At 47.1% G+C, this 116499-nt stretch overlaps 3 protein-coding genes across 8 annotated transcripts; all 3 read left to right on the top strand.

Annotated features, from left to right (window-relative positions):
• Positions 1–15201: 15201 nt before the first annotated feature.
• On the top strand, positions 15202–22611 carry pou2f3 (POU class 2 homeobox 3; the record flags this gene model as incomplete). Its single annotated transcript, XM_035433725.1, has 11 exons — positions 15202–15291; positions 17006–17095; positions 17599–17704; positions 18317–18405; positions 18702–18878; positions 19246–19387; positions 19527–19660; positions 19950–20114; positions 20333–20375; positions 20854–20965; positions 21354–22611. Coding segments are annotated over 11 exons (1191 nt in total), but the record flags the coding sequence as incomplete, so codon positions are not given.
• Positions 22612–22786: 175 nt separating this feature from the next.
• tlcd5b (TLC domain containing 5b) lies at positions 22787–32565 on the top strand. Of its 4 annotated transcripts, none has more exons than XM_035432224.1 (4): positions 22787–23003; positions 26453–26523; positions 30129–30328; positions 30902–32565. In XM_035432224.1, the coding sequence occupies exons 3-4, from the start codon at positions 30133–30135 to the stop codon at positions 31432–31434; spliced, it is 729 nt and encodes a 242-aa protein (XP_035288115.1). In that variant the 5' UTR covers positions 22787–23003; positions 26453–26523; positions 30129–30132; the 3' UTR covers positions 31435–32565. The 4 variants fall into 4 exon arrangements, with proteins under 4 accessions (XP_035288115.1, XP_035288114.1, XP_035288116.1 ...); XM_035432223.1 differs by having other exon boundaries at positions 30126–30328; XM_035432225.1 differs by lacking the exon at positions 26453–26523.
• Positions 32566–35195: 2630 nt separating this feature from the next.
• Positions 35196–115972, top strand: arhgef12b (Rho guanine nucleotide exchange factor (GEF) 12b). Of its 3 annotated transcripts, none has more exons than XM_035433526.1 (40): positions 35196–36992; positions 72562–72582; positions 74497–74591; positions 79130–79228; positions 83279–83328; positions 83919–83976; positions 84355–84545; positions 85052–85129; positions 86231–86350; positions 87477–87599; positions 87878–88012; positions 88221–88319; positions 88660–88770; positions 89444–89542; positions 91314–91356; positions 92278–92383; positions 92721–92858; positions 94824–94856; positions 98482–98593; positions 98871–98976; positions 99957–100163; positions 100797–100947; positions 102020–102055; positions 102886–103043; positions 103281–103427; positions 103814–103899; positions 105193–105318; positions 105745–105859; positions 107218–107318; positions 107462–107539; positions 107812–107887; positions 110022–110189; positions 110919–111006; positions 111105–111182; positions 111332–111423; positions 111633–111890; positions 112436–112681; positions 113200–113432; positions 114665–114734; positions 115526–115972. In XM_035433526.1, exons 1-40 carry the CDS (start codon positions 36961–36963, stop codon positions 115534–115536), a joined length of 4374 nt encoding a protein of 1457 aa, XP_035289417.1. In that variant the 5' UTR covers positions 35196–36960; the 3' UTR covers positions 115537–115972. The 3 variants fall into 3 exon arrangements, with proteins under 3 accessions (XP_035289417.1, XP_035289416.1, XP_035289415.1); XM_035433525.1 differs by having other exon boundaries at positions 98479–98593; positions 113203–113432; XM_035433524.1 differs by having other exon boundaries at positions 98479–98593.
• The last annotated feature ends 527 nt before the right edge of the window (positions 115973–116499 follow it).

Below are 116499 nucleotides of genomic sequence, written 5' to 3'. Positions count from 1 at the left end.
GAGTACTGGTCTTTGTAAAAAGCAGATGGGGGCCTGTAACATGATGGCATTTGACTGGCCAGATGAGCTCTAACCCCTCCCCCACTCCCATTTTCTGGACCAGTCCTAGCATTGTTATGTCATAATACCATGCGGTGATGCAAGACCCTATGTATCGAGGAAAGAGATGGAGAAGGCCAATGTGCATGTGTACATCCATGGTTCACCAGTGCGTGTTACAACTGACTCCCCTCTGGAGTGGTTCATTATGACTGAGCCAAAATTGCCCTAGGGCTGTTTGCATAAGGGTGAACTCTGGCTGTAGCTTATGGCAGTGACCTCTGTAAGTAGAATGGTGTCATAAGGTAGGATACTTGTAAAGGGGGACAATCTGTGATTTTTTCCACTTTCTCTTTTTAAGTTCCTTGCGGCTCCAGCAAAGCTGAGCAATGAACTGTGCGCTTAGCTTGTTCTTACTGTTTTTAATGACATTTTAACATTTCTTTAGTGAAAGTGTCTTCCTTATCCGTTTCGCCTTGTATTGTGCAGGTGTCTCACATACTGCAGTGATCATCTGCTCTCTAAGGGACACCTTTCATTACCCATAATGCCATGCTGCAAAAGGCAAGAGACCTGTCCAGGCCTGTTGGTCAAGCGTCATGCAGGTGTCAGTTTCATCTTTCAATTAGTAACTGAGGTGTATCTGGAACACCAGGTGAGGTCACTTCCTATCCAAATGATGTCTTCAGTGATACAGTTCAGAGCTGGGGTTGCAATAAACCAGGGCTCTTCAGAACAATCCTCCCCACCCTTCCCAGACACTGTCATTTCCTTCATAAGACAAGCAAATGGCATGCATGAGTCAGCTCCATTCTACTTTCAGCAGAAGAGAAGGTTGTTGTCGTTATATGATGCCAAGCTTTCATCATTAGATACACACTGTTCAGTTTATAGTTCATTTGCTTTTGTCCCCGTTCTACCTGTGGGCTATATGGAAGCAGCCGTGCAGTAGCTTGGCCAACAGAACGTTCAGCTGGCTGCTAAAAATATGCCCTTGTGGCACATTCAGCTTTTCCACACGCAACCTCGTTGCTGTGCCTACGCGATTGAGACTGAAGGCATTTTGTTCATAGGTTGAGCGGAGATCATATTAAGAACTGAAGACGCTTTGTTATGAAGAGTGTTGTCTGTATGGTGTCCTTTGTAATTGACGTAGCCCAGCAAGTACTATTTTATGTGAGTGTTTTGCGTATTGTATGTTGCAGAAGATTGTAATGAGGAACTATGTCTCAGGCAGGACCAACTCTGTACAAATAGTCACCAGCAGGGAAATAATTATTTCATAATGTATTGATTTTCACCTGGTGATTATAACTTTGGTTGTCTCTGTTTATAGCATAACAGAATACTTACACGAATGAAATCTACATGTTCATTCAATTTTGTTTTTCCTAATTTGTCTTTTTTTTTATTTTTTTTTTTACAACATACACATTTTGTTTTGTTTTTTATAAACCAAAAAAGGCAAAAAGCAGTCTACTGGGAACAAAATACACTAACCTTTCTCTGTTTTTGGGAAGTGCCTTAAACACATCAGATATGTTGCTCTAGTAAAAGTACCACGGCTAAAACTTGCAAACATATTTTTGTATAAAATGTCTTGTAAAAAAAAAAAAAAGTATGTGAAGAGTGATTACAGAAATATGAAGTAATTTGTACGATTATATATATAAATGTTTATTTGTCCTGAGCGGACAGAATAAAAGTCTCTTTTTGCACTGCAGGGATACGTGTTGGCTTTTGTTTTAACTCTTTTTGTTTTCCCCCAAGAAACGAAAGGCCTGAAAGCATAAACGAAATTGGGAGGGAAGGGCGCAGCCTTTGTTCTGTTCGCGGCGTAGACGGGCCAGCGGAACACCGGCGTGACAGCACTGCGTTCTGCGTCACCCGCCATCAGCGCCCGCCATCCTCGAGCCCACGGACGGCGGGAATTTCACACGCGTCCATCCCCCTTCCTCCTCCTCCGCGCACAGCTCTATCGACTGCATTCGTTTTGATTAGCTGTACATGCAGACTTCGAGAAAATATTTGTGTGTGTGTGTGTGTGTGTGTGTGTGTGTGTGCCTGTGAGCGTCTGGAAAATGTGCAATGGAAATGATACTGCATTTTCCTCGCAATATAAACCAAGAGTGGCCCTCCAAAAATAAACAATGTTAGTTTTTAACGAGAGCGGGTAATGAATAGGGCTCAGAGCCAAGATGGTGGGTGCTAGTTTACTTTCCACTTGGGGGGCTCCTCGTGTACCCTCACGCAAGATTCTTAACCTGAATTACTTCCACAGAGATATCCAGCCATTTAAAAGGATGGGATTTGGTTAGGCAGCCTGCCAAATAAATAGCACAATGTTTTCGTTAATGATTTCTTAGCAGCACTTTAACAACAATACAATTTTGTACGCACATTATCAAAGAGCAAGTTATTACTCCATGTAAGAAATATGTCTCCCGTTGGTAAATCGATCTTAGCATCTGTATTTGTAATTCAGTTCGGAATCAGTGAATCACAGTGGTAGAGAGTTAGTTTCAAGTGTGTCATGTACGTGTGGATGACACAGCTGCACAGTATGGTTTAGACATGCAACTATAATAATGACCACTAGATGAGGCTCTTTCATGGCTTATCCCTTGCGCTGTTTGTAAAGGCCTTGAGGTTCTTGAAAAGGAATGGGTTGTATGCATAATATTCATTATTATAGTGACTGTTGCTTCTGTAAGGTTGAATATCCTCCTCCAAACTTGCGTAAGACGAGATGGGTCTGACTGCTGGGTGGAAAAGGAGCTCATGTTCTAGGCCTCAAGCTGCAGTCTTCACCCATGCAGCTTATACATGTGCATTTAGCATTTTTTGAGCCAACTTTTATGCCCATTTTTCGCCAGTTTGGAAAGGCCAATCCTGTTCATAGACCTGCCTCGTGACTGCAGCATGCTCTATCAGTTCAGCACTGCACAGACTCTGAAGAACTGACCTTAAACTTCATTGGAATTCAACTTCCCTGACATGGTCTTGATGTGGTAAGTGACACTAATGAAAGGGTAAATGACAGCTGACAGCACCAGCTCCACACTACCTGTAAATGTATTTTTATATGCTGTCTAACATGCTGTTTTATGCATGTTTATTGGACCTGTAAGTGATCCCATTGTGTCAACATGGAACTCTACTTACATTAGCAAAACAAGACAAATAATTTCCTCTATCCAGGGTTCCTATATGCCCTTAACGATGGAATATTGCTTGCTGGTTCTTGCTTTTCGGTTGGTTTATGCATTTAAAGAAACTCCTTTTTACATAGCTGTCTCTCCATAATGAAAGTGTTTTCTGGTTACTGACAGAGATCAGGTTTTAATTAAACTTGGAAGGATTCAGTACATTGACTGACAGGTGGGGTCCTTTGCCTGCACTGTGGCATCAAGGCTTTTGTGCTGTTTTCTGTTAACACACAAGTAAAACTGATTTTCAGGTCACTGGACTAAATGTCAAAGGTTATATTTAAAAGGACTCCTGACCAGTCTAATTTAAAATCTGAAATTCATTCACAGGAGTGATTTTAATGAAAGTTCACACAAATGTTCTCACTGTCCCACAAAAGCTTTAAGGATAAAGTCAAAGGTTAATATTAAGTTTGCAGGAGCTCCTTCAACTAATATCTGTCAAACAAACAGCATACAGTGGTAAACATACTGTTACCTAACATCCATCCTCAAATTATCCGACACTGTATCTTTATGATATTTATGATATAATATCGTTATGATAAGTTTGTCAGTTCTGTCTTTTTGCCTGTTTGGCTATGCATACACATACCAACCAATGTCAGCCTCAAATTGAATATTTTCAACATGACGATGTATTGCCACATTGTTTCAATCATTTCTGATAAATACTGGACTGACTACACAACACATCATTGTGAGCTCATTTTCTTAGATATATATTTTATTTAATGTTGCTAAATTTGAAAGTGGTTTGTTTTGTGTTGCTGCCCTCTAGCGTTTTCTTTTTGTAAAATTGTATTTACATTATAGAAACAACAGAGGGCAGCATTCCGCAATGAATGTTCAAATACCCCGCAGGAAATAATTCCCACAGGAAACTTTTGACCTGTACAATTAACATGTGCTTGGAAGATATATCAACGTAAATGTCACCTTCATCTGTTATATCCTGTCTGTTAGGTATTCACATACTCAAGTATTTCTTCACCTGAGGGTACCAAAAAATGTTCTAGGAGTAATCCACATTTACCATTTACCATTTACCACATGACCATTTCACTTATAATGATGTGTAATAGACACTGTCATTTTTTGGGGAATTTCTGTGATTATTTGAAAATGAAAAATCATTTAATTGGACCAACAAGGTGTTTGGATGTAGATTCTGCACCAAGCACAATGGGCATCACAGTAAAATTGATAAATACATTTGTCTTCCAAATAGACGTTGTCCTTTTTACTTTCATTTATCTTTTTTTGTAACAGTGCCACCCAGATGATTCACTCCAAATTTACTTACACACATCAGGTTGTCAGAATCAATTAAACCTGAGCAAATAGTGGACAAGGGAATGCATAGGCATGCATGCAAACACACACACTTAAGTTTTTTTTTTTTTTTTTTTTTTTTTTTTTTAGTTATGTTTTATTTTATATCCCAAGAGGTAAAGACCTGTACTTCAAGATGACTGAAAATAGGAAATGGCCTGAACAGGGCACAGTATCATATATACCTAATAGAACGCGTACAGGTAGCCAAGAGCACTATTGTCATTTCTTTGTTACAAATAAAGCTTGAGAGGTTTTGGTAGCCTAGTGATTGCATAGCATACAATATTTGAGGAAGAGCACAATGGATTTCATTAGACAACTTATGAAATAAATGCGGCAGTTCTCTCCCTTTGTCTACTGTAGTCAAGTTGACGCAGCTCTAATTTGCATAGAAACGACTGTTTGAGCCACTGACTGGTGGAGAAGCGCTTTGGTCTGTGCCGTGGCCTCAAGGCGTTTTCCTCATGTGTGTTTTTTTCTCTTTAGAATCCTGAACTCCAAAAAAACAAGGATGTTCACGGTTGTTTCATTTTCGCATTTGAGTAGCCAATAGGGCGTTACCACCATACAGCCTTCTGAGCCTTCTTCACAGGACTTCAGTTCATTTGAGAAAAACATTCATGGACACACACAAGGAATCCACATAGCTACATATGGTACTTTTGGCACCAAAACATAGTATAAAAAAGTTAAATCATGAGCAGCTATTTATTGATTTATTGTTCACCAAAAAAACCTAGCAATGTGCTACCTTGCTGTCATTACTTACTGAATCAGTAAAACTAACTTACCAATTTTTATAGCTTTCATTTTCCTAAGGTGCCAAATTATAAAGCAGTCTGCTAACTGAAATTGACCCCAGCCTCGCCATAACCCCTTCCTTACCCTAACCAGAGCCCTGTCCCCTACCCAGAATCAATCGCTATCCAAATCCTGATCCTAATGTCAACTACATGTGAGACAGACTGGATTTAGAGTTATATATCTGTGGACAGGATTGTTGGATGAGGTCAAATATTTAGCAATTTTATCCTTTGCCAGTACATTCTACAAGCCTTCTAACCTGAAGGAAATATTCATGTATCCCACCAAAAGCATTCTTTGTGTGCTGTTCTGTCAGGTATTCTCTGTCTTGTCTAAATATTGCCAAATCACTGATTACTGTTCTCTATTCCCTGACATTCCTCACACACTCCCACCATCAACTCATTGGAGCAAGTCACCTGATCTCCTCGCCAAAAAGTCACTTTTACTGTAAGTATGTGCAGAACTAGTCACGGGGTAATGGGGTAAGGCTGTCCAGAGAAAAATTGGTGTTATTCTCCTGTTCTCTTTCATCTTTGGGCACTCTTGCTCTTTTAAAATGGCCATATGATTTACAGAAATTAAGTTTAAAAAAGTAAATAAATAAAATACAGAATAAAATAGGCTTATGACTTTCACTCATTCCAACTTCCAATTATTTTATCAATCAGTTGGTACTTTGGAAGATAATCTTAATATGAATCAGGTTATAAATCTATGTATTATGCAATATATGTATAATGCAAGAAACAAGTTATCCTCTGCTTATCCTCTGTTTCATGTTGGTGAAATAGTCAACAAATTCATAGATTCATCACTGTGCCTAATGGACACACTATGTGTCTTATGGAGCTTTGTCTACAGTCTACAATGACATTTATAAGACCCTCCCACATTGTGGTATATGTTATCTGAAACTTGGCTGGACTTCCTTAACAACAGATTATCCAGCTCTATTTGTATTTTCATTCACAAAACTATTAACAAAATTTCCTGGACACTATACTATGCTATGGTGCATTGAGATTCATTACAGACTGTGCAGCCCTCACACGTAACTACACACTGTATATGAAACCTGGATGGACTTCCTTAACAACATGTACACCTACTGTAAATGAAAAAACTGGTATTTTATTCACATAGCTATTCTACATTTCCCTTCTATTTGTTTCATCTACTTAGGATGAACTATACATATAAATATGCATAAATATAACTCAGAGCCTGACTATTACAGTTCATGGTCCTGGAACAACCTCCAAGCTAGGCCAAAACCAAAGAGAATAAATCTATGGATGAACACAAATTCAGCTTATGAAACCTCTTTCAAAACCACATTATAATTTCAGTGTATTAAAATAGTTTTGTCTTGATTTGTATTTGATTTCTTGTAATGACTAGTTGGAGTGCAGCACACATTTGTTTATAATATATCTGAGATGCCTCCTGAAGTCTCCCTTCAATAGATTCTTTGTCTTAGTTGGACAGCTACAAAAACAAAAATGAAGGCAAATGTGCGTTACTGTTTAAAGGACAGGAAAAGGAGGCCGTGAGGCAGTAGATTTCTAGCAGCTCCAGATCTAGTGGCAGAACAAATGCCCCTCCTGAAGCTGATCCTTCAACGGTGTCTCAGCAACTGTCAACGACACGGGTCATCTCTAAATCCTTCAGTCAAATAAATATTTTGCTAAATATTTGACCTCCCAAATGGCTCACAGAACCTGTATAATGAGGTACTACTTTAATGTGTCTGTGACTGTTACAGCCATTTCCTCATTCCTGTCTGCAGAACCTTATGAAAATGTATTGTTGAGGCTTGGTCAAATTTCCAGTTGCTGCAGTGTTGTCACCTTTTGTAAGGCTCTCAAAGTCTATTCGAGTTAGCATGCGTCAGTACTGAACCCCACAGCTCACTGAAGCGCCAGGCACCCTTTTTCTGGACTCTCACTGGGTGGGTTTGCCTGTGGTTTCTCAGACAGCCACTGACCGGTGCAGTTATTCAGTCTGGTCTATGGCAATTCATGTCTGACAGAGACCCCACTCCAGGGCATATGCAAATGTTGACCCCGCGAGCTCAGCTGTATTCGAGAGTCATTATCCCATTCTGACGCTGTGTTGCTCACCATGCAAATCCAATGTGCCTTTGCATGTGCCATGGCAAACAGCCAGGTGCCATGACTAAAACTCAATGCTGATGTACTGTCTTGAGTCTGTCTTGCCGTGCCCTCTCTAAGAGCATCTTGATACACTGCTCAATAATAAATTCAGATGTGTGTGTGGTTTTTTTTTAATAAAGTAAAAAATAAAAAATAATATCGTGTTGCATGTAGTCTTGTCATTTTGGTGAAGGGGGAAATGATGATGAACTTAAATTGTTCATGTACAATAAGGGGTATGGTACTTGTGCATGTATATATTTAAGGTCCTGTATTTATGCGTATATGTATTTTTCATGCTTTATTTTTATGAAACTGTAGTATGATTGTTTGCCTATTTGGAAATAAACACTTTGGGGCCATTCTGCCCAGTCTGTCTGTGATTAAAGGGTCAGTGTGCTGATCAGTATATGATTAGCTTTCCTTAGCAATAGATTTTGAGATAATGCCCTATTAATTGGACCAGTCAAAATTGAATACTGTCCCAGTCCTTCAGACAAAGCCACAGCTCCACAAACATGAAGAACATGGACAGAAATCATACACGGTTCTTCCCATTTTTAGCCCTTACTGGAGACTTCAAAGCAAAATTGGCATGGGGCCTGTGATTCAGCATAGCCATTCTTCTGGTACAGTACAATTTGTTATTTGCTAGGTTTACATTACACTTATTGATTTTAAATGGGCCTCGGGGCCTCGCTGATGTTCTCCACTTCTGTACGTCACTCTGGATAAGTGTTTAAGTGATTGTAATGTAATGTAATGTTATGTCATTGAACTCTTATAGAAAGCTTCTACATGGTATCCTTGCGAAATTTATACCATAAGGCAGTAACGTCCAAAAACCATACTAGGCAGGTACACGACCAAGCGATATCCCGAATTAAAGAAAAGAAGTTAGCACACTCAGTGCGTTTTTTTTTAGCTCGTTTTCTTTAATACTTGTGAGATTTGAGTCCATAACTGCATCTACAGCTGGTTGGATTGGACAGTTGAGCGATTGAGTTGCTCAGATTGCAACATAGGTACATAGGACAGTTAAATTAAAAAACACATTTTAATATTATTTTAATACACGTTCACTGGTGCATAACATTGCTCATGAACACAATCCATGTTCAGGCTCAGTTCTCTAATTCTGAGGTCCAGCTATTGTTGCCTTATGCAAAACAGCCAAGACTGGATTGGCTGCCTGTGACCGACTCATGCAAATTATCTTCCCAACAGTCTGTGTAGCTTTTGAAAAAGGTGAATCCTCTTGTATGGGCCCAGTAGGATAAATGCTTTGTATCATAGTGAATTTGGGACAATTTGAATGAAGTATTCAATTCATCAATAACTGAATGGAGAAAATAAGGGAAATTCAAATGTGATTGACCAGTCAGGAGAACGTCTGTGATCAAGGTGACGTGCCGCTGTCCTTTTCAGTCGGTTAAATAAATAGTTACGGAATGACATGCATTTTTTCTATATTTTATTTAGTAGATCTGTTAGACCTATATCAATGCGAACTAAATCGCCGGGTTTTCTCATTTTCGTATTGAGAGGAACTGTAAATTCAAATAAGTAAACAAGAAACAAAGTTGTGCGCGAAAGAGAGAGACAGAGCGAGAGACAGAGTGAATGGGGATACCCTCTAACTTATGAATATGATAAGAGCGATTGCGTGTGGGAGAAAATTTGAAAGTGGAATGCATTAGAATAACCTCAAGATCATTTTACTGTTAGCACAGTGAGATGGACTCCTGTGTTTCTGCACAAAGTTGTGATCCCTAGTAAAATCAGCTGTTTTTATTATTGCAGATATTAAGATGAGTGGCGAGCCAGTGGAGCCTTCAGAACCACACTCTGAACAAGCAGGTAAGGACCGCTGAAAGTACGTTAATTTGAGTATTAAATATTTTAAGTTAGCTTTAGCATCTTCTGTCTGGCTATTTAACAGCTTAATACAGAGTGTGCATCTACATTCAACGCTGCCTTCTTTTAGACTATACCTTAGAATTTTTGTCTTTGGCATTATATGCTGTTTCCTAGGAAGGTTATCTCATATATCATTTATCTCATATGTCTATGGAAAAACGTGGAATTTGATAAACAATATAGGTTGCAGATGTATATGTATTTGATGTGTTTAAAGATATCATATATTTAAGCATTGGTATTATGATATTTTTCCTAAATCATCCGAAAATTGGGATTAATTTAGGAACGCGTAAACTTAAACAATTGTTTGCTTTTTGCTCCTATTTTTTCCCTATTTATTACAAAAACGTGAATATGGCGTGTCATGCCAATACTGTGATTGGATTGTACGAAATCAGAGTGCATTTATTTTTTAGTAAGAATGGAAATAGTCAAAGCCACATCTTAGATTCAATTTTAAATGAAGATACTATATCACGTAGGCCTATATAAACATGTTAGTCAGACTTGTGCTTTTGTTATATATACAAAAAACACACGTCTGACTAACTTGCTTATACATTACATTGACTAACATTGTAATATATTGCATTATATAACATTAAATTAAATAATTACACTATCTTCATATTTGCATTAGCTCATCGTGTTGCATTTTTGTTGAGAGTTTCTGCTCTATAATGAGCTCTGTGAAGTAGCCTGTGGAAATACATTTTTTATGAGCACTTAATTCATAAATTTATAGGTAAAACTTATTAGATTGTTTGAACTGTGGTCGTAGTCAAATCGCATACCCTTACAATATATTTTGAATACGTGTTTTTATTCCTTATGAGATCATATATAAGTAAAAATGTAACAATATTCTGTAAATTACGTTACATAGAAAAGTACTGTTAATTGTGAATATAGGTAAACTTCAGGCTTATGCGTTGGCTATTATGTAGTATAAACAATGTAATAAATAATTTAAATATACAGTATCTTAATCAGTCTTGCTAGCCTTACTCCTAGGAAATGTAATTGCTTTAACCAATGTGCAAACAAATGTTCTCAATAATAATACAAGTTTTTTAATTCAGAATAGTTTCTGTGTTGCGCGGAGAACCTTTGGGGGATTATGGTTTTTTGGCGTAATATTTCTATCGGTGCGCTGTCATCTTCGGTGAGTTTAGAAATAAGAAGCCATTTCCCATATAATTTATGCTTTTAATTAGTTGCTGAATGTGAACTGAGGGGTGCAAAAGCATCAACGGTAGCCTATTGGTTCTGTCCCTCGTTTTCTTTTTATAAGGGTTAAAAGGATATGTCAGACTGAATGTTCGGAGGGAGCTCAGCACTGACGTGAGAGTACAGACAGGCGGTTTGACCGTTTAACGGGATGCGCCTCAAGTTGTGCTCTGCGGCTGATATAGCCCCTAGCCATGTGGAAACGCGGAAGGCGAGATGAAATCCGGAACAAACCGCCACTGAAATGTGGAACTTGGAAGCGGAGTGAATGTATTGCAAACTAATTCCACCTATAGCCCAGTGGAACAAACAGATTCCTTTTTAAGGAAGTAATTTGACAAACTGCATGTGAAGCTACGTATGTTTCCGAGATGCCTGCCGGCTGGTGCAACTTGACACAGTAACAGCCAATTCTGGACGTTTGTCTAATATTCCCCCCGCCTGCCGTAAACACCCATTGCTATCGTTTAATCGGGGTAATCGTGAGGTCAAAGAAACTCTACGTCAGAGTTAAAATGTGCAACATAAACCCCAGTTTGCCAACAGGAGGGTGGGTTGTGTTGTGTACAATGTAGGCCTACAGCAAACCGACTTTGCTAGAAGAGGCCTCTGAATTTAGCAAACTATAAAGGGAGTAAAAACCACATCTTTAAACTGTCCTCGACCAGTTTTTGCTCGTTTTGTGTGATTAATAACCGTAATACTTTGAATGGGATTTACTCAGAGCGGATTCCTTTTTCGCTTTATGACGTTGACGATATTGGTTATATTTGTTTTTTCTCATGAACTTATTTTGGCATAACAAGCATATCAAATATATTAGGTTGTTTTACATGCTTGAAAGAAATGATTGGACATTTATCATAGTTATACAACAATCTTTTTCAAGTAAAATGTACAAACTTACAAAAGATAATCACTTACAACAATCTAGAACCGGTTTGGCACATTTAGCAGTTTATATGTTCAGCCTCTCATATTACACTATCCGGGGTACTCACTAGAATTGACCATACTTTCAAAGTATTTTACACCTGTTTCTGATCATCATTTTTAGCTTCTTTATTTGCAATGTAAATTATTATTATTATTATTATTATTATTATTACACAACTTGGTCCTACAGCTTATTAACCGGAGAGTGGCTTGGGCTTTGAGGAAGTCTGTGAGACTGTTGACTAGGAATTCACATTCTTGCATTTGCACTTTTGAAAACTGGCTATAAGAATTTTTAGTCAATCCTTTTTTTTTTGGTAGATGTGTGTGTGTGTGTGTGTGTGTGTGTGTGTGTGTGTATCAACACACATGTTTTGTGGATAAACATACAGATAAATATATGCACTATTTGTGGAATAAGCCTCTTCATTTCTTAGGGTGTCTTTAGACTGAAAAGTAGCCTGTTGTGCAATCTAGATTAGGTGAAAATCACATTCCACAAAATATTTTTTTACAGACTAGCGAGAAGCACCTTTTCATGAATGTACATTCTATGCCACACCACATCTGTTGGTAGCAGTGAGAGATCCTGGACCCTTTTACACCATAAGTGTCTCTGATTACACAGTTTAAAGAGAAATGTCTCATGCTATCTGATTTTCAAGTGATTACATAGGGTGCCTCTGACAACAGTCTTTTCTAACATGCTGATATCCCAGAAATTAATTTGGTATTGATTTTAATGAGCATGCTTTTTCCTTACATCAGGCAATCAGGCAGCATTTTCTTGAATACACAGTGTAATTCTAACTTGTGGATAAATGCTTCTTCCTTTTTCTTGCCCAAATGTAAGTTATGTAGAGAACATGGAAATGCATTAATGTGTTCTGTGCATCATGAGAAAGCACAAATGTGTCTTTGGTGTATCTCAGCACAATACTATATAATTTACAGTGACCTCCAAAAGTATGTTAATGGGATTAAATTAGTTATTTTTGCTACTATACTTAAGGCATTTGGATATGATATCAAAAGATGAATATGAGAAGTCCAGGCAAACAGCTTATATTTCATGGTATTAACATGCCAATATGTTTTACCATTTTACAGAAATATCTGTTTTTGTGTTGCATCACCCCATGTTCAGCTGTGCAAACTTAAGTTAATGGATAAATGCAAATCAGAGCAGTAAAGTCTAATGCTTGCATAGCTCTTAAATGCACTATATATTTAAATAAAGTGAATTCCCTTTGTGTTTCCACAAGCTACATTCTTGCAAAATTAAGAATAAAATGCTTCAGCATAAAACAATTAGGAGTACATTTTAGTATTACTTGCCAATAGATTTTTCTGGTAAATGACACTCATGTTAACCAAGAAAAATACATGTACATAGTTACTGTTAGTGTCAAATGCCAGTCATGGCTTTGTTGGATATGTGTAGCCAAAGTGCTGTGGATTGTGATGTTATCAGATCTCCACACTTCATTGAAAGACAGTGGAATGGCACATATAGCATGTGTCTTCTGAAGCTAGATGAGGAAACAGCAGATCCCTTAAAGTAAAGTTTAAAGATGGCCCTATAATAATAGCAGTAGTCTTTCTTGTCCTCCGTCTGATAATCGGTATATTATTATTATTATTATTATTATTATTATTATTATTATTATTATTATTATAAAGTTCAGTTTAAGTAAAAAAAAGAAATTTAAATTATATTTTGATAAGTATGTTTTGTTAAGTTTTCGATTCAGAAACATCAAAATTAAGAGGAAGCCTCTCTCTCAGTATAGACAGTATAATAATAACCCTCTCTGGTTAATAAGGTCTAGGACCAAGTTGTGTAATAATAATAATAATAATAAAGCAATGGATTGATTTTTTTTTTAAAAACAATAATTTTTTAAACATTGGGAGTGCTGTGATTTCACATCATCCCAAGTAGAGCTGAATATTTGTGTTCCTTGGGCTGCAACAACATCAGAGTACTAGTCACTGATATAAGCACTGATTCACTTTAATTGCAATGTGCTTTGTCCTTAAGGGGAGGCACCACAGATGAAAAGATGGATTTTGACTTGATAGTCCAATTTTGAGATATTATGATATTTAGCTTCTACAACTGCTGTAGTTTCATAAAATATCTGAAACAATGATCAGAAACAAATAATTATATATAAAATAGTTCATTTAGCTGTTTTTATACATGTAAAGTACACAAGCATGAAAAAATAGGTTTAACAACCATTTTCGCTAAATTGCATATTTTCTGTACAAAAAACTTTTTTTTTCCAACTTAACTTATAAATATAGCTATCAAATTTAACATAGTGCTTCTTAACTAAAATAGCTGGTAATTTACAAAATCTTATATACGTATATATTATGATATATTATTTTAAGCATCTACATAGGGTTTATTAAGTAATTAATCTATAAAAAGTTTTGAAAAATCCCTCTGTAAATTACTAACTATTGAGGTGTTCATCACATTGCAACAGAAATTAACTCTAACTTAATCCACTGAGTAAAAAGTATTTTAACTAATTTGCATATGTTTCTAAAAAATAATAAATAAAAGTCATAATATAAAAAATGTTTGAATTTGTGTCCACATTCAAAATAAAAAACATCATTTTGATTGGAGGAAAGGAATTTTCCCCCTATTCACCCATGGTACCTCCCCTTAAATTTGCATAACAGTCAGGTGAGGATGAGCATTTTTAATATCACTTCCAATTCTTTCATTTGTTTATTTCAGTGACAAAAGTCATGCTGTTGTGTAAGTACTGAAAAGTTAAGGACAAACATTGTGGGAAAACTGAATGTGAGTTGCTGTAAAGCTCATAACAGGCTCTAATCTGTTTTTTCATCATTGACTCACAAACATTGTTAGGCTGCATAGGGTTAATTGAAGTCAGTTGCACATGTAAACCCATTTGACTGAAGAAGAGATGAAAGAGTGGGAGAGGAGATGCTTTTGCCCCCTCGTCCACTTATCTTTGGGCCCTGCAGTGGGATAAAACACCTGGGATCCTGGGAGCAGTCAAACACAAGGGGCCCCCTCAAGGTTTCCATGGATACCAATTTGCATGGGCTGCTGATTTCCATACTGGAAGTTTGGCTTTTAGGAGGGGGGAGATTTCCATACTGCGGGACTGGAGCCGCATTGGCCTCCGTCAGCTCTCAGAGCGCCAATTTGATATTCAAATGAGGAGGATCACCTAGCACACGAGACAGTCTACCCCCTCTCTTCTCTGTGCAAGGTGTTTGGGACGGTGACTGCAATCACAAAAAAAGGGTCTCAATCGATTTGACAGTGTTATCTTAAAAATCTAGACACTTGTTAAATTTCTTTCTTGCTATCAAAGAGCCCTAATGTAATATAATAACACAAGGGCTTATCAGAGAATACATTTTTCATTTACTTCACCAGGACTTTTTTTATAGGAGTGATTAATCCCTTCTCTAACAGTGCACATATTGACCATGGCACTTTATAAAGTCTGAATGCAAACTTTAAGATCAAAATGTATTGTTTTGCTGTATTTTGAGGATGACATCGTGTTCATTTAAAATGCAGCATTTTTTATTGTTCTTTATTTATTATTTCCCTAGACAATGATCAAAATGGACTTAACTTCACCAGACAGGTAAGTGCAGGATTTTACCTATCCAACCTGTAGAATGAATGGGGTTCAAGGAATCAGAGATAACGGCAAGGCCCAGAATAGGTTTTATATGACTTCATTCACCCAGGTGAGTTTCATTGAGAAGTATGATTTTCCAGGAAGCTCTGGTGTCTATGACAAAAGGTTAAATATCAAATTGTTTACTGTATCATATCCTTTCACATATTTCCTCTGTTTATGAATATCTATGGGATACAATTTAAGTATTCCCAGGAAATATAGGACACCATAGTAGGCACTGTGTACCATATCCAGCTGAAGTATTTGCAGTTGGGGTAGTGGCATGCCCTACAATCTGCAATCAAATCACTGGCACTAGAATCATCTAAGGAGGGAGGATTTCAGTAAACATATGGTGACTGGGGCCTAACAATCTACTTGCATTGGCTGTGCAAGAAGATATGAGATATCTTCTGGCTTTGTGGCTACACTACTCAAGTCATAGACTACAGAGTGAAAAGGAGAAGCAGCTGACTACCACACCTTTTTGAGGACATGCGCATTAGTTTGATAGACGCTGGAACAGACAAACAGCTGTGACTGGGTATTCCAAATTTGGAAAAAATGGCAAATGAAAAGATTTTTTACATTTAAAAACTGAACTGTAGACTAGACAATATATTTATTTGAGAAAATAGATAATCATAATAGGAAACATATACTTCTAATAAAATCTATTTCTAAAATTGTTCATATATTTCATGGCATATATTGATATATGCAAATAGAGAACAAACAGAAAAAAACACTTGGGTAAAGGAGGGACAACAAGTGTATGGAAAAGAGAGACTACCTTACAGGTGTAGCTGATTTATTAATTAAGCAAATAAAATCGCAGCACGCATGGGGTCATGCTGGTCAGGCCTGTTCGGCTATAATTATGGCTGCAAAAAAAGCCTTAGTGACTTTGAAAGAGCTGACAGCATTGAACACTGAGGGAAAGGCATTGTCAGTAAAAGGTACCCACGGGTGTAAGAACATCCTCCAGATTATAATATACTGCATTAATTCAAAGTGCTAGGCAAAATAAATTAATGACCACAGTTCAATTGTGGCTGTATGGAAATGGGTCACAGATTAATTGGCTGAATGGATATGGGTCAACACCCTTTTTAGTAATTACCGGTATAAATATTGCATATTATCTGCATTTCTTCTTTTTTAAATATTATTTGACCATGCATTCACTTCCTAAAGAAGTGAGTTCATATTCATTCCAACAGGAATATTCTCAGTTCTGGGAGCCAGTAGCACTACAGGAACTGCCCTTAGGGATGAGGGAAACATTTGCATAATGTTTTTGCCAGAGGGAAGGGAGAGAGAATGAGGGAGGGAGGGGTCCGTTTGCCAAAGTTCTTGTCCTGTTTAACCGGTACAGGAACACACAAATGCTGTCATGTGTGCGCAGTAGCATCAGAAGCACGGGAAAATAATATAAGAAAAAAAGCACAGGAATTACAAGTTGTACTTTTTTTCTGCATGTTTTCCCACTACTGCATATGTTCACAAAAACATTGTATTACAGTTATATTTAAAATGATCTGAAAAGTTTAGCATAACCACAGCATATTTCAGATACACTTTGTTTGTATACCCCAGTATACTTATGCTCATATTTGTTTCTGATTTTGAATGGAAGGGTTTGTAAGGACTGAAAATCTTGTGTATATTTCAGATAAAGACAGAGGACATTGAGTCTCCTCATGTTGTTAAGACATGTCACCTGACACAAGGATCTCCCATCTCTGGAGCCCAGCTAACAGGGGTATGGCCTCCTTCTGGGGTGACTCAGCAGCACCCTCCAGTGGCCCCCAAAACAAAATGTCTTGTTCACAGGAAGAGTATTGGAGATAGAGTAAAGCAATGATGGGTGTTAAAATGTTGAAATATTATATTCTATTTTATCATATAAAGTCGGATTTGTATTATTTGACCAAGTTATTTGTGTAATTGTATTCCATTATGGGTGGTTAAGGAGGTGGACTCTTAATTCTGAGTTTGGTTCAGATCCACCAGGAGGGCACTGATACACCAGACCACTTAACTGAATTGCTTTAGTTAATGACCAACTCACATATCTAATAATAACCAATAATATATCTAGAAAGGCTAAATTTAACAATGATGTAGAAACTGTAGTGTTATATTGCTATTATTATTTTTAGAAAATGTACCACACTTCTGACAAAGAAACGCATCATGCACCTCATTAAGTAATGAAGATGCCAGCAAAAGATATTTAATCTGTTTTTGGCCTCTCGCCCACAGGATCTGCCCTCCTTGCACCCCCTACAACAGCTGGTATTGGTGCCTGGGTCTCACCTCTCCTCCTCTTCACCCTTCCTCCTCTCTCAGACACAGACCGGGCACCAGGGTGAGCTCCTAGTTTCAACACTTTTACCAGACTGAGAACACACAGATACACATACACATACACACACACACGCATGCACACACACACACATGCACACACGCACACATACACAAACATACACACACCCACACACACGCAAGCACACACACACCCACACACATGCACACACACACACGCACAATCTGCACGCATATAAACCCACACATGCACACGCACAAGCACACGCACACGCACACACACACACACACATATATATATATATATACGTACAAATTTCAAAAGTATTATCATTCTATTATTATTATCCATTATATAATAACAAAATTAAAAACAAACCTACATTCTCATTAATGGATTTTTCTCCAGATATGAAAATTTTCGGAATGAACCATAGTTCAGAAGGGAATACCGTTCCAACGTTTTTTTTTTAAGTATATTTAGTCCCTATAGCAGCTATCAGACCCCAGTAATAGAGCATATTTAGGATCTAACAGTTAAAACCGTGTTTTTCTGTATTTGTAGACAAGCCCTTTCTTGCTTGAACCGAAGAGTAAAAACATTTAGGAAAATGTTTGCTGTGGTCATTACACTGACTGTTTTTGTCTTCTACAGCGCTATTGCAGCCGAACCTTCTTTCGTTGCCCCCGCAGTCACAGTCAGGCCTACTGCAACACCAGCCTGGAATAGCTCTCACCTCCCAGGTACAGGGCTTCATCCTTAGGGAAAGAGAAATACTGACCACCCTTGTGAAAATAGCTGTGCTCCTCCAAACGCACTTACTACAAATAGACATTTAATTCATATTATGCCGTGCTGCTCACATCTGGTCCTGGGGGGACTACTTGCTGATATGTTGAACAATTGAAAAAGGCTATATTTGTTGTGATACATTTAGTTTCTTTCCTCCATTTTGAAGTTCTCCTGAACATGAGATTGCCATGTTGTGCACTGTCAGTAATTACTGTATACACTCTTCTTCTTTGTGAACTTTCTGCAGGCAATGGGTCGGACAGGTTTGGGGGGGTCCTCACTAGACGGCCACCTGGATATGTCCCATCTGCAGCTCCCCAAGCACATGCCTCCACCACAGCAGGATGAGCCCAGTGACCTGGAGGAGCTGGAGCAGTTTGCCAAAGCCTTTAAACAGAGACGCATTAAACTGGGTTTCACTCAGGTACTGAAGCTCGGCCTTTGAGTTTTCTTCTCATAATGTACAGCAGGGGTATCTAGAGCATGAGCAGACGGTTTAATCATTAACAGTTTGTGAGGAACTCTACAGAGCAGGATATCAGTCAGGTTGAAGTGCACAAAACACTTATTACACATTGCAATGCATGTGGTACATTATATTGAATGTTAATTGAAAGAAAATTAATTGATAAATAAAACAAGGTATTGGCAAAATTATGCAAGTATAAAGCATACAGTTTTCACACAAAGAGTGCCTTTGTAATGGTGTTCAGTTCAACATCACATAATATTTCTATTGACAGCTGTTGTCTAGCAATAAAGTTTTTCTAAACTGCATTTGTGAATCCCAGGGGGATGTGGGCTTGGCCATGGGGAAGCTGTATGGAAATGACTTCAGTCAGACTACCATCTCGCGCTTCGAGGCGCTGAACCTCAGCTTCAAGAACATGTGCAAACTGAAGCCCCTACTGGAGAAGTGGCTGAACGATGCAGGTATGAGGGCATCAGCCTCCCAATGCCGAAAATCTCCCAACCTAAAAATAGAATAATAAAAAATTGAAACAGTGGATGCCAGAAGGTACTAAAATATATTTTTGTACAGATCAAAAAATGATTCCTTCCCCTCCCGCAGAGACTTCCCCCTCAGACGCCATGACAAATTCCACCCCCGTCCCAACCCTGATGGAAGGGTATGGGAGGAAGAGGAAGAAGAGGACAAGTATTGAGACCAACATCAGACTCACACTGGAGAAGCGCTTTATGGACGTAAGTGAAACTCTTGTCCTCAGCAGCAGTGGACAGTGGACAAGCGCGCTTCTTTTCGCTAAAGCATTTATGTAGGTCTTCGACAATTTTGTATTATTCCTTGACTGTTTAAAGAATGAAAAAACATATTAGCTATCCATGTGACCTTCTGGGAAATAAATCTTTTATTGACGTACAGGAGCCAGTTTTTAATGATGCGAGTTACTTGAGAAACTGAGTTGAGGCTTTGAGGAATGGGCGGTTATAGCTGTCCGGTACAGTCTTCCTGTGTTTGTGTGGCGGTGCTCAGAACCCCAAGCCCAACTCGGAGGAGATCACAATGATATCAGAGCAGCTGGCCATGGAGAAAGAGGTTGTGCGGGTTTGGTTCTGTAACCGGCGGCAGAAGGAAAAGAGGATATACTGTCCCATGACCACCCCTCCCATGAAGCCACCCAGCTACAACTCTAGACTGGTAAGGTCACATCCTGCCACAACCCCCTTGCTCAGCCAATACCCTGACATGGCACTTTTGTATGAATGGTTGGAACATCCAATGCTTAGATTTCCTAGGATTTGTATCTCACAGTAGACCCCCTAGGTGACTTTAACCCCTCTAAATGTGTGACCACCTTGCTTCCAGTGAAGCAGATCATGCTCACATTGTGATTTAACACCTGCTTATGTTTTCAGGTCACCACCTCCAGGTCGTTTAGTCCACTCGCCGCAAGTGGAGGTGAGCATGGCCGCTGCTTCATGAATGTAGACAGAATAAAATGCAGAGAGGAGAAAGATGCAGAAAACAATGTCAACCCTATCATATTATAGCCCCCTTAATGAGAGAAATGGTGAGAAGGAGAAATGAAGAACACTGTTCTGTGTCTGGATGCTTTCCATGGTTCATGGTTTTAAATCTGGACTGTGCCCTGACAGGGCAGTTCCTAATTGGTTATACCAGGGAGGGAGGGTTTCAGTATATAGGGCTGCCTTTATTTCGGATCCCTGGTGGATTGCATGCTTGCAGTCTGCTGGCACCAGATGTGCTGCAAGTGCACTCCTCCGATACACTCACCATGCAGCTCAGTTCAGGGCCTACACTGTGAAACGAGGTGTCTGATTGGTTGATTTTAAACAGAGAAAAAGGTTGAAAGGACAGAGTGTGCAGACCAGCTGCCCTTGACCTCACTGATGACAGAGTCGATGTTGTTTTTCAGTGTCGTCCAGCTCCTCTCCCAGCAGTCCCAGTCGAGGATCCTCCCCCGGCACGCTCTCGTCTGGCTCCGGTACACTAACATCACAGGGGGTTACCCCTTGTCTCAACACTGGGTACGTTTCCCCTGCCAGCCCTCATCCCTAGGCACAGATGCAATGGTATAGGAATGTACTAGACAGTGGTGAACATTTTTTGGTTAAAGGCTAATCTAAAACAATTGATGTACCTGCCCTAGGGTATGTTCTTTCATAGAACCACCCTAGGTAATCAGCAGAATGCTTAGCAAGGCCAATTCAGCTACTGGTAGCTCTTAAAACCAGCCAATCACCATAAAGGTTTTTCTAGATTTTAGGCACAATGATTATTGGTATTTTGAATGTGATGTATGTTTAATTTCAAACCTGTCAATTTGATGATTCTGCAACTCAAAGTTCATGCAATGAAGATTTGTGCCGGACTTCTGTTGTAGCGGATGAATAACAGAGATTATGCAACTTTCAGGTCTTGGTATCGGACATGGAACCACCCGTCCTATCTCCACTGAAAACTTCTGATCCTGCCTTAATGGTGGAAATTTGCTGGTATACAAGCTGAAAGCTGATTTAATTACAATTGATCTTCCATATGCTAGTCAGAAGTGGAGAAGCTTTTGAATTTTAAAATAAAATGCATTAGTGGCAAAGCTTTTCTACTCTGATTTAAACCACACCATTAACAAGCAGCTTTGGTGGTCAAATTGACCACATAATGGACCGAAGAAGATTAAAAACAAACAGCAGGCTACAGTATCAGCACTGAAATCTCCCAGCCTACCCAGCAAGGGGATTGAGCAGGGTTATTAAAATAGTGCGACTTGTCAACATACTGGCAACAAACCATAAGTGTGTCAAGTTCAAATGAATGGATCGCCTTGTTTCAGGTTCGGTATGAATACCTGGTTATGTATAGTTCTTAAACCTATTTTAATTACCCTGGGGCTGGGATTTCACAGTAGTCCCCTCTTGATGATGTCGTAATGAGTGGAGGTGTGCATGTTTTGGAGCTTAGGACTTACTCAGCCCCATATTGACGTTTACAATACTGTTTGTTCAGAACTTTCCCTTGTATTTATGTATGGGGAATTAAGACATCTAAAGAATCTCAGCCATTTGAAGATGTCTAAAGCAAATATTTTTGAATATTTTCATCTCTATACAATTTTTTTTCAATGAGCAGATGTGTATGGGGTAATTTGGTTTTCAAATGATGCTCTTTGTGTTTTGTATTTTTCTTTGCTGAGGTAAACTTTTTTTTAACTTTTGCAATGTATTTTCCTTTCTGAATGCCTCTGTAATAGATTAAGAGCAGACAACCATATTGTATCTTGTATCTTATGAACAGAAAAGTTAAATTATAAAATGTCTGTCTGACACCACATCACTTTATCAGTTATTTGTTCTATGCAATGTGGTGTTCAACTGTGAGTTTTAAAACTGAAACTTTGAAGGGAATTGTTTGTGTTAAATATTAGTTGTAAATATAATTTACTGTTCTTTGCATCTTAAGGAAAATGTCAATCTTTTCTCTGTAATATGTTGTCTGTTTGACTGGTGGGATGAAGGAACTGAATTCTACCATTTTCAGTTTTTTTGGGTTTTTAGTTTTTGAATAAGAAAAATAGACATTAAAGTTGAGTATTTTGAGATTAAACAGATTGTGTATGTCTTAAGAGAAAACATGACTACTCCGGTATTTCATGACCCCACATTAAACATTACTGAGACCCTCTAGTTGGCCCTGATCTGGCGAATATATTTAATAAATCAATTGTAATACAATATTTTCAAAAATGTAACAGAGTGCGACAACGTTCATATTGCTGATTTATTAATCAAATGTTGCAATGAGCTGGTAAATCCAACAGACGGCGCTTTCCGCTCGACCCTGTGTAAACTGTCTAAATCGAAATGAGCACGTCTCCTTCTCCAGTGTTGTTAGGGACAACGTATTATCTTCACTGACCGAAACAAGCAGCTGAGTGGAGGCTTTGTGCGAGTGCGAGCGCTTGAACACGATGGGGTAGGGCGCGTCAGTACGGTGGAATATGTGGGCTAACAGAAGAGGACCGTGGATAAAAATACCAGATGGGGAAACCATAGCTATGTAATTCAGGTACCAACTATAGACTGTATAAAAATATCAACTTATTGTATTGTCTAATGTACGGTTCACGTTTGCTCGTATCCGTTATTAGCTATAAGCACAGTTACGTTAGCCAACTACCAAGCTAATTTGGCTAGCTTGCGTGGTTTTGCCAATAATTACTCCCTAACATATTCAGTTAACCAACACAAGCTACAGCTGCAAAGTAAAACAGCTGCAAAGTAAAACAACTGCACGTCATCTAAATAGTGTGTACAGCAGGATATAAGTGCGATGAAGTCAAATAAGATGGCTTGGCTAACAATTTATATTTTAGTCATATTTGCTGTCTAACTATACATTGGCAACAAGATGTTAACAGGTGGCTGTGTCTTTCTATCATGCCCAGTTGCAGGTCTAGCTTTTTTTCTGTTCAGCGTAACTTATGCTAGCTAAGTTACCTAACGAAAACATTTGCTTGCCAATGAATTCCGACTTGGAAAGTAGCTAGCTAACGCTGGCAGCAAGGCTAACATTTAATCATTCTGCTCGCCAACGAGTCAAATAGGAAGATCTAAAAGCGAATACCCCGGATACACACAGCTCCCGTCAGGATTAGCTAGCCAGCTAACTGCCAACCGTGAATATACTGCTCTGGGATAGGTAGCTAATTACAATGTAGACAGAGGAATTTCAGAAGCGAAAGGCTACTAAACCCGTTCGCTGGCAACGACGCTGCAGTTTTATCCCGGGATTCGCTGCTCTCGATTTGCAATTGGCGGTCTACCTTAAATCGGTTGCATAATGCCGATTGTATGCTTTTACGGTCTTCCTTGCGCGCTTGCACATGCTGTGCTTTTAATAGTGAACTTCGGGTAAAAAGAGAAATTTATCAATGGCGGTATTGTGACAAAGTTTGTACTTGCATTTTTTAATTCAGGCTACGTTCACTTCGCATGTACTTTAAAGGCTGTAGCTAATATGGAAAGATCATACTTGCAAATAACAGACCAACCCGATGTAACCCAATACAGTAAAACGGGCATTGATTGCAATTTCTCCCCGAAATTAAAGGCATCAAACGTTTCACACTGATCTACATTTTTTCCCTTTCTGTGAAATCTCTGTGTAGTAGTCAACTACACTAGTTATGAACTCTTTAGTGGTAGGCTGTGTACATACATATGATAAAATAATCACTGTACGCATAATAAGCTATAGAAACACATTGAATGGAATAAACACAGTGTCAACGAATAGAGAAACGTTTATCTTGGTGGACGAACCAGATATCGACTATAGCTTCCCATTTCATACAAGAGTTTCGGAAATGTGTTAAATTTCATTTGTTAGGCTACTGTTCTCAATAATTTATTCTTGAATAAGAAGTGTCACATTTGCATTATTCCTTCATAAACAATGAAAACAATCAGGATTTTTTGATCCCCATTGTATCTTTGCTTGATCTACTTGAGAAGATAAAGTCGCCATGCACTAAATCTTCATATTGATCGTTACTGCACCGGGTAGCCTAGACAGCCGGAGTGGTGGGGTGCGCGAGATTAAATGCTTCGAACGACGCTGAATATAGATGCCAGTTTTGAGCGTCTCGTGCATTGTGGTTTTCTGATTATTTTCCAGAAAGTTGTATTGACTGTTGTAAGTGATCACATTTAAATGTAGGCTATTTGATTTCGGGGGATTTGTGTTGCCGTGGCGCTCTATTCATGGTTGATTATTAGCAAACCCCTGAATCCGATAACTATAGCCTAATAATAGCATAAAATGAAAAGTACTAATCTGATTGACTAGGCTAATCAATCAATTTTCACTAATCAGAATTGCAAACCGCAAAAATGTCTGTTCACGAGTTACGCACGAGTATTACAACCTTTAAAGTACATGCGCATTAAACGTCGCCTATATTAAAAATAATTTTTTTAAGATTTCACATTACCACCGGTGTTCAATTTCTCCTTTGAGCCGTGACTCAGTTTTCGAAGCACATTATAGCCTGTGCAAACGCGCAAGGAGGACGGTGAAAGCATACAATCGCATAACGCAACCGATTTAAGGTGGACCGGAAATAGACCTGCGAATCGGGAACCAACTTCAGTGTCGTTCTTTGGAAAACGTCGATAATTAGCTAAACATTCAGGAAATTAGATATATCTGACAACATTTAGATTATAAATAAATGCCACAATCCGTTTTCATTCTGAAGTTGGGTGTTAGGAATGTTTAGTCTTTTCATGTGCAGTAAGCATTTTGACTTTCTGCCAAGTGTCATTTACTCCAGATACACTTCTAAAATTAACTTTACTGCCACTACCATCAACCGTTTTCCAGCGGCTGTGTAAGGCTAAAGCCCTACGTTTGCCAAACGCGCTAACGCGTGAACTGTATTAACCTCTGTGCCTGACCTTCGTGCTCTCTACCCACCTCGGTGGTGCCGGATTTAGATGTTGGCTGCATCAATTTCTCATTCGTGTCGCAGTAATTAATTTTACATAAAGAATGCAGTGATAAAATTGAGAAAATTGTGTGCATAATGTATTCATGGCTGTTGTTACAAATTGCCTTTGTATATTCGTGGTTCTGCAAATAATGAATATACATCAGTCAATAAAGGATGCATGTATAAACAAATATGAAAAGGATAAAAAAAAAGAACGGAATTGAACATGGAGACTAAGATTTTAGCCATACAAATAGATATTATATTCAGTAACCTTGACACTTGGCCCAGTGCCCAGTTTGGAAGAGTGGGGACTTTCTATTCTAATGTGAAACAGTTTGACCACTTTTGGTCCCTTTTCAGAGTACTGTATTCACACAGATTACCTGCACCTCCAAATTACACATTTATGAAGGGGATAGCAATACAATTTTTAACACAACTCACTAGTTTTTCATCAGTTATACATCTGAACACAGGTTAAATGTAGACAACATGCCCCACCATGGGAGGATGTAAGGAAAACTATTTCATATTTTCAAAGTAAGATCATGAAGGTGATCAGGACATCAGGGTTTACAAGTAGTTGCATGGTTTTAGGAGGTGTTATTACTTAGGTCTTAGACTTTGTTTATATGTATTCTTTATGAGTGTCTTGAGGTAACCTTTGAACTTATAGCCGAGTTGGGCAATACTGCAATGTGCAAAACCCTGGTTTGGTTATTATTTAATTGGCTTACAGTCTTGTTTGTCACAACCAGCTGTCTCAGGCATTAATATATAAGTACAGAATGAGATAGTGAATAAAGGTTTGCCCATTAAGTGAAGCATGCTGTTTATATTCAAGCTATTGCACAGTTTTAGGCCTTAAAAACAGAAGAAGGAATGCCACAATAATATGTTAACTAGCATAATATTGTTCCGTAACATGTAACCCCATCAAAGTGTTGAAAGGTTTTGAAATCTGACTATATCTAGGAGTCTCACAGGGCAAATCACAACTGGCTGTTGTGTTCCCCAGGAATGAAGCATCCACAGCCTCCTCGAGCAAGAGCGCCCCCACCGGCCAGTTGGGTGTCTGCACTACTTAAAGTCAGTTGCTCATAAAATGAATTTCTTCTATGCAAGGGCTGCCCCACTCAGCATGTGGACAGCAACATGTCCTGGGGTATAGGCTATGTGCTAGACTGGACTCTTTCAAATTTACAGATGATATCACAATAGAGGTAGACAAGGAGTGCCATTATCTCAATTTTTTACTCTTGTAATTTGATCAATCTTATTGTTCATGTCAACTGAAATTCTAGGAGAATTTCACAGTACCTCATGAACGGCAACTGAAGTCTAGTCTTAAGATCACAGTAAACAGTGTTTTACTTTGATCTAATCTGAGTGAAATGGCATTGGTGTGGACAGTTAAATGGCCATTTACCTACTAATTATGGGTAAATTGGTGGAAATAAAAACCTGGATTCATGCTGACTCTCCAGGAACAGAGTTTCTCACCCTGGTATTACATCAGTGTGACTGGCCTTCTAATGCGAGGGTTGGCAGTTCTAGTCCTGGAGCGTTGGTGTGTATGCAGGTTTTTGCTTCCACCTATTAGCCTGGCTAAATGAGCTAATTGGCTGTATATACCAACACTGGTTCACTCATAGATTAGATCACAGTAAAACATGTCATATAGGGATACAAGAACAGTCTTAGCTGTCATTCATGCACTTAGTTAGAAATGTAGCTAAAATGTCAGATGGTATCCATCGGTCCATCCACCCGTTGTCTATACTTGCTTATCCTGGGCAGGGTCACGGGGGGTGCTGGAGCCTATCGCAGCATGCATTGAGCGAGATGCAGAAATACAACCTGGACAGGCCACCAATCTGTCGCAGGGCACACACACCATTTACTCATGTCAGATGTTATGTTAGGGCTAATTAAGTAATTAAGGAAGTTGGCATGACAATCAGAAACAGATATGGCCCTCTTTGCCTTCCTCAGTTCTAGTGGGTATTGGAGACAATTTTGGATAAAATGTAAAAAAAACATAAATTAATCAAATGAGGTATTAAAAATGGCTGCTTTTTCTTGTTGTCGAGATCACCCAAGTACATAGTCTCAGGGTTGGGCAGTGCCTGTACTCAGCTGTTGAATAATTAATGAAGACACCTGATTGCACAATTACTCACCTGGTCTTTTGGGTTTGAAAAGTTTGCTGAATTTACAGTGAAAACAAAAACGAGCAGACAGTGCGGCCCGCCAGGATCTTTTCTGTCTGGAGAAACAGTGCTGTCAGGTGGTGGAATTGGGGGTGGGGTGGGTGGGTGGGTGGGGTTGGGTCTGGGTGGCTTTTGCCGATAAGAAATGCAGACATGAATGGCAAAGAGGAAACTGTTTTATTTCTGAATCAAAGGTCCAGCTTCCCAAATGTCCTCTTGCAAAAACCAATACGAGTAGCCTATTGCTAACAGTCTTTTCTACCTGGGCACTAATGACTCAGCTGCAGTCTGGGATTATGGCTAATCGGTGTACGTTAAATCTGCAGCTCTGCCACCTGCCAGCTTCATGGCTCTCCTAGTCACCACGCCTCTGAGGGTTAATGGCACGACTGGCTTCTGTGCTTCCTGTTATTTCTGCTGTTTCTGCTCTATTCCAAGGGACCCTTAAGGGTGCAGTTTGTCACGTGTTTAAAGTTAAGGTGCTATACGTACAGCCGTGGGGGCTCTTCCAAGTGTGCATTGGACGAAGTGAGTCCATAATCTCATTAGAGGCAAAAGCCGTCGGAGATGTAAAGGACACTGTGGAATAATTGGTTTGTAGTGAGCTTCGGCCACTGCACGTTTCTGTGATGGTAACACAAACTGGAATTTGTAAAAAAAAAGAAAGGGGGTAGGAGAAAGACTTCTGCATTGTGTAATGAGAGGAGTAGAGCATAAGGAAGACCAAGTGGGAAAACAAAGCTAGGCTTCGGCGAACTGAAAACTTAGGTAATATGCTGTTTAAGCTTCATGTGTTAGACTGCCTGGTTGTTGTGCTTTTCTGTGCTTTTTTCATTTCCTTTTGTATTTGTATTTTGTATTTTTGTATTTTGAACCAGTAATTTCCATAATTATTGTCTTCATGACTGTTATTTTGATCTAATTGATTGCAGCAGAGAGAAAATATAGCGTAGTAACTTGGGGACATCTGTCACATGCTGACCGGTGACTCAACTAGACCAAAGGCTAAAAGCGTTTCAAGTTTCACTATTAAAATTTTCACAATCAAGGTATGTGGACAGTTGTAATCTGTGCCTGCAGGGTTTTGTTAGGTATTCAGTATTTTGTTTGTACTATTTAATTAAAAATTGGTATATAGCCCTGTCTGGACAGGATTCGTTTCACTAGGGGAGGTCACGTAAAGTAATCTTTACCTGCATAATTCTGTAATATTATTCATTTCCTAAATGACCATGTCAGTGATATTTGCCGGGCATGCAAATAAAAAACGTAAAGTGTTTTTTGGCAAACTTCAGCAAAGCAAGGTCCTCTGATAATTCTATTATCTGTTACCGGGTTTCCACGGCCGAGCAGCAGCGCGTAAGCCTAACATCACCAATGCGCAATGCCTAGTGTCGGCTAGAGTGGTGTAAAGCACACCGCCATTGGACTCTGGAGCAATGGAAACGTGTTCCCTGGAGTGATGAATCACGCTTCGCTATCTGCTAGTCTGATGGACGAATCTGGGTTTGGCGAATGCCTAGAGAACGCTGCTTGCCCAAATGTAAGTGCCAACTGTAAAGTTTGTTGGAGGAGGAATAATGGTCTGGGGCTGTTTTTCATGGTTTGGTTTTTCATGGTTTGGGCCAGGCCCCGTAGTTCCAGTGAAGAAAAATCTTAATGCTACAGGGTACATTGACATTCTAGAGAATTGTGTGCTTTCAACTTTGTGGCAACAGTTTGGGGAATGCCCCCATGCTCAAAAAGAGGTCCATAAAGAAATGGTTTACTGAGATTGGTGTGGAAGAACTTGACCTGACCTAAGCCCTAACCTCAACCCCGTTAAACTCCTTTCAGATGAATTGGAACGCCGACCCAGGCCTTTTCGCCCAACATCAGTACCTGACCTCGCTAATGCTCTTGTGGCTGAATGGAAGCGAATCCCCACAGCCACGTTCTAGTGGAAATCCTTCCCGGAAGAGTGGAGGCCGCTATAGTAGCAAAGGGGGGACCTACTGTTAGCACACTCACAGCACACATGAATAGAGGATCCCGTCAGGAATGTAATGGCACAATCTGCTTCTCCAGAGGTTGTACAAGTGAGCAGTAATTAATAGTTTGTCACAATTAGCAAATAAACATAAATATCAGTATTCATACCTTGCTGGCCCTTCTTTCCTTAAATGTAGTGGTTTCCAATTGCATGCGGCTTGGGAAATAATGTTTTGACGAATAATGGTGTAATATGCATGCACTAGCTCTGGAGGAATAACGCCACTGTACAAGCTCTTTTGGAGTTACTCGAAGTGCTTTTTCTTAGGACCATGAACTCCTGAATGCCCCTATACCTGCCATAGTAAAGTAAGCAGCTTGTCAGAAACTGCTCTTAATATCAGAATATCGAACTGTGTGGACTGCAGTTTTAATAACTGATTCATTAGCAGTGTTACGTTTCCATAGCTCATGAACCGGTGCCTTTTCTCCCTTTTGTTTGCGCAGCAGGGCGATGATGTCACTGACTGCGCAGGTGAGCGGCTCCCTGCTCGGCTGGGCCGCGCTCTACCGCCTGCTCTGCCGCCTGAATAGCCGGCGCACCAACGAGTGGAACTGTCGCCTGGTGACGCTGCTTCACGGCGTCCTCATCGTCTGCGTCACGGCCTACATCGGCTTCATCGATGGTCCCTGGCCGTTCACGCACCCAGGCGAGTGCCGTCTCCACGCTGTTTACTCAAAGAACAGATGTCAAATGGTGTACACGTCTGTTTTATTACCTCCCCTAACATATATCATTACAATAGACGTGTGTAAACAGGGTGAATGTGAGTCTGCTGCTCATGTGATATTTGTGTAGGAAGTGTAAAGGGCTGCCTCTTCAAGAAAAAGAGGGCAAATAAAGTTTTGTTTCTGTTCAGTTCCATTCTACCTTTTTATTGTTCTATTCAAAGAACTCTGAAGGGGCACTTCCAACCCTGGGCAAAAAATGAACAATTTGATTGTTTCAGTTAGAAATAACTATACAGTACTTGAATACTGCTACAAGTGATAGGCTAAATTATTACAGAAATTACAAAATGTACTACTAGTATTACTAATACTACTGTATCGCCTCCTACAACTTGAAGAAATTGTACTAAATCATTGTTTACATACAATAACAGTATCAACAATTTTTGAACCATATTGTTACTATTATTAATATTATTGTTTTGTGTTGTATACCCCCTTCATCCAACGTGTTTGTCAGTGACGCATTTTTGTGTGTGTGTCATCCACAGGTACAGAGAACACACCCCTGCAGGTCATAGCCCTGGTCCTCAGCCTGGGCTACTTCGTCTTCGACATGGGCTGGTGCGTGTACTACCGCACGGAGGGCCCGCTGATGCTGGCGCACCACACCATGAGCATTCTGGGAATCCTGCTGGCGCTGGTGCAGGGCGAGTCGGGCATCGAGACGTGCGCCGTGCTCTTCGGCACGGAGATCACCAACCCGCTGCTGCAGGCGCGCTGGTTCCTGCGCAAGCTGGGCCGCTACGACACGCTGGCGGGCGACGCGGTCGACGCGCTCTTCGTCCTGCTGTTCGCCGGCGTGCGCATCGGGGTGGGCGGCCGCATGCTGTACTGCGAGCTCGCCTCGCCCCGCCCCTCGCTGGCCGTCAAGGGGGGCGGGGTGGCCATCTACGGCCTCTCCTGCGTCTTCATGGTGGACATCGCCCGCTTCGCCTGCCGGAAAAGCGCCGGCAAATTCCGCCGCTGGAAGGAGCAATGCAAAGCGCTGGGGGCCAATGGGAACTCTGGGAGGACCGGCTGAGAACTCCGCCCCCGGGATGTGGAACGTGAGGACAATCTACATATGGAGAACGAGAGATAGGAAGGAAACATTCGCTTTGAAGTTACATATTGCACAATGCACAGCAAGAAACAAACTCACTTTTATTTTTTAAAAATATTTGTTTGTAGCTCATTTTATTATGTTAAGTAACAGACCGTGCATGTGTGAGAGTGTGTATGTATAGTATTTATGGTAATACCTATGTTTTTGTCCTTACTGAAAACAAAGTGGTGCTGAATATCATTCACAATGTAAAATTGATTTATAGTTTTATAAATTATACATTTTATTTCTAGACAGAAATAAGCAGCCAGACTTGATAAACCGCACTAATCATCATATGACAAAATGTAAAATGTTTTTGGCTTAAAAATGTGTTTGTACTATAGCTTGACTATACTATATACTATTGACTTGAGTTTTATCTACCTCTTGTTCAGCTGAGACATTAGCAAACAGCTTTTTTAACTTTGTGTACTGAAAGGATTGTGCAAGTTAGTTTTTAGAATTCTGAACCAGTCTACTTATTTTGGAGAAAAGATAACGTTTTATCTTGGTTTACTCAATATGAAAGGGTTAAAATATGTTGCATCTGCTGGATTTTATTTTAACTTGTTAAATGTTGAAATGCTAGCATTAGCAATCTCACTGCCAAATCCTGCTGCTGTATACTGTGAATGGATGCAGTGTAGTCTAAGCACTTAACACCTCGTTTGGTAAAATGTTCGTGTGGCATACCCTGGAGATTGTTTGTTTTCTGAAGGCAGAAGTCACCAAATCTGGGGAAGGTCATAATTCAGGTAAATATTGCATAAAGTGTAACAGTATTAATCGTGATCATTTAGGCAGAAGGAACTTCCTGCTATTCCATAGGATAATTAACCCGAAGGAAAGTATTTGGTTGAAGAACGTAATCCAAAAATGTGTTAAAAACTTTGTTGATGAATTTATACTGGGAAATCTGGGGAAGGTCATAATTCAGGTAAATATTGCATAAATTTGTCAGGTAATAGCCAGTTACTGTATATGTGTCAGATATGTCCAATAGAACTTGCTTTATTTTATTATGTATTAATTAGTCAAATAAAATAATGCACATTTGAGTACAAATATTTTTTGCCACTTCTTTTTTTAATTCTAGGTTGCTGAACTTGACTTCCAGTCAGTGCAAAATTCAGCCGTTCAACTGAAGCTATGTAATACTGAACGTTTGCAGCAGGTGGCGCTGCATAACAAATTTATATGAATGAACCCTTGCAATGCTGAGGCTTAAGCTTGTGAACAGAACAGATAAATATTTTTCAGTACTGTACAACTGGGATTCCAATTTTATCCTAATGTAAATTATTATTATTCATTTTAGTGTTGTTGTTATTACAGTCACATTGTGATGTGCTCCTATCTGTTCACACTGTTTTTTTCCCCCCAACTAACATTGCTCTTAACTATCATGCAAAATGACCAGCATATGTATTTACATAATGGCTAAAGTCACTGATTCTATTTTAATTTCAGCAGTCACTGAGACCATATTAAGGTATAATAAGAGCATCCACTGTCTGCCTATTTCACTGTTCACTTTATACTGTCAGGACTACTATGTCTAATCCTACAAATACATTAGGAATATTGGCCAAAGTCTCTTCTAAAGATGTATGATTTTTGAATTAAGTATGGTTTTTTCATGTTTGATATTAGCAGGATTGGTCATTGAGCTTCTCAGCACAACGCCACATACTGTATGGACTTCATACAGTACGTAGCTCTATCTAGCACTGTGTTTGTTGCCTAGTATTGAACACCCCAAGGGTCTGTTTCTCCTATATGACTTGGCAAACTACAGTATTCTATGCATTAACAGTTCTCTATGTGGGGAAATAAACTCAAATCAGTGCACAATTTTTCTCAAATTGTTATGGAAATGTTCTAATTTCTACTTTTGCCTGTATTGCTAAAACTCAAGTGAAATATTTGCAGGATTGTTGATTGACCATACTGCGCCTGTCAAAATGTTTTGATGCAGTCAATGCCTTAAGGTGGTGAAGGCAACATCAAACACCAACCACAATCCTGATGCAAAATTGAGACTGGCAAGTGATTCATTGGGCGTATGATTAATAACGTAGAAGCTACCCTGTTAGGCACTACCTTTAATTGTCCTAGCATAATTGAATGTGTCATGCATAACTGAACATTTAATCAACCCTTTTGATTTCCCTCAGGCTGTAATTTCCAAGATATTGCTTGGGTGGGGTGCATTAAAATACCATAAGCTGCCAACATTTATACTCAGTGGTTTACCTCTTTCAGTTGCATTCCACCATACTAAACGATAAACAGACATTGGGACTTGCAGTGATACACAATGGCATGGGGGAGACTGTTTTTTTTTTTTTAAACTGTGATGAATAGCCTGTAATGCATTTTGTTTATAGGGTTGAATTTATGGGCGAATTTGGAATTTACCTCAATTCTAGCACTTGATTCGGACTTAAGTGTCCGAAGAGAAAGACATGAGACTCTGGTCGTAACTCATTGTACTTATATGTACATGTTGCCATGTGCCACAAGCCAAATCTGGCTTCTGTAACACTGGAAATGAACGTATTATTCATTTATTTTTTGAATGTATCTATACTAAATTGTTTTGGTGCAATTTTGAAAGATTTTTTTAAAAAGAAATTCTGATGTAGAGATTCACCTGAAAGAAAAAGGTGTTATATATATTATGATTGAAATATGGAACTTATATAGCATTTGGTATATCTTGAATTTATTCAGAATTTATGGAAAATTCCACATTCGTAAATATAAATGTACAAAGAAGAAACCAAACTTTACACAATTCCAGTAGAAATTGGATAATATATTAATACATTAAAAGAACTAAGGAACTCCAAAACAAAAACAAAAAAAACACTGGATTATTGTGAAGGCTTGAACCTAAATCTAATTTTTATGTAAGCTATATTTTAAAGACATTTAGATATCACATGCACATAGTTTCTTTCTTGGGGTACATATAATTTTTTAAATAAAAAGGTAGTTAAATGCATCAGATTCAAATGGCTTTTGTCTTAATTATGCATGGCCTGATTATTGGCCCCTGTCTTTTGGTCTGAATGCACGGATGAACAAAACAATTTTTAACATTCTAGTGACATGTATGATTGTGTTGCATACAAGTTTGGAGACAAATAATGATCCTTATACAAAAAAAAATTATAATTTGATTGAGTTAGAAATGATCACAGTACAGTACTGGACTATCACTACAAGTGAACAGTGATAACTTATAAATCCTACTAGTATTACGAGTATTAATGTATCTCATGCTACAACTGATAGACTACTTAGTACTATTTCAAAAGAAATTGTATGAAATTGTTCAAATACAACAATGCCAATAATTAGATCATCATATTATTATTATTATTAGTAGTAGTAGTAGTAGTAGTAGTAGGCCTAGTATATTTCATTAAGGATCATTTTTGAGGGTAGAACGTATTTCGAAATTAAAATATGCAGTGTTATCATTTTTGCTAGCAATAGGTAGTAGGCTAATGCAAGTGTCAGTTAAAATGTTAGTCATTTTGGTTGTAGTAGTAGTAGCCGCGTGCTTTTATTCACATTACAGTATTTTGTTTCACCACAGCGGAGTTTTATTTTCACCGCATGTTTAATTCTCACAGGACCCTTAAATCTTCCCCTCCACGGGATTATGCTTTTCGGCGGAAGTATATACCCAGAAGTGAGGCAGAGATTGCGCGCGGCGGAGTGATAGAAAGATACTGCAAATTTGCTGGAAAAGTCATGGAATATTTAGGAAAAAATGAATAATCGCACAGCAACGTAGCTACAGTAAGAGCGCAAAGGTTCGCAATCAGGACTATGCGGTATTGATTACGAAATTGCTGTTCTCCTCTTGTGAATAACTACACCTACGTGGTCGAGAAAATAACAACTAAGGGAATTCCGCTGAGAAACAGGACAGCAAAACTACTGGATTGTGAAAACATGGAGACAAGGGGAGAAGCGAGCCGAGTCCAAGTTTTGGGATTTTGAACCTGAAATAAAACATCAGGGAATTCTTGGGGTCCTTTTAAACAGAAAATGCTGTGGACTTTTAATTCGACGCTCGGTTGTTTTTTTCGCTCACTAGATGTTGGTGAATTGATTATTTAGGAGCAGAAGGAAAATCGGCGAGCTAGCCTAAACTTAGCTAGCAGCTAGCTACTGTAACGTTAGCTAACATCAAAGAACAGTAAAGTTTTCTGCCGGAGAGCTCGTCTGATTGTTTAAATGAAAACCGTTTCATTTTGGGTGTCTGTGAAAGGAAAACCGCTTTAAAGACTTAGATGCACGATTTTGAAATGAGTTGGGACTTGTAAACAAGAAAAGTGGCTACGGTTTCCAGAAGTCTCGAAGGGAGAGTGGAAGGTGTTTTTTTTTTCTTTTTTGGGGAAAAAGTCTTTCCTTTTTTCACCAGTAGTATACGGTATCACGAAAGCAAAGAGGCCTATTTCGAGACGGTGAAAGATTTCTTGTGAAAAACCGATGCCACATATTCAACGAGGAATACAGCAGCGATTCCCAATTACGGGTTAGAAGTTCGTTACGGATTATTTTTCTCTTTGTTATGAAAGTATCCGAAATCCCTACGAACACGACTGAAGATATTCACAAGCTGCAACCTACAGCGATGCAGACTGGGAACACTAGCATGGGAACATTTCTGACGGGAAACTGAGAAGGAAAAAAATTACAGCCTATCTCGTAATAGACTACATCTATCTGTCCGTCAGTTAGACAAAATCTTTTTTTTTTTAATCCCACAAAAAGCAACGGACAAAAAGTGATGATAACCGCTTTAAATGAAAACAGGAATAATCGTGCAAGTGGACAGAGACGAAGAGTTGGAAAACGAGGAGAGTATATGGTTATTTTGTGGGGAAACAAATTAACAATAGGTATAGCTAACGTTAGCTAGCTAATACTTCTCTGGCGGTATTGACAAAGGCGGCTGCTGCTACGGTGGCAGACGAAGCGTGTTGGAGAGTCCGGGTTAGCATTTTTATTCTGATAAAAAGCATTATCTAGTATAGGCTATATCCATTCCCTCATTAAATATTTCCTGCTACTCCGAGATAAACGTAGGATTGCACAGCAGCAAACATTTTTGCGCATTTGTGGGTTATTTTATAAGAAGGATATTTGTTTACACGTTACACTGTGATTTACGATGTTTTTCCTTTCTTCTGTTCATATTACGAAGGAAATAAATAGCTAACCGTTCACAAAAACAACGGGGATCCAGTGTTAACTAGCATATTTTATAAGCTGATATTTCAGTCAACTGTCATCATTGCTCCTCGTTTTCAAACGTATATCACCTTGACGGATATTAAGGAGGGACCTGCTACTTTCCACAACACGGATGGTTTTTGTTTTTTGGTAAGATGCTAATTGGATAAAAGCCGAAGACAAACTAGAAACAAAAGCCCAATGAGCGGCACACAGTCTACAATCACTGACAGGTAAATAACAATTTAACCAAGCTATAACTTTGCTTTTTAATTGTGTTTGCCTTCACCGAATCTTTACCGCAGGTCGTTCCGATCTGTCGGTATGTGATTTCCCCCCCCCCCACACACACATTTTTGTTGATTGTTTGTTTTCTTTTACATTTTAATTAGCATGGTCATAAAACAGCGGCCGAATTCTGACTTCTTATTTGTACTATCAAAACATTTTTCACACTTGCGTTTAGAGGGTGAATTAAAGCATGGATGCCCCAAGTTGTTTGGGAGATTTCATTCTGTTCTATATCCCAAGTGATTGTGTCGGGGTTTGAGAAGATGTAATTACCTCGCGTGTCATAGACAGCTTATCTACACGCAGAATGCAATAGATGTCAATGGATGAGGCCTTTTCCAATGTACCGGCAGGCCCTTGGAGGCATTGAAATGGGTTGCAACCTTTAAAAATTTCGTCTTATGCTATATTGATATTAGCAAATCCTCTACGACACAAAGAACAGCAAGACCTACATGGTACTGGGATCTTCCCTTCTGCAAAAATGCAGACAGGAAAGTGATTTTGCTTGTGGCGTTATTCACTGTGTTTAGCCCCAAGATGGAATAGGTTGCACGTCTTTATTTTGAATGACATGCTGTACCTGTACCTTTCATTACGTAATGCGGCACTTTAGGTCGTGTGGCCTTTACAGCAGTTCGCGCGAAAAGGGGATAAACACGGCAAAATACAGAAAAAATGACATTGTGGGTCTTAAACAATTAAGGGAGATCTAGTAGTTCGTGAAAACCATTATCCCTTTCTAGAACTTGTTTTCCTGACTACTTTCACTTATTCATTCAGTTGTAAGCAAAGGAACTTCTGTCGTAGTTCTGTTGTGTGAGCACGTAATCTTGCTTGAGGCTTGTGCCCGAAGGGTCACTGTTCTCCATTTGATTTCACTGGGCACTGTCCCAGTTACTGCCTGAGAAATGGCCTGTTTAGGCGACATTAAGCTGGGGTCCACATAGAGCAGCAACAGCTGAAGTGTCCATCCCGAGTGGCATGTGACCGTAGCGGGTCAGAAGTTCAGGATGGGGCCTGAACAGGTGTAAACCTGAGGCGTTTGTGGGTGGGGGCAGGGCGTTTGGGCAATGATATACCAAGCTGAATATCCATGTTAAACCAGTTTAAGCTGTATGCCCTTTAATACGCCTCTTGAGAACCATGCCAAGGTGTCTACGGTGACCAGGGATGTTCATTTTAATCAACTGGATATTCGATTTTTCCATGGCTGTCCAGATCGAGATTTGAGTGATCCAACCCTGCTTCTTTGTTGTTCTTCTAATTACTGTATGAAGCTCCAGTTCTTTGTAATAAATGACTCAGATTTGTAAGCACTCAGCTTTCAAGGCTGGATGTAGAATATCAGTGGATTAGCCTATGGTATGCACAGTTCTGCTGTCCTTCATGAATATTGCTGAGAGAGAATTCAGATCAGGAATTTGTTCTCCTTTGTTAACCACAGTATGATACATCTGTATAGTGATCCAGCAAACTGATTCATGATCCTGTGGTTGAATGTTCCAGTGATCAAAAATGTTTTTTCCAAGGAACAATGCTTACGTAACATCTCACTTCTCTTGGCTGCTTCTCAATTTGACCATAAAGCAGTGGGGTCTGAGAAACAGTATCACACCCCTGATGATAAGTTCAGTGTGTTTTCTGCAACTAGACAGTAGCCGGTAATGGAAGGTACTGTGTTTGTTGAAATCTAAACCAGCTGGCTTGTGATGTATGGTGTCCCTGACACCGAATAGTAATGTCATTATTTATTATCCTGTTACTATTAATGAAGTAACTACTGCTTCCTACACCTCTTTGAACTGTCAAATACGCAAGAAGGTCTTTGTTGAGCTTTAAAATGGCTACATTTTTATTTTGTGGTAACCAGTTCAATGGCACCAATTCACTGGCTTTTCACAAGCTCCATTTTCAATCCGTGTTGAAGGTCTGACCTTCTAGTTCAGTTTTATAGACAACGCTAGGCCTGCCTCATTACTTAGAATGCATTTAATTCAAGTCCACTCCAAAACGTTTGTAGACACAGCAACAATTTTCGTATTTTGGCAACACGACACATGGGCTGTACTTGAGGGGAGTGGTGATGGATCTCTCCACTTCTTGGCTGTCGAAAAAAGCGCAACAAGGTTTGTTTAGAATGATAGCAGAGACAGTTGATAAGAGACTCGTGGGGGTGGGGGGAGGTAGTGAGGTGGACCTAATTTATTGCAGCGAGAGAGAGAGAGATGGAAAGAGAGAGGAGAAGCTTGGGTCCACTCTGCCCTTGGGATACTGTCACTATGTAGAGAGCAGACTTCAGCTTTGAATAATAATGACTGACGTTGTTTACACTCCTCGAAAGGGACATTTGCAATGGCGGCAACATGACTTTGCGACTTTGAATAACTTCGCTGAGTGTCGGGGCTGGAGGGAGAGCATACCAGCGCATGAGGGGAGAAACCACGCTAGCACGACAATCTCAAGGCTTGCTGGGGTGTAGCACGTTTCCAAGACTGAATGATCAATGCTAATGGAATCTCAGGTTAATTCTGGCTCGTGTGTCTGTGTGTATATGGCTGCGTTTTTATTAGGTCTGTGTTTGAAGGTGTGAGATTACATGTGTGCGTGCACATGTGCTGTTATACTTTGCGCTGTGAAGGGAGAAAAAGACTACAGGGAGTACTGAATGTGCTGGAAAGCCCATTGTTAAATTGTCTTGAGCTCTGTATGTAAGCAAAACAGAAATGGATCAGCTATTGATATTTATTACCAGCCTTCAGCCCAGGCTGTACGTGCACAGACCTCAGATCTCTCTCAGTGCTGATTGGGCCTGGCTCAGCAGAATCTGCCTTTCCGCTGAAAGGGGAGGTGTGGCCAATTTTGGCCTCAAGTCCCTGTTTTTCCTATCATTTTCTTTCGTAATTATTATTTTTTAAATCCGCTGACAGTCCTTCTTTTGAACCCTCGGCTAGAGATGGCGAGCCTGTGAGTCAGGAAGTTAGCTTTAACCGCTCATGGCGGGAAACCCCTCGCTGCGCAAACAGGCACCTGAGGTGACACGAGATTGACAGCCTGAATTACGCCCGTTTGATGCGCACCGCGTCCTCAGCCTGAACCGTTTTTTAAAGGTGTGTTATGCGAGGAATGGAAAGAAGCCGTGCTTTCCTCTGAGATTGGAGGCTAGGCGCAGGTGAGCTTGCGCGGGTGCCGGAGGGAGCAGGTGGAAACGTCGCGGTTTTGACGGCGGCGTCTTCTCTGGCTTCGCTCAGTTTCCGACCGCCACGTGTTCCCCGCTCGTCAGAGCCTGTGGTTCCGAGAGCGGGCCGGGCGTGGTGCCGATGCGGTGGCCATACAGAACCCTGCTCCTGAGTGCACACAGAGGGGTGGGCTCCACCCAAAGCGCCACCTCACATCTAGGCCTAGCCTCCGCCTGCCTAGTCTTACTCTCGCATTCCACAGCTAGGATGTTTCCTCTGTAGAAATGTACTACAGGTGCACAGGGGCATAACCTAGAAATTGTGTGTGTGTGTTTGTGTGTGTGCACAGGTTTATGTCTCTGCGTCTGTGAGAAGAAAAGCAAAAGAGTGCTTTTCTGAAGAAGAATTGGCCAGAAAAGGTACTAGTCAATAGAGAAAACAAACAAACTGATGTACAGGTCAATTTAACATTCTAGGTATTTAGGAGGCACACTTATCTGCAGCGACTTGTACCGCTCACGTTCTTTGTTCAGACAGTGGATTTATACTGCTATAGGCTATATTGAAGCAATTTAGGTTAAGTACCTTGCCCAAGGGTTCAGTGGCAGTGCCCCACCTTGGAGTTGAACCCACAATGCCTGAAGTTGCAAGCCCATTTCCCCTAACCATTATATTACACTGCTGCCTAAGATGGCTATTATAGTGATCTAATGCATAGGTTGTTTTTCTGTATTAGGTTTTTAAGGAACGGGGCAGTAAGGATGCAGATTGTAGAGACCCTGTCAGAGGTAATTGACCTGAATTGCCTCCAGAAACAACCTGCTGGATAATCAGATAATAATAAATGTGAAATAATGTCAACTGCTGGCAATATTGACAGTAATGGCTAAGCAAACCCATAGTAATAAAAGGTAAAGGAGAACTTTTCCCTGCACGATTGGTGAGGTATTCAGTGGAGATAACTGATTATGTTCAGTGGGATGGGTTGTAGGGAGAGGTGGTTTTCACTTGTATCCCGTATCCCATGCCTTTGTACCCTTTGGACCATGCATAAAGCTACTGCAGAGATAGTATTTTGAAAAAAGAGATCAGCCCTTGCCTTGGAAGTTCCTGCTTGCCTGTTGGCTGTGGCAGATGGTCCCTCAGTCCCTGGCCCTCAGGCCCTAGTGGTGGTGCCAGCGCCCCCTGCCCCCTGGAGGCCAACTGCGGCTGGGCGTGTCAGCAAGCTGGCCCCTGCGCACCAGCTCTCATTAGAGCGGCAGCTGATTGGTCCTGACAGGCGAGCCAGGAGCCAACCTGACCAGAAACTGTCACTCATGCTGCCTGAGCCCGTCTATCCCCTGGTTCAGAGCAGCTTGGCTCTCTGGGAGTGGTGTAGTGGCAGCAGTGTATGCAGAGGCTGCTTCAGTGTGGTGAGGAGCTAAGTTGAGGCCCAGGTCCCACAGTGCCTGGAGCCTTCCCTCACAGTGGAACACACTGAGCATTTCTCTCTCCTCCCCTTCTCTCTCACTGGCGTTATGGTTTGAATGGCTTCTGGCTCTTTTATTTGTGTCAGTTTTAGATGAGGTTTATTCCTAATGCTTGTGTGTATAGGCGCACACTCGCACACTCACACATTACGTAGTCTCATAAATTCATTGCTTCCACCTGTTCTTCAAAAGCTTTCTGGCCATCCTCTTGCTTCCTGTTTGAAATGGGTTCAGTGAAGCATCCTTTTGCTGTAATTGGCCAGCCCGAGTCGCCATTTGGTGGTAGGTGGGTGTCCCAGCTTCACACACAGAGTCTGTGTTTATTGCCCTCTGATGCAGGCCTTACTGCTTCCTGCATGCAGCTCCTGGGCTCAAACCCAGGCCCCGGGCATCCCACCAGCATCACTGCGTGTCTGCAGTGTGCCTGCGTTTGTGCCAGTACAGCACGCAGGTAGAGAGCAGAAGTGTGATGGATCACTGTTCCACTGTCTGGATGGGCCCCAAGGACTGGTATCGAATCTGAACCGTACCAGTGCCTGGTGTTACTGGCCTACCGGGTGGCACATAATTCACCATAGCATCACCCAAAGGTGGCGGGATTTTAAGTTGGCGCGATGTCCCTGTGCGCACTAGTGACCCATCGGAGGGGGTCATGTGTCCTGTAGTAATTACGTAGGCTAATTGCGCTCAAAGCGGCCACCTGCTTTCTTTGTTTATCCCACAGTTTGTAACTGTTAGCTGACATAGCTGTCTGCAAGCCCTACAGCATTGATGATTGGTTTATTGAAGAGGTGGGGAGTGGCTTCCCGTGGCTTTTCCGTATTCACATTCTCGAAATGGACAGCTTTGATGAACCCTGCAATGCCAGTTGAGCTGTGATTAATGAATCAGTCGAGTGCATTCCTCTCTCTGAGGTGCGATTTTATACTTCTAAAGGCCGTGCAGTGGCCATGTTTGGCGCATTCCGCTTGATGACATCATGTGGGCCAAGTTCAGAACTATTAATAGCCTCCAGGAGCAGAGTTTGTACTCTGGCTAACAAACATAATTATGATGAGGTCATCGCAGGCTGTCTGCCATTGATAACGTGCAGGTTGAGTCTTAGCGGAAGTGTTCTCGCTGCGGGATGTTTGTTCTTGACCCGCCTGCCTCATGTAGCACTTTCCTCCATCTGTCAGAGGGGTTGCAGGTTCATTGGTGAGAGAGTGTGAAATGAAGGGCCAGGCACATGGCCCCACAGCCATCACTGAGATTACTGCTACCTCAGAATTGCACACTCCAGTTATCACTGAGATTACTGCTACCTCAGAATTGCACACTCCAGTTATCACTGAGATTACTGCTTCAGAATTAGGCTACATACTGCAGCCATCACTGAGATTACTGCTACTTCAGAATTGCACACTGCAGATATCAGTGAGATTACCGCTTCAGAATTGCACACTCCAGTTATCACTGAGATTACTGCTTCAGAATTACGTACTGCAGATATCGCTGAGATTACTGCTTCAGAATTACGTACTGCAGATATCACTGAGATTAATGCTTCAGAATTACATACTGGAGATATCACTGAGATTGCTGCTACTTCAGAATTGCACTCTGCAGATATCACGAAAGCCCCTTTTCCATTGCACAAAACAGTTCAGGAACCATCTGTACCCGGAACTATCTGGAACCCTGGCTCTCTGGTTTCTGTTTCCACTGAAATTTGAGATCCATGATAATGAGAATTTTGGAGGAAGTGACAAAAGAAAGGAAACACCTTTCTTTCTAACATCGTGTAACCTTCCCTTCATAAACGGTATTTTGAGAAATGCTCAGGTACTATTACTAAGTTACTGTTTCTGAACATGAGGGTGAAATAGAAGGTGCAGTCGAGGGAATGCAAGCACATCCAAAATATTCCAACAGGTGCAGGATAAAAAAATAGTTAGCAAGAAGAGAGTGTATATCCGCACACTGTTCTTTCTGCTCCCAAAATGATTTAATAGTACAGCGTTTCGACCTCAAAGGCCTTCGTCAGGTAGGCTACATCTGAAATAGAAGGTGCCAGAAGCCTCTCAGACAGGCTTGGCAAGGCTCCACACAGGGAGCACGGACAGAGTGTGTAATCCGGCTCTGACCACTAGCTTAGCAGGGGTTTCAGAATAATTATGCACTAATATCGAATTGTAAGCTGTAATACCGCAGATTTTACATAAGTTATAGTTACCGGTTTACATTTTATTAATGCAATTCTGCAGCTGTGATTGTGACTGACTTATCTGATGCACCACTTCAGTATGTGTCAAATGCGGTAATGTTAGATAGCTCTTTACACCGAGTTCATTCATGTTCTACCTGCCAAAACAACATCCGACTGCCAGAATGATTACAAACCGTAGCCAAGTTTTTTTTTTTCTCCCCACTATCGTTTACGATTGTGAGTTTTGTAGTATTTGCAGCAAAATGCAGCAGAAATACGGGTATGCCCATGCTATACAAACATCGTTGGAATCATATTTTTACCAGCCATAGCATAATGTCTGAATAAGTGCGTGTTCCGGACACACACCTCGCTTATTTTGAGCATAACTCTTTAAAGTACCAGGGACAGACCCACCTATTCAGCTATATTTCTGTGCACAAACCTTTTGTCTTTGAGGCAGCTCTAATGTTACTGGCCATATCACAGCATATAAATATATGCTGCTGTTAGTAAATGCTTACTTATTGGTAATCAAGTCGAGTCATATTTATAGTTTTGTTTCTTAATGCTTTTTTTCTGATTTGTAGCTACCAGGTGTTTAATAATGACGGTTGGTTTACTCGGAGTCACAGGAAGTTTGCGTTTGACCAATCAGCGATTTACAAGACTGCTAGATCTGCCCCATAGTTCCTGGTACCTCAAGATTACACACTCCAGATATCACTTTATTTCCACTTCACAATTACACCATGCACCTCAGGATCACTGCACTACCAATCACCATTACACCACACACCTCAACATCACTGCTCTACCAATCACCATTACACCATGCACCCCAGCATCACTGCTCTACCAATCACCATTACACCATGTACCTCACCATCACTTCACTGCCAATCACCATTACACCATGCACCTCAACATCACTGCTCTACCAATCACCATTACACCATGCACCTCAGGATCACTGCACTACCAATCACCATGACACCACGCACCTCATCATCACTGCTCTACCAATCACCATTAGACCATGCACCTCAACATCACTGCTCTACCAATCACCATTACACCACGCACCTCAACATCACTGCACTGCCAATCACCATTACACCACGCACCTCAACATCACTGCTCTACCAATCAACATTACACCACGCACCTCTTCAGCATCACTTCACTACCAATCAACATTACACCATGCACCTCAACATCACTGCTCTACCAGTCACAATTACACCATGCACCCCAGCATCACTGCTCTACCAATCACCATTACACCACGCACCTCACCATCACTGCACTGCCAGTCACCATTAGACCATGCACCCCAGCATCACTGCTCTACCAATCACCATTACACCATGCACCTCACCATCACAGAGATCACTGCTGCATCACTGTTACGCACCTCAACCATCACAGAGATCACTGCTGCATCACTGTTACGCACCTCAACCATCACAGAGATCACTGCTGCATCACTGTTACACACCTCAGCATCACAGAGATCACTGCTGCATCACTGTTACGCACCTCAGCCATCACAGAGATCACTGCTGCATCACTGTTACGCACCTCAGCCATCACAGAGATCACTGCTGCATCACTGTTACGCACCTCAGCCATCACAGAGATCACTGCTGCATCACTGTTACGCACCTCAACCATCACAGAGATCACTGCTGCATCACTGTTACGCACCTCAGCCATCACAGAGATCACTGCTGCATCACTGTTACGCACCTCAGCCATCACAGAGATCACTGCTGCATCACTGTTACGCACCTCAGCCATCACAGAGATCACTGCTGCATCACTGTTACGCACCTCAGCCATCACAGAGATCACTGCTGCATCACTGTTACGCACCTCAGCCATCACAGAGATCACTGCTGCATCACTGTTACGCACCTCAGCCATCACAGAGATCACTGCTGCATCACTGTTACGCACCTCAGCCATCACAGAGATCACTGCTGCATCACTGTTACGCACCTCAGCCATCACAGAGATCACTGCTGCATCACTAAATTACACACCACGCACCATGATTGTTATTAGTGCCACATGGGTAATACCCTGCTCACCCTGGCCTTGTTTGTTGTTACTACCATGCTATGATTATCCCACCGTAGTGAGGGCACTGATGACAGCGACGTCCATCAGAATCATGGCAGCAAGGCTGTGTCGGCCGGCCTGACGGGAAGAACAGGAAAGCCCTGGGGCCGCAGTGGAGAAAACAACCAAGACCAGGGTGCATGGTGCAGCGGTGCTGCTGCTTTATTTAGAGCAAAGGCCAACGGCCTGGGGTGTGGTGCATACCCTGCCGTGCAGTTGGGACCACGAAGGCCAGGGTGCGTGCTGTACGGTCATAATGAGCCCTTTGCCACCGAAACTCCCTTATCTGTGCCTTTGCTCTTGAGACCCTCCCGGGGAAGTGATGACATCACCCGTAAACATTGTCGGCAGAGCTCGGCCAGGCCGCCGGCCCCCTTTCGCGGCAGGACCGCCGGCTGCAGCGGTGCACGCCGGGCAGGCTGGAGCTAGGTCATAATCTGAGCCGTGGGTGGCCGCGTATCTGTGTCTGTGAATTAGCAAGAAACGTCAAAGCCACCAGTTCTGCTCCATTAGCCGAAGGGCCCTGTCACATTGGTTTAAAACATTCTAATGAGCTTGTGCCGCTTTACATGTCGCTGGCTTTCACAACCAGGGCAACCGCGTTTCATTACCAGTCGCTGAAAGCTGCCACTGGAAATATTTTTTGGGGAGTCTGACTAATGGTAAGATTGTTTTACAGATGTTTCGGTCTTCTTTGGCACGTCCTTTATTTCTCCCTCCCAGTTAAATCCACAAAGCGCCGACTCTCTAAAACGGAAGGAATGTTTATTAAACTGCAGTCGGCTGCAGCCTCTCCTAAAAGCCCCCAAACTGGAGGAGAAGGTCAAGGCTGATGGAAACTAAGGAGACGATTGTCTGAGGATGCGTAGCAGGGCGGTATCTGTGTTAAAACGAGAATGAACGCGGGCAGTAGGACTTCTCTGCCAAATAGACCAGGGACCCCCTACACTCCAAGGCTGGAAGAAAAGCTTTCGCCTGGAAATAGAGTTGATTAAACCGGGGGTCCAGGGACCCCCCGGGGATCCTCGGCAAAATAGAAAAAATATTTTTCCTCTTAAAAGTATTTGGTTCATATTTCCATTTTTCATAAATTGCGTATTTTACACTTGCAGATCAAATAAACCTTGTTTATACAAAACCGCCCGGGTTACGTATCCTTGGCAATAATATGGTTATTGTAATTTATTACGTATTTGTGTAATATTTAATACATTTCTGATGCCAATCCATATATAGTGTCCTGTTTTAGCGGTGTTGATGGTTTGTGGAGGTGGGGGGCCTGAGCTCTGGGTGGTCTTTTTAGGGTGCATTGATGAACCAGTTTGGGAAGTCCTGACTTGGACTCCGAATGGATTGATTCATTTGTTATTTTGTTTTGCGTAAACAGAAGTAGTTTCCGCTTAAACTCCTCTCCAACAGGCACAGTGAATCCGGCCTATGCCGATACCTCCCTGTCTCATTATAGCACTAATGCAGAGTTTCCTCGTTCGTGGAAAAAGTTAGTGAGCACAGACGACAACGTATGTAGGAAAAATCTGACAACAAATCTTTTATTTGTTCAAGAAAATATTCCAACTTGCTTCATTATTAAGCAGTGAGCACGAGTCTACTGAATTTGTGGAACATTGCTTGTGAGTTTGGCCGATTAAAATAATTGTGGTTCACAATTAATTGAGGGTCAGATGGTTGTGATTAACCTACCTTTTCCATATAGCCTAACGTTTTTATAAATTTACTGCATCAGTGGCACATCAAATAGGCATTGGCCCCTGACGCGTGCACGTTGTGCTATCGTATCAGCTCCTCCTGCCGGCCATAACCCCAGTTTATTGGCTTATATCCGTATTCAGGAAGTTAATTGAAAGCTGTCACCCATACCAATGCGACGCGTTATAGCGTGCCCCCCTGGTTAGCTTCTCTTTGTGGCTGGGGTCTCGCTGGCCTCACGTTCAGGGCTGCGTCGTCTCCCCTTCAGCGGCGAGCGGCGCGCTTTCATCCCCCGACGCGGCGCGGCGCGGCATCGCGGGGGTTAACGCGGCGCGGGGGCGACAGGTGCGCGCGAGGGGGAGAGATCTGGAGCGGCGGGCCCAGTCTGAGCCGGTGCGCCGGGGCAGGTGGAGAAGGGCGGGGCCGGATGGTCTGGAGATGCTTATCAGCGCGCAGACAGGAGGGAGGAGGAGATGAACAGATCACCTGTCTTTGTGAAGGGAGACATTCAGGTTCAGACGCGCAGATAGCATCGCGTACCTGCCCGGGGAGCCCACATTAGGAGTGTCTGCGTGTGCTTGCTGGTACGCTGGTGTTCTTCAGCTCTTGGTTACACAGAGATTTCTCTTCCAGTGACGTACAGTGTACACCTAACACTGAAAATGAGTTAATTACCTTCATTTCCTGTACGTGAACTGGTGTTAACTCTTACATGATAGCCTTTACCTGTGAACAAGGGGCAAAGTTAAATCATTGTCTAATTTGGATGGGATGTGATGGCATTAAGGTCAGTTTGGGTCTAGGACGACAAGATGACCTTATAGCTCTTTCAGAAGAAGTTTTGTTCAGTTTGCATGAAGCCCTAGATTCAACTTTTCAAGTGTCCAAAGTAGGTGCTTGTCCAGAGGACAGGCACGTAGACCTAACTCATTGCGGAAATGTACATTTACTCAGCTAACTGTCATTTTGGCGTGCACTGTAGTCTCCACGCCATTTTTGTTTTGTCTACTGTCGCAGTTTTAATCTGAACCGGGCTCGGGCTCAGCTGCTCACAGAATAAAGACCGGCTTGTTTGCGGCCAGGTGCAGACGCGGACGTGGCGCTGAATCTAATGACTCAGTCGTGGCGGGAGGCGTACCGCGCGGTGGTAGCGCTTGTTCTCCACTGCCTCTCTTCAGATTGTTTCATGCGATTGTGTTGCGACCGGTGATGCGGTTCGCTTAGCTGCATGGCTGGAATCAGGAGCCTTATCGGGAGAAAATCCCACACACAATTTAACTCCCCCAGGTGAATTTTACTTGCTGCATGGCAGAAACAGCATTTCAACCAGGTAGTTTGCCTGTCAGGTAAAGGGCAAATTACGGTTGTGACCATTTAGACAAGTCAGCCAGCATCAAAGTCGGGTTGAAAGCAAAAGGACCAATTATGTGCGCCAGGCGTAGACATACAGTCGGGATTCCTGTCAGTCTACTTTTTTTGGGCCATGACAGTGTAAAGCTTTTAAGGCTCTGATATTCAGGTATTTTCCTTAAAGGTAGTGTCTGTGTGTTCCATACCCTATGTCAATGTCTGAGGCTCTTGATACCAGTGTATTAGCTGGAATCCAAAGCCAAACGGAGCGCACGCACTTGCTGGCGTGCACGCACACAGGATATGACACGTCCACCCAGTACTCCAGCGGTTCTGCACCCGCATTACACTCTCCCTCAACGCTTACAGAGCACTCTGCATGCTGTACGATGTCAGGACTATATGCCGTGGTAATGACGTTTGTAGCAATAACAATATCAAGAGTAATGGCAACAGCGATATCATAATATTGCTTTTGTGATACTGCATGTTAAGTTCTAAGATAGTAGGGAAAACAATACAATAAAAGTAATAAAAACCGATAAAGGTTTGCATCAGAGATATAGGCCTGCATGGCATAGTGAAGCATGTAAAATCGATACTAGCAAAGTGCAGCATTAAGAGACAGCAAAACATAAAAGGGAAACAATGGAATAAAAAAAGGAAAGGTAAGCTCGAGGGTGATGTCATGCACACATTACAAGCCAGGGAAATATGAGTTCATATTTGGTAACAGAAGGGAAAAAATACAAGTATATGGTATTAAATGGCATTAAATACTGTATTAGTTTGTCATCATGACATCAACAGTAGTGCAGTCCCTAATTTATTCAGGCAGTGTGTTGGAGCATTCCAAAGCATTTGTTTCCACACAGCAAAAGATTCTTTAGATTTTAATTTGTTTTTTGAACTCTGGCTGTGGTGCTTTCTCTTGCTAATGTTGGGAATAACTCTCGCCATTAATGCAGGGAAAGTGTGTGCTGCAGAGATCTTGCCTGGAGGAAGTAAAAGCCTGGACAGTTTTCTGTGTTTTTTAAAAGGCAGAGTGCTGTATTCTAGGAAAAGAATTAGGCTAACTTGAGTGGTTGTAGCAAACTCAGATAACCTTTTTTTTTTTTTAAACAGGGTTCTCAAATGTAAGTCTGCATCATCCTCATTTTCACATAGGCTATATAAGAGCACTGTGTGCTAAGTGTTTTTTTGTCCTGTTACACATAAACACTTCATTCTGTACAAATATTGGATGTAAGAGCATTGCGTGTTCTAAGATATAGTTTTTAAGGTATTATGGATAGTAAATATATTTATAGTATGCATTAACAAAGAGGACTAGGCTATGTTCTTTATTATGTTCTACGTTCTCGAAGAGGGTATAAGATCATGACCTTTGTCTTAGTGTTTCTTCCCTTGGTTTAGACAGGCAGTTTTCAGGGCAGCACGGTGTCGCATCAGGGAGGTCTTCTGTTCGACGGTCACCTCTGAGGTCAAAGTTCAGGCCTGCCACATGCAGTTGTGCTGGCATTTGTTGAAAGGAAATCTGCTTGCTGTTGTTCGAACAAATTTGGTATTGTTACTAGGTGATTTTTTTAAAGCGCTGGTAACTCTTTGCCAATAGCTCTTATGTTTATGTATAGAAAACAGATATTGATTGATACACAATACTGTTTATGGGGGGAAGGGGGTTGAGCTTCTTGTGTGTTCTCCATGTAGTTGTATGCTGAGAGCATGTGCATTGTAACAGTGGTTCAGGAGCAGGCTTTTAACTGATTGGGTCGCTTTGTTTTCTCTGAAACGGCGTCTCGTAATTCCAAGAGCCCTTGAAAGCCTTTACACTGCGCCAGAGCTGTGTCCCCTGCCCCATGCGCTTTCTGCTGCAGCCGGCCTCTGCTCGCAACCTGTGTGAAAGCATGCGTCGCATTTGTTTCCCCCCCCCCCCTCCGAAAGCTCTTTGGAAGCCCCATTAAAAAGCCGCGGCTGAAGACGAGGGCATAGCACAGCTCCGAGCCGGAGTAACGCGGGCAACCGCCAATCCGCCGCTCAGACGGCACCGGTGAGACGCGGCGGGTGATCCGCCACCCCCCTGGCACCGCGCTGAGCCAGCGAGCCCGAGAGGAGCTGGCTTTCTGCTGGCGCCCGGCGCGCTCCCCTGCTCGGGAGAGTCGGGGATTCACCCCGCGGCCACCAGCTAGAGGTCACCGGCTCCCGAGTCAGCAGTTTAGACCGAGCGGGGCATCGGCGTAAATCAGCGGAGCGGGCCTGGACGCTCTCTGGAGCGCCGTGTGGAGACGGGCAGGGGTCACTGAGCTAACGCTGCTATTGACCCATTGGTGCTACCGCTCTTAGCTCATGCTAGTTCCCTCTTTGTGCTTTATTGATTTTGTGTAATTGCCTGTTAATCAATGAAAGCTGTTTTTTTTCTACCCAGTCCCATGTTTCTTATTTAAAAAGGAATAGAAGGGTATTCTTTAAGGATTGTGCTTTTATTGAACATTTCAGGCTAGGTCATGAAATTGTTAATTTTTTAAATAATGTACATTTTCTGGATAGTATACGGTATTGTTTTCCTGAGGGGAAAAATTTTGAAAATGAACTCCAGGGAATGTGTTCTTTTTTTAGTGTTAAGTACGTTATAAGTCAGTGACCTGTACAAGATTGATGTAGCGTATAAAGATTTGGAATGTAAAACCAAATGAGCTCTGAGGTTTCTTTTCACTTAGACCCTCCACTGGCGTCATTTACAGTAGTCTCTCAGTCAGGCAAAGTTAGCACTCTGGACAGGAGGCAGGAGACGGGTTTCTGCTGGCTGCAGTCCTCTTTCCCACTGCTGTTTGTGAAGACCTCCTTGCTTATCTCTGTCTCCACACAAAGACCTCCCTTCACTCATGCTGGCCCAGTGGTGTGGCGCACATCCGATTGGGCAGTGGGAGGTCCGGTGACGGCAGCAAATCTCAGCGTAGCGGCAGCTGGTGTTTGATTGGTTTAAGACTGGTCAGGTGACTGAAGGAAGCCTCACTGCAGGAGCAGCTGTGCTGGTCAGGACATGTGAGGTCCCCTTTGAATATGGCCGATAGACCGTCAGTGTTATGCAGCCTGTTAGATATGGAGTAATGGTAGCTTGCTAATAAACTATGGAACCTTGCACCATGCAGTCCACTTAACACCCATAAACCTGCATTTGTTCATATAGTGGCAGTATTTCTGAGACTGTGCTTGTATGTCAGATATGTAAATTTCCTTCTTCCTCCACGCTTTAACTATGGCTGGTATTTTTCTGTGCCCTTGAGCATGTAGCCTACAAGCCATAGATACCACAAATACAACGACAGGCAAGCCCTCCACATTAAATGGGCCCAGGCTGGCACTGCACATGCCCGGTTTATGAGCGTAGCCCCTGGGAAACCACGTGTTAGAGTCTCAGCAGCTGGTGCAGCTTTGATTGTGTTCTGATGCAGGCCTGGTTTGCTTTAAACGGCGTCGTGTGTCACTTCCTGTTTAGTCTTCTTGTGTATAATTACGCCCTCCCTTTATTTGGGGGGGGGGGGGGGGGGGTGTGGGGGTTAGAGTCATGGTAGCCTGTCTTTCCCTCTCTCTTACTTCTCTCCATTTCTCTGTCTCTTTTTCTTTCTCACCTTTCTGTGCTACTCTTGTTTGTTTGACGGTTCTGGCCCAAATCCTCTCTTCTTCTTCTTTTCTGTGTTTCTGTCCGTGGGACGCGCGTCTCGACTGACTGGTTTGAAGGCGCCCTTTTTTCGGATCCCCCACTCTCTGTTGTGTCTGGCGTGGAGCGTGCCCCGACTCGCACGGCAGGCATTGTTTCGGGAGACTTACCCAAAAACCGCACCCGAGAAGAACAAGAGAGGAGCAGCCAATCAGAGCTCGGGGCCCGACCGACGCCCGGGCCGCGCCGGGCTGACCCCGCCCCAGGGAGCCGCTGGCCGCTGCGGATAGCGCTCTGGCCGTGACGCGACGCACCGCGGCTCCCACATAAGTCACGCGCTGAGGATTTATGGAAATAATTAATACTGCAGAAATAGGAGCGGCGCTGTGACTGCGCTCGCTCTCATCTGGCCTCGGCAGCATGGCATCGCCCTTCGGGAATTGAGCTGGTAATCGGAGGAGTCCAGATTTTTATTACCAGGTGCAGAATTTGCCCTTGAGGAAAATACTTCACCTGAATTGCCTCAGTAAATATAAAAATGTAGGAATGGATAATGTCTAATATGTGAAGTGTATTAGCCTCCCTATTTTGTGATATATGAATGGCTATAAAATTAACTAACTGCAGATCGTAAATAATCTTTGATATCCTTATCTATATAATAATAGTAATACACTTAATAATTGATAAGTTTCCCTTAGTGGTGTTATTAGTATTGTAGCTGTTCTGTTATTTTGAATAAAGAGAAATAGACCTTTGTATGCAGGTTTCATGTCTTTCAGCGAGTATGTAGGCTATAAACAGTTGGCCTTTCTGGTTACTGTGCACTCACGATACCCTTGTCCTGTGTCCACATACCCACCAGGCCTGGCAGCTGCAACCAGAACAAGCCAACTGCCTGCAGGTGAGTGAGTCGATCCCAGAGCCAGACACAGCCTTACGCAGTCTGAATTATGGGAGACGACAGGCAGGATAATGCAGGCCGAGGTGGCATTCGCTGCGGCAGGGCAGTTCAGAATGTGACGAGATGGCTGCAGTAATTAAGGGTCCTGCTGGTACATCACACACACACACACACACACACACAAACGCACACACACACTTGGAGCTGTGGCTAGGCCGAGATCTGGCCAGGATCATGACTGTATCTCTGTTGTGTGCCAAGGCGGTGCCTCCTGGGGGTGCCACATGGCTCATTCTCTCACTCTCGGTACCTCCTCGTCCTGTCCTCATCCCCACGCGCTTTCCGTCCGATGTCTTTACGCTGCTGCTCTGTGTGTTGCTTATTTTAAATGTGTTTTCTTTCATCGCTTCCTTCGGCATGATCTTGGTGCAAAAGGCTTAAATTAAGACAAGTTATGTTCAGGCTCAAGCTCCCATGTGTTGACAGCTCTTGTATTTTCTTCCTGTGAGTGACATTTCTATTGAGCCTGGCGTGACTCACAGCAGTGAGAGCTCGATGTATGTATTTATTTAAAATGGAGATGCAGCTCTCATGCTTCTCTGACTGATCACAACCAGCGGCTGCGTGCACAGGTGCACCTGAGCGGACATTTTGGAAGATTCTTAAGGGCAGCTGAGCTGTGGGGTCCTCGGTAATGATGTCATTTTTGCATAGGCTAGTATTTAATGTAATGTAATGAATTTAATATTTTGTAATTTATGGGTTGGCATGATTTTTGTTAATTCTGGCACTGATGAAATCGTGCTGCTGTTCAAAGAAAGGTGACACTGGCTTTAATTTTCTAATCAGTTATCTGCAGTCTAAAAATGTAGGCCAAAAAGCCTATAATTTTAGGATGAATGTGATAATCTTTGAAGAACAAACTGATGCCGAATTTTCTAAACCGGTGTTATGATACTTAACGTTCATACATATTCCGGAATCGATCACCCATTACTCTACCTCTCTGTCACTGAAAGTTACATTATCAAAGCACACTATTCTTAACTTATTCTCAATCAACCATTCTTGCATCACTTTTACTTAAATAAAATGAATGCTTTGGTGTTCTGTTGAAAAGGTCTACTCATTGTACTATACTGAGAAGGTTTGTGTCTTGTGTGAAAATTAATGTTACTAGATCTGTTGTTGCAGGTTAAATTGTCATAGCACTGTGAAACTCATCATATTCCTTTCTGGGGATTGTAGGTAGGCAGGGATGCAGTCAGAAGGCGAATGGTCACGTTTCCCCTAATATTTTACTTATTGCTACAATTGCATTAAGTGGTTTGAATGGACAACGACCTATACTTGAAAACTCTGAAATATAGATCTTTAGAGACTGTGTGGACTTTGTATGGAAGAAACTGGAGATTTCTCTGAAAATCTGAAACATTCGTCCTGGAGAGCCTCAAGGTCTGCTGACTTTGTTGTTAATTGGCTTCTAATTTGTCTCTCGGTTGATTACATGGTTAAATCACCTGGCTTCTTGGGTCTGAGTTGAGTTTTGATTTTCGGGTGAATACTCTCCTGCTCTGGAGTGCCAGGCGATGTGAGTTCTTTGCTCTGTTGCAGAACAGGCAGGAGATAATAATGCCATATAACCATCAATAAAGTTATCTTGTAAGGACAACGTACGTAGCGCTGCGAAGTCTTAAGACTGAATTGAGACCCAAGTCTTGGCATACTCTGTGTAAGTTGAGCCCAAGTCAGAAATGCCGGGAAAACAGGAAATAGGAACAGAAATGAAGGCCCAGAAACCTTGGCGGATTTTGGATTTGGGTGATGCTGGAACTGTGGAGCACTGACCAGCGCTGTCAGCGTTCCCACAGGAAATGGAGAGGGGGAGAGGGAGAGAGAGGGAGATAGAGAGGGACAGAGAGAGAGAGGGAGAGGGAGGGTCTGGAGCCGGAGTCTGCTGCTCAGTCAGAGAGGCCTCGTGCGCAGCACACGTGACAGGCCCGTAACTTTCCCAGCTGCGTCACCATGGAAACTGCCAGTAATGTGTGCCGGCTTTCCTGCCCCCCCCTCCCCCCACACGCTCCCCAGTACCCCCCTCCTTTCCTTTCCTTGAGGAGGAAAGAAAACAGTGACTGCCGACTCACACACTGCAACAGGACCCCCCTCCTCTCAGCCTCTCTCTCACGCTGCTGACCCAAGGGCAGCTGGGAAAATTCACAGTGAACTTCCTACCCACAACCCCCCTGCCGCCTACAATGGGTTTCTTGGGAGATCTTAGTTTTTTATGGTGTTCTTAGTTTCCTCTTTTGTTTGCCCTCTCTTGGGGAAAACCGCATTAGTCCTGGATCATCCACCCCTCTTTGAAACCGGATTCCAGGGGTTCATTCTTCACCGACACCACTGTCTCCAGCTGCTCATGTGAGGAGTGAGCTGTGCTCAGCTCTGCTTCCGCCTGCAGGGACTACTCTGAGATACGGTTGAGAAAGGGCTCTCAAAATGGCCTTTAAGGCCATGTTCAGGGTTAGCAGGGCCACAGTGTGGCCTCAGAATGATAGCTCCTGGTGACATGAAGAGCTGCATGCAGGAAGCTGTGAATGGCAACAAATGCTTTCACAGAGGGAATGATGGGAAGTGTTGTCCAGAGCTTGGTATTTTTGTGCGTCTTCAAACAAGGGCTGACCTACGTTACCCATCTGTTCTCTTGAATTTGTATCAAAACACAGACAAAGTTATAGTAGTCACAGTGCAGAGAATGGTGTGGTAGGAAGAGTCCCTTCTGACCACATTTGTGCAGAGTCTGTGGACGTCACAGACCACAGAAGGAAGGTCTAACCAGTCTGAGGTTTCAGTGCAGCCCCCAGGTGACTCAGCATGAGGAGCCTGGCAAGGTTAGCTGTGATTTAAAGGGCATGTCATTGGTGCTGTTCCTCAGTTATCATTTGAGATGTGCATCTTAAATCTGTATGTCTGGAGCAGGAAGCTTGTTTGGGAGACGTGCTTATCATAGAACAACCTGAGGTGCCACAGAAGTTGCGAGGGCTAAGTTTATTATTCTGATGTGTAGCTTAAGTTTTATTGCAGTGTTTTTTTTTTTTTTTTGCAGTTTTACAGTTGTGCCATTATGTGTGGTCAAATAAACCCTTAAGGCCCCGGTTAAGAGTTACTGCAGTATGTTTTGAAATGTTTTAAATGAAAAATATTGTCATAAAATTGCACTACAGTGGCACGTGTTACTTGAATAACATGGTTATGTCCGTGTTATGTTTTCTCAGTGCTTGGTATCATGTAGAATGTATGCTAGATCACTGAAATGAACATTAAAATAGTATTAGCCTATAAGCATATAAAAAAGTCAAATTGGAAATTGCATTTGTTTGAATTGGCTTTCAGTTAAAGACAAAGAGACAAGGTGTGATTAGCCAGACAAGCCCTTTTGAGTTCACAGGCCTCTGCACCTGGTACCCACCCTTCTGTCTGCGTGACCTCTATCACCGTGCCTTTTTCAGCTGGTTCACAGTCGGCTGCAGATAATGCAGGCGGGGCCGCGCTCGTTTCTCTGTGTTCCTCCGTGTCACGGCACGCCAGCATCTCGCTGAAATGGACCGCCAAGCCGCCGACAGCCGGGATTCAGCGAAAACCTGAAAAAAAAAACTCGGTCTTGGGCTGTGATTCGGCACGGACTTATTCTCTGCGCTTGTTATTATCTTGTCTCGGGGCAGCACAGGCTGGTGGAGTGTCTCCTGGGAGCGGTCATTAGCACGCAGTCAAGGGGCTGGATGGAGTTTTGAACATTATTATTATTTGCTTGGCGACAGCCTTACTCTGGGTGACTGACAGCTTGTCGATTTATACAGTTGGATGGACTAGTTATTGAAGCAGTTCAGGTTAACTGTAGTGTATAGTGTCCTGCGCAGTGTCCTGTGCAGGACTTGGGCCTGTATCCTTCAGATTCCGGCCTTGTTCCCCGTTGCCAGCACCTGAAGGTCACCGTGAAGGACAGACCCAGCTTGAGCTCCCAGATGGAGCTTGACTTTGGATCCTTTTATTGAGGAATTTTGCAAGTATGTAAACAGCGCTCCCAGTGCATAGCAGTTTGAGCCTCTCCGTGTTTTAAGAAGCAGGTTGATGCGCCGATCGGAAGATTCTTGTAAATGGCCGGACGGTGTGCTTTTAGGTAAGAGCTAGACTGCCCAAAAGCCTCTGCACCCAGAGGGTGGTTTCCATCCCGTTCTACCTCAGCCTGCTTCAGCATGCTTGTATGTTATTAACCGCCCCCGGGGGACACGCGTGTGCGAAATGGCCATGTCAGGCATTCCTGGAGCAGGGGGAGGCAGGGAGAGCGACGGAGCCGGCTGAGGTTGAGGGAGGTCGCTGATTGGTTTCGGCCGTCTGCAGGGAATGCCCTTCGCCGACGCGGCGGGTTGGGGAGCGCTCTGCAGCACAGGCTGACCGCTCGGCCCTGGTCCCACCCGACACGATGGCCAGCGGCAACAGAAGCACACGGCCCGGGCTGCTGGGGCGTGACTGCTCCGAGTACGGGGAAAACCCAGAGGAGCCAATCACGCCTCGCTGCACTCTGCATATTATGGGTTGGATATCTTTGTATAGTGGACCGTGGTTCAACATATTTGTGACATCATAAATTTTGGCCGTATGTGCATGTTTCCAACTCAGATTTCTGGGAAGTACGGAGAAGCTCCCTCCCTATCTACAGTGGAGGAATGTGGAAAAAGCCACTCTTGTCTTGTGTATAGTGAAAGTGGAGTGGAGGAGGTCTTGAACCTCTAGGTTAGAGACATTTTCAGCCAAGGGAATTGCGTAAATGTCAAGGTGCCCATTGAGCTGTTCGGAGCGCTTGGGTTTTTTTGCTTGTGGAAAATGTATTAGGTAACCTGTGAGAGTAAGGTGTTTTACCACATGTGAGTACAAAGTGTATTTTATAGGCTACATAATCCTGTCATAATGGCGCTGCTGCATCCCTTATGGACAAGAGTGTGGTTCTGTGAAACTCAGTGGACTAGGGCGTGATTCTGAACCCCTTCACTGGCTGTGATTTGAATGGAGTTGCCACGTCCCTTAGCATAGGCAGTATCAATCAATGGGAGTGCCTCTGTAAGCTCTCTCACAGACAGTATCAATCAATCCCCGGTGTGAGTGCCTTTGCCCGCCTCACACCAAATAAGGCAAGACACATGATTTTTAACTTCCCTGAGATGCCCGTTGCCTGATGTGCGTGGCGTGTGTGCTAAGACTTCTGGGTATTACGCAAATAACTCAGAATCTTTTGGGACTCACGCTTATGTGTATTTTGGTGATTGCCTTTTTTCAGATCTGTGTGTATTGGACTTCTGTTTGGGTTGCGGGAGTTTTTTTTCCGGTAAAAACGGTAGTTTCTGGTCGTGTTGACTTGGGCCCTCGGTGGCCTGTTCAGGAGCCTGGCTCTGAGTCTCTCTCGGCAGGCGGTCGGAGCGCCGCGCATCTCGGAGGAATTGTCTGGTATTTTTGGCATCCGAGACTTGAGTGTATTGTTGTTTTTTTCCCCCCCCTTTTCATAATCTGCTTTCTATAAATAGTGGCGCAGAAGGGACACTCCCAGAACACTGATAAAGGAGTTTCTCTCTCTCTCTCTCCCTCTCCATACCTCCCTCCCCCTTCCTCCCCCGCCCGAACATTAGAGAGGTCTTTTTCTTCCCCTCGTCCCGCCCCCTCCCCCCCTCCCTTTTTCAGTTGCAAGCTCAGTTTTATCTGCATGGTTTTAGACAGCACTGCCAGTGCGAACTTGACAAAGAACTACAATACGTTGGACTACACACTGGTAGGCTGTACGGGTCCATAATAGCTTTCGGTTTCCTGGAATATTGCAGGAGCTTTTTTTTTTTTTGCATTTTTTTCTTTCTCTCTCTGCTTCTGCTACTCTGCGCTGTTGTACTCTCGGCTCACCGGAGGCTGTAAATCTCTGTAAACGAGGCTCATTTCAGAGGACGCGTTTATCCTCGCGTCTCTCGTGAGTGAGGCTTGTGCAGAGGCTAAAATGAGGGCTGTGCTCTGAGCTGCGGCCGAAGTGGCGAGCGGCCGACGGACGTCACACAGCCCGTTTGTGCGGTCTCTTAAATGTAGCGGTGCTGAGGCGGACATCTCCCTGTCGTGGGAAGCGGGGAGATGTTCAGTACCCCCCTGTCCCCACTGCAAGGTGAGGGTGCAGTGGGGTGTGTCACGCACGTGTGCCGCAGTGGGGTGGCACCCTCTCCCCTCCCCTCGCCCGCTCGGGCTCATGACAGCGCTGCGTCACGCTTTCGGCCAAGAGCACTTCATATCCGGGATTACGTCCCCAGCGCTGTTTACAATAAATCTTCAATTAGCCGGCTTTAAGTGGTCCGGAGCGCGGCCGGTGTTTGAAGAGCGGCCCGCTCCGTGTACGCTTCCCCTGGCTGGAGCGGGCCCCGGGGCCTGTGTGCAGGGAGCCGGAGCGGAGGGTGTGAGAGCCAGCCCCGCTCTCTCCCCGCGCCCGTCTCAGTGCCCTCTGTCTGGGGCGGCACGCCACGCTCCAGGCTGCTCGCCGCCACCTGACTGCTCACCAAACGCCAGCTCTTTTGTTAGCAAACACAGCGTGTAGAGCACAGAGAATCAGCCTGCCTTTCTGTTACTAAACGCACCTTTAATAATAAGAATTCATTTTTGGTCTCCTGGCTTGCTGTGCGCGAGCGCGAGTCTTCTGCCCTGAGTTGAGGTTGGTTCCTTCCAGTGCTGGCAGCTCCCTGCCTGGACGCAGGCCTTGGAGGACGGGCTCAGCTGTCCGAGTTAATCTGGCACCCGCCCGCATGGCTGTGTTTCTCATTAAGGACAGGGGGCCGTGGGCACGAGTCCTGGGGGAGAGGCTCAGATCGAGCCAGAGAGAAAGCAAGAAAACGAGGGAGAACGAGGAAGAGGGAGGAGTAGAGATAGAGAGAGAGAGAGCACTTGAGAGAGGAAATGAGGAAGAAAGGCATGGAGAGAGGTTTGGGGTGCTTGGTTTGGCTTGCCTGTTGGTATCTGTGTGCAAATTAGGAGGCGGTGAAGTCACACTCTGGAGACCTGTGTCGTGTGTGGCCCAACACTAATCAACACTGCATAATGAGGGAGCGCACACTGTGATTAAAACAGCTCCGGCAGCGCAGATGGAGGTCATGTGTGCAAGTGTGTGCATGCATATCCCTTCACGCTGGCGTTCGGGTAAGCACGCAGTCTAGAGGCACTGTATTAGTGGGGATGTGTGTTATGTGTGTATGAGTGTGTGTATCCGTGTATGAGTGTGTATTTATGTGCGTGCATAAGTGGGTATGTGAGCCTCTACCCTTTGTGTGTGTGTGTCTGTGTGTGTACATCTGTGTGTGTGTGAATGAGCGTGTGTAGACCTCTGCTCCTAGCGTGTGCCTCTGTGTGTTTGGTGTGTGAGAGTAGCTCAGCAGGCGGGTCGTTCAGCTGATGGATGCCGGTGCGGTTTTGGCTCAGAGCGTGTTCTCGGCGTTCTGTAATCCTGTCGTTAGCATCTGCTTGTCAGCGTGACTGTGCTTCGTGTTGAAGGGCTGGTTCAGAGGGCCGGGCGGCTCAGTCAGTCAGAGGCCTAATTGGACCCCTGTTATTGGAACGTCGGACGTATTGATTTGGGAAGCGGAGTGGAGAACCGCGTCTTCGCTCGCTGTGCTGATGACACCGATACCTTAACAAGCTTGTCGAGAGCCGCGGTTATCTCCGGGTTGGGGGGGTGAGGGTCTGTGGGGGGAGACGGGGGTATCGGGGCATCCCAGGGCAGGCCTGACAGATTGCAAATGGAAGAGCTGAGCTGGGCCAGCCTCTCAGGCCGGCCTCTTTCACTTCATTAGGCGCAGACTCCTCGCCTCTCTTCCCTTTTTCACTGGGGGGGGGGGGGGGGTCCTTTTTAAGAAGTTTCTCTAGTGTGGGGTTTTTTTTCACCAGCCACTCCAGTGGGGCGGGGGGTCCATTTCTACCAGTCTCTCCAATGGCGGGCATGCTTTTTTAACCGGTCTCTTGGGGGTAAGGGGGTCTTTCTCACCAGTCTCTGCAGTGGGATTGGGGGTAAGGGGGGTTCAGGCTCACTCTTCACCCAAATACCCCTCACCCCTCTAAGTGCTTGCTATCAGATGTGCGCGGGACAGCCAGCGGGTGTCAGTGATGTAACCGTGTACCCCCCTTGTGCCTGGCTGCCTTAGTAAGCAGGTGGGTAGCTGCTACGCTAGCAGTTCCAGGCCTGATGGGGCTTAGCCACAGATGAATCATGCATCAGCCCGAGCGCCGGCTACGCTAACGGCACCTCCGCCCTGCCCGGGCGCTACACTGCGGAGCCATGGAGCCCGGCCGAAGCCCCGCCTCCTTTCTGCTCCAGGGCCCCTCCCTTCCCTGTGAAAGACTGGGTCAGTGTTAGCCCTGGAGTCTCCACTCCTGCAGTCCTGCATGGGCCTGTTGACAATGCTGAACAGTAACATTTGTCTCTGCCACTGGTCCGGGTATAAAAACAGCCGCTGTGCTGTTGGCCGTTTTCTGCCGTAAGGCTTCAGGTGGATCACCGTGGTGCGCTCGCGTGCGCTCGCTGTGGGTGACCGTCGCTTTGTGTCCACAGCGCACTGCCAGCGTAGGATTCTGAAGGGAAAGAGCAACCGGGAGCAGACGGGTTAGTGGAGTGGGGAGTGGAAGAGAAACTGTGTCTGCGTCTGTGTCTGTGTGTGTGCGTGTGTGTGTGTTTGTGTCTGTGTGTGTGTTGGGGGGGGGGGGGGGTAGTTTAAATGATGCAGGCAGCGCCCTAGGGGCTTGTAGTGGGAGCTGAGAGAGATGAGCTGGGGGTGGGGTGGGCGGGGGTTGGGGTTGTGGGTCAAGCTCTCTCTCTCCATGATGCTGATATGAGCAGACACTTTAAAATCTCTCATATTCACAAAGTGACCTGCAGGGAACAGCACTGTTTTTGGCACACAGAAGGGAGATCTGCAGCTAGGAGAGTGAGGGTGCCCTGTTAACCACAGATCTGCACAGTGTGGGGAGTGAGGGTGCCCTGTTAACCACAGATCTGCACAGTGTGGGGAGTGAGGGTGCCCTGTTAACCACAGATCTGCACAGTGTGGGGAGTGAGGGTGCCCTGTTAACCACAGATCTGCACAGTGTGGGGAGTGAGGGTGCCCTGTTAACCACAGATCTGCACAGTGTGGGGAGTGAGGGTGCCCTGTTAACCACAGATCTGCACAGTGTGGGGAGTGAGGGTGCCCTGTTAACCACAGATCTGCACAGTGTGGGGAGTGAGGGTGCCCTGTTAACCACAGATCTGCACAGTGTGGGGAGTGAGGGTGCCCTGTTAACCACAGATCTGCACAGTGTGGGGAGTGAGGGTGCCCTGTTAACCACAGATCTGCACAGTGTGGGGAGTGAGAGTGCCCTGTTAACCACAGATCTGCACAGTGTGGGGATTGAATATGCCCTGTTAACCACAGATCTGCACAGTGTGGGGAGTGAGGGTGCCCTGTTAACCACAGATCTGCACAGTGTGGGGATTGAATATGCCCTGTTAACCACAGATCTGCACAGTGTGGGGATTGAATATGCCCTGTTAACCACAGATTGTATTTTAGTTGCAACCAGGCTACAAGTTAATGATATTAGTCAGTTACAAATAATTTGTGACATGGTATCTATAAATGACCTTTACTGTACAGTGCACTTCACAGTATCATTAAATATAAAGAGAGCCTATATTAAGTTTAGGTTTATTACATTATATAGCCTATTCGCTGCATCTTCTGATTGTTGTTGCCTGAGTTGCCAGCCCATGGTTGTGCTCGAATGCATTGCTTTGATGGTTTGAGCGTCACACGATCGAGCCGAGCGGAGACCTTCTCAGTCGGAAATTGCCTGTGCGATACAGGCAAATCAGAGGGCTTGCTTTTGACGTGACAGTAGGCTGGCAGAGCCGCTGCTCATTGGCAGCAGTGTGCAGAAGTCTTTGGGCATGAACAGGCCCCTTTGAGCGTCGCGTCAGTGGGGCTGGAGACAGCCGGGAAGGGCTGTCCGGCCCTCTCATAAGAGCCACGCTGTGAAGCCCCATTGTGGCCTCTAGGTTCTCGAGGGTCCATCAAGGCGCCTCGACCCCAGCCGTAACGGCCTTTGTTATTGTAGCGGGAGGAAAGTGCCAAATGGGCCTACGCACTCAATGGAACTGTGTCAGTGCACTTGAGCTGCGCGGCTCGGAAAAAGGGGCGGGGACGGGGGAGAGGGGGGCAGGCGAGGGCTTGTAGGGGGAGGGGCGAGCAGGCCTCTTGTCTCACTGGAAGAAGCGGTCGTTACGTGTGCGGTGTCCTGTCCCCACCGTGCTTGAACCATCACCATTAACACACGCACCTGCTCACCTAGGGTCGAGTGGGGTTGCAAATGACTTGCATATGCAGATGAGAAACATGTCTGAATGTAAGGAGTATTCAATGAATATGAATTTTAACCTTAATTCAGCAAGGCTAATCTGAAGGTGATAATCCGTAAACTGAACAAGGTGAAACCGCAGCTTTTATTACTGACCCATATTGGCCAGCGGGGATGTTGCTGTGGTTTGGAAGACCTCTTGAATAAGGCATCGAGGGCTGACTGTTCTGCGTTAATTTCTTGGCTCATTAAGCGCCAGTATGACTAACAATGTGCCAAAGCCTTGAAAAGGACACTCAACAACTAGAGAGGGCATTAGCAGGTATTAACAGTATTTTGTCGCTAAAACTGTTGGCTAACATCTTGAATGTTGACTGCCTTTTTTGAGTTGCTTCTCTTGTTTAATTTGAGTGCGCCTGGATGTTAATTAGTCAGTAGTATATTCATAAATGCTAAATGGTTGCTAATGTCTTATTGGTCAGAGTTGGTCAGGAGAAGTAATCATGGGGGTGATTTATTTTGAGTAACAGAAAAATAAGTTCCTTAGCAAAAATATAGGTCTAGCATTTTTCGATACTATTTGACAATGTTGATAGTTTAATGGCGAAATGACTTTAGAGTGATTAACATCAAAGTTTCTCTATTCAGTGATGTGCAAAGGTCTTTTTAAACCAAGGTCCTGTGCTCATTAAGGGTCCCATGACTGGGCTATTCCGAAAAGGAGGGGTGGTTCTCTGGTGTCTAAGCCAAGTTTCCAGTCAGGCTTGTTCTCTGGTCAGGAAGCATTCGTAAGGCTTTATCTATTTGCATCCTATCTGCAACCCTGTATACAGCCAGCCCAGATCGGCCCAGGAAACGCAGACTATAGAGCGCCATTTAACCTACACCAGAGCCAGCCAGTGCCCCCCCTGGTGGGTGGAGACCATGCTCATTACCCTCAGTGATGTAGGCCTGCTACATTTGGGTGTGTGAGACATATTCGACATGACAGCCAAAATGGAATGTAGACCGCAATCTCTCACTCACTCACTCTCTCTCTCTTTTTCTCCTATCTTTGCTTTTTCTCTCCATCTCACTGGCTTGCATTCCTCCTTCCTCTAACATGCTATTTAGCACTTATGCTTCCACCCAATCTTTTGCTCCCCCCTTTCTTATCCTATTCTGTCATCCCCACCCTTTCTCTCTTCTGTGTCACTCTTTCGTCATCTCCCCCCCCCCCCCCCCCCCCCACTTGCCTTGGGGACTGTGTGTTCCCTGCAGTCCTTTCCTGGGTGATCTCTGCTGGGAAGACCAGTGCTCTGTTTATATCACCTCGACAGAGTGTCCCCTTTTCCTGCATTGCTCTGGTGGCTCATACTGCTCACTGGTTCGTCGAGTTTTGTGCCGCAGAAGGGAGCGTTTTGTGCCCCCTGTGTGAGTGTGTGTGGCTGCGTTCAGAGAGACTGGGAGGGGTGGGTTTGCCACTCTGTAGGGGAGGCCCCTCTCTGCGTGAAAACCGTGACGTGACCCCGCCGCGATCCCTTTGTTTTCCTCCCAGAGCGGCTCTGGTTGGAAGCGGGAGCGGCGTCGGTGCCGCTCGTCCATGCTCGCGTCGCGTGGGGCAGTCCCGACCGGTCTGCGGAGTCTGAGGAGACCGCGCCCTCCTTTCGGCCCTGCGTTTGGGTCAGCCTGCCTCCTCCTGCGTGTTTCGGTGGCCCCTTTAGGGGTGGGGGAGGGAACGGTGTGTCTGTGTCGGCGTGGGGGGGGAGGGGGGGTCCCGCTGGGCTCCCTGTGTCTGACACCAGGACCGTCTCTGTGGGGGTGGGGGGTCAGCCCCTCCCTCCCCCCCATCCTTCCCCCGCAGTAATAAAACGTGAACAGACAGCGTAGCGTGAAGAAATGTACGTCCCGCAGCCGTGGCAGGATATACACTGATTGGAGTTATTGGGGCAGAAGGAGTGAACGTCCCTCCGGGGCCTGGCTGCTGCTCCCCTCTCGCTACCTCGAGCCGAGACCCCATCGCAAGGAGGAGCGGGGAGGAGAGGCCGCCGCCCACTGGCACAGCCGGACCTCCTTATTCGTCTGAGTGCTCAACACACCCCCTCCTCTAGCACGCCTTTCCCTGTCCCTTACAATTCTCCCTACCTCCTCCCCCCCCCCCCCCCCCCCCATGGATATCAACCTTTCCCTGGCCCATAAGGAGGCTTTTTTTCAGGCTTTGCTCTTGTGCGCAAATTCTAGAGGATTTGGAAGAGAGCAGTGCAATTCAGCAGCATAGCAGAGTGACAGTGTGTAGTAGAGTGCCTGAGTGAAGATCTGCAGTAGCGTGACAGGGTGGAGATATGCTGAAGATGGCGGGGTGGTGATTTGAGTTCAGTGGCAGGGTGGAGTTCAGGGCACAGGTTTAAGTTCAGGACACAGCAAACGGTGACTTGTGTCTGGCAGCATACCTAAAACCCCTGATACTGTGTCTGGTGGTTTGTGTATTGTATTTTATTGTATTGTATTGTATTGCATTAGCCTATATCTGCTATCAGATTTCCCATACACTGAAGCAGTTGTGACAGCATGGAGCAGTGGTTAAGGAACTGCACCATGAACCAGAACAGTGCACTTAAATTGAATTGCTTTAATACTTACCTGTATAAACGAATGGAATGTCTCATGCATGCTGTGCCAGTAAAGGAATCCATAAATTGCGAGTGATGATACATTTTGCTGAGTATCCTGGCTCTGTCCTGAGGCCCCGCTCTCCCCCTTGGCTACTGCGTCCCCCAGGGTCCCCCGGGAGAACCTGGACCTTGCTCTCCGTAGGGTTCTTGCACCTCCAGTGCTGATGCTATTCTCATGCAGTCGCTGTCTTGGCTCTCCTAGCCCTTGTGTCTGAGATGTACCTCAAATTAAAGGCACAGTTGAACTTGCATACAGTTCTTCAGCTCTGTGTGAACGTGTGTGTGTGTGTGTGTGTTATGATTTGACAGCCATTTCGATTCTGAATTTTCTGTAGTCCAGTCAGTGCACATACGGGCACATACGTGAGTTAACTTAACTCTCATCTTAACTCTGCACAATAACCCTGCATTTAACAAAGCTGAGAGCAAAAGAGGTGTGAGGTAATCCCAAATATCCCCATTCTTAATTCCCAAATAATCCTGGAAAGGAGATTTATTCTTAATGGGAAATGGATGAAATCTCTCATCACAATGGATTTTTTTGTTTTGCCTTAATCTTTTTTTTTGTAAGCACAGTGTATTGCTTTTCCAGTGAAGATAAAACGAGCCGTTTATAGTGTGGATGTGGATGAAGTGAAAGGTTGTGCAGTGAGCGCCTGAACCTGTACCGGCAGCCCCGACCCGCTCTGCCAGCTTTACCTGGCGTGACTGTTTGACGTGATGCGCACATGGGAGGGCGGGAGGGCAGTGGCGGAGGGTAGCGTGACTTGACGGGGGCTGGGGGGCACGGTGTGTGCCACCGCGCCCTGGCGCAGGAAAAAAAAGCTCTCTTTTAGGAGTGTCAGACGGGGACAGCTGGCCGCCAGCGCTTCTCCAGAGACCCGTTCTCGATCCTCGATTTGTCCGTTCACGCAAGGTTCCGCCTGCCCACCTGGACTGGGTGCGCCGGGGACACTATTCATAGGCAAAGGTGTCAGGGCTGAATTTATGCACCGACAGATGGGCAGATGTCAGCGGCTCAGAATCCAGGACGCAGGTTGTTTTGCAGTCAGGGGCTGGTGAGCTGCTGTGTGTTATTGTTTTGGCAGACGTGTTGCGGCTGCTTTTATTATTTTGTTGATTATTTTGTCTGCTCGCTGCCCTGAGAGGGAAGGGTTAACCCGTGCCCTCTGCTCTCTCTGTGAAGCCCCCACAGCCTTGACCTCAGTGCCCTTAACACAGGGCAGGGCAGGGCAGGGCAGGGATGGCGGGGCGGGGGGCAGCCTTAAGCTACCCCCCCCCAGCTGTGCTGTCTGTGGGTCAGAGCCCAGGAAGGCCTGGCCCTGTCACCTGCGCCCGTCCTGCTGGATCCCCCAGCCCTTTGCTCTCAGGTTGGGGGGTGTTCTTGACTGTGGGTCTTTTTGATCTTACCCCAGCAGCCTCCCTCCCTGCTCCCCTCTTTTAATCCCCTCACCCTTCCTTCTCAGGACTTATCTCTCTCAATCAGTCCAGGACCTTTTTCACTCCCTCTGCTCATCATTTCAGATTAAATTTTGTTCCCTTGTTTTTTTCTCTTCTTACTTCTGCTTTCCTTTCTTCTTCTCTTTGACTTCCCCCTCTTGTCCTTTCCTTCCTCCCTCAACGCTCTCTCTCTCTCTGCTTCCCGTTCCCTTTCCATTCATTTCTTTTTCCATCTCATTTTATGCAAATACATTTTTTTAAATTTAAATTTTGGTTTGTTTTAAGGGGTAGTCTCTTTCAGTCGCTCTTGCTTTCTGTCTCCCTCTCTCTCTCACTCTCTCCGAGTGGTCGGGTCTCTGGCTTTGTTCAGGAAGTCGGGCGCATGCAGATCCCGCTGCGGAAGGATGTGGCGATTTCCACGGCAGCGGCCGATTGGCCTGGGGGAGCGGGGGGGGAGGGGGGGGGGGGGCGAGGAGGCCTCTGCAGCAGCCAGAACTTTGCCCGCGTCGCTGCGCGGCAGTGGCCATCGCCGTTCGGACGGGCGGCCCTGTCCCTGGCGCCGCGAGCAGCGCGGAGCGCGTCGCCCCTCGCGGGCGGCAGTGTGATCCTCGCAGGTGTGAAATTACACCGCCTCTGAGCTCCCCGCGGCCCTGAGCTCCCCGCGGCTCAGAGCTCCCCGCGGCCCCGTCCCGAGGTGGCGAGGACCGGGATTCCTGGCCTGACACCGGAGCCCCTCATAACTCTCGACCGCCCCTCAGCCACAGGCTGCGAACCATTAAAAACAGAGGGGAGAGAGAGTGCCCATTTCTGCAGGTACACCCTCCTGTAGAAGGCCAATGGAGCGTGGAGCACCATGCTGGGACACACACGCACCTGTCACTCACTTCTTCTGCTCGTTTGTTTGCGGTTCTTGTGTGTGCGAATTCAATGTTCATTTTGTGTGCCGAGATTTAACGGCAATCGAGGGCAGGTCACGGATCAGCGATTTAAATCGGTTTAGGTTTGTAACGTGCAGCCTACAGTTCCTGCTTTAATGATTTTTTCTGTTGAAAAAAATGTTAGCTAGTCATCTAAATGGTACAGTAGCTTTTTCTTGGCTGATAAATTACTAAGTTCACTTTTCTTGGGTCATTGTTCAGGCATGTGTGTTTGAACGGTTTCTCATCAATGGCCTAATTGTTACAAATAAAGCCACTTGACCTTTGTAATTTTTCTGTTATTACTTTTGCCCCGGTCTGCCATTGGATGCGTTTTAGGGCTGTAGGCTAGCTTTTTTGGCACAATGGCACTGGTGCTAGCAACCACAAAGCTGTTGTAGCACAGTGAAATACTAGCGCTCACACAAATACAGCCGCAAACTTGTTTTACTTGTAAGAATGCTACATTTTTGCTATAAATTGTCATGAAACAAAGAAGTAGAAAGTATGTGCAGAAATATTTGGCTGTCATTTGAATTGAAAAGCTGAAATGCACTCTTTTATGGAGCGGTGTCAAAGGGCCAATTTTTGTAAACAGCAACTGTAAAAATACTTTTAATTTTTATTTGCAAAAGTGGTTTAGCCTATGTGATACTTTAGATACCTATGGCCTGCTGGATTCACAGTCGCTGGTACAGGGGCTGTGAGTGGGTTGGTGGTTTAAAGAATGAAAACAATAACAACATCAGCTTTCACAGCGGTATTATGCTGCCTGAGCTTGTGTGTTTGTATATTACCTGATTATTATTATTATTTTAAATGTCATCTTTAGTTTCAACTGTTTCCTGAGATGCATGCTACCTGAGACTTTTGCGCTCAGGGAAATAATTTCCAAGGCTTATTGTATGAACAGAGAGAAAGTGCAATTTCAAATTGCAGATAAAAACATCTTCATGACAAAGCAGACCTATCGAAACAGGGCTCTACTCTAACGTGCGTTCCTAAGTTTAAATTCGGGAGCACACTAATGCATCCCAATTAGGAAATTAATTATTTTTTTCCAGTTTCCAATTTTCAGGAGCAAATAGTCCAGTTCACCTTCCCCCTTCAACCTCTCCTTTTCTTTGTTATGTTCTAGTAGAAGCTGGAACACTGAAATATTAAAATATGTAATCTTGCATCTGAACAAAGAGACTGAATTTACATTTAAAAAGCAAACTACGATCAGCTAACGTTGGTTTTGGGTAGCCGATTTATTGTGATGGCAGCAGTAATTTTATTGTTGCATGAACGTGACTGAATTCACATGTATGTTCACAAAAATGATTTTTTAGTCACAAATGTTGAGGCTTCAGGCTTGGAAAGTGTCGGTCTTGCTCTGTTTGTGTGCAACTTCCTGTCTCCGGCTCTGATCATCCAGACCCTGTCCGGCACTGTCCCCTGCTCTAAATTGCATCCGCATTTAATGCTCTAAGCATTGGATAAATCCCTTGATTAACTGTACGCCCTCTCGTACTCAGAAATCCCACCAGCCCTTGCACACCCATTATGACCCCCTTTCCTGCTGAAGGGGTCACGTGATGTGCATCCACCAGTCTGAGATCTGACACTGAAGGGGTGGGAGGACTCGGCCCGTCTGTGGAAATGGCTTGGTGACAAATGACGTCTCGGTTCATCTCAACGGCATGGAATTGCTTTGATAAAAAGAAAAGGCTAGGCTATTCATATTTCACCAATCAGCAGCTGTGTGCTGTTGCAGTCTCTTAAAGGTAAAGAACATAAAAAACTTCAGCTGCAGTTAAATGGAAGAATGTTATAATTTCATAACACAAGACAAACCTTGAAATGAATGATAGCTGACAAATGAAAAGGGGGGGAGGGACAGCCGTGCTTGAAACAGTTGAGGGGGTCATCCTGACCCAGAAGAGCTGCCATACAAACTGGCTCAGAACAGCTCAGCGTGGGGGGGGGGCTTTTGCCTGTTTCCTTAGTGGAGGGGGGTCGTTTTGGCTGTTTGTTGACCGCTGAAACAGGCTTAAAAACAAGTTTATTGGGATGAGCGAGAGATTTGCCAAATCCTGCCCCTATCACCACCCCCCCCCCCCCCTTCCCCTCAAAGCCCATCCCATCCCCCCTTCCCCTGCTTGTTCCTCTCTCCCTTTCACACACTCAGGAAATGGGACCCCGGCCAGGAGCCCTGGCTGTTTCCGGGAGCACATCCCATAATGCCTTGCTCCGGTCGGATGGCTTGACGTGAGCGCCATTGTTCTCGGCGTGGAGCCATTGTTTCAGGGAAGGAATGGCAACAAAAACAAAAAACCACCCGCAGAATTAGGGGAAAAAAGTAGTCCCTGGCTATTTTTAAAATGAGATCCTCTCAAAGCTGCCTCAGGCAGGACCCACAAGTTTATATGACAACCAGGTTCTGCTGATTGCAGTCCACTTGGTATCCAGAATTTGAGAGGTCTTGGGATTCTTATTTATTTTTTTTATTTTTTTGATTGACTAAAATTCCTGAATTGAGATTCAGCCTCTGGAATCGAACAGGAAGTGGCCCAAGATCATTATTTTTTTTGTCAATATGAATGTTTTCAGTAACTCTCTAATTATATAGTGTTGCTTATTGTGTCATCCTCCAGGCGCCTGGTTCAGATTGAGTACAGTAATAATAGATATATGGTTGGTACTTTGAATTCTGAAATCTAAAATAATGTATGAAATGACACAATTTAACAGTAGCCTTGTTTTCTGCTTTGTGGTGTCCATCATGGATTTTGGACTTTTTTTGACTCAGTGTTTTCAAAATCTAGCACTCTAAACACAGTAGGCTAGTTGTTTTGCTAGAATGTATTTATTTTTTATTATTTATACCTTCTGTGCTGTAGTTTGGCCATTATAATGTACATGTTCTGTGGCATAAGCTAGTAAGCCTGGACTGGAGCCTGGGAAGTGGATCTGTCATCAGGAGGTTGTGTGTTTGAGTCCCTGTGATGTAGCTACTGCTGCAGTGCCCAGGAGTAAGGCACTGGAATGCAGTGATGAGTACTTACATTGGTTTGAAAGACATGTCAATCACAATGACAGGTTTTTATTTCCAGTATCTATGTCTCCTCTTACGCATTTATGAAGCCTTTGCTCTTTTGGGCACTCCAGTAAAGGAGTGTCTGTTTGAATGTGTAAGTGTAGCATTGAGATGCTTAGCCTGAATTGCTTCAGTAAATACGCAGCTTCTGAATATCCTGTGACGTACAAGAGTCACTTGAGATGAAACCGAATAATGAAATACGGATTTATGACTTGGTGCGGTTGGGTATGTTGTATACTAAAATGTGGTACAGCAAGATCACGGAAGCATGCTTGCAAAATCCTTCACTTATCTCCCGGAGTAGACGAATCAACCTGTGTCAACTGTTTAATTGATCATTTTTGTTGTGTTTTTATTTAGGCTGGTTGTTTTTTAGATAATGCTATGTTATGATTTTTTTGATGCTTTTAACCATTTAAAATTTCTATCTCTGTTCCACAGGTTTCCCAAAAAAGCGACCAGGTAAGAAAGATTTTTTAAAATATATTATTAAAATTTAATTTGTCTTAACACTTCCATCCATGTAGTCAAGAGACGTATAGACCCAGTTCACTAGGCATTGGTCTTTGGGCCGAATGCAGGCCTGCTTGGAGCCATGCCCACATGGAGTGCCTAGGTTATTGCTGTCGTATTGCAAGACTGCATTCACAGAGGCAGAGCTTCACTGATGGAATGATGGAAGATGCCATCCAGAGTGTTCAGCCAGCTGTGAACTTCATTTTCCATCAGCCTCTTTAAATGACTCCGCCCATGGAATATTGATCAGATAAAGTGGACCTGAGTCGCGATCCTCTGTGAGAGACAAATCATTCTCTGTATCCTAATACTGGCACCTTCCACGGGACATATTTGCGAGTACACCCATATCTGTGGAACTTATGCCCAAGCAGCATGCAACACATTTAATTTATGATTAGCTTGACAGGGAAACATGCCCCAGGCTGCAATCCTGATTAGTCTCTTCATTTCAAGGGTGACTGTATGAATTAAACCCAATTTAAATTCAGGCTTTAAAAATTTTGTGTCTTCTGTGAAATTAGTGTATATTAGCGAGAGCTTGGAGCACTCTGTGCTTCCTGTGCAGGCAGTGCATTAGGGATATAATTATACACTGATCTAGAGAGGCTGGAACGCTTTGAGCAATCCAGTATTTTCTGAGGACATGAGAATAGACACTCACGGCTGGTCTCTTTAGTGATCAACTGTTACTCACTGATCCCATTAATACTGTACAATAATACCTGCAACACATTGATTAACATCCCTTTCAGCTGTACCATTCTCAGTTGTATTTTAACATACTTAACTGTCAGGAAAGAAAGCATGATATGAAATTAAGAAATAAAAACAAGAATATAACCAGCCCTGGTCTCGTATAATGTTTTCAGGTGCTTGCCTTAAAATCAACGTAAACCTCATGCGCATTTAAATGTCATTACACTTAATGTTCGGTTTTCCATAAATTAAGCGACAAAAAGGAGCCTTTTGTGGCTTAGAACCTCAGGGAAAGTTCTCGTTTGTACCGGAAGGACACGCGTGTCAAATCCGTGTCCCCTAATAAACCTAGCTAACAGATTTGTGGAAGCTCTGACCAAGTCTGCCGTAGTTTATACTCAATGTGCCGTGTTGACCGTTCCTCCCTGGACCACCGTTTATGAATGACAGGTGGCGCTCTGCCCCTTTATTTCACCCTTCATTTGAAACGGTTTGCTCCTCATTCTTAAGAACGGCCAGCATTGTTAGAGAGCCTATGACTCTTCCTCTCTGGTGCGTAGTGGAGTTGTCACAGGAGCCTGGCGCTCTGTCACTCTCACATACGGCTGGTAGCATAGCATCCAAGATGTTGGAACACAATTCAAGTTATTATTTATGTATCTGTGGCAATTGTCACACCCTGTATAGTACCTTTTATGCAGTTTTGTTGCCTTGTTCAGTAGATGTATGTTGAGCCTGACACATACCGTGACAGTCCTGCTTTGAACTAAGGCAATTTATGCACAAAAAGCCAAGCAATAAAAAGCAGCAGGTAATTCAGCTGCTCAATCACAATGCAGTGTTTCAGCTTGCTATTTTAGGGCAGTCCATGCATTGCTATCTCAGTTAAGCATATGGTTGTCCCCATAATATGTAAGGCTATATGTTACGTATTAGGCTATATAAAGTGTGCTGAACAAGGTAGACCTGGCAGATGATGGTGAAGCAAATAGGGTGGAGGACCAGGGCTGTGTCCAGTATTCAAACCTGCAGCCTCCTTTGTATAGACAAGGTTCCACGGCACTGAATGGTTTAGTCTTGCTGTCATTTGTTGGTTAGACGTGACTTCTGTGGGATTTTGGGGGTCTCTGTGCAGAAATGTCCCACTGCCTCTCTCCGCAGGGCAAGCAGCATTCTCAGCAAGGACCACCCCCCAGACAAGAAGCCCAAGAGTGACAAACAGACCACGCCCCCTTCGCATGAGTTTGACCCTACAGGTAATGGATATGCACACACACACACTGTGCTTCTCATGATGCTGCTCTGTTTGGAAATGCTCTATTAGCTACTATTAGTGCACTGCTGAAAATGGGTAATGATCTAAAATACTTATAGTGTACGGTGTATAGCTTGTGCAGTGTTTCAGGAATTAATTTTTCTATTAATAATTAATGCTAGGTGTGTAACATTACAACTGCTTTAGAAATATATTAGACAGGTATTGCTGTATGTAAGTTTTTGTAAATGTGCATATTTTACTTGCATATGTGCTTTATTATGAATGAATACTATATTTGCAATCTGGATATGAATTATGACTGTGTAAGTAGTGGTGTAAAGCACTCTCTTTCCTTCAGTTTGGTAAGCCTACACATCCCAGACTTGTGATAATTCCGCTCTTATCCTGATATTAGACAGCGGGAGGGGGGATAACTTATTTTTCCATTCGATGGTCGTACATAAATGTCCCTTCTAATGAATGGGTGAAAGAGGGATGCCGACAGGACACATCCGGACTCTGTCATTGGAACATGACTCATGGGATCGCTCGCTTTCCACTCTCTCGTCTCTCTTGCTCTCTCCCCCCCCCTCTCTCTCTGTGTCTCTCTCTCTCTCTCTCTCTCGCTCTCTCCCCCCCTCTCTCTCGCTCTCCCTCTCTCCCTCTCTCTCGTCTCTCTCGCTCTCTCCCCCCCTCTCTCTCGCTCTCCCTCTCTCTCTGTCTGTCTGTCTCTCTCTCTCTCTCTCTGCGTCTCTCTCTCTCTCCCTCTCCTCGGTTGCGGCAGTGATGTCACATTCGGGTCTATCTGAAGGCTTCCTGCGCTTTCGTCCTCTGAGCTCTTGTGCTCGGGCTTGTCTCAGCCGGCGGTGCTGTCCTGTGCCCTGTATTAAGCCCTCTGAAATGAAAGTGGCAGCGGGTTGGTTGGCAGCGGGCTGGTTGGCAGCGTGGTGATTCGGCCGTGCTTTGAGCTGCAGCCACGCGCACGCGCGCGTTCTCCTGTCCGAATGAGCCCGTTTTGCCTCACTAAGCCACACTCTAGGTAAGACTCTTGCGTACATGGCAAGAAATCCAATCAGGGTCTCAGGGTCAGTAGTAGTCAATAGCGTTCATATTTTCCTTTCGATAAAAACATGCAATAAACGCAGAGTTCCCACGATCCTTGAAAGTTCTCAAATTCTTCAAGTTTTTGAAAGGAACTAAATTCTTGAGAAGATAGCTTACATTTTTTGGTGAGAGCTTTTGGCAATCATCTTGAAAGGCCTTGTGTCCATATTTTATACAGATGGTGCCCTTAGATCCTGGAACAGTATCCACATTCTACTCAAAAATGGTTTATATTTGGATTGGGGTTGTAAGTTGTAAAATTGAGGCCCCTTGTATATTGATTCATAGATTTGTAGTTTCTATTGACTTTGGGGACTGGGACCTTGGGCGTTTGTGAAGTGCCCTTGAATCGGTTTGAGGTAAGTGTGGGGCCCCTCACAGGTTTCATAGGGATGACAGGCGCAGTGTGGGCAGGTGGATGTGTTTGAGTGACAGGGTCCCGGGGGGGGGGGGGCGTGTCCAGTGCGTGCTGATGCGGGGCTCCTGCTCCTCCCCGTCACTGTGCCACGGTTCTCATTTGACGTTGTCTCCCCGCTTCCTGTCCCTGTCCCGCCCCCCCCGTGGTAGAGCTGCTGGCACAGAGGAGCGGGAGTGTAGCCGAGGGAAAGGCAGAGCCCTGTGGTAAGAGCTGGTCTTGGGCTTGCCCCTGCTGCTGATCCTGCAGTGTGACACCGCCCTCACGCGCGTACGCGCTACGCTCTCACATACACTCTCACACACACGCTACGCTATCACACTCACACACGCGCTACGCTCTCATACACTCTCACACACACGCTACGCTATCTATCACACACACGCGCTACGCTCTCATACACTCACACACACGCGCTACGCTCCCACATACACTCTCACACACACGCTATGCTGTCATACACTCTCACACACACGCTACGCTATCACACACACACGCGCGCTACTCTCTCATACACTCTCACACACACGCTATGGTATCACACACACACACGCGCTACGCTCTCACACACTCTCACACACGCGCTATGCTCTCATACACTCTCACACACACGCTACGCTATCACACACACGCGCTACGCTCTCATACACTCTCACATACACGCTGCGCTATCACACACACACGCGCTACGCTCTCATACACTCTCATACGCTCTCACATACACTCACATACGCTCTCACATACACTCACATATACGCTACGCTGTCACACTCACACACGCGCTACGCCCTCACACACTCTCACATACGCTACGCTCTCATACACTCTCATACGCTCTCACATACACTCACATATACGCTACGCTGTCACACTCACACACAGACGCTACACGCTCACTCTCTCACTCACTCTGCGCTCTCTGTCTCACACACACTCACACGCACGCTACACTCTGATGCTCTCACACTCACGCTATACTCTCACGCTCTCACACACAATATACTCTTACACTCTCACACGCACGCTACAGACTCAAACTTATAGCACATTAACAGACCCGCACACAATAAACCACACACACCCTGACTGTCACACACACTTTAAAGCGTACACGGTTACACTATTTTACATCCCTACGCACAGTATAAAACATGCACAACACAATCTTGTAGCCTGCTAATTTGACACGTTCACAGCTTCCTTGTACATAAATACCCACATTAGCCGACACATACACACTCGCGTCCACACACAGAGACACACACACACGCACGTATTATTGCGTACATACCATGAACCCCCGGTTGTGTCACTCTCTACTGCACCCCCATCCTTGGCGCCATTTTAAAAAGCTCAGCAGAGGAGCCTGGTCATGGCAGCTCGGCACGGATAACAGACCTCCTCAAACCGCCCAAGGGGCTTGGCTGGCTTGAGCACCCCCTGCAGGCAGAGCTGGGAAAGGGAGCGCAGAGGCACAGGCCTAATGAGGCTCACGAGCAGATTGGTGCAGTTTGACGGGCAGCTCGCCCGTCAGAGGTCAGAGGTCAGAGGTCAGGTGGGCCTGCAGGGTGCATGGGACGCACTCGTGACGCACTGCACACTGCACACTGCACACTGCACCCTCCTGGGTCCGCTTCCTCTGCACTCCCTGAAGAACACCAGACAACAAGGGGTTAAGGCGAATCTTGAGCTGCCGTCAGATTTCAGATTCAGATTCCGATTGGGCACAAAGAGCCTGGGGGGGGGGGTAATTCCGGCGTTTTGTCGGTGAAAGGGGCCCTTGATGTTGGGCAGCGAGTCGGGGCGAGCGGGCGGCCAGCGCGTGCGGGCCGCCCGGGGGAACAGCCGTCCCTTGTGCCACCGGCGTTCTTAACGGCAGGAGAGCGGCTCCCTTCCACGCGACCGCCGGCCCCGGCCCGCCCCGCCGCGCCCTGCCCCCCCCCCCTCCCCTCCCTTCCCCGCCGGTGACAGAGCGTACCGGCTGAGCGCGCCCAATCTGCCCCTGCACTGCGAGGCCGGGCGCCACAGCGAGCGCTCTCTCTGGAGAGCGGCTGGAGAACGCGCGGCGGACGCGACCCCCGACCCCGCCGCCTTCCGGGCACCGCTCGCGCGGGTGGCAGCGAGCGGCTGGCAGCGAGCGGGTCTGTCCTGCGTGTGAATGCCAGGCTCTGTGTAGAGACCCCTGCCTCTGCTAGAGGACGAGATGCATTCTCAGCGCCCAGTCCACACAGTACTGTAGCTCCAAGCACTGGGCGTAGGTAACGCTCGTCTCCATGGGAACGAGGAGGTCCGCCCACTTGGGAGACGGAGACCTCGCCACCCGTCCCACCACCTACACCTGCGATGTGGGGCGGGGGGGGGGGGGGGGGGGGGGGGGGGGGGGGGGGGGGGGGGGGGGGGGGGGGGGGGGGGGGGGGGGGGGGGGGGCGGCCCCCCGCCCCCCCCCCCCCCCCCCCCCCACTCCAAAACCTCCTTTACCCTTTGCCTGTGTGTCCGTGTGTGGGCTTGGGGCGTGACCTGGTGTGGCGTGTGAAATCGCGTGTGCTGTGCTGTGCCCCCCCCCCCACTTGTTTTATTTCTCACTGTTGCGGTGCTCCTGGTGAAATTCAAGCACGCGCTGCACTTTGATTCATTCTCATCGATAAGCGTCTGCCAATCCTGCGATGCTCGTGACGTAAATACAAACAGAGTCTGTTGCCTGAATTAAACGCATGCTTGAATTGAATGTTTTGTTGGGTGTTGAGTGGCCCCTCGCCTGTGTGTTGGGCCGACAGGAGCAGCTCGTGTGTTTTTAGGAGTGAGCACTGAACACTGCTTCCTGTGGGAGGGTCACACGGCACTAACCCAGCTGCACTGCGCTCTCCCTGTGAAAGACCCCCCTCCCCCCCACAGTGTGTGACCCTGTTCTCTCCCCTCTTTTTGCGTGTGCGTGTGCGCGTGTGTGTGTGTGCGCGTGTGCGCGCGTATGCGTGCGTGCGTGTGTGCGTGTGTACGTGTGTGTGTGTGTGTGTGCTCAGGGCTCGTCCAGCGATGTGTGATCATTCAGAAAGATGAGAATGGCTTTGGGCTGACCGTGAGCGGAGACAACCCCGTGTTCGTCCAGCTGGTCAAAGAGGGTAAGTGTGTGGGGCCTGGTCCCGGGGTGAGGTTTGGGTGGGGGGGTGGGGATGGGTATTGGGTCTCTGCATCACTCTCATCACATCACCTTCTGTGTACTCCTCCATTCTCCCCTCCCGTGTGTGTGTATGAGACCCGACTCGGTTGTGTTTTTGTTCTGCGTGCAGATTTATCTAACAGCAGGCGGTGGTGCCGTTTTGTACTAGAACAGAAAGCGTGTAATCGCCTCACGTTTGCCCTCCTAACCCCCCCCCCTCCCATCACCGCCTCAGTTCTGCTGAATCCAGACTCCCAGCTCAGTTTTGTGCGTGCATTTCCATTCCTATCGGTTATTATGACTGGCAGACAGACGCGCTGTCAGTGTGCTCTTACGCAGTCAGGTGAAAACACAGCGCTCACCTGTGCTTATTTTTTGTTTTGATGTGGCGTATGCGAGGAGCAGCTGCAGACGAAACGGTCTTAAGTGTTGTTTACGTCTTCGCCGAGCTGCGAGCGCAGCGTCAGCCTTCCCCCCCGTCACCGCTGGGCCGGGCCCGCCTGTCGCCCCCTTATCCCATAATGACCCCCCTCTCGCTCCTAAGGCCCCCAGCCGGGGGTGTGGGGTGTGGGGGAGGTGTGGTAGGTGGAGGGGGGCGGCGCGGCCCTCGAAGCCTCCCGTGCTCGGGCGGGCCGGGAGCGTGCGGCGCTCTGATTGGAGGAGCGCCCTTTCGCTCGCCTCGCGTGTGGTTTTGTTTTTTGGGTGTTTTCGCAGACGGCTCCGCTCTTAAGAAGGGGTCTGCTCAGATCTGATATGAGCTCAGCGCCGGGGAGAGGGCAGACCTGTGTTTACTCATCCCCAGCGCCGGGGAGAGGGCTGACCTGCGTTACTCATCCCCAGCGCCGGGGAGAGGGCTGACCTGCGTTACTCATCCCCAGCGCCGGGGAGAGGGCAGGCAGACCTGCGTTACTCATCCTCAGCGCCGGGGAGAGGGCAGGCAGACCTGCGTTACTCATCCCCAGCGCCGGGGAGAGGGCAGACCTGTGTTTACTCATCCCCAGCGCCGGGGAGAGGGCAGGCCTGCGTTACTCATCCCCAGCGCCGGGGAGAGGGCGGGCAGACCTGCGTTTACTCATCCCCAGCGCCGGGGAGAGGGCAGGCAGACCTGCGTTACTCATCCCCAGCGCCGGGGAGAGGGCAGGCAGACCTGCGTTACTCATCCCCAGCGCCGGGGAGAGGGCAGACCTGCGTTTACTCATCCCCAGCGCCGGGGAGAGGGCAGACCTGCGTTACTCATCCCCAGCGCCGGGGAGAGGGCAGACCTGCGTTACTCATCCCCAGCGCCGGGGAGAGGGCAGACCTGCGTTACTCATCCCCAGCGCCGGGGAGAGGGCAGGCAGGCCTGCGAATACTCATCCCCAGCGCCGGGGAGAGGGCAGACCTGCGTTACTCATCTCCAGCGCCGGGGAGAGGGCGGGCACACCTGCGTTACTCATCTCCAGCGCCGGGGAGAGGGCAGGCAGACCTGCGTTACTCATCCCCAGCGCCGGGGAGAGGGCAGGCAGACCTGCGTTTACTCATCCCCAGCGCCGGGGGAGAGGGCAGGCAGACCTGCGTTACTCATCCCCAGCGCCGGGGAGAGGGCAGGCAGACCTGCGTTACTCATCCCCAGCGCCGGGGAGAGGGCAGGCAGACCTGCGTTTACTCATCCCCAGCGCCGGGGAGAGGGCAGGCAGACCTGCGTTACTCATCCCCAGCGCCGGGGAGAGGGCAGGCAGACCTGCGTTACTCATCCCCAGCGCCGGGGAGAGGGCAGGCAGACCTGCGTTACTCATCCCCAGCGCCGGGGAGAGGGCAGGCAGACCTGCGTTACTCATCCCCAGCGCCGGGGAGAGGGCAGGCAGACCTGCGTTACTCATCCCCAGCGCCGGGGAGAGGGCAGGCAGACCTGCGTTTACTCATCCCCAGCGCCGGGGAGAGGGCAGGCAGACCTGCGTTTACTCATCCCCAGCGCCGGGGAGAGGGCAGGCAGACCTGCGTTACTCATCCCCAGCGCCGGGGAGAGGGCAGGCAGACCTGCGTTACTCATCCCCAGCGCCGGGGAGAGGGCAGACCTGCGTTACTCATCCCCAGCGCCGGGGAGAGGGCAGGCAGACCTGCGTTACTCATCCCCAGCGCCGGGGAGAGGGCAGGCAGACCTGCGTTTACTCATCCCCAGCGCCGGGGAGAGGGCAGGCAGACCTGCGTTACTCATCCCCAGCGCCGGGGAGAGGGCAGGCAGACCTGCGTTACTCATCCCCAGCGCCGGGGAGAGGGCAGGCAGACCTGCGTTACTCATCCCCAGCGCCGGGGAGAGGGCAGGCAGACCTGCGTTACTCATCCCCAGCGCCGGGGAGAGGGCAGGCAGACCTGCGTTACTCATCCCCAGCGCCGGGGAGAGGGCAGACCTGCGTTACTCATCCCCAGCGCCGGGGAGAGGGCAGGCAGACCTGCGTTACTCATCCCAGCGCCGGGGAGAGGGCAGACCTGCGTTTACTCATCCCCAGCGCCGGGGAGAGGGCAGGCAGACCTGCGTTACTCATCCCCAGCGCCGGGGAGAGGGCAGGCAGACCTGCGTTACTCATCCCCAGCGCCGGGGAGAGGGCGGGCAGACCTGCGTTACTCATCCCCAGCGCCGGGGAGAGGGCGGGCAGACCTGCGTTACTCATCCCCAGCGCCGGGGAGAGGGCAGGCAGACCTGCGTTACTCATCCCCAGCGCCGGGGAGAGGGCAGGCAGACCTGCGTTTACTCATCCCCAGCGCCGGGGAGAGGGCAGGCAGACCTGCGTTACTCATCCCCAGCGCCGGGGAGAGGGCAGGCAGACCTGCGTTTACTCATCCCCAGCGCCGGGGAGAGGGCAGGCAGACCTGCGTTACTCATCCCCAGCGCCGGGGAGAGGGCAGGCAGACCTGCGTTACTCATCCCCAGCGCCGGGGAGAGGGCGGGCAGACCTGCGTTACTCATCCCCAGCGCCGGGGAGAGGGCAGGCAGACCTGCGTTACTCATCCCCAGCGCCGGGGAGAGGGCAGGCACACCTGCGTTACTCATCCCCAGCGCCGGGGAGAGGGCAGGCAGACCTGCGTTACTCATCCCCAGCGCCGGGGAGAGGGCGGGCAGACCTGCGTTACTCATCCCCAGCGCCGGGGAGAGGGCAGACCTGCGTTTACTCATCCCCAGCGCCGGGGAGAGGGCAGACCTGCGTTACTCATCCCCAGCGCCGGGGAGAGGGCAGACCTGCGTTACTCATCCCCAGCGCCGGGGAGAGGGCAGACCTGCGTTACTCATCCCCAGCGCCGGGGAGAGGGCAGGCAGGCCTGCGAATACTCATCCCCAGCGCCGGGGAGAGGGCAGACCTGCGTTACTCATCCCCAGCGCCGGGGAGAGGGCGGGCACACCTGCGTTACTCATCTCCAGCGCCGGGGAGAGGGCAGGCAGACCTGCGTTACTCATCCCCAGCGCCGGGGAGAGGGCAGGCAGGCCTGCGAATACTCATCCCCAGCGCCGGGGAGAGGGCAGACCTGCGTTACTCATCCCCAGCGCCGGGGAGAGGGCGGGCACACCTGCGTTACTCATCCCCAGCGCCGGGGAGAGGGCAGGCAGACCTGCGTTACTCATCCCCAGCGCCGGGGAGAGGGCAGACCTGCGTTTACTCATCCCCGCGGCCTCGGCTGTGGAGCGGGGGGGAACAGGCCGGTGTGTAATTATCCCCGGCGCTGAGCCGCGCGTTTCGGGAGCGTAACGCGCTCCGGCGCGTTGATTAGCCAGCTCGACCTGCGCGGGGCTCAACGCCGCGCGCTAAGGCCGGTCGGCGTGGCGATCGGTTGCGCCCGCGACGGCGGGGTGTTCGGCGGCGGTGTTTGGCTGTGGCGAGCCGCGGCGGTCCGGTCGAGCTGCGTGTCGTTGGCGTTTACGCGGTGCCGGGTTTAGTCAGGCCCGCGCGTTCGGACACGGGCAGCCTGCCTGTGGGGGGCGCTGTGTCTGTGTGCGGGCGGTGAGGGTCATTTTTACCGCTTCTCTGCCTCCCTCCTGTAGATGGCGCCGCAATGCGGGCTGGCGTTCAGACCGGTGACAGGATCATTAAGGTGAGTGAGGTCACGGGAGACGTGCGCGTGCACACACACACGCACACACACACACACACACACACACACGCACACACACACACACACACACACACGCACACAAGTACACACTCGCATGCACTGCTTAAACACCCCACTCTCTCTCTCACAAACACACACACACTGCCACAACTACACACTCGCATGCACTGCTTAAACACCCCACTCTCTCTCTCACAAACACACACACACTGCCACAACTACACACTCGCATGCACTGCTTAAACACCCCACTCTCTCTCTCACAAACACACACACGCACACACTGAGAGACGCATAGCCCGCACACCTCTGCATGCCTCCTCTCTGTGAAACTGCTCCACCTGCTGGCTGAATGTGGAACCACAGTTGTAGCTCTGCCCTGCTCTGATCATGGAGAGGTTCTGTGTCTTACTTGTGTTATAATGCAGTTATGTGGCTGGGGAGGGGTATAGCTTTGGAGGTCTGAGGAGTGTAGAGCATAAGCTCACAGTGGCTGCACCACACATTGACAAAACAGTTTTCAAGCGGAGTCTAGCGCCTGTGCATTGATGTTTTTTCCTCACTCACAGGTGAACGGGACCTTAGTGACGCATTCAAACCATGTAGAAGTCGTGAAGCTGATTAAGTGTAAGTACAGTCTCGACGAAAAAAATGAAGCATTGAATTGCCACGTAGAAAACACCGAATTAGTGTGTTTGGCACATCCAAACAGTTTGCTTTCTCTGTGTTTCGTTTTCATACTTACCGACAGTTTCCATTGAACTCAAAGTGCATTTGTGGCTTGCGTTGCATAGCGTGTGTAAATGGTCTATGGTAGTTGTGATTGCGTTTATCTTCACGAGGCTGGAGGAAGCTTGCCTGGTTAAAGGTCCTTGCGGCTGTTGAATTGCCCTGAGTAACACTTTTTAAGTGCCCCCTTGCTGCCCGTAGTGTCTGGCAGCCTGGCATTGGAAGTGAAAGAGTGTACACCCGCCCCCCCTGATGGGCTCTCTCTGTCCCCTGCAGCGGGCTCCTATGTGGCCCTCACGGTTTTGGGGCGGCCCCCGGGCTTGCCCCAGATCCCCCTGTCGGAGGGCGAGGGGGACGTCGGGCTGCCCTCCACGACGTCGCCGCACTCTCCGGGCCCGGCCGGGGGGGACCGCACCTCCAGCACCTCCAGCCCCTCCGACAGGATCACCGCCCCGCTGCCCGTCTGGGTGAGACCCTCCCCGGCCCCTCTGCCGTCTCCCCGCCCGTTCCTCTCTCACAGCCTCTGTTCGCTTCCTGTCCGCTTGTTCAGTTCTTCTTTAATCCTTCATTCCCTCCTTCTCTCATCATCTCTCGTCTCTTCGAAGTCTGCTACTACTAAGACCTGCTGCTGTCCCAATTCAGTGAGAGCACATTTTGGCTCATCCAAGCCTTTATGTCTTTTAGACAGGCTACTAGTTTGGCTAGCTGGTCAACGTCACCTGGTTTAAGTGATTTACAAGGTTTCATGCATTCCATTGGCATACCAGTTAACATCGCGTCCCCATTATAAGCAGACATCACTCCCTAATTCCTCTCATCTCTCTGTTTGTCTCTCACTCCCTCACTCCTTTCACCTCTCCCTCTTTCTCTTACTCCCTCACTTCTCTCTCATCCCTCCCTCCCTCTGACCTTTCTGCTCCCTCTCTCCCTTTCTTGTTGTCCTTCATTGCTGCATTCTCGTTCTGTGTTGCAGGAAGAGAATAATATCGTTCACTCCCAGAAGGTGGACATCTTGCAGAAGATGCTGACCAAGGAGCAGCAGGATTTACAGGCAAGTGCTGCTTTAGTGAGTGAGTGAGTGAGTGCGTGAGTGCGTGAGTGCGTGCGTGAGTGCGTGAGTGAGTGCGTGAGTGCGTGAGTGAGTGAGTGAGTGAGTGAGTGCGTGAGTGCGTGAGTGCGTGAGTGAGTGCGTGAGTGAGTGCGTGAGTGCGTGAGTGCGTGAGTGCGTGCGTGAGTGAGTGAGTGAGTGAGTGAGTGAGTGAGTGAGTGAGTGAGTGAGTGAGTGAGTGAGTGCGTGAGTGAGTGAGTGAGTGCGTGAGTGCGTGCGTGAGTGCGTGCGTGCGTGAGTGCGTGAGTGAGTGAGTGCGTGAGTGCGTGAGTGAGTGAGTGAGTGCGTGAGTGAGTGCGTGAGTGCGTGCGTGAGTGCGTGAGTGCGTGCGTGAGTGCGTGAGTGAGTGAGTGAGTGAGTGAGTGAGTGAGTGAGTGAGGAAACACAAGCTAAAGCACCTCTTTCTTCTTAGAAACACGCCCTCTGTGTACACGGTGTGCAGAGAAGCGTTGGGCCTGCTGGGGCCTCATTTCCTCTTCATATCGCAGCCTTACCGCCGGTCTGCCGTCTATTAAAAGCTCATCTTCACTTTCTCTTTGTGAAGCTGTGAGGGAGGCTGTGTGCTGGGCCTGGGGGGCGGGGGACAGGCTCCCACAGGCCCTGGGGCACGCTGAAGTGTGGAGGACAGAGAGGGGCTTAGGATGTGGAGGCTGTAGGGGCAGTTCAGAGCCTCAGCGATGTGTCACACACACGTGTGAACACACACTCAAACACACATCACACACACACACCCCCACCCCCACCCCCACCCACACACAGCACACAATCACACACACACACACAAACGCACCGCCACCGCCCCCGCTGAGAAAGCTTGGCCGGTCGACCACGGCCAGCACGGTGCTTCCCTACTGAAGCCCCTCCCCCCCGAGTTTGTCTCACTTCCTCTCAGCAGAGTCATACAGGGAGACGCGGCGTGTCAGATAGAGCTCACAGGCGTACTGTAGGTAGGCCTCCGCTGTTCCGCTCCTCTGCCCCGTCTCTGTCCCTGAGCGAGGGGCGAGGGCTCTGACTGGACCTGTGATGTTTGGTTCTCTGCGGCAGGCCATGAAGGAGGAGTACAGCAGGAACCCCACTCCTAAACTACTGAAGGGCATTCAGGAAGCCAAGAAGCACATTCCACAGCTACAGGGCCAGCTGAGCAAGGCCACCGGGGGCACGCAGGTAACCGCACGCGCTGCCGCGGCAACCACGCCATCGCCCTCGTCACCGCTGCGTCAGTGCTCTTATGTTGCTGCTGTTTCATTGCTTGTACATCACCGCTGTGTCATTGCTCTGATGTCACCACTGTGTCATTGCTCTGATGTCACCGCTGTGTCATTGCTCTGATGTCACCACTGTGTCATTGCTCTGATGTCACCGCTGTGTCATTGCTCTTATGTCACCTCTGTGTCATTGCTCTTATCTCATTGCTGTGTCAATGCTCAGAGTTTGCTTTAGATGTTCTGGGGACATGGGCGACCAGCCTTTTCTCCGTGTGTATTTGGGGCGGTGTGCTTACAGCGTGTGTGTTTCAGGTTGGGTGTGTGTGTGCGAGCGGATGGGTTCTCACAGTGTGTGTGTTTCAGGATGTGTGTGTGGGTAGGTTCTCGCATTGTGTGTGAGTGTGTGTTTTAGGTTGTGTGTGTGTTTGTGTTTGAGTGGGTTCTCATAGTATGTATGTTTCAGGTTGTGTGTGTGTGTGAGAGAGAGTTTCAGGATGAGTCTGGATGGGTTCTCACAGTGTGTGTGTGTGTGTGTGTGTGTGTGTGCGTGAGGGTGAAATCTCACAGTGTGTGTGTTTCAGGATGTGTGTGTGTGTGTGGGTTCTCACAGTGTGTGTGTTTCAGGGTGTGTGTGTGTGTGTGTGTGAGGGTTCTCACAGTGTGTGTTTCAGGATGTGTGTGTGTTGGAGGGTTCTCACTGTGTGTGTTTTGTGTGTGTGTGGGATGTCGTAGTGTGTGTGTGTGTGGGTGGGTTCTCACAGTGTGTGAGTGTGTGTGTGTGGGTGTGGGTGGGTGGGTTGTCATAGTCTGTGTCGGTGGGTTCTCATAGTGTTTGTGTGTGTGTGTGTCGGTGGGTAGGTTGTCATAGTGTGTGTTGGTGGATTCTCATAGTGTTTGAGAGTGTGTGTGTGTGTGTGTCGGTGGGTAGGTTGTCATAGTTTGTGTTGGTGGGTTCTCATAGTGTTTGTGTGTGTGTGGGTTGGTTGTCATAGTTTGTGTTGGTGGGTTCTCATAGTGTTTGTGTGTGTGTGGGTTGGTTGTCATAGTCTGTGTGGGTGGGTTCTCACAGTGTCTGTGTGTTTCAGGATGGCCTTCCTTCCCCTCGGCCAGGGGATGTGCTGCATTTGAGCGAAGCTGAAGATGGCAGCGCAGGCGATGCAGATCAGATACTCTCCTCACGCAGCGATAGCTGGGCCAACAGCACCCCTGTCAGTACACCCCCACACTGCAGCCTCTCAGCCTGTGTGTGTGTGTATGTGTGCGTGTGCGTGTGTGTGTGTGTGTGCGTGTGCGTGTGTGCGTGCGCGCGTGCGTGCGTGTGTTCTTGTGTTTGGGTGCGGTTGCTGTGTGGTATATGTTGTGTATGTATGGTTGCTCTGTTTCGTATGGTGTGTGTGTGTGCATGGTTGCTTTGTGGTGTGTGTGTGCACCGTTGTTCAGTCTTGTATGGTGCGTATGTTTCAACTTTCCTGCTCTTGTGCTCCAGGTCACTCCCAGCCTGCCCTCCACCTTCCCAGAGAGCCCGTGCCAAAGAGACACGCCCTGTAACAGCCCAAAGACCACGCCCAGGGACAGCCTCAACTCCTGCCCCTCCCCCGAAACAGAGGACACGCCCGACCCGGTGAGACACTGTCCCACAAGAGGGGTCACTAGATCTGTTGCACCTCTCCTGCATTTGTAGGCGATGTGAGCAAGGCCTTTTTTCTGCTTTATGCAGACAGCTGGGCTGAATTTGTGCTGAAGTACAGTAAGAAACCAAGATGCTTGTGCTCGATCCAAGCAGCCTCCTGCCGGGCAGTGTCCTAATTCCCCTCCTCTACCCCCTCCAGGACTCTCACTCCCAGTCCAGTGTGGGAAGCCCCTCCCCCCGCCTCGCCCCGCAGATCATTGGAGCGGAGGATGACTACTTTGACACTGAGCAGGAACAGGTGACAACACCCCCTCCCCTTAAATTCTGTAGGTATACATGTGTAGGTAGAAATTGCCAAAGCATAATCAATGAGAAACAAATGCAAAATGGACCAGTTTTGGTTGTAACGTTAATTAACTGTAACTTTCAAGATTCCATGTTAAACACTTCCAAAACAACCACAATGCCTGTTCTCTCCTGCAGTCTCTCTCCCTGTTTCACACTCTCTCTCTATTATCTTCTCTCTCCTGTCTCTCCTCTCCACCATCCCTTCTCCCTGTTTTCTCTCCTCTCTCCGCACTGTCTCCCCTCTCCCCCCCCTCTCTCTCTCTCTAACCCCTCCTCTCTCCCTCTCTCAGATAAATGGCCAGTGTAGTTGTTTCCAGAGTATTGAGCTGCTGAAATCTCGCCCTGCTCACCTGGCTGCCTTCCTCCACCACGTGGTCTCACAGTTTGAACCCGCCCCGCTGGTAAGAGCTCCCCCCAAACCCACTTCAGGCCCGGCCCAGGCAAGCTGAGCCACAGGCTGCCAAGTGAATGTAATGTCATGTATTGTAGCTCTCCATGCTGGTTTGTGGTCCACCTGAATGCATACCTACGGTGGCTCTGAAGTGCAAAACACAAAAGCAAAAAGAAAACGCAAAAACAAAAACTTTTGGCCCTGAGGTGCAGATGCAACATACAAAAACAAGAACTAGTAGCCCCGAAGTGCAGCAGTGCACTTTGGGGCTACTAGTTTTTGTTTTTGTATGTTGCATCTGCACCTCAGGGCTGCACATTTTCGTTTTTGTATGTTTGTGTTTTGCACCTCAGGGCTGCTATTTTTGTATGTTTGTGTTTTGCACCTCAGGGCTGCATGTTTTTGTTTTTGTTTTTGTATGTTTCATCTGCACCTCTGGGCCGAAAGTTTTTGTTTTTGCTTTTTCTTTTTGTTTTTGCGTTTTGCACTTCAGAGCCACCGTACCTACCACACTACGGGGACATTTGGGATTATGAGGGAAGGGACTGTAAAGTCACTACCTGACTGTTACAAACACCCTCCCACTTTATGGTATAGTGTCCTCACAGGGCATAAAGATGTGATGAAGATGTGTGTATTTGGGCAGTGCTTTGTTTATAGGGAATGTTGACTGTGCTCTGCAGCTCTGCTACCTCTACGCTGACCTGTACAAACAGACCAATTCCAAAGAGACCCGTCGGATCTTCATGGACTTCCACACGTTCTTCATGGACCGAGCCGCGGTGAGTACGGTCCGCTCGACCGCACCGCCAGGCCGCCGCCCGCGGTCCCAGCACGGCGCCCCCCCGCCGGAGCGAAATGAATAACACGCTCTTCAGCCAAGGGGGGGGGGCTACAGCGATTCTTTAACTGGAAAACAACTGCAGTACAACCCCCTTACACCTGCACTTCATCACTCCAAAACAGCTCTCAAATCAGTGCTGCTGTCCCCCTTTGTCAGGGGAGTGTGTACATATGTGTATGTGCGTGCCTGTGCAAGTTGTGTGAACGTGGGTATCTTTGCATATGTGCACCACAGTGTATGTGTTTGTGTGTTTGTCTGCGTACGTGTATGTGTGGGTGTGTCTATGTGTGTGTATGTATACACTTGTGTGTGTGTGTGTGTGTGTGTACACCTGTGTTGCCTGTGTGTGAATATATGTGTGTGTATTTGTGTGTGTCTGTGTGTGTGTATGTGTAGTCTTGTTAGCCTGTTTGTATGCGTGTGTGTGCAGTGCCTATCTGGAGCCTGTCATCGCTGTAGTCTGACCCGATGAGGAACTCAGACAAGCAGTGGAAAAGCCTGACGCTGACAGCAGGGTTTAGATGCTTCTGCTGATGGTGTTTGCCTTAAGCAGCTATTTGGTAACATCAGACATCTTGGTCTGTACACAGTACAGAGCCAATCAGAGGGGCAGGAATTATGATTCACCTGTATCATAACAATCGCACTAGACCTCTGGGATGACCTGTTATTCAGCTTTTATGAACTGCGCTTTTATTTCTGAAAAATAACTTCTTTGAGTCATGTTGCACAAATCCCGTAGTGCCTTCTGTCTGTCTTCAGCAAGGGCCTCTCCCTCCGTTCCGCACCTTGCTCTTGAATGAGCGTCAGGGCCTTTGTTCTTCTAAGGCCACTGGAGATCCTTGCTTGTATGGGCGTCTCAGGTTGAGTTTCTTAATCCTGATTGGCTGGTCACGTGTCAGTCACTGACCTGCATTAATCATTGGGGAGCTACCGTGGAGTAGGTCACTGCGGGAGCGCCAGGGCCATCCGCCGTTCACCTCAAACGCGCGTGTTTGTCTTTTCTTTTCCTCTGTCTTTGTGTGCGTGCGTGAATGGGTGTGAGTGAGAGAGAAACAGGACTGATGTGACGACTTCCCCATTTTTCTCCTTTTTCTTGTCGCGCACACCGATGGCGGCAGTCTCCCACCTGGTTTGCAGCCTTCGCCTGGCGCTTTGTCTGCGCGCTGGGGCGGCGTTCGTAAAGCAGATGCTCGCCAGTCCGCTGAAGCGGCTGTGTTTGACGTTTTAGTACCTGGCTGGTGGATGTGTCATGTCTTCCGGCTCATAGCCCCTGCGTTGCATTCAGGGAAGGGAGCCTGCTCTTTTACCTGTAAGCCTGTCGTAGAGTTCAAGGGATTGTCACTTTAGGGCGCGGTCACTGAATTTCTATGGGGGGGAGCATAAGGACAGGGAGGACCAGCCCCTGATCAGAAACGCATGTCCTTGCGCCTCTACTCCTCATCCTCACCCGCGTTATGCTTCTTCAGTGTCCCAAGTAGACGCACACGCTCGCGCAGAAGTGTACACTTACACAAACACGTTCTCCTGTCCTTCTGTGCACCTGGCTGTTTTCCCTCTCGGCGTCCAGCGATGGTGTTCAGCTGCATGCGCTGTGCTGTCTGCAGCTGACGCTGTCCTGCTGAGGGCGAGAAGCTGATCACATGTTCTAAATCAAATGTGAGATGTAAATATCAAATGCATGAAATTCCTTGTCCTTTTCTTTACAGAATCTTAAAGTCGCCGTACCAGAGTCCATTGCCTCTGAACTGGGTGAGATCTCGTTCTTTTCTGTATTTCTGTAGATCGTAGAAATGTTCTCTTTTGAAGTCTCACACCCTGTTCTGAAAGTTTGTTTTAAAACTTTTTTCTCAATCGACATAGGATTTTGCTTTCCGCATGGCAACGTGCTTGTTTTGTTCACAATGCCATTTGATTTGGAACACAAACATGCCCTGTCACCAGGGTAACAGCCCAGATTGAGGTTACAGGCATTGAGCTGGGTGTTTTGCCTTATCGGAGCATAAGACAGAAGAGCAGCGTGTCATATGTCTACTTGCCCACTGCAGTGGAGTCCCTTAGTCATCACTATTTCCCACTGTCCTCTGAAAGCTTCTGCTAGTTTGTGTGGAAAATTGTGATCTTGAGTGTCAGCCCACAAAGTCCCCATTACATCACCATGCTAGATCTTCCCAGGCCAGCCCAGCTGTCAGTGAGCTAGGACTGTGAGAGAGGTGTGTGCAGCTTACTGACTCTCTTTCTGTGTGTGTGTGTTTTGTTTGCTGTGTGTATTCTGTGTGTGTGTGTTTTGTTTGCTGTGTGTATTCTGTGTGTGTGTGTTTTGTTTGCTGTGCATATTCTGTGTGTGTGTGTTTTGTTTGCTGTGCGTATTCTGTGCGTGTGTGTTTTGTTTGCTGTGTGTACTCTGTGTGTGTGTGTTTTGTTTGCTGTGTGTATTCTGTGTGTGTATGTTTTGTTTGCTGTGTGTACTCTGTGTGTGTGTGTGTTTTGTTTGCTGTGCGTATTCTGTGTGTGTGTGTTTTGTTTGCTGTGCGTACTCTGTGTGTGTGTGTTTTGTTTGCTGTGCGTATTCTGTGTGTGTGTGTTTTGTTTGCTGTGCGTATTCTGTGTGTGTGTATGTTTTGTTTGCTGTGCGTGTTCTGTGTGTGTGTGTTGTACGTTGTGTACGTGCAGAGCGGCGGAGGCCAGAGCTGATCCCGGAGGAGCTCCACAGGCAGTATGTGCAGGTTCTGCAGGACAGTCTGGTCCCCGACATACAGAAAAACCTGGAGGACTTCAGGTGAGCGAGAGGGAGAAGCAGGGGTGCGGAGATGGAGGGTTGAGGGATGTAAGGAGGGAGGAGACGGAGGGAGAGATTGACTGGGAACGGTATGTCCTCCATAGTGGAGGTTTGTGTGAAACTGCATAACGTAGTTCTCTGTGATGCGATGAAGGAGGGGAAGCATGATTGACAGGAAACGGTGTGAGCTTGTAATGTAATGTAATGTGAGACTGTGCATGATACAGTGCTCTCTGTTGGGCCGAGGCACATATTGGCAGGAAACAGGAAGTCCTCATAATAGAGGTTCGTGTGAAAGTGTGCATGACGCAGGGCTCTGTGCTGGGTGGGCCTGCAGGCAGAAGCGCAGCATGGGCCTGACGCTGGCCGAGGCGGAGCTCGTGCGGCTGGACACGGAGCGGGTCAGAGACCGCGTGGCGCTGGAGAGGGAGCGCTCCTGCGCCGAACACATCATCTCCAAGATCGAGGAAGTGCTGTAAGACCCACACGCAAGCACAGTCAGCAGCACATACACAACACACACAGTCAGCAGCACATACACAACACACACAGTCAGCACACACATACACAACGCACTCAGTCAGCACACACATACACAACGCCCTCAGGCTCACTGAACGTACACAACACACTCAGTCTCACTGAACGTACACAACACACTCAGTCAGCACACACATACACAACACACAGTCAGCACACATACACAACGCACACAGTCAGCACACACATACACAACACACACAGTCTCACTGAACGTACACAACACACTCAATCTCACTGAACGTACACAACACACTCAGTCTCACTGAACGTACACAACACACTCAGTCTCACTGAACGTACACAACACACTCAGTCTCACTGAACGTACACAACACACTCAGTCTCACTGAACGTACACAACACACTCAGTCTCACTGAACGTACACAACACACGCAGTCTCACTGAACGTACACAACACACTCAGTCTCACTGAACGTACACAACACACTCAGTCTCACTGAACGTACACAACACACTCAGTCTCACTGAACGTACACAACACACGCAATCTCACTGAACGTACACAACACACTCAGTCTCACTGAACGTACACAACACACTCAGTCTCACTGAACGAACACAACACACTCAGTCTCACTGAACGTACACAACACACTCAGTCTCACTGAACGTACACAACACACTCAGTCTCACTGAACGTACACAACACACTCAGTCTCACTGAACGTACACAACACACTCAGTCTCACTGAACGGACACAACACACGCAATCTCACTGAACATGCATGTGCGCTCATGCACACTCATCAGTGTATGCAAGCTTGCACTCACACGCAAACACACACACACATGCCCACGCACGCGAGCGTGTATGCACACACACACACACACACACATACACACACACATACTCACAAGCATGCACAAACCCACAAATGCAGATGACCTGGTTGATTGATATCTTAAGTTAAAGATAACGGCAGTGGTGCAATGGAAATACCACACTGAAGCCTAAACCGCTTTCAGCAGAGAGAAACAAGCCACGTGCAGCAAGAGACTGACACGCACACACGCACACGCACACACACACACACACACGCGCGCGCGTGCGGGCGGGCAGGGAAGTGTGCGGGCCGTATCTCAGGGCGTCTTGCCGGTGACTCAGACGGTTGCGTGTGGAGGAAAAAGGAGAAACAGGGTGGATTAGCAGGGTTGCCAGGTTTGATCCTCTCACACATTTGCTCTTTCAGCCTCTGGTATTGTCCCACACCGGACTCACCGTTTCATCGCATCGCATCACATTCACGTGGCAGACGCTACGTCTAGCAGATGAGCAAAAAGGCATTAATCTTATTTACGTGTACTAATAGCCAAACCTGGCTCACAACACTCCCAGACCGGTGATATGTGACATCACTAAAGCATTAAAGCACTAATGCAAATTCTCCGTGCTAAAAAAAAAATAATAACCCAAATGCAAATCCGGAATGCAGACAGGTTCTGTAAAAAACAGTATGACCTGAACTAGTACAGAAGGTGTGGGGCGGCGATGGGACGGGAACCCGGACGCACGCCGGAGGGGTGGGTCTTTAGTCTGCGTCTGGGCGGCGGGCGGCGGTTTTGCCGTCGCGGCCACAATGGGGAATTAGCTACGCGATTAGCGGGCCAGTGCGGGCAGGCGTCGGGGCGGGGAGGGGCAGGCTGGAGGGAACCTCACCTGTGCTATGACGAGGTGCTGTTTGCGACGTGCCCCGCGTGAAACACCCGTGTCCTGCTGTACGGGCGGGCTGTTTTCACCGATTTCCGCTTCATGCAAACCCGTGCCCTCCAGGTTATTGTGCTTGTTGTAGGGAGGGATGAGCTAAGTGTGCGTATCTCTGTGTGTGTATGAAAAGGAGAGCGCGTGAACTGACAGCCTTCTTTTTTCTTTTCAGGCTGACGTCACAGCCCACAGAAGAGGAGAAGTGGTAAGGGTTTATACTCTGATGAAGCATTAACTCCGGACCCAGAACAGGCACTTATGGTTGCCCTTGTCGCCACCTAGTGGTTAAACCAGTGTAGGGCGGTTTACAGAAGTGTGCCCCGTATCAGACTCCCGAAGGAGAACAGACTGTGTCTGCGGTGCTCACAGGGAGTCAGCAAGGTTTGATAAAGAAACAGTGCTGTTGCCCCAATACTGCCCTGCTGCAGTCATTTACTGAGTTGCAATGGCATTATGTAAACCTCAGATTTTCCGTATGCAGTGTAATCATGTTTGGTGCTGTTGGAAAGCCGATGCCGTGGGGAACAGGTGGGTTTCATCCATGGTGTGGTACAGTGGGCGCTGAATTAAGATCTTGGAACACCAATCAAAGGTGAGCTGTAGGTAATGCATGTTACCTATGAGTCAGCAGCCGGCTGGGCTTCAAAGGTTGACCTGGTTTGATAGGCTTACTGATATAATGCAGGCAGAGTCATTGGTGGTACTGTTGTTTTGTTGTGATTTTGTCTTTCTTTGATGATTTTTTTAAAAATCCTTGGGCATATAAGGGAAAAGTGGAATAGTTTGTGGAGACTCGTCAGTACGACCTCCTGCACGCCATTCTCATATAGCCATTTCACTACTCACATTTTGCTGCCCACCGTTGTATCTTGCTATCGTTGAACACACTGTATGATAAACTGCATTCACTTTAACCTGGAATTCCTCTTTGACTCTAAACCACTAGTGGTTTTAAGGCCCAGGCATACACATAGAACTCAGGATATCTGGTTTTGTAGGGAGCCACTCATTTAGTCAGCAATAGGGAGAGATGGTGACACTGAGCATTCCAGGGGTGAAATGGAAGCCTGCAAGCCCACGTTATCTTTGTGAGGAGCTGGTGAGAGGTTATGATAGATCGATAGTCAGATATATACATAAGTCTGTGTTCTATAAGAAGATACACTTTCGACAGCCAGAGATTTGACCAACACGGATGACACAACAAATACACCGATGACAGTAGTATGATTTACAACAAACAGCTCATTTATAAATGCAGGTATTGAAAGCACAAGCTGGTGTTCATATTCTTAGTCATATTGACTCCTAAACTTTTAATGGGAAACGGTGCAGACGTTCTTCTGGAAACTACCTTTCTGCAGCTGGAGTCCAGAGGGAAGTTGAGGCGACCTTTTCCATCGCGTGGCGGGGGCTTTTTGGTCGTCGGGATCAGTGACGGTGGCCTTTCACACAGTATCAGTCACTCTCGCGGAATATCTCAAGCAGGCCTGTCGACTTGCTGCAGTGCTGTCGATTCAATGTGCTGTAAACCGTGATGTAAAAAGGGTGGAAGCAGCAGTGTTACTCACTCAAATGAACAGAGAACCTGGGATTGGAAATGGGTTCCCTCATTAGTCTCAGGTGTTCTTAAGGAAGCATAATTTGCCTCTAATGCAGGGCTTTGCCAGGCTAGTTCTGGAGGCCCACAGGGTCAGCTGGTTAATCAGCACTTAATTGCCTAATTTTAACAGTTGGTTACGCAGTTAACGCAGCTCATCTGGTTTCTGGGGTCTAAATTTGTGGCTAATTTACAGTGGAAACAGAAAGCAGCGGACCAGTGCAGTTTTGCAGGTTCAGGGTTACAGGCCCCTGGTATAATACCGTGCTCTTGGGCCTCGTGTCTTTAAAACAGTTTGGCTTTGTGTCAGTCCAGAGCCTGAGGCCGTTTTAAACACCGCTTTTTCTCAGTGCGCTTATGTACCTTTATTTATTTGAGCGGGAGAAATACTGTCGATCTTAGTTATTTAGTTCCAGTGCTTAAAGAACACCCAGGGCTCTACGGTGCTTTCATTTTAGGAGCATTTTCTCCCGCAAGTTGGCGTGGCTAATAATTCAGGAGTATATCCACTAACTGGGATGCATTTAGTGTGCTTAAAAATTTTTGTACTTAGGAGTGCATATGCTCCTTGGATAAAATGTTAGCGTCGAACCCTGGCACCCTTCCCTCGGCTTCTCCCCTGCCTTTTTTTATCTTGTTTTGTCAGTTGTTCTGCTCTGAATAATACATTTCTAAAAGACGTTATTCCATTTGCCCTTAGGGTGACACGGTTCGTCATGCGAGCCAACATAGACGTTTGTGCCAGTCATTAGTGAGAAATCTACTTCTGGTCTAGTCAGCGCTAGCTGTCCTGTAGTACTGCGCAGCCAGGAGCGGTTAAACAGTGAATCATGGAGAAGCATGTTAGAGGAACACATGCGCTTTACCTACAGAGGCACAGCTGCCGATATCGGGTTAGGCGAAAAATGTTTTGACAAGACTTTGATGGACATTTTCCACTGAACTTTGTCATCATGGGCTTCGGTGGTGTTCCTTATCCACCGTGGAACCTCTTCTGGTGTGGTTTTGAATGGCGCTGTTGAAGCATGTTTTTCCATGCATGATTAATAAAGCTGTGTGATTGTGCTGCATTCCGTATGGTTGCGGTCCGGGGGTCTGCAGGAGCCCGCGTTCGTGGCAGATGGTAGGGGTGCGTGTTGAGGCCCGAGTTTGCCGTGACAGAAGGGTATGTGGGCCGTTTCCAGACCCAGACGTTCCCCGTGTTCACATTCCTTTAGTATTTATGCCTATAGGGGGAAAAAAAGCACGGAACAGTACAGTCAGAAGAGCGCGGTTACTCACCCCGAGATACCCGCGGCGATGGAAATGCAGCTTTGGCGCCATCCTCTGGACATTGTTTGCATCACATCAAAAGTTCTACTTTTCCTCTTGAGACTTTTTTTTTCTTTTGAATTTCAACACATTTTTTGTGTTTAACTGGCTCATGTACATAAAAAATTGTTATTGTATGAACAAACAACTAATTAGGTGTAGATATGTAGTAAAATCGTGTTTTTAGGCGTCTTTCCCCGGAACACATCCTGACAGGAAAACAAGCACTTAGGAACATGGTAAACTGCATTCCAAAAACTTCAGGCTGCAGCCAGAGGAGTTTTCACACTGCAGCATGGGCACAACTGGATAAAGATCGAGTTTGTTAAAGGTGGTAAAGAGGACTTGGAGTCACATTGACATTTAAGAGTGGAGATCAGATAAAGGTCAAAGCTTTTCAGAAAGTTGCAGAAAGATTAGATACCCCCCCTCCCCCCGCCTCCATAGACGCTCATGCTTACTGATGTTACTAGAGTGACACCTGGTGGACAGACTGCGAATAGCAGAGTAGGAGACTTCCATGAAGTTAGCTGCTTCAACCCAAAGCCACATGCCTTACAAGGGAAAATCAACTGGGCTTCAGGGACCAATCAGGTTGTACGGTTTATGCTGCCTGCACAGTATGCCAGCATTACAGTACCTCTTTCCTTTTTACACGCCCTTACGGGGACAAATTGGGTAGTTTTACACACTGCACAATTTACAGTGGGATATTTTACTGTAACAGCTCAGGTTACCTTGTCTCGTACAAGGGAAAAATGTGCTTTGATTGCTACCATTTTCACTCTGGGCTCGTATAAGTGTCTGAGCAGTTTGATCAATGGCAGTTTGTCACACTGGTGCAGGTCTCTTTCTTAATGAATTTTGTGCATGCATAAATGAGTGCTTGTGTGTGTGTGTGTGTTCCCCCTCTCAGCAGCACCATGCAGTTTGTCATTCTGACCTATATGAAGCAGCTGGGTGTGAGGGTGAAGGAGCCCCGGGGCCTGGAGCCCAAACGAGTCCGCATACATTTCCTGCCCAAGATAAAGGTGCGGAGAACGCGTACACGCACATGCAGGCAGATGCGCACCCGCACACATACACACGGAAAAATACACAGACACACACACGTGGTTGCACGTCCACAGACATACACGTGTGCACATACGCACTCACACATGCATGCATGCACGTACAGACACACACATGCACATGCGCACACACACACACACACACACACTCACAAACACACAGTACTCAGTTCCACTGATGCAGAGAGGCTGCTGTGGGAATCTGGTTATGATTTGTGTCTTCCCCGTTGAGCAGAAGAGCATAAAGATTGAAAAAGAAGGGGAAGAGAAAGTGAAGAAGCCTCGATTTCCCAGCATCCTCGGCCCTCCCAGGCGACCCAGTCGAATCGACGCCCCCTCGAGTAAGTGCCCACCCTGCCCCTCCACTGCCCCCCTGTTACGGTTGCTCTCAAGCCCCCGCAAACATAAGCGATGCCGACATCAAGGTTTCCCAAAATAACCAATAACTTTATTTAAATACATATAAGGAATACTAAAATAGCGGCAAAACACCAGATAAAATCAAGACCCGGCCGTGGTCGAGAGGTGAGGAGAAAAAACTCCCATCTCCTGAGAAGCCGACTCCAGGCTTCTTAAAAGGGCACCGCCACAGGTGCTCACAATTAACGTTAACAAGACACACGCGTGTCCAAACGGCCAGCGCCCCCACCTGAGGCGGAGGGACGTAACACCCCCCAAGTGTATCAATCAATCAATCAATCAATCAATCCATCAAAATTCATTTTGATTGATTGATGGGGCAGAATTTATCCTTGGACAGACATATTACACACAGAGCACAAAGTGACTTAGATTGTCCTGTTCATGGAACTGCTTCAGGAGTGTCCCAGGAGAGAGGAGAGCTGGCTGTGTGACGCTGGCTGTGTGACACTGGCTGTGTGCTTCATATGTCTTCATATGAGACAGGCTGGAGCAGCAGCGTTGTGCTTGTGCAGCAAGACCCTGTTACTCCGTGTGTGTGTGTGTGCTCAGGCTTGTCTGTGTTTGTGTTTTTGTGTGTCTGTGTGTGTGCGCGCGGTTGTCTATGTGTGTGTGTGTTTGCGTGCTTGTTTGCGTGTGCGTACGCGTGCGCTCATGCGTGTGCGCTTGTTTGCGCGTGTGTGTGTGTGTGTGTGCTTGCGTGTTTGCGTGTGCGCGTGCGCTTGTTTGCGTGTGTGTGTGTGTGCTCGCGTGCGTGTGTTTGCGTGTGTGTGTGTGTGTGCTTGCGTGTTTGCGTGTGCACGCGTGCGCTCATGCGCGTGCGCTTGTTTGCGTGTGTGTGTGTGTGTGCTTGCGTGTTTGCGTGTCACGCGTGCGCTTGTTTGCGTGTGCACGCGTGCAGTAGGCAGAGCCATGGAGATGAATAAGCCGCGGCCGCAGAAGCAGCTGTCCCAGCCAGCGATGAACATCGCGGAGTACGCGGACCCCAGCCGCGCCCGGGGCAGCCAGTCCAGCGAGGGCTCGGAGACCCCGGCGCTCACCACCTCCCCTCCCTTCAGCCCCTCCATCACCCAGAGCCCCGAGGGAGGCGGCCGCGATTCGGACAGCGGTGAGAGACCTGAGCTCCATTCTCTGTCTCCCTCCGTCCTTCTCTGCCTCTCCCACCCTCCCTCTCTCTCCCTCTCCCTCCAGCTCTCTCTCCCTCCCTCTTTCTCTCTTCCAGGGTTCTTTTGTTTTTTGGTTTTTTTTTTGTCAGGTCTTTTTGTTTTTCTTTTCTTTTCTCTCCTTTCCTCCCTACACTGTGTCCCTCTCTCCATCTCTTTGTTTCTCTCTTGGCTTGTTTCTTGTCTGCGTCTGTTTGGACGTGTTTTCTGCATCAGGGCTCTGTAGTGAGGTACTTACGAGCTCTTGCGCTGGCACTCGCACAGAGCTCCGTTTTAAAAATAATTGCCATGTTTATGTTTTTTCGTGCTCGTAATTGGCTGCTGCCCGAATGGAGTTTCATTGCTTTGTGGTCAAGGTTTGCATTTAAAAAGGCTTTCCTTTCCATCTGAATTACACTCGCAGAACGTGGTTGTCTTTTGTGGCTTGTTGTAGACCTGTAACCGCTGCATTGGTACGTTTTTGTTGAAGTTTTCTGAATGAAAAGGGTGTTTTGTAAAAAATAAAGGTCTAGTTTAAATGCCCTGACAGCAGGTTTAAGTGGGTTTAAGGTAAGCCTGTTCTCTCTCCCCCCCCCCAGGCCTCACGCCCTCCTCCGCCCTCCCCAGGGTGGGTGAGGGCCTGCACACGAGCGACGCCCTGGACGGCACGCCCCACACGCCCAGCACCCACTTCGACTTCAGCTCCTGCAGCGTGGAGCAGAGGCAGGACGAGGAGCGCGACAGCGACAGGTAAGCAAACCTGGCCTACCTGCGGTTACTCACTCACCTGGCCTACCTGCGGTTACTCACTCACCTGGCCTACCTGGAGTTACTCACACACCTGCCCTACCTGCGGTTACTCACTCACCTGGCCTACCTGGAGTTACTCACACACCTGGCCTTCCTGGAGTTACTCACTCACCTGGCCTACCTGCGGTTACTCACTCACCTGGCCTACCTGCGGTTACTCACACACCTGGCCTACCTGCGGTTACTCACTCACCTGGCCTACCTGCGGTTACTCACTCACCTGGCCTACCTGGAGTTACTCACACACCTGCCCTACCTGCGGTTACTCACTCACCTGGCCTACCTGGAGTTACTCACACACCTGGCCTTCCTGGAGTTACTCACTCACCTGGCCTACCTGCGGTTACTCACTCACCTGGCCTACCTGCGGTTACTCACACACCTGGCCTACCTGCGGTTACTCACTCACCTGGCCTACCTGCGGTTACTCACTCACCTGGCCTACCTGGAGTTACTCACACACCTGCCCTACCTGCGGTTACTCACTCACCTGGCCTACCTGGAGTTACTCACACACCTGGCCTTCCTGGAGTTACTCACTCACCTGGCCTACCTGCGGTTACTCACTCACCTGGCCTACCTGCGGTTACTCACACACCTGGCCTACCTGCGGTTACTCACTCACCTGGCCTACCTGCGGTTACTCACTCACCTGGCCTACCTGGAGTTACTCACACATCTGGCCTACCTGCGGTTACTCACACACCTGGCCAACTGCAGTTACTCATGCACCGGGCCTTCCTGGAGTTAGTCACACACCGGGCAATACCTGAAATTACTCACACACCTGGCTGTACGCGGAGTTACACGCTCACCTGGCCGTACATGGAGTTACACACCTGTCCCTACCTGGAGTTACTATCACACCTGGCTGTATCTGGAGCTGGTTATTTGCGTACCTGAACATGCCTGCAGTTACTCAGTCACACACCTGAAAACGTAGTTTAGGCAGTGGACTCAGCCCAGGTGTGGTATGAGGGCTGTGCGCTGATCAGTCTGTGCTGTTCTTCAGGGCTCCGGACGGGGGCACACCCAGGCCCATCAGGAGGTAAGTCTGTCTGCCTGTCTGTCTGTCTGTCTGTCTGTCTGTCTGTCTTCTGTCCTTCTGTGTACAAGACAGCTGCTGTGGATGTACTGTACTGTTAAAGTGCAGTCTTGAACAGACTGTGAGTGAATGCGCTTGTCTGTGTGTGATGTTTACCTGCCAGCTGGCTGGGCAGCCTGTGTGTGTGTGTGTGTGTACGTGCATCTGTGTGTATGTCCTGCCCTCTCCCTCTATCTCTTCTGCATTCCTTACACCTTTTTCTCCTATCCTCTCTCACCAACTGTCATGTTATCTTTTCAGTAGCAGTAAAAACAAGGCAGCTGTAATGCAACTGTAATCTTGTTAAGCTTCGTAGCAAACATCTAAATATGTCTGTAATTACAGGCTCTTGTGCTTCTTGGTGTCCTTTGTGTCTGCAGTGTTTAAATTTTTTTTTAAAAACCAAAGTTAATTTGCCCCTTCAGTTAACTAGTCATTTTATTTGGGTTTTTATACAGTTTGTGCAATTAAGAAAAAATAGCTTGTAACATATTCCCAAATGCAGTTTTACATTCTAATAACCCAGTTTTACAAGGATATTTATCGTTCTTGGGCTTTAAGCTCAGTCAAAATAAGAATGCAGTATAGGGGTGACTAAATTCTTCACCTTAAATCATGTAAAGGGCTAGAGTGGGAATGCATGCCTGTCTATACCTGGCTGCCCATTGTCACGGTGATCTTTGACCTCTTTCTCTCTCTCTCTCTCTCCCTCTCTCCCTCTCTCTCTCTCTCTCTCTCTATCTATCTCCCCCTCTCTCTCTCTCTCTCTCTCTCCCCCTCTCTCTCTCTCTCAGAATGGACACTCTGGGCAGTGCTGAGCTCCAGAGCGAGGATGACCAGGGTAATGAAACGGAGCTGGAGCAGGACCCGCCCAACTGGCAGCAGCTTGTGAGCCGGGAGGTGCTGGCTGGGCTCACGCCGCACGAGATCAAGAGACAGGAAGTCATCAACGGTGAGGCGCTTCCCCTTCAGCCCAGGGGCATTGTGGGTAGAGCTCTCGCATGCTCTCTCAGCCTGAGGGAATGGAACTCATAAAGCCATATTTGTAGAACATTTTGGATATGGTCAAAGTTGTGATCTGACTCTGTTTACTGCAGGATGGTGGGTGTGATCTGATGTTACCATAGTGACAGTGAGGTAACAAAGGAAAGGGGTGTGTCCTGATAGAGAAGGTGTTTGTGGTTTGCAGAGCTGTTCTACACGGAGCGTGCTCACTTGCGCACGCTCAAGGTGCTGGACAGTGTGTTCTGTCAGAAGCTCACCAGAGAAGCCATCCTTCCTGCTGCAGACATCAAGAACATCTTCACCAACCTGGAGGAAATCGTTCAGCTGCACGGTACCCAGAATCACACTTGCCCACTGGCAGACTGTACACTGACACACTGACAGACTGTACACTGACACACTGACAGACTGTACACTGACACACTGGAGCCGCACACTGATCCCACACTGGCAGACTGTACACTGACACACTGACAGACTGTACACTGACACACTGACAGACTGTACACTGACACACTGACAGACTGTACACTGACACACTGGAGCCGCACACTGATCCCACACTGACTGACTGTACACTGACACACTGATCACACTGGCAGTCTGCTCACTGACGCACCGCTTACGCGCTGCCTCATACAGTCCTGTTTATTGAACCTCAGGCCACATAAATGCCGAATCCCATCTGATTTATCCGTGCGTGCGCTTGTCCTGCAGTTTCCATATCTGACCAGATGAGCGCGATCAGGAAGAAGACCGAGACGACTGTCGTGGACCTGATAGGAGACGACCTGCTGTCCTGGGTAATGCCTGCCTGAGAATGTACCCCCAGTAAATGACCCTACGGGCTTTGCAAGTCTGCAACGCCTGTAGATACAGCAGTTTGTGCTTTTTGTTGGGAGGGGCCTATGCCGTGTCATATGATTCAGGCCAAAGGCCAAATCGTTATTTCAGGAGCTGCTGGTGTTTGACAGGGACGTAATTGTTGATCGAGCATTGTATTATAATTTTGAATGCCCAGTGCTGAGCATAAACAGCACCAGGTTTGTGGGAATTGTTGCGGCTTAATTCTGCGCCGCTGCGTTTCTGACACCCAGCATACATTTGGGTTAAATCTTGCTGAGTCAAACTTGCACAACGCCAAAAAAAAAATAACTCCTAAAAAGCAAATACCATATCTGACGGCCAGATTCCTGTCAAAGACATCTGGAATGTGCTCGTCAGCGGGCCCATCGCCGTTGCTCTTGCTGAGCAGATGCACCCACTAATATATTTATCATGGACAGCAGCCATATTGCCTGTGACCTAGTCGAACAGACCGTAAAGCATTTCTCTTTACAGAAACAGCTTGATCCAGCTGCTTTTTTTTAAAAACACACCGCAGTTTGGCCAAGCGAAGCGTCTGGCTGCAGATTCTGGTGTCTGTGCTGCTCAGCTCTCCTGTGTGAGTCCTGCTGGAAAAGGCTGCAGAGGCGAGCGACTCTGTGAGCCATAGGGGAGACATGGGGGGAAAGAGCGCTGTGTTTTTAAATGGGTAGTGAGTGAGTGGCACAGCCGGGACCCGCTCATGACTCAGTACCCCTCTGTCCACTCGGTCAGCCATCTTCCAGTAACTCAGTAAATTGGCCCATGACATAGTTACTCAGCAAGCGTTCCTCTGGTTACTTTGTCAGTACTCCCCAAGTTCCAGTGATTCAGTACTCCATCTCCCAGTGAATCAGTCAATACTCCCAAGTCCCATTGACTCAGTTAATACTCCCAAGACTCAGTGACTCAGTCAGTACTCCCAAGTCCCTGTGATTCAGTACTCCATCTCCCAGTGAATCAGTCAATACTCCCAAGTCCCATTGACTCAGTTAATACTCCCAAGACTCAGTGACTCAGTCAGTACTCCCAAGTCCCTGTGATTCAGTCAGTTCTCCCAAGACTCAGCCGGTTCTCAGAGATTCAGTGTCGATGATAAAACTGGCTGTTCCTCATGCGACTCGGTTCATTGGCCCTGTCAGTTCTGCTTTGGGTCAGTATAAGCTCCCACTTTAATCCGGCGTGGTCACCGTGGCGACTCGCACTGATGTTTGTTGGGCGGGGTTTTCCAGTTCGGCGGCGGCGAGGAGGAGAAGATCAAGCGAGCGGTCGGCACCTTCTGCAGCAACCAGCCCTTCGCCCTGGAGCTCATCAAGACCCGGCAGAAGAAGGACGCGCGCTTCTCCTCCTTCATGCTGGTAGGGAGGGGCGGCTCAGAGAGGTGCATGCTGGGAACAGGAGCCGGGCACGGTCGAACATAGACACTGCAGGCTTGCATAGACACGGAGAACAGCGTGTGTTAATGACAAGCCTATTCTCTGCCCTCAGGACCCCCGTAACATTATGAAGCACTTAGGTGAAGCCCATTTTCTTGCGTATAGTTTGATATTCAAATGAAGTGTTGGCATCAGGAAAAGCCTGGATTAAATATAGCACATCAAGCCATTCAAATACGTGACGCAGTTCCTGCTAAAAGCAGCTCGTCCCTGTGAAGAGGGGTTTTTCTGCCTTGTGTGTGGAAGGGGGCTGATGATGAAAGGAGCGGTGGAAAGGTGGTGTGGGGCGTCATGCTGGGAGGGTTCGGGCGCTGACGCCGCGGTGGGCGGGGCTCTCTTTACCCGCAGGAGGCGGAGAGTAACCGCCTGTGCCGCAGGCTCCAGCTGAAGGACATCATCCCGGCCGAGATGCAGAGGCTCACCAAGTACCCCCTCCTCCTGGAGAACATCGCCAAGTACACAGGTGCAGTACCCAGGCCTGCCTGCGGGGGGCCGCTGTGCGTGGGCCTGTTCGAGCGCACGCGATGACTCGAACCCTAACCTCTCCTGTGCATGAGCCCCTCGCCGTGGCAATAAAGGCTCATTGAGGGCTTTACGGTTCCTCAGCAGGATGATCTGAATTCTAATAACACATCATATTTGGTATTTAAGAATTAACATAGATCCAAGTAAGATGCATATCTTCTGATCTGCGTTTTATGTTCTTTTAGAGTGAAGTAAAGTGAGTATTAAGCAATCCTTAGCCAAGCCAAAGTTTTTCAACATTCACAGAACATTTTTCATTTATTCATTTATATTTTTTGAGAATTTCAAGAGCTGTTGAATCACAGTAATTTAATCCTATTTTGTCGTACTCTAAATTCATTCACAAGTGAGCAGAGAGGAAGCATCCCTGTTATCGTGTGACTGGCGCGTGATATAGGACTGTAACATTCCTATGCGTGTTACGGTCCTGTGCCGTGAGGTTGGGACCCCGCCCCTTGGCGTGTGCGGGAGTGGGCAGCGCTGCGCCGTACTGACAGGCTGGCGTGTGCGGGAGTGTGGGCAGCGCTGCGCCGTACTGACAGGCTGGCGTGTGCGGGAGTGTGGGCAGCTCTGTGCGGTACTGACAGGCTGGCGTGTGCGGGAGTGGGCAGCGCTGTGCGGTACTGACAGGCTGGCGTGTGCGGGAGTGTGGGGAGCTCTGTGCGGTACTCAGGCTGGCGTGTGCGGGAGTGTGGGCAGCTCTGTGCCGTACTCACAGGCTGGCGTGTGCGGGAGTGTGGGGAGCTCTGTGCGGTACTCACAGGCTGGCGTGTGCGGGAGTGTGGGCAGCTCTGTGCCGTACTCACAGGCTGGCGTGTGCGGGAGTGTGGGCAGCTCTGTGCCGTACTGACAGGCTGGCGTGTGCGGGAGTGGGCAGCGCTGTGCCGTACTCACAGGCTGGCGTGTGCGGGAGTGTGTTTAGCCTGTCTGCTCCGCTAAACGTGAGGCGTGGCCACCGCTGCTAATACAGCCTTATCATGGGCCCGCAGGACTGGCTTATTGACGTGTGTCTCTGCACAATGTGTCGCAGTGCAACGAGAGTCGCTCCAGATAAGAGTGTCTCCTAAATGAGCAACATGTGATTGTTCTTTCTGTGACTGTGTGCGTGCGTGCGGGTGTGTTTGTGTGCGCGTGCGTGCGGGTGTGTGTGTGTGCGTGCGTGCGTGTTTGTGTGCGTGCGGGTGTGTTTGTGTGCGCGTGCATGCGGGTGTGTGTGTGTGCGTGCTTGCGTGTTTGTGTGCGTGCGGGTGTGTTTGTGTGTGTGTGTCTGTGTGTCTGTACATGTGTGTTTCGCAGAGGACGCTGAGGAGAAGGAGAAGGTGAAGAGGGCAGGGGAGTGCTGTAGACAGATACTCAACTATGTCAACCAGGCAGTGAAAGAAGCTGAGAATAAACAGGTGAATGTGGGGGAGGGCAAAATCACGCTCACACGCACACACACTCACACGCATATTCTCACACGTATGTACACACATACGCATACACATAAAAGTTTACAAAATGGCAGTGGTGTTGATGTCCACTGCTCTATGCCTTGCAGAGGCTGGAAGACTACCAGAGAAGGCTAGACCTGTCATCATTGAAACAGAGCGAGAACCCCATGATCTCGGAGTTCAAGGTACTGTAAGCCACCGTCCAATCACAAATCGTTTTACTAAACAACCAATTCCAACCAAAGTGTGTGGTGTATTGTGTAAGCAAGATATTTTTAAGGAATGTTGTCATTTGTGAAATATGCAATATATTTTTGTGGATGTAAAAATGTTGTGTATTAGTAAATATGAGCTTTGCTGCCGCATTGCTATGGAAATGTGTATGTGAATGAAATATCTGTGTGAAGTGTCGGTGAGGGGAGGTTTCTGGAAGTTTCATGGCCATGCTCTTCCACAGAATCTGGACTTGACCAAGAGGAAGATGGTGCATGAGGGACCTCTCTCCTGGAAGGTCAACAAAGATAAGACAATCGGTACGTAACCCTGACAACTGATAAGACAGTCAGTATGTAACCGTGACAACAGACAAGACAATCGATACAACAACTGTGACAACAAAGCCAAGAAAATCAGTACGTATCCATGACAGCAAGGTCAATTACATATCCATACAAGTCAGGCATGATAATCAGTAGGTAACTGTAACAGGAAAGACAACTCAATTGACATGCGACCATGAAGCATGCCATTATTTTACGTGTATACAGTATTATCGATTCTAAAATAAGTCATTTCGCACAACATTTACCCAAAATTGGGAATGTCTCTGGGTAACACTTGCAGTATGCGAACAATATTTTTCTTTTGAAGATACTTGCAAATAACCTTTGAGGTTGACGGTTATGAACAACTTCTGCATTGAATGCGATATGCAAAACCTGTTTTTTTTCTCCTGCTGAACACCTACTGCGTATCCAGTAAGAGGGAAATTGCTTTTCCGTTCTGACTGACAAAGAAATAAAAAGTTTTGTAGCCGTCGTAAATAATCGTTGAAACATAGATTTGGGCCAAAAGTATTTATGTAGCCTATAAATTTCTTGCTGAACACGTTCTTTTTAATGCTCGACATGAGAAGGAATAATTGATTTTTAACAAAAGAACGTGGAGTGTTTGCCAAGGGCCGGGAGGGAGAGCGCTGGTGTTTATTTGTGCTGGTGTTTCGCGGCAGCGCAGTGGTAATTGCATTGAAGGCAATATCAGTGACAGTGATTAAGCAGCGTAATGAAAAACACTTTCCCGAGCCGTAATGGCGGCTGCGGGAAGCTCCTTATGCCAGCCTGGTAAGCGAGTGTGACAGTTACTGACGTACTGCCCCCTGGCTTTGCTGTCTGTCCCAACCTGCTTCACGAAGGAAACGCTTTCTTTGATAGCGGTTTCATACAGATCGTAATTCGCAGACCACATCAGCAATGTGTATGTTTGAACAAAATGACTGTAAATGTGGGTTTCATGGTAGTTCCTTCATGCTGGAGTCTTCACACGGAACGGTTGGCAGGTGGACGGGGCTGTGGTTGTAACGATGTCTTAATTGTAGATTGTGTCGGGTTTTTTTGAGCGTCGTAATTGCTGGATTTGATGCGGATGTCACCGGCACACCGTATGACTGAAAAATGCATCGTCTTCACTGCGTCGCTGTGAAATTGTTTGCTGCTGTAGTGACTCTGTGAGACAGTAACAAAAAAAAAAAACGTATTTAATGTAGTTCCCGTGTGAAGATTTGGCAGCAACAAGTGCCCTGCAGCGTTGGGTTATAGACGTCAGTGCCGCACGTGTTCCACACAAACGGTGTTCAGGTCAGCGGCTTTGTTCCGGCATGGAGCGCCGTCTTCCTCTCCAGGCCTGGTTCTGGCGCACTCTCGCCGATTCCTACCTGGATGTTTATTGCTCCTGGCAGTTGCTGGTGGCATTGATTAAGAACGGGGCTTTTAATGGCTCTCAGTGGCTTTCGCATGAGGCACACGTTCTTACACAAGCGAATGCTCTGCCGGTGCCGCCTGTGGCCGGCAGCCCTGCGGAGCGCCCTGGAATCGGCAGGCCTCAGTAAGGGGTGGAGTCATGGTCGGGCTGGCCCGTCAGCTGCCTGCAGTGTTGACCGTGCCAGCGGTGTGCGGCGGTGCCGGGGGCATTTCAGAGGAACTGCACACTTCCCTCACCCTCCCCACAGTTCTGTTTACGATGACAGCTGTGCGTTCTGGGCGGAGCAGTGAGTTAGTGAGCGGGCTGGACGGTTAATTCACTGCAGGAGCCGTGCACCATGTTTTAGCAGTCTGTGATAAAGGTCTGTGTTAGAGGTCTGGGTAGCGGTCTGTGAGACGGGCTGTTTCTCATGGTCTGTGATAACGGTCTGTATTAGCAGTCTGTATTAGCGGCCTGTGTGGCAGTCTACGTTAGCGGTCTGCATTAGCGGTCTGCTTTAGCAGCCTGTGCCAGCAGTCTGTGATACAGGCTGTTTCTCATGGTCTGTGATAGCAGTCTGTAATAGCAGTCTGCTTTAGCAGCCTGTGTTAGCGGTCTGCATCAGCAGTCTGCTTTAGCAGCCTGTGTCAGCGGTCTGCATTAGCAGTCTGCGTTAGCGGTCTGTGAGACGGGCTGTTTCTCCCCCCGCAGAGCTGTACACGCTGCTCCTGGAGGACATCCTGGTGCTGCTGCAGAAGCAGGACGAGCGCCTGGTGCTCAAGTGCCACAGCAAGAACCTGGCAGGCACGGCCGACACCAAGCACATCTTCAGCCCCATCATCAAGCTCAACACCGTGCTGGTGCGCTCCGTCGCTACAGGTGAGACTCTGCCCCGCCCACACACACACACACACACACACATACACATATACTCACACACGCATGCACACACACACACATATACTCGCACACACACACACACACATACGCACGCACGCACACACACACACACACATATATGCGCACGCACACACACACACATACACGCATATACACACACACACACATACACACGCAAATGCATGCATACACGAATACACACACAGACATACATACACACTCACACACATCCACACACGTGCGCACACACACCTGTGTACCTGTCTGTCCCCAGGGTTTAGTTCACATATTTATCTACTCCACCTCAACATCCCAACCCCTCTAAGGAAATCCAGAATTAATTTCAAGCTACATTTAGATACTTGGATAGATGTTCTTTATTGTTATTTATTTTATTTGTTTAGCTTTTCTTTGTGTATACAGTCTTTTACTATTGAGTTAACAGCCCGTGCTATCTGTTAAAGAATCCATGGCAAACCCTCGTAAAAAGGTGTAATCGGTGGGGTCTGTCTGGGAATTTTCAGGGCCTACCATAAATTCTGCTTTCCACAGTACAGCGATTGGTGCGCGCAGTGAGCAATTGGAATTATTCCAAGTAATCATTTCATTTGAGCGAACGCTCGCTTTCTCCCTGACCGGAGTTAATCGAGGCTTTAACCACCGTGCAATTCCTCTGTGCTCTCCCCCCCCCCCCCTCGCCCCCCCCAGACAACAAATCCTTCTTTGTGCTGTCCATGTCCGATAACGGAGCCCAGATCTATGAGCTGATGGCGCAGACTGTGTCCGAACAGAGAACGTGAGTCCGTTCACCCGTTCGCCGTTTAGCTGTGAGTCGTAAATCACAGCTCGTCGTCGATGCGCAGCTCACCGTGCATCTTGCCCTCCATCCACCAGGTGGCAGTGTCTGATCACGCAAAGGGCGGACTCCATGAAGACGAAAGCGCACAATGTCATTCCTTTACCTCAGACGGAGTAAGTCCCTCGTGTCCTCGCTCTGCGTGCACGGGTCTCATCTCGTTTTTTGTTGTACTCTTTCTTGGCTTTTCAGTTTTTTGTTGTTTTTTTTTTCATTCTGCTGACCTTGAAAACGGACCTTTTCTGACGTGTTTTGCTTTCTTCAGCGGGGAGCGCGACGCAGTGGAGATGATCGGCGCCGGAGTCAAACTGAACAAGGACCCGGACCGCACTTCCACCGGAAGCATCCAGTCCCCTGGTGTGTGGATTGTTGATCATTCCTGTGTGCAGTTTGTGCGGCCTTCTTCAAGACCGCTGCTGTCTGGCATTACTGAACAGACAACGGGCTCCATTACGCGCATGTTGAATGTATGGAGAGCATCATGAGTAACGTGTGCTGTGAGAAACGCATGGCGCGTGTGAGGAGTACCGTTGTGTGAAGTGCTTTTCGTTTTGTTCCGCACACAGAGAAGGATGGCAGCACCTCTTCCGCAGGGGTGACGCAGACCCCGCCCCCGGGGTCCAACCCCTTCGAGGAGATCAAAGCGGGGGAGGAAGGGGCGGAGCTGGAGCGGGAGGGGGAGGAGGTGCCGTACCTGGAGCCCGACCTCGCCGACAGGCTGCCCTTCCTGCCGCAGAGGTCGCGCCAGGGCGTGGCCGTGGACGACGACGACGCCGACCCCTTCTGCTTGCCCCCCTCCAGAGCGGAGGAGGCCCTGCGCACCTGTGAGTGAGAGTGAGAGTGAGAGTGAGAGTGAGAGTGAGAGAGAGAGAGAGAGAGAGAGAGTGAGAGAGAGAGAGAGAGAGAGCCTACCACAAGACCCCACCATTCTGTGCTTGACCATCAGCCACAGTGTTCTTCCACCATTTGTGACATCATCTGTGCTGTCAGTCACCCCCACGCATTATCATACCTGCACAGCCTGTTATAATTTAACTAGACTCAGGGCTGAGTTACCACTGCACTGGGGCAGTATCGTTCCTGCACTGTGGGATATATCTGACATGCTCTCATATTCTGTCTCCCTCCCTCCCCCCCCCCCCCTCTCTCTCTCTCTCTCTCTCTCTCTCTCCCTCCCTCCCTCCCCCCCCTCTCTCTCTCTCTCTCTCTCTCCCTCCCTCCCTCCCTCCCCCCCTCTCTCTCTCTCTCTCTCTCTCTCTCTCTCTCTCTCTCTCCCTCCCTCCCTCCCTCCCCCCCCCCCCTCTCTCTCTCTCTCTCATCCTCCCTCCCTACCCCTGCTTCTCTCTCCCCCCCCCCTCCTCTGTCACAGTGGCTACTCTACGGCAGGTCCTGTTAAGCCAGATGATGGCCCAGGAGGAGGGCGAGAGGGCGGGGCGAGCCGGCGGGGGCGGGCGGCTCCTGAGGACCACCTCGCTGAGGGGCCCCATGGAGAGCACGGGGGCCCGGGTGTCCTCGGCCCCGCTCCGGTCCCCGGAGAACGGAGGCGGGAGGGAGGAGGCGGCTCGAGCGCTGGCCTCCGGGGACACGGGCTTCTTCGAGAGCTCGGAGGACTGCGGTGAGCGCGTGGCGCGTGGCGTCCCCCCGTCACATGACCTCTGCGTCTAACCTCTCTTCGGTTCAAACCGCGTGTCACTTCTGTGGCTTCATTATGTACCGCGGTACCGAAGCTGGGCTGCCATTTTCAGTACACGATAACGGTAATAGCGGTGACATTTACATAAACGCTGTTGACTGGGAGAGTGGTTAACAAACTAAGACAAAGAGAAGGAAAGTTTAAGCAGAAAACGAAGGACAGGCTTCTGCCTCCGCGGCCCGCCTCTCCCTTTATTGAAAAGCTGTTATTGATTCCGGATGTTTGCTGACTGTCCTTCAGGCTGTGGCAGGCAAACACGTACAGGTTTGCTGTCTGCTCCTCCTCCTCTCCCTGAAAGAAGAGGTTACTACTCTTGGAGAAGAGGGTTGTAAATTGCAGTGTCTGGACTTCTTTTTTTTTGGGAAATAGCCCTTGCCTGCGTTGATGTATTGTACGGGGTAACAAGAACTCTCTCCCTCCCCCCCCTTTGTCTTTCTCAGCAGGTAGCTATATGGTTCTGGAAGGATACGGGGGCTTGGGGGAGAGCAGCACCGATGAGGACCTCCAGGGCGGCGAGAAAGAGCTGGGAGCTCGATGGGTCTCGGCGGCAGACTCCGGGATCGACCTGAAGAAGCTGCTCTCAGCCTCCTCGCAGCCAGGGGGCGCCCCTAACCTCAGCCGGCAGGTCATGACACACCTGCGCGTGCTGCAGGCCAGCCTGCAATACCTGAAGGTAAGGTCCAAAGACTCCGCCCAGCCACGTCCAGGCACCGCTGGCTGTACACTGCCTGGAGTAGGTCTGTCCAGGCTAGCCACCTCATTTATGCTGGGGTGTGGACTTCCTTAGCATCCATATTGCCAGCTTCTACATGTTGAGCTAGGGGTTGGGCTTTGGGTTAGGTTTTGGGTTTGGGGTTTGGGTGGGAGTTAGCTCAGGGTTTGGTCTGTCAGAAATCCCATTGAGAAGAAAATGATGCATTTGCCTGCTAGTCTTCACATTTCCTTGAGGGTCGATTTTTCGTTTGTCAGGGTGTTTTCTCATATAGTTCTTTTAAAATGCGCCAAACCAGAACCAAATGGATCAAAAAAGTGAACCAGCTGCAAATGAACTCTTGTTCAGTGTTCACATTGTAAGTGGACTTGAAAGAGGACTCAGCTGTCTTTTGGTCCACTTAAGCATTGATGAGATGTGTTGTGTTCACACAACAGCTTCTTTAGAACTCAGACCCCACTGCTGTAACGCTGGATTATGGACAGGGGTTAGCAGAAGTGGCACTTTTAGCCAATTTTATGTCCTAATGGAATACATAATAGGTTGCCATCTGCACTGTTATGACATAAAATTGGTTTGCATTTTTATTTTTTTTTGCTGTTAATGCGTACTTGTATACCACTTATATCAAACCCTGATTATGTGTAATTTTCTTCAAGATGGCCTCTGCAGATCTTTATCATTTGGTTGTGCTACATTTTGAGGAAGCTGATGCAAGAAGAGCACAGGTTTCTTCTGACCTAACCATCCCCCCCGAACACCACCAGCAGCCATTCTGATATTTCTTTTTAGCCGAGTACGCTGCAGCTGCACGTAGTCAACGTACAGCAAGTCTCAGGGTATTAACAGCGCACAGAAGAATGCAAAGCGGACTGGGGCCACTTTGTGTTCACGATGCACAAATTAAGCGGACCCCGAAAAGAACCGCAGATGAACCTCCCCTTTCAGAGGGAAAAAATGGCACGCCATCGGTCTTGAGAGGCTGAAATGACCCGTGTGTGAAAACACCCTTGATCTACTTCAGTGGGTGGTAGTCTAGTGTGTTTCCTGTGTTATGACAAAGATTCTAGTTCTAGCGGCTATTGGAGTCCCCAGCTTCACCTCCCTTGTCCTAAAATAGATTAGCTTGCTTCCTGGCACTATGCAAATTTTGCCACAAGCTCTGAAACATTGTGACTTTTATCTCTTTCCAGGATGTGGAGAACAGATATAACCAACTACGCCAAAGTATGGCAGCAGCTACTGACACAGACGAGAACAAAGGTACTTCGCTGCTTCTCCTCCCTTCCCCCCTTTCGTCTCTCCTCCTTCCGTCTTTGACCCATCCATCCGTACGGCATCACCCTGCTGTAAAGAGCAGGAGTGGGGAGAGAAACCCTCAAATGTCGGTGAGAAAAAAACTCCCCGACGGGGAGAAATCTCAGGAGGAGGCCGGCTATGGAGGGCCAGCCCGTGTTAAAGGCTGGCCGGCCTGGTGTTAATGCGGCCGCTGAACTGGCAGTAAGCCTCGTTTCGCCGCGCCCCGGTTGCTTGGCCCCCTTACCGTGCGGTTTGCACTGTCCCGCCGTTCGACGGACGCCCCCCCCGTCTTCACAGCCGTGGATTCTGGCGTAAACGCGCACGATGGAAGGAGAATTACACTGATTGTAATGTAATTGCCGCCAGCAGATTTTGATTTTGGATTGAAGTGGGAGGTGGCGGGTGAGTGCAGATTCGCTCGGCTTTCCCCTGGTGGTGGAATGAGCTTGCTTAATTCAGGAGGAGTTTGGATTTAATTTTGCGCAGACAGTGGAGGCCGTGATGTGAGGCTTCCATCTGTGGAGCACTAGCTGGCTCTGTGCCAATGCGAAGAACACCTGTGGAATAATTAAAACTGGTGCCTCTCTTCCCCCCTCTCTCCCTCTCTGTATCGCTCTCGCTCTCTCTCTCTCTATCTCTGTATTTCTCTCTCTCACTATCTCTGTATCTCTCTCTCTCTCTCACTGTCTGTCACTCTCTCTCTGTATCTCTCTCTCTCTCTCTCTGTATCTATCTCTCTCTCTCTCTCTCTCCAGACAAGAGTTAGTGCTGGCGGAGCTGCCCAGGCCCTGTGTCCAAACATGAGGGAAGCGATGGGGATGGAGGGAGGGGCAGCCTCTTGTCTCTCTCCTTTGGGACGTCCCATTACAGCCTGTGCCCCTAATCCCCCCACCTCCCACCAGCCAACCCCCCCTCCCCAAATTACTGCTGAGCCCCTAACCTCACAGAGACTGAAGAGAGCGAGTGAGAGGGATGGAGGAGGGGCTTCCAAGAGGCTCCTCCCCTCTGCCAGCACAAGGCAATCAGGGAGACAGACTGCCCTCAGATGCATGCTCTGGCCCCGCCTCTACCACAGTGACCCCACCCAACCCTACCATTTTTGGGTCCACCCAGCCTCCCCCTCCCCCCTTCATTCTACCAATCCGAACAAAAACGAACTATACCAAAATGTATAAAGCTTTGTGTTTAGAATATATTAAACACAGAAACAAGAAGAAAAAAGAACAAGGAAATTTTAAAATAATGTATTTAGATTTTGTTTTGGTTTTCTTTTTTTTCTTTTTTTACCCCGAGATGTATTTATTTCATTTTTTTTCTGTCATTGTCCTTTGTCGTCGTCATGGATGTTGTTCTGATTATTGGCCCCCCCGTGTCCCCTTGCATGCGTTTTGACCTTTTGGAACCTTTGCTGCCTCCGACCCCGTCCCACAGCGATCACGCCCTCAGGAGGGAACCGACGAGCCCCCACCCCACCCACTCCAGCTGCATTCGCGCCCCGCTCAGCGCTAATGTTGCGCAGCTTCTCCTCTCCCTTCTCGGGGCCCCTCCCGCTCGAGGGCTCCTAGCTCGCCAGAAATCGGAGGCGCCCTCGTTTTCAGGCCTTCTCTGATCATGGACGCCTGTTTAAGAAACGGAAGCCCCTGTTCTGAGCCTGAGGTGAAGGCAAGAGCTAAATGCCAGTTTGGATCTCTGTGAACCTGGCGGCCTCTGTGAGGAACATGGCGGCCTC

Source organism: Anguilla anguilla, chromosome 9 (assembly GCF_013347855.1).
Source record: "Anguilla anguilla isolate fAngAng1 chromosome 9, fAngAng1.pri, whole genome shotgun sequence".
Classification (NCBI taxonomy): domain Eukaryota; kingdom Metazoa; phylum Chordata; class Actinopteri; order Anguilliformes; family Anguillidae; genus Anguilla; species Anguilla anguilla.
Note: the sequence above shows the minus strand (reverse complement) of the source record. Positions and strands in the feature narration are given on the sequence as shown.

Bases quoted from the DNA above. Each gene is read 5' to 3' on its own strand.
- tlcd5b (XM_035432225.1), top strand. From the start codon at position 30,133: ATGATGTCACTGACTGCGCAGGTGAGCGGCTCCCTGCTCGGCTGGGCC. The intron at 30,329-30,901 runs GCGAGTGCCGTC...TGTCATCCACAG, and splicing joins CTGGCCGTTCACGCACCCAG to GTACAGAGAACACACCCCTG.
- arhgef12b (XM_035433524.1), top strand. From the start codon at position 36,961: ATGAGCGGCACACAGTCTACAATCACTGACAG. The intron at 88,771-89,443 runs GTAAGAGCTCCC...TGTGCTCTGCAG, and splicing joins AGTTTGAACCCGCCCCGCTG to CTCTGCTACCTCTACGCTGA. The intron at 103,428-103,813 runs GTACCCAGAATC...CTTGTCCTGCAG, and splicing joins GGAAATCGTTCAGCTGCACG to TTTCCATATCTGACCAGATG.